The sequence below is a fragment of the Phaethon aethereus genome (genome assembly GCF_964289735.1).
Source record: "Phaethon aethereus genome assembly, chromosome: 18".
NCBI classification, from domain to species: domain Eukaryota; kingdom Metazoa; phylum Chordata; class Aves; order Phaethontiformes; family Phaethontidae; genus Phaethon; species Phaethon aethereus.
This window is the reverse complement of record NC_138594.1, coordinates 9,184,982-9,329,160: the sequence shown is the minus strand read 5'-3', so window position 1 is coordinate 9,329,160 and position 144,179 is coordinate 9,184,982. Positions and strand designations below refer to the sequence as shown.

At 39.4% G+C, this 144,179-nt stretch overlaps 2 protein-coding genes across 2 annotated transcripts; both read right to left on the bottom strand.

Moving 5' to 3' along the window:
- Positions 1-14,535: 14,535 nt before the first annotated feature.
- On the bottom strand, positions 14,536-16,634 carry NOG (noggin; the record flags this gene model as incomplete). The annotated part of the gene is made up of 1 exon (XM_082008060.1): positions 14,536-16,634. The coding sequence occupies one exon, from the start codon at positions 16,632-16,634 to the stop codon at positions 15,963-15,965; it is 672 nt and encodes a 223-aa protein (XP_081864186.1). The 3' UTR covers positions 14,536-15,962.
- A 29,002-nt stretch (positions 16,635-45,636) lies between these two features.
- ANKFN1 (ankyrin repeat and fibronectin type III domain containing 1) lies at positions 45,637-108,514 on the bottom strand (the record flags this gene model as incomplete). Its single annotated transcript, XM_082008130.1, has 17 exons — positions 45,637-46,436; positions 49,427-49,646; positions 52,972-53,138; positions 56,574-56,742; positions 58,533-58,683; positions 60,123-60,289; positions 62,422-62,637; positions 66,690-66,806; positions 67,421-67,553; positions 68,720-68,819; positions 75,392-75,499; positions 79,291-79,381; positions 80,854-80,951; positions 94,519-94,632; positions 96,135-96,329; positions 100,839-101,049; positions 108,329-108,514. 17 exons carry the CDS (start codon positions 108,512-108,514, stop codon positions 45,637-45,639), a joined length of 3,243 nt encoding a protein of 1,080 aa, XP_081864256.1.
- Between the last annotated feature and the right edge of the window lie 35,665 nt (positions 108,515-144,179).

Below are 144,179 nucleotides of genomic sequence, written 5' to 3'. Positions count from 1 at the left end.
TTTTACAGAAGAAAAACTGAGACAGAAAAGCATTCAAGATGTGACTGTGAGAGTGGCTCTAAGGCTCTGGCTGTCTTCTGGCCACATGGCTGCCTTGTAGGCAGCCTGGAGACCATCTGTGGGCAACTGGTGCGAATGCGCCTTCCTAAGCACAGTAATCCACTGGGCATTTTGGACACCTGGGGTCTTCTGTGACCGAGAGGGAAGGCTTCAGCCATCTGGAGACTGCCCTTGAAGGCAAGACTCCTGCACCGCAGGCGAGCCTGGTCAGGGGCAGCGTCGGCAGGGGTGTGCTGCCCAACCACCCACCATCAGCCTTGGGAGTGTGGAGGTAACAGCAAATATGGGGACTCAGGTGTGAATGGGAAGGGAAAAGGGAAGGGAGTGAGAAAAGGAGAAATGCCCCGCTGAGCTGAACAGGCAGGCAGCAGGGTTTCTCTGAGGAGGTGACAGCAACGACAGGGAGTTGAGCTTGCTTGAAGTGGTTTTAAACCACCACTTCGTTAACTGGGTTTTATTTTCTACCAAACCAGACAGAACTGACTCCAGCAGAGCCCTGGGCCACCTCTATCAGGGCATGTAGACATACCCAATTAGATTATGTAGCTTCTCAAGAACCTCTGACAAAGCTGAGAACTGAGCTCTGGCCTCCTGTGTCCCCATCCACAGCACAGCCTACTATTCCCTAAATGTCCTGGAAAATCTCAAGACTAGATTAGAAACTATTACTTTCACCACAAAAAATTCAATGACAACTTTTTGGTTTTCAGTGACAGAAAGCTGAAATGTTTTCATTTTGAACGAAGTTCTTCCCCTCCACTTTTGGGTACTGAAAACCAAAGAATTTTTACAAGCAAACCTGTTTTTTTCCCTGGTTTTAACAGAAAGTTTCCTACCCAGAGTCTCACAATATTTTCAGAATCTGAACCGGAACATTTTCAGATGCATTACTAAAAGAAAAGAAAGCATTTTTTTTACAAGACCAACTTTCCATTCAAAATGAGAGCAAAAGGGGCAATTTTCTATGTTTTCTTCCTTTTTTTTGTCAAAATGATGAGTGAAGGGAAGGAAGGGAGCAGGGGGCCATGTCCCAGCAGCACTGCTCTAGGACTGGCTCTAGGAGGCGGTCACGTAGACTCAGCGCAAGTCACAACCCCTTCCCAGTCCCCTCCTCGTACTGAGAAGGGAGCACATAATGCTTTTGAGCTCCTTCTGCCTACTGCACCAGCCGCAGCTTTCTCACCCTCAGCACCTCCCACCACCTGTCCCCCGAGCGACGGCGCTCACACGTCCGGATGGAGAGCCCACTCCAGGCGGGACCGCTGGCCCTTACTCCCTGCATCTCAGAAGGCTTAGGCTGTGTGGTTAGCATGCAATTTGCACTCATTTAACTTTCGTGGACTCCTGAACTGCTTTTGCTATCTGGTTATAAAGCCTGTGTGAAAATTTTGGCCACAATTTAGAGCAAATAAGTTAGGTAGCAAATAGGCTGTTAACTGTATTCTGCCTCTCCCCACACTCTACTGGAAGTAGGGACACTGAATTCAGGAATCTAACCTGTGTACCTGACATAACTAAAGCTGGGCAGTATAGCAGGCTTTGGATTAAATCTCCTGTGTTCAGTTTTCCAGTTAGTCAACATTACCTTTGCCTTGAATTAAGAGTTACATGCACAGACTATGACCAAAACTCCACACAATAACTTACTGAGCCATGGCTTCACAAGCACATGCCTTAGTGCTGAGTAGCATGGAGGCTGGCTCACAAGTGGCTGTGTAGCTCTGAAGCATGAAAAGCATTATTTTACAAAAAATGAAAATTTCTTCTTTAAAGGATTTAATTATTTTTAAATGTAAAACAAAATATCCATAAAGTAACCCAAAGAAGTTAAACATTCCCTTCGAGGGAAATTCTCTTTTTAAAATTATCCCTTTTTCTAATAAACTAGTAATTTATGTAATCCATATAAAACCACTAACACTCATTCTTCTATTTTTGAATAACATTGGAGAGCTTTCCCAAGGCTTATTTTATTTTTATGAGAAGGATTAAAAATCCTGATGGGTCAGATTCTGCCATACTTCTATCTGCTGACAAGTAACATACTCCTGCCATAATCCCAGTGACTAGCAGCTAGGGACATGTCGTCGTGCGGAATTTGCACCAGTCCACTGGCTGCAGTGGAGTAATACCAGGCTGACAGATTCACTGCTCTGAATGCAACACCATCTGATCTGGAGCTTGCTGAACAAGTCATAAATCAAGTGATCTTTATGTTTCTAGACAAACATTTCAGGAAAAACAAGGATAAAGAATCTCTATATGGAGCTATTTGTTCTATGCAGTCTCTTATCCAGCTTAATATTTTTATTGCTTCACAACGAGCCTGTATATTGTGATTTCTCTAGATTGCACAGGAGGAAGCCTTACCCTTTCAAAGCAGGTTAAGGCTGCATCCCTGGTTTTTATGCAGAAGAGGATCATGGGCAGAAACTACAGCTGAGTCTCCATGCTTCCTGGGGCTTGCTCTTCCAGGGAAGGTGATGTTGCCAACCCGTACCTACAACATGCAGAAAGCATAATCTCCTCGTAAGTAACTGTACATCCGTGACTTAAGAGTGCTTTAGTTTTGGATCCAGTTTAGTGCTAAAGTGTGGCAAGAATGTGAATGAACTGTACTAGAAATGAAACAACATCTTAGATGGCATTGCAGACACAAACCGAGCGGGGGACACTACCCTCACCACTCAAATGAGCTGGGAGTGAGGTCTACTCAGGTAAGAAAGTCCTGCTTGCTCACTCATACTTTCCCCTCTGCCCCTTATTTCTCTCTCAAATAATTTAGATGTTTTAGCCCTTCCAGACAAAAACTGGAGCTTTAAATTAAAATGTCATCTGTTAGTAAAGAAACTAAGCTATGTTTTTCATTCCTGAGAAAGGACTCACTTATGCTTATAGTTATAAGTTGCTAGTGATTAAGCAACTGGTATATTTTCACACTCATTAAAAGAAACACGGTGTGTTCGCCTTTCTAAGAAAAGGCATCTTGTTTGTAATACTGTAATACATTGGGAACACCTTCTAATTGGCTTCTAGTGCCCCTTGCCAAAATTCAGACACAAGTTTGTTTATTTACACAAGGAAAAAAATAAAACATTGTATAATTAGTCGAGTAATGGACTCCTAAATTCAGCAACTGAGAGGTATGCAAAACTGACAAACTTTTTAAGATTCCATTTTGGTTTATGAAATATCTCAATAGGTAGCCCAGACTGCATCATGGCTATTGTAGCAATGTGCTGCTCAATGTGGTGTTTGTGTCGAGATGGAAAACTTTGACATGTTTGATTTTTATGCAAGTCAATTAACTTGTTTTTTAAAACTGTAAGGGCATGCTTTGCAAATAAGATTACTTACTATAAATTATGAGAACATAGGGCTCCATTCAGACAAAAATGTTACACACCCCTTACACATGCATAAGTCTGCAGAATATAGTTCTGCACCCTGACAACCTATTCAGCTAGGGGTAGGAGCTTATTTTGGTCTATTCCATGGGGGCTTTCCTAAAAAGATATGAACAAAAGGGGATAGAGACTTAATTAGAATGTCTCTCTACACCCCACCTTCCTTTGCACCACCCAGGCAATTCCAGCAGGCCAAAACCTCTCCTTATGTGGTGAAGGAAGAATTTCTTTTTTCAGTTAAGTCAGCCCACAGCAGAATTAGCAATGGTATGTCCCCCTAACCACAGCACAGACAGACATTTGGCCATTCCCACCTGTGAGTTCTGCTCTCAACACTCACACTTAAGCATGGTCTATCGACTGCAGTCATGTCCATCTGTTAACATAACATTCATTGTGCTTGGCCCCAGCTCAGATGGGACCCTTACACCCAGACATCAGGGTGAAGCTGTCCCTGGAAGAAATGACACTGAAAACCAGAAATTACACACTACTAGCACAAATGAAGATGGCAGGGGTACTGCAGTTAGCACGAATCATTTTCATTTAATGCAATAGGCATTTGGTCAAGACTTCTTCCTTCCAAAACGCAGATTCTTCGATGGGTACATGAGAAACTCAGGATGTCTATTTGGCATTCAAAATACAACATAAAGAACTGCAGATATGTACTTGGGGCTTGGAGGCAACCACAGTGCCAATACATACACAAAGAAAATCCAGAGACAAGTATGAGTCAGGGAAAGAAAAACTGCAAAATTTGTCCAGGTCCTTTCCACTTTTACACATGCAGAGAGTCTTTACCTAAGCAAATCTTCCCATTGATTACATAAGTGAGCAAGAATTACTTGCATGAAGAAAGCTTACTGGATCTGGTCCCTGCTCTATGCACATTGTGATATAAAGCCAAGTCTTACTAAGCTCAAGACTTGTTCCTATTAGTTTGGAATATTAGGTTAAGGCACAGGAGACCACACAGCAGAGCATTTTGTCTTCCTTGCCAGCTTCAGTCCAGGTAATGAAGTCATTCTTATTTGAGTTTGATGTTAGATTGTTGGTTCTAATTTAAAGTCTGCAGCACAGATAGCCCGTATCGCAGATTACTCATTTCCTTGAAATGTCCTTTACCTAGACAAAAAGGTTAAAAACACGGAGAGAAGACTGAGACTATTAAGGAGCAAATGGCTTTCCTTGTCCCCTGGCTACATTCAGGATGATCCCTTCCACAGACTGTTTGCTATTAGAACTAACTTTCAGCCTGGAGCTGCAAACTCATACCCTTAGAAATAGTTACACACATTTACAGGAACACACGTATACACAAACACATTCAGAAAATAACTTTCAGTCAAAAGACTTTCCAAAGTTAGATTCCCATAATTGTGTTCAGAATAACAGAAGATGCTAGTCTGATTAGAAATCAGCCATGTCATTTACCAGAACTGACCTGCCACATAAGGGAAGATACCTCCCATTCATCAGGAGAACCAGTGTGGCTACGTGCCTCTGAGCAGCCTTACAATGTCGGGTCAACTGTTGTTACTGGCAAGACACTGCTGTGGAAAGCCTGCAGCAGAATCAGGGACTCATCACTACCAGTATGTGTTGCTATGGACACCATTGAAGAAAAGCAAAATCATTTGAGAAGGAAATAAAAGACTCTTTTCCACCAATAGTGACAGACACTCTAATAGGTTAGTGATCCTGGTGGAATGCTAATCAACAGCACATAGAAAGACTCGGAAGTCATGCAACTTTTAATATTCCTAGTGAAGGAGTGTAGCAGTAAATTCATGTAGTACATGACCATGCACACAGGATTTATAGTAACACCTAGTACTGAAAACAGAGGTATCACATGTTGATGCCACAGATAAGTCAGATAATACTTTCATCTTACAAGTCTTTCCTCTGAAGAATCTCAGCCACAAGCCATATTCACCTGAAGAGTTCATCTCCACAGTCCCACTGAACCAAATACTTAAATGGAGCTGGATTCCTTGCTTGCATAAAACTGAATAGCTCTCCTGATGCCAGCAAAGCTATGCTGATTTACTGCAGCTATGGATCTGGCATCTGATTTGAGCTGTGAAACAATCTAATTTTTCCATTCCTCACAGCTCTGGTGAATAATTTAAATATATACTTGGACCTCACCAAAAAGAGTACATTTTCTAAATTTTTGGTGAGATGAAAAGTAAGAAATAATGTCTCAGAATCACACAAAGTGCTCTGCTCAATCTTAAAGACTTTAATTTTGATTGAGATGGATTTTGGCTTACATAGGTTAAAAGGAATGGATTTTTGTAACAGAATTGAATAAGGACTTTCAAAATAAAAAAAAAATCAATAGGTATTACTGTGAAAATATCAGAACAAAATATTTTATTTTTAAAAAATTGTTTAATGTTTTCAAAGCTGGAAAGTGGCCACGTTTTCAGCTGATGTGAATCTGTAAGATGTTACACTGCCACTGAGTCACCATTTTTGCCCCCAAAAAAGCTGCAAAAATATTTTTCCTAGCTGGACAAGCAGATAAATCTATTGACCTCAGTAAGACGATTTGCACAAGTAGGGCCAGGAGTATTTACTATTTTAACAGAACCTAAACTATTCCAAGCAATTTGCAGTAGAAATATAGAAACAGGGACATTTTCGCACAGGGACCTTCAATCTAGTTTCATTTGCAGTACAATGAAATGGATTCACAATACTAAGAGGAGGGACAAGGGTTACAGAATAAACTATAGAATTGCTCAGTAAGACTAGAAGGCAGCAAAATCCTTTGAAATAAATAACATCTTTGACTCACACATTGCAAGTGCCATAGCAGAAATTATGCTCAAGAGCATTTGAGGCAGGAGAAGATTTGGGGATGATTTGCAATAGAGCTATTTAATACTTGCAGCAGAGCTACTCATGGATTTGGGGAATTCAGATGTATTATTCAGTGCCACAGTGATTTTAAAAAAAAGATTTTGTTTTCAAAGGAAATTAGGTTTATTGGACTGTGCTGCGTATGTGTCTATATGCTCTTTCAGTTACAGATATTAAATTCATGACAATAACAAAACCTATGCTGGGAAGAGAGATCTAGTAGTGCCCACTACTAAGGTAAGCTGAAGCATAAGCTCAGCTGTTATTAAAAATCAAGGAACCAAAACAAGGCCTCACCCAGTGGGACAGATGGACAGACCAGGATTCAGGTGATGTCTCTCAGAGTGCTGCTCGCCTTGCTCAAAGTTGATGTCACCTGGGTTGCAGTGCACAGGCAAGACAACGCTCCCCAGAAATGGGAGGGTCAGGTTAGTGCTCTCCAGGTTTGGCTCCAGATACATTTGGCAAATGAGCTCCAGAAATTCACTTTCAAGACATAAATCCACAGGAAACCACATTTCACATGATCCATGGCTTAATATATTATAAATATTGCAATTTCCCCTCAGTGTTCAAATTATTGTTTCCAATGAGCAGCACAGCAGGTCACCAGAAGTTGCAGTAGTAGCTGTCCCAAACTTGCACATAGGAAGTTATCTAACACACTTGTAAAATACATGTATTGTATTCTTTTCTGAAGGTAAGTTTGCACAGAAAACAGAAGCCTCCTACTGCTGCCAGGTAATAGCTTTCTTCAGGTCAAGTGGTAGCCGTCTTTCCACAGACACTAAAGATCCTACAAGATACTGACAGGGATTATTATACCTGATATTCTACCTAATAGTGAAATAAATTTTTATGTTCCACCCCTGAACACTACTGCTTTATGCTATGAAGTGACCAAAGGAGTAATTTTAATTCCAGACTTTTATCTTAACTCTAGAAAAATTTAAAGGCTATACTGGAAATTTCTCATGAGCTCTTCAAGAGTGGGCAGTATAGCTTTAGAATAATTTATTTTACAGAAGAAAAAAGGGATGATAAAAAAGCACACATTTTGTTTTGTTTTTATAGAAAGCTAAAGGAATTCCACAAAGATAAACTTGCAAAAGAAAATGTGCAATTTCATAAAACACCTATTATTTGGTAAAAAAATATTTTAATCACAATATTATGATGACCTTCAGGAAAAATACGCTAACAAAGAGAAACTTCAGTGACAGCTAATTACTGTGCCAAACACAGAAAGATTTTAGGCAACAAGAAATAGAAACTTCTGAAAAGACTTCCTTTATTTTGTAAGCAGATTAAGATCTTCGATCGGCATAAAATAACTGTATTGAAGTCAATATGTTTATCCACTAGATCTGTAGGGGTGATGGAGAGCAGAAATGAAGGCGGGAGGGGACTCAACCACTCCTTCAGCATGTGACAGCATCAACCGTGCTGGCGGGAGGCAGGAAGAGGGAAAAAAGTGAAGAGAGGTAACACTGTCCTAGCTCTACCTCCCCCATCCTCCCTTTTTCCCTACAAACACACCCTGGCAGAAGATACAGCTTAGAATCTAATTATTTTGCTTTAGGATTTCTCTTGCCTGTGAGAAACTGTAAGTCCTCTTCTTTTTCTGATGACTTCAGAGTGAGCAGATTTGGAAATGGGATTTTCTGCAGCTCCTAGGAAAGTTATGTACCTAAACCCCAGGTTTTTTTTGATGTGCATCTATTAGCTCTTTGTGGGGAGAAAAAATAAATCTTATTATAACCAAATATGAAATTCACAGTATCAGATACAAACTTAAGTGGTAAAGCTACATCAACTGCTTCTCACTGTGTGGTTTATCATTGTCTCCTATGAAGAGCTGTGAACTTCTGGCATCCAAAACTCAAAGCATAGGTTTTTTCCCCAATAGGTTTCCAATTGTTGAACAAGATGCCTAATCTTAGGCACCCAGGCCTGCAAATGTTAACCTTAAAGTCTGTTGGCATCTCTCAGAAGCTTAGAAGTAAGAGGAACCTAGTCTGGCTGTCTGAAAAGTTTCATTCAGATTGCTTTAAATATTTTGTGGATGATTACAGTCTGAACATTTGACTACATGCCACTTCATTAGACTTACTCATTTTTTTGTTCGTACCGTAGATGGGAAATTAAAAATGATCACTTTAAAAACTCTGATATTTAATTTCCCATAAGATATGAGAGATATTCAGGGCAGTGTCTGGAAAAAAATTAGGATAATAAGGTGTATAAATCTCTGCTTCATTTGAAACAACGCATAAAAGCCAACCTCACATTAATTTTTTTGCTGAAAGAACTTCAATAAGTTTTAAAGTAAGTGTTTCATTTACTGCCACATGCCACACATACATGGCAAACAGTTTATACAAACCACAACACTCAGCTGTTCCTGGTTAGGTAAAACAGCCCTCCCCTGAACACCCAAGCTGCTCTCGGTTCCCTCGGGACTCTGACACAGGGTGCTGAGCATTTTGGCCAAGGGAGAACCTGCGTACACGTCTTACCTTAATCAGGTGAGCAGTCCTCTGTGGAGGTGCTCATGAAGCCTAGGCTGAGTATGTGCTTAAGATTTTGTTGGCTCAAACCAGAATGCTCTGCACGTTTGAAGACAGCTGAAGTACAGCATAACTATCCCTGACCTGGTGGTCCAGCCTTAATGCCTTCTTCATGTAGTTCCTAGTGAACTTTATTAGACTCTCCAGCTAACTAGAATACTCCACTGCGTATATACACAACATAAGATCCGTATCCAGTAAAACTACTTGGTGAAAAGGGACTCTTCACACCCTTCTGAAACTACTAGCCTACGAGCATGTACAGCAAGACAGAGAAGAGATACTTATGTGTTTCTAAGCCACGAGAAAGATTTCTAGTATAGCACTGAGACTTAATTTAAGGTTGATTATAACTAAGACAGTAAAGCATATTTACAAGACCTTCAATGTTCAAGTCAATGACCTCATTTATTGTGCAAGCATTACCTACAAAACAAAACTTTATCCACTTATTCTAAAAGGACATGATGAACTTGGAAGACCATGCAATTTTAAAAGATAGTATTTCAGCTTGTCTCACCGAGTTATAAAGTCCCTCTACTAATTTATGCATGTGTTCAATAATATTTATGCAATATTTTTTGGTGTTCTGTTGCTGTATGAAAGAAATACTGTGCCCTTGGAGGAACAAATCTATGCAAAGGGCAAACTAAAACTGCCTAGATATGCAGTATCTCTAAATGTCCAAAGCAAACTAGGAGGGGGAGTGAAGGAAAATAATTTTCTGTCCATTTTCACTCACAGACAATATTATGAAGTGCTTGGAATACCAGAAGGTTCATTTTGAAACAGAGGAGTGAAGTTTACACTGGCCCGTATATAAAAATGTACTGGTTTTATGTACTTCTTTTTCCTAATATTTGAAGTGAAAATCAGCTTATTTATTGCTGAGAAAAGATGCTGGATTTTTTTATTGTACAGGTAAACACAGCAGCTTGGCAAGCATATTCTGAATCACAGCCTGTTCCATCCTTTGTTCAGAGAAATGCGTGTTCAGAGCTGCATGACTGGGGTCCTATGAAAGGATAATCTTTAACCTGCACGCTGGAAAGTTGCACAGCCTTAACTAAAGCAGACCAACTCAGCGAGCAGAATGTATTTGTACTGGTAGGCATAAGATGCATTTAAAGTAATTTGCACTGCACTACACTCAGAGTATGCCCCTTGCATTTGCTGCATCTTCTTCTGGACCATGGTTTTGCACCCAAGCCAGGTAGTAAGTTGCTGGGTGTAGTCAAATATAAAGATACTACTATGCCAGAAGGAATATACTATTAGTGTTGTACCTATACAAGGGACTATACTGGTTATATTCTCCTATATTAACTCCTCCCCTACAAAACAAACACCCCCTGCCCCCGATAATACACCCTTATAGCCACTGAATCACCAACACAGATCAGACATCCTCATTCCTTTCATTTTGCCCTTTGGACTGAGAATCCTTGCAAGCATGTCAGTTCTGGTGGTGGCTTTGTGATCTGGATCCCGCTTGGTAGGATCTATGCAGAGACCAACAACTCATTCTACACAGCCCACTATGCAGGCATCAGATGACTGTGGCTTTCAGTTACTACCTCTGGATTGAAGCCAGAAGCCTAGTGGTGAAAAGCTCTTTATACCATTACCAATCCCCCGAGCCACCCAGTCCTTCTCCATTGCATACAGGTTTTTAGTGTTGTGCCTTAAGATCTGTTCTGGTTCTGAGTAACGTTCTTTGTGACAGGGGTCTTGCCACACTCCCTCTCATGAGGGGGAAAAAAAAATGAGGGGGGAGTGTGAAACCTATTTTCATACTCCGTTATGATTATCTGTTGCAGCTAGTACTCTTGGATTCTCTAAGGGAGAGACCTGAGTCCTGGGGAATGTCTGTCTTAGGGGAAGAGCAGGCTCCAGCCTAGCCACTGCTAAGATCTGTGCGCCTTCAGTCAGTACCGCTGCCTTTAGCGTGGTGGTAGCTCTTGCAGAGGAGCACCCGCACCCTGCCAGAGGCCCTCATAGGGATGGCTCTGAAGCTTTCCAGGATATCTGGAGGCTGACCGGGCCTAAGTGCACACAGAGATTGGTCTGGTCTTGAGCACTGGCTCAGAAACATGCTTAACTGCAGCATAAATATACCCCTGGAGAGGGCAGAAGGTACAACCAGTGAGCCCTCAGAGCATCTGTTCTCAGCTGGTTTCCATCTAAACTACCCACCTAAAGAGTCAGAGGCTAAATTGGGCCATCTCTGCAGCTCCTGTCCTTCAGTTACACAGAGAAAAGTGGCTCACTGTGTCATTATACCTGTGCAGGTTTCTCTTCCAGTATCCTTTCTCTCAGACTCTTCAGAAAGCACATCACATAGAGCAGCTGTTTTTCCCGACAGAGAACTAGCTGCAGGAGACTTAGCAGTAATACATTGGTACCCAGCCTTCACGAAAGAGAGCTGTAAGCTGCTGATCCTGCAATAACACCTCTAAGGATTTAGTCTTTAATGTTGATTGCTAAATATTTCTGTTCCCCTCTGAACCATTCCAACAGTTGTTTCAAGTGAATGTATTCATTCCCTTCCTTCTAACCATCGGAGCTTCTTGCTTGGTCTGGGAGCATGGAAGAGGGAATGAAAGGGTCTCTTCAAATTTGCTGTAGCTGCTCGCTTAAAAGAGAGCATTGACACAGATTCTGCAGCTCTCGCGTGTAGTAAGACTCCCAGGGGGCTTGCACGCACAGAAAGACTGCAGGATCCTTGTGGGCACTCCAGGAAGAGTGTGGCTATTCTCCTCCCCACTGGATGAGAGTATCGTATCTATTCCTAGCATGGATCTACCAGGTGGCAGCACTCCCCTGCCAACATACCTTTGGTTTGGCTTACCTTGAAAGCTATGATGTTATATTATATGATGACATCATTATATTTATTTCAACTTTCAATGAAGATTCCTGGCAAATCTCCGAGCTGGAATATCTTCTTTTTAATGGATCCAAGATCCAGCCAACATGGTGCAGATTACATTTATATAACACAACCCAAGTAAGGTGAACTGCTAGAATTTTTTTTAACAGCTGTTGACGTTACTAAATTAAGATTATTTCTCTATTAAAAATATGGAAGAGGAAAAACTTGTCCAGTATTTACACAAACACTACTGCTCTAATTTCTAGCCGTGGTTATTTTTGTGATGACTCCATCATGCACTCATGCAATCTTATGAATTTATCTCTGGTGGTATTTTGAAAAGGATAAAATGTATCAAATATATTTTTTCAGTTAAGTATGCATGTGAGGACACAACACTTTAATGGTATGTGTAACAATGTTTTCCTGCTTGGTTCTTTTTCCTCACACTATCTGGACTAATTTTGAATGAGCTTATTACAAACGTTTGGACAATGTACTCTGGTCTACCTTTTTTACCCTGTTATCAACTGTGTTACTCTCGTTAGCACTAGTTAGCACTTTCAAATTAGCCTATAACATCATAGCTTTCATTAAAAGTCACATTCTTTTCCTGATAAACAGAAGTATAAAGCATTTGAGAATGCTATGCAAGATTCCGTTCTGCACTGGCAAAAATAATGGCTTGGATGCTAAATCCAATACCATCAAGGAACCTGCCTTGAACACTAGGCCTTGCCTTTACTAGATACTGAATAAACACATGGTGTGAGAGAACAAATTATTCTGGATAAAGACTAACTACGCTGACAAAGAGGACGAAGTCCTGTACTCCTCATAAGAAACTGCAGCACATAGGTTAAAGAACTCAGCCGAGGTTAGACAGTCTATGGCGGAGGTCAAAATTAATTTCAATTTCCAATATTACACTTTAAGACACTAAAATTGCAAAAGAAGAAACTGAAGAGTAACTAAAAGCAAGCTTTCAACCTTTCCCTTCGTATTTCTTACCCACAGTGGTCTCTGTGAGGTCTTCTGATGCCACTACAAAGATCAGCAAACAAAAATTGGCTGTGCTATGAATTTATTTCAATTTAAAAGAGCCATAATTCAATTTTGTTTTAAAAACATATTACAAAATCTAATATTAAAAAGATTTGCATAGAAACATTCATCAGAAAGATATTTTATTTGTTTGGCTTGAAACACTTCCACTACAAGCCAAACATTTCAACACTAGGGCAGGAGGACCAGAAAGTGAACCTGACCAGAAACAACAGTGAAAACTACTAGTTTATTTTTGCTCTACCAGCTGACAAAATTCAGTTATTTATTAAAAAAAAAAAAAAAAATCATGGGCCTTGTGGGTGGTGAAACTTGATTTTTTCTAACCCAAAATATTCTTGTAAATTTATTAGTAACAGGGCGTTGTTAGTTGAGAAAGCATGCATGTACGCATGTCTTACTGATTACAATGACTATCAGATTAAAAATAAGACAGATACGGTGATAAGTACTTAGACTATATTAATAACACACTTATTTTACACTCACATAACACCCACAAATACACACACATCTCTGCACACATAAAAAATTAAAACCTTTAAGCAAACAGTCAGAGGTGGTTTCCAGATGAAGTCTCTGTTTGCCCCATTGCTTGGATCACAGACAGATAAATCACTGGGTGAGTCCCCTCACTAAGCAGTGAGAATATTACTTTAGTAAAGTTTGCTAATGGGGCAAAGGACCTTGTATTGTAATCCAGTGACATTTTCAACCTTCGGAGAACTTTTGTTGACATTCCCGAGTCCCTGGCTGCCATCCCAGCATGAAATAGTTTCTGTTCACATAATTCTCATGTTTACCAGTCATGAAAAACTCTTGCTTTTGGGTTTTTTTTTTTTTAAATAAACTTTTTTTTTTTCAAGTGAAACGCTGTCTAAAAAAATATTGGCCCCAGGCATAGAAGGTTTTGCATAAATTCATATGTGATGAATGGCTGATTTTAATGTTATTTGGGTATTTGTCAGAACCTAACAAATATACATGGTAATGGTGGTTCATAAACTTAAACATCTCAATATCCCCTTTCTTCTAGAAATAAATTACGTTTGTTTGCCCTGCCTGGAGTCCTAAGGTAGCCGACATTAGGAATATTTTAAATGTGATCATCCATCCAGCATGTCTTTCAGGCGCCACGAAGATTAAATGAAAGAATCATAAGATGAAGGTCTTTAACTTTTAATCCTTTTACAATGAACCCTTAGATAGACATGGGGGCAGGGTGCCTTCTATGTGAGTAATAATGCCTCTGTTCCTCTTCACTAGGTTAATGAATACCCTAAATGTCCCAAGATCTGATTTTTATTTTTTTTTCCCCGCCAAACCATTGAAATTAGAAGCAAAGAGACGGGTGGTAAAGCGCACCGAAAGAGTGAGAGAGGGGATGAATATTCCTTCGGAGATAGGCGAACTAAACGTTAGAGAAAGCAGGGGTTGTGTCAATCTGGGTTGTGTCATTTAAAATAATTAGCATAGATTCCCTCAGAGTTTGGGGGGTAAAAAAAAAAGTTTTTTGATTCCAAGATAAATAAGGAAAAGCCTTTCTGCACTGTCAGGGCGCCTTTGAAGAACACGTGGAGAGTCTGTTCCTGCGGTTGGTGGCTGTGAGACACTAACCGTCGGGTCTCCCAGCACCCAAAAGTCAAACGCTCCGTCAATGCGACGGGTCCTGACAGAGCCGCCGGAGGGTTACGCGCTCCGCGAAGCACAGCGCGCCCCGCGTGCACGCTGGTGCCCCGCTCCGCGCAGCCTCGCCGGCTGCCGCGGGCTGGGGACGCGCAGCGCCGGAGTCGGGGGCCACGGGCGGAGCGGCGCGGCGGACCCCGCGGCAGGGTGGCGCGGAGCGGTCGGGCCCCACCGCGGCGGCGGCGTCTCCGCAATATCCGGCGCACGCTCGCCGCCGGGCCGGAGCGCAGCGGAGAAATCGCCGGGGCTGGCGGGAGCCCCAGGAGTTAAGCGGGATGCGGGGGGCTGCGAGCAGCGACGCTGACCGCGCGGGGGGGCGGCGAGGTTGTCCCAGGGCCGGGCTAGTAGCGTATCTGCCTGCGCTGAACGGCCCCAAGCCCCAGGGTCAAGTTTCGGCAGCGTCCCGCCGCACCGGTAGGTGTGAAGCACACGTGTCCCGTTGTAAATGAAATGTCAAGCGATTATCAAAAAACCCGATCCCAACGCGGCTGCCACCGCGCGCGCCAGGCCGGCGCGGCAGCGGGCGAGCGGCTCCGCGGGGGCGCGGCGCAGCGCGGGGGTGGCAGAGACCCTCCCCGCGCAGCCGCTGCTCGCCGGCCCCACGGGCGGGGCCGGACGCGTGGGGCGCTACCGCGGTAGGTGCCGAAGATCCGCGAGCAGGTTCCCGCCTCCCCTGCCACCGCGGAACGTCCCGCCGAGCGCGGAGGAGGAGGAGGAGAAGGAAGAGGAGAGTGAAGCAAGCTCCCCCGAGGGTGGCCAACCCAGAAAGCAAGCAGAATCGAACGGCTCGTGTTTTAGTGGTTGACTTTAATTCTGCACTGCACTTTTACTACAAGGATATAAAGAATAAATAGCAGATACTCTTCATTTACATAGGATTAAGTCATTCAAACTGTTCTCTCTATTTACAATAACATTGTGCTCTAGGCGCTTATTCATTATTATTTTAAATCTAAAGTCCGTAAGGAAAAAGAAAAAAACAACCGACACACACGCTTTCCGAATAATGGAAAATAGCTTTAAAACGTTTTCTTATCAAAAAGTTTGGTTTGTATATTTTAATTCTTTTATTAAAAAAAAACCACAAAAATAATAACAACAAAAAACCCCAACAAAAAACCTACTTCGCCAAAGCGAAGCAACTTCTCTCTGGAATATAAATACCAAAAAAAAAAAAAAAAGATACATTAGAACGATCAGGGTAATAGTCTTAAAAATACAGTAGACGCTGATTATTTCACGTATAATACTGACCTTTTAATAGTATATTAAAACGGTGCCATATATACACACAATATACATTCTCCTACACGTTACAGTGCATTACAACGTTAACCAGAAAGCAAATGTCTTTTATTTTTGTTGCAGCAAAGGTCCACGTGAGTCCGCTGGAGAAGGGGCGAGAGAAGGGAGGTGCAAGCCCTAGCACGAGCACTTGCACTCCGAAATGATGGGGTACTGGATGGGTATCCATGTGCACCGCTGCCCCCCCCGCCGCTGGCACCGCCACCTCAGGATCGTTAAATGCACGGACTTGGCAGGTTTGCACACCATGCCTTCTGGGACTGAACAAGACCTTTTACTGTAGCAGCTGCCCACTTTGACGTACCGGGGCCAAAAGCGGCTGCCGAGATCGTTCCACGTGTATAGGACCGGGCAGAAGGTCTGGGACCAGAGCCACATCTGCAGCTTCCTGCGCAGCTTCTTGCTGAGCCTGTGCTTCTTGCCCGGCTGCAGCCCGTCGTAGAACTCCAGCCCTTTGATTTCGCCGGGCATCGCTCCCGAGGGTCTCTGCCTGAGCAGCAAGTCCAGCTCAGCCAGGTCGTCCACCCCAAGCCGGTCCTCGGGCAAGGAAATAGCCATAAAGTTAGGGTCGAAGTGTCCGCCCATGAGGTTCCTTAGCAAGGTCTCGTTAAGATCCTTCTCCTTGGGGTCAAAGATAGGGTCCGGGTGCTCGATTAGATCCACCAAGGGCAAGTTGTCGCTGGGAGCCGGTCGGATGTGCAGATAGTGCTGACCGGCGCCTTGCTCCAGCCGGAGACCCAGCAGAACCACCACGGCGTATATAGTCACAAGGCACTGGGAATGATCCATCCTTAGGAGACCGGTGGGGGGGGGAGAGGGGGGCTGGGTTCACCAAACAGCAGGGGAAGAAGGTGCGAACAAATACATCAGAAAACTTGTACGGGGGTATCCAAAATAGCTTGTCTTTAAGAGGGATCACCTCCACTCCCCGCACCACCAGCAAAGACAGCCCTCTAATAAGCCCGGAGAACAAGCCCCCTGCAAACACTCTCTCTTGCAGGCTTCTCTACAAAATTTCTCCTGGTGGAGCCGCTCCAAAATTCTGCTGCTGCTGCTTCTTTTCACCCTCCCCGGGAAAGGAAGATGCCTCTTTTTGTTGCAAATTCTGCTTGCTGCTGCTGCTCCTCGCTCTCTGCCCGTGCGTACGGAAGAAGTTGCTGCCGATTCTTCCTCCTCGCTCCTCTCCGCCGTTTGCAAAGCAGCCTCCTCAGCAGCAACAGCAGCCACGCACGTTGGCACCAGTTTGTCTGCTTTGCAAGGACCCAAAGCCTTTAAATTTCCTGCACTTTCAGCTTCATCTCCATGGAAACCACAGACTCTCTTCTAACCCACCCCACCCCCCTTAAAAAAACCACACACACACCACAACCCCCACTCCCACAAAAGTCCAGGAGAGCGCGGCTTCCCCCTTCCCACCCTGCAGACACCCTCTGGTGGGGAGGGCTGAGGCGGGGGCCGCCGCTGCCTCCCCCCGCCTTCCGCACGCCGCCGCGCCTCGGGAGATGCTGCTGCCGCCGGGGCCGGCCCGCTCCGCCCGCCCCGCCGGAACGGCTCCTCCGCCCGCCGGCGACGGCTGCTCACTCGGCCTCGCCGCCGCGCTCCGCGGCGCCGCTCACCCCATGGGCGCAGCCCTGCGCGGCGGCGCGGAGCGCGGCCTCTCCCGCTCGCCCCGCGCAGGAGCGCGGCCCGCCTGCCCGCGGAGGGCGGCAGCGCGCTCCGCGGTGCGCAGGCTTCCGCGCCGGCTCTCCCGCCGCCACCCGTGCCCTGCTGCCCCGGCCGCCGCTGCCCGGCCGCGGGGGGCCGCTTGCCCGGCTCCGCACATGGGCCTGAGACGCGCTGCCCACCGCGCTGCCCCGCGCGGCCGCTGCGGAGACCTCCGTCCGGCCGCGGCCGCGGCGCCGCCGCCGCCCGCCGCCTTCCCGGGCGCAGCGAGCCCTCTGCTGGCGGCGCCGCGGGCCGTCCGGGCCGTGCTGTGCCGGGCGGGGCCGGGGCCGGGGCCGGCGGCTGCCCGCGGGCGGTGGGCTCGGGGAGAGCGAGGAGCAGCCGAAAGCCGGCGTGGCCGGCGCGTTTTTAGGAGCTGGGCGAAACCCCTGGGACAGAGCTGCCGTGCCGCGCTGGGGAACGCGGGCGGGCGCAGCGGCGTGCGGAACCTCTGCGGAACATGAGGGGGTGGGAGGGGGAGGCGGCGGCTCCGCGGACGGGCTCAGACCTCGGCGGCAGCGCCGAGCGAGACACTCCGTACCGAGCCCGAGATCCCCGAGAGGAGCCCGGCGCCCCCGCTCCCACGGCAGACCGCTCCGGCGGGCAGCAGGGCTCCGCCGCCCTCCTGTGAGCAGAGAGCTTGGCGTCCTCGGGAGTCCTGTAAGCCTTCTCCATCAGAGACACCATTTCCAGTTATGGCTCCAATCCATACAGAAAAGACAGAAAGTCTACCTCCACAGCAAATGCATAAACCAATTTAAAAAAATTATACTAAATGCTACTTCCATTGCAGAATTACCGCCTCACAAAGAGCACTCCAAGGCACGGCAGGCGGCATGCTGTAAGGGGAGGCGAACAGTCTATGACGGTTTGAGTAAAATTTCCTGAAGTGCTTGAATCCCATTCCTGCAGGCCATATAGGCACTTAGGAGCCCAAGTTTAATGGGGCTGAAGCTTAGCCACCTAAATCATTTATGCATTTGTTTAAATGTTAACCTTCAAATGTAGGTTCATTTATCATCTAGGTTGGGTGGTTTTCTAAAAGTTAACTTTTTTTTTTTAAATTATTTTCACTCCCTAAGTTAAATTTAAAACAACTTTTATTTTGCTTTATTTCTGAGCATGTAAGGCATTCTATAAATAATACATAACTGAAATAAGTGGCATGAAAAAGATGGAAAACTGACCCTAGCTCTACACTGCCAAAGGAGCTTCACAGTGGCACTTGCTGCTACGGTGTCAGTCAAGGATCTGCTGCAGTTTTATTCGATATTTTTTCACCTGGAAATGTAGCTCTCTATCTTCATCTAGAACTTGATAAACTTTCATTGCTGAAACTTATCATACAAGTTGTCCCTGGCAATAAGTGAGAAGCCACATCTCTCATCTTTCAAAATAAAATTCCCTCAAATTTGAGCAGTAGAAACATAATCAGGAACTGAAGACGGACATTCTGCTGAATTTAGGACTTAACTGGATGTGACTTTGATGCTGAACTGAGTAAGAGCAGGACACGGTGCTAAGGTCTGCACAGAGCCAGCGAGTGAGCTCAGACACAAGCTGCTTCTGGCTCAGGTTCTCCCCAAGCTCTGGGCCTGTTCACGCCACGGTTCCATTCCTGCCTCGGGGGATTTAGCCTGTAGAAGCTGCTCCTCTGTTGATGAGCTGAGCTGCAGAGGGTCTGTTCATCCCTCCTTTATTCCCCCACACACCGTTTCTTTGCCCACCCTGCAGGACAAAATGTTCCTTCACAGACGGAAGCATAAGCCTACACTCAAAGCTCATCGGCCGATCCACCGCTTCTGGGAAGGACTGATGTGACTGGTTTCAGCAGAGAGCAGTTGTGAGGATGGCTGATGAATTCTAGCAAGGTGTTAATGTTTTTTTTTGTGTGGTGCCTGTCTGTCTCTTTCTCTCTCTTTCCTCACTATCTTTCTACCTCTGACCAATAAGTCACTGCAAGTATTTTTTAGTTCACCTTTAAACCACCTTGTTTAAATGCAAGGGCACAAATAACAATACTAGGTTAAAATAATAGTGTTTCAAACAGAAAGCAAAAATTCAGAAGTTACACCTAATGTCTTTTATTTCCTCTCGAATAATATATTCAGCTTTACTCAGCTGGTATTTGAAAACAATTCTTCAACTACCAGTCACTAAGTCTAAAAATGAAGCCTGTAAGGCCTGTGTCCCATCTGTTTCACACCAAGGGTGTATGTAAGATTCTACCTTCAAAACTGTGATCCTAAGGAAGTGCTCAAAGACCTTTCTCTCCTGACCTGAGTCACCTGTAGGAGGAATGCTTTCTGGAGTGAGGCTGGTTCAGATGGACTGCCTCTTCAAGGTACAGAGATTTGTTCTGAGTGGAGCAGGCTGGGGCTCGGTAATTCCTGAAGCGCCGGTGTGTGCCTGGGGTGCACTGGGCTCTTGTCAAGGCTGTGAAAACGCGAGGGATGCAGAAGTGACAGAAGTCACTTGTGGCCCAAGAATTTCTTGGTGGAATGGCTGATAGCAGGACTGGAGAAGAGCTGCCAGTAACACCTCTGCCAGAAGCCTCTGGGTCAGAGCGAAAGGAGATTTGGATTCCCATCAAACTCGTTTATTTCAGAGTTTGCTGAAAACAGCAGTAAATGAACCTTGGATGTAAAGAGCTCGATCCAGACTCTGTGTATGATGCCAGCCCCTCCTGGGATAAGGAGAGAGGCCAGCAGCTCATAGAGGCCTTAGCTGGTCACTCTTACTGGCAGCGGTGCATGAAGCAGAGGAGAAAGCAACTCCCTTCACCTCAGCTTTATTATTGGTTCTGGAGTACTGTCAGTAGTAAAAATGTTTTTCTTCAGTAGACAAAGCAAACACAACCTTCAAGGCACACAGGAAGCCAGAGTGGGCAGGAGTAAGATGCCATTTCTGCAGGGTGACATCTCTGATGAGGAGAGAAGAGGTATGCAGCCTGCACTGCTCTGCCTGCGACTCTGGAGGCACAGCTCTGAAAACACATTCTGTAAGGATCTGATTTCAGGCCACAACAGCAAGGATGCACAGCAAGAATTCAGAATAGATTTGTTTCCCATTAAATCTACTAACAGAAAATGGCCTGACCTACTTCACTCAACTCAGTCCTCAGGGACATCACACTGAATTCAGCCTATGGTGTCGAATCAGCCGTGTCTCAGAGTAACGGTCTCAAGCTCGATGCATGCACCACTCTCAAACACAAAGGGAATCTCACAGAAAGTAATAAACCACTACAAAATTGGGATGAGGAAGAACTATGCTAGGTGTGCGCAGAAGAGCTGTGCCTTCCTTAGGAGCAGAGGCTTCCTTACAACTATTCAAATCACGATCCCATTCATGATCTCATTGTCTTTCACTTCTTATTTTAAAAATCCATTGGCATGAAACAATTGTTTGTTAAAGAAAGGAAAAACAACAACATGACCAAATGAGTCCTCTGCCCAACTCTCATGTAAAGTTCTCGTACGGCTTTGGGCAATACATTTCATAGCTTTGTACTTTCCGGATTTGTAAAGCAGGAATGCTAATCCTTGCCTCTTTCACGGAGATGTTGGAGAGTTTGATTAGATGCTACCAGTAAATCTGTATCAATGCAGAGGGAAGAGTCCAGCATTTTACTAAAATTACAGAGGAAACCTGTGATTGATAGAGCAGACAACTGAATTAAAATCACTTAAATTTTAGTCTTTGGTCTTAGTGAGCTGCTAGACCAGCTCCCTCTTCCTTGGTCACATCTCTATAAATTTTGTCAGGAACTCCTTATGGATTAATTTTCTACCTTTTTTTTAAACTGTGAATCCCTAAATAATTTATAAACGAGATGCACAGCTTTCAGACATTTTATATAGTTCCTATATGCCATATGACAATCTACCCAATCTACATTATTAGCTATCAGAGGTCATGTATGACCTCACCCAGGAATTCATGTACCACAGGTAGAAAATCACTGTTCTACTGTTTTCACGCTATATTCTTTAGTCTGGAAAGATTCAAGGAGGTCTTGCTGGACCTTTGAAATGTGGTGCTGTGTCTCAATTTACTTCATCCGTTTCCCTGTGCCTTTCCTGATTCACAGAAAGGGCCAGAGAATAAGGATTGTGTTAACGGACTACACAATGTTAGCAGGTGATCAGCTGCTCTGAAAGAAAACAGTTATGAATCACATACTTTGGAAGGTAAACATTTCTTGAGAGAGCAAAGCTCTACCTTGAAATCCCAACAGAATGGAGACAGGGAAGGATACATTTGGCCAAGAACCTGTACCTGCAGTGATAAATGATGTATAAATAATATATTTTGAAACTAAGCTCTGGGATGAATGTTTTATAGTGGAGTAAATCCTAAGATGACTGATGCCTTAAAGCAATGAAAAAAAGCAAAAAAAAAAAAAAAAAGAGACACCCCCCCCCATATAAAACAAGTAAGTTATTTCTTAAAGTACAGCTATATGTAAAGAGTTGTATCCATTACCTTAAAAAGAAATAAAAGAAAAAAAAAGATAAGGCTGTAAAAGGAGAGAATAAAATCTTGTAAGGACTTTAAAGAATTGCTCTATTTTTCTCATTTCACGTCATTCTTGCCCCTAAAATACCATGCCTCCTTGATTCTCAGCTCACTGTCCTCTTGCTCCTGCATTTTTCCTAAGGTATAGACTTTTGTCTTTAGAACAGAGCTTGTGCATTCATCTGCTGATAAACTGTTTATCTTAGCTTTTATGAGGGCGCCTTGCTGCAAGCCAGCCAGAGACAGGATCCTGGGTGTTTGTCTTTTTTTTAAAAAGAGGGTCCGGGAAGTGACGGGTATTTATACCTCCCCTTGGCTCTATATATCATGGGAGGTGGAACTCCACTGTCTCTGTTTCTCGCTTTTTCTCTCAGCAGTGTCTTCTGCCATAAATCTGAATCTCTCAGAACAGAGTTTTCTTGGCTGCAACCCCACTTGGAGGAATTAAAGTTTTTTTTATTTATTTATTTATTCACGCAAAAGGTTTGCAACAGAGGAAACCCAAAGTTCTTCTAAATCCTCCCCCTCCTCTACCCCACCTAAGCATCCTACTTTTTGTGCCAAATACTAACATCTCAGCAGTCAAGAGAAGAGACCAGAGCCAGCTGAGTGTCTCACAGTTTGCAGACCAATTCATTATGGACAGAGAGGCCAGTGGGAGAATTGGCAAAGATGAAACAGAAACCACGACATTTTTTATATTAAAAAATGACACTTATATTTACAAGTAATGGCTCCTGACAAGGATTTGAATTTCCACACAGGCGATGTTGTTTATCCAAACAAACTCCCCGTAGCAGCATATATTACATATATACACACATGACAAGTAGGAATGTATTTATCCTTTTTGCCAGCCTGCTTATTAAGACAAACCAAGTTTTTATTATTCCTTTTTTATAAAACACTAAAGACAACTAAGTGACAGAGATTCAATGAAGCGAAAAATACAGCAACCCCCCAATCAAGCTGTGTGTGCATGTGAGTGATTCATTGATGCCAGCTACTGAATAACCCTGATACATAACATTTCCCACCTCTGATATTTAAAAAGACCTCCTCGCCCTTTTAGCACCAATGGAGCCCTTCAAATGTTTTATTGCTAATTGTCTAATGCTATGTGATGAATGGCTGCTTGACTGAAAATGACAACCCCTTTTCTCTCAACTACTTCATTTTTCTGGCTCCAGTGGGGGTGAAGAGTAAAAAATAAATCCGATTACATCATATTTAGCCTGTTGGTTATGAATGAAGGAAAATTAAACTTATTTTAAAAGCACTTCTGTCAACTAAGTCCTGAGCTCCCAGGTCCCCTGCACTCAGTAAATGTTGCTTCAGATGCTGGGGCAAAATGTTTTGAGAGATTCACGGGTTTTGGGGAAGCACAAAATCCCAAAGGCAGGGTCTAATCCTGACCAGAGAGACAGAGGGAGTAGGATCACAAATATATCTAACTCAGAAACCCTGAACCAAATCTAGAATGGCTGCACTTTGTGCTCACAAGACTTATTTTGGTACAGGGTAATAAAAGAAAGAGCAGAATTCAGCCCAATATATAAAACAACTCCTAACTATAGTTTTGCCTGAAGAATAAATGCAGCAGAGGAAGGTCCCACAAATTGGGAACTGCTGCTTTATTAGACATTATTTAAATTTGCTCTAGCTAGAAAATCTACAAGGACAAAGGAGTTTTAATAACTACAAGAAGATTAAACGGCATGTCCAGCATTTTGTATGTATTGCTTCTTTCCTGCTTCTTATGCTTCCCTTGAGGGAATCTGATCTCTTCAAAAGAAGTAGATCACAATGATCAGCCAGAGTTGTGTGAATAGAATTATCTTTGCAGCCACGACAAAATGTCACAAGATACAAACTCACAGGGACTGGGCTGGCGGTGAAAAGCTGGGTGTTCATTAGGATACTTTTCAAAGACACTTGTACCTTAGTGGCAAATGGAATGATTTCCACTTTCTCTCATAAATGATGAAACAGACACCCACGGGGGTATGGGATTAATTCAGATACAGAAACAGACACAGAGGAGACTGATTCCAAACCTGCTCATGTTCAGTATGAATCTCTGGGATGTGTTTCTTTGGCTTGGGAGTTTCAAGTCTTTGCCTGTGAAGGCAAAGGGACCCAGGCGAGTAAAATAATGAATCTAGGCTTCCCAGACACAGATCTGACATTTGCTCTCTCCCCCTGACTCAGGCTTTGACTGGGTGCAGGGATTAATTAGGCCATGCAAACGAGTTAGGTTCTCTCTTCTGGCAACCTGGTCACGTAGGGAACCCCCACCCCTCCCCTTCCCCACACTCTCCTTCCCCGTAATGAAGCATGACTGTAGTAAAACAAGTCTTTTGATGGTGCCTCTTCTCATCACTTTCAAGACAAACAATGTCTCAGAAGCCCCCCAGCTGCTTTTATTTTTCTTATATCTACAGTTACATCTTGGGTGTGTTTACTCATCCTCATTAAATATGTTGTTCCTCCCCTCTTTTTAATATCCTTCCTTTATTGCAGTTTACACAACACATCAATTACAGGATAGAGTTAAAAGCTTTTAGAGCTGTCCTTGAGTATAGAGCAACATCCCACAACACCACTATCTCTAAAGGACAATTGACGCAGGGTATAGTAGGGTACAGTAGGAATACGAGACAAACAGCCCCACAGCAAACATCTCCACAGCAAAGAAAGAAGCAGTCACAAATTTGCTCACAGCAAAGCATCGCTTATGTATAGTTGACTTCCTTCAATAAGCCTGAGTAAGGACTTTGTTTTTTGCATTTAAAAATATGAACACGTGATTGTTACCCTCGTCCTTTTAATACAGATATTTGGAAAGTCTAAGATGACCCAGTAAGAAGAAACAGCCCATCACAGGACTATCAGCTAGACTTTCCCATGTACACCTTGGTCTTAGGATCATTTTCTTTCAAGCAAGATTGCAGTAATGACACTTCAACTGAATATCCTTGCTGTTCAGCATGCCTTCTGAAGTCACATCAACTTTTAAAGTACTTGTTTTCATAATAAACACATCAGCGGTTGAATAAGATGCCAGACACGATGGCATATATTTTAACTATTATTTGGATTTGTTCTCTCTCTCTCTGTACATGTGTGTGTGCAAGTAAGTCTGTGTGTATGCGTGCATATGCATTTGTTCCCATGTAGGAACAGTCTATTACTCCCATTTTTGATAGGATAATGTGTCTTTGGAACACTATTCTGTTTTTATTTACAAAAAGATCAAAGCCAAACAAAAAAGAGGATTGCCCTGACCACTGTGGAAGTTCCACAAGAGTTCTCCGTACTTTGAACATGAAGAATAACTTCTGTAAGCAAACTGAGCACTTCAGGTATTGAAACAGACTTGGACAAGGGATCCAAAGAAGGGACATGCCTTTAACAGAAAAAGAAGCAAAAGGAACACTGCTGCATTTAAAGTGTCTGATGGCAGAGATGGCTTTTCATGCCACTTTCACTTAAGATCTCCCCACTTTTCTCATCAAAAAAGAAGGTAGGAATACCCTTGCTCTGCAGACTCTAACCTAAATCACTCTCTCCAGGGGGACAGTTGAGCTCCAGATATCGGAGTCTGCCTGTCATCATTCTGTGTTAGAGTTCTTAAATAAATAAGTAAGCAAGCAGCCTTCCCACAGCAGCCTCAGAGGGCCCTTATGTGCCGAGGCTTGGGTCTTGCCCAGTGGCTTACTGCTGCAGGACCTGAAGGGAGCGGGGTGGGGGGCGATGTGGGGGCAATCGCCCTCCAACACTGGGAACCAATTGTAAATTACCCTAAGCTTCCCTTAGTCATTATTCCATTAACTGCCTCTTGGTAGATCTGTCAGTAACTAAGCTGGGACTTATTTGTAGAGAATCAGAGGCTATTTGCTGTACTAAGTGAGCCATGAGAGCGAAAGGGTTTGGGATTTATTTGTAATTACAGTTGGGATTTTTTTCTTCTCCTTCTTGCCTGGACCCCACTGGTACTTTCATTCACATTCCCTAAGCTGAAGCTGGCGCCAGGATCACAGGCTGGCCCTGTGTTTATGTCATTGAGACTAGGACAATATTTCAGTGTGGAGCCAGACCGCAGGGATCCACTCTATAAAACCCTCACTAAAAATAGACAGCCGCCCTGCCCCCAGGCCCGCGGACCGCCGGCACCCTGCGTGGAGCACGGCCCTCGGCTGGGCCGAACTCGGCCCTCCCGGCTGGGCCTGCCGGCCCCACCAGCCCCCCAGGCTCTGCCAGCCCCGTCCCATCTGCGCTTCTCCCCAGCAAGGGTCCCCGTCAGCCGCCCCTGGAGCCACTGAGGCTACAGCTGGCAGCAGCATCCTGAGGGGTCCCCTCCTCCCCGACTGCTATTGTGAGTGGCTGTGGCACCTCGAGGTGCCCGGCCTCCCTCAGCTCCCCGCTGGCTGGCAGTGTGCCCCCCCTCTGCACGATCTCTGACCAGTCCTGCGAAAGCGCTGCTCAAGCCCCAACGCAGGGGCTCAGGTATCCCAAAACCCCACTGGCTTGCTCGGGTGTTGCGGCTATAACGGGGAGAGTAAGAGATACCTGAAAATACCCGTGCTTGGGACTCCTGCTTTCCCTCTGTAGCTTGTAAAGGCGTTCAGAGAGACCCCAGCAGGACAAAACTGGGTCAAAGACTTCACCTCTGGCTGATAAATCTTTCCTGCAGCAAACTCAAAAAAGAGCTGAACATTTCCATCTCATAGCTGTCAATTTTATTCAAAAGCATGAACCGGGGCAAATCATTCAGCCTTTTCAATGCCAGTGGTGCGTGATCCGTCAGCTTGGGAGGATAAATGTAACTCATAGAGTGTTTATTGATTAGTTCAACAACTGTATAGATAAGATACGAGGCACTTGCTTAATGCACAAATTTTCAAGGTAAGAGCCTGATCCTGCAGCTTAGATCCTGACATTGGAAAGGGCTTCATTCAAAGGAGCCTGTGAAGTGACAGGAATAGCTCATGGATTTTAACGGGCTACAGAGCCTTCCAAAAGACAGCAACAAAGAGCAATGAAGCCTCTTGATTCCCTTGGATCCCTGTTTGTTTAGCTGCTGGAAAAGCATACCCAAAGGCAGCAGACATGAGCGTGTGTGCTCGCACACACAGGTATCCCAGGAAGGGATGCTGCCACCGAGCACCACCGAATGCCAATCTCCAAGAGGAGCAAACCCCTCAGAGAAAAGCTTCCTTCCAGACTCCTGTCATTGAGTCACTGTCCTTGCATAGGTCATGTTTATTCAGTCAGTAGGAACCGGACCCAAGTGTGAATGTTTGCTCAAACCAGTGGCAAAACTACAGTGTGTGCAGCGGGAAGAGCCAGATGCTGAGCTTTGATACAGAACAGCTGGAAGGGAACGCAAGGGTTTGGTTAGCTAGAGGACCCCATCTCACTCTCTCAGCCCGGGCCCAGGCCAACCTGTTCTCCAGCTGGGCTGCACGGCTCAGTCCTGATACGGGTGCAGCCAGTCACCACCTGAGCAGAGGTGGTCGCATGAATCTATGACAGAACTGAAAACTGAACTCAGAGCTCTGAAATCCCAGAGAGTGCTTTAAAACCCTGCTGTGCCACACACGATGCTGCTTATAATGAAACTTAACTTTGATTTGATTGGCTCAAACTACATCATTCACTGGGCACTGGGCAAAGAAGCCATTTTGTACAAGGAGATAAGACTATTGGCTCCTTGTCGAAAGGCTGCTTTGAAAATTTTCAAAACATCAAGAACACATATGCAGTAGTATACAAGGGCAGCTGTGGTTTCATAAAGAGATTTTTAAGAGACTTTGGGAGGAGAATCCAACAGTTTTCATACAAACTGGTTTTCTGCACCATGCTGTGTGAGCTCAGCGCTTGCTTGGTGATTATTCTGTCGAGTTCAGCTTCTTCTGTCAGTTGTTCACTCTGCTTTTTTCAGCTGAATGTATCAAGTGAATGTTAGTGCAGTGTTAGTGCAGGATCCCCTTGCAGTAGGCATGTCCATGTGTTCAACCGCAGTTCAGGGTCTGAATTCTGGATCATCTCAATAGATTACACAGATAAAAGGTGAGAAGATAAAAGCCCACTAAGTACAGAACTGGCTTGCCCAAGGTCACAAAACAGCAAAACTGAGGAGGGCTCCACTTTCCCTGCTTAGGACTGGTGCCTTTCTTTTTTATGAGTAGCATGTTGGCAGGGATGGGCCACCGGGCCTCATGGATTTCATAGCACCTTCTGATTAGTCATCAGTTAGAAAGGGAGATCCAAATCACAGCTGCATGAAAGGCAACGGCAGAACTCTACAGCGCTGCTAACAGTGGCCTTATCAACTGGCAATGAACATGACAACAAGAACTGTAGCTATGGGAGACAGTTTTGCAGCATGTGAAATATTGGCTGCTCTCTGTACAACTTCTCAAAGTAATCCTCGCAGCAAGAAAATACTACATAGACAAAATTTAGTTTAGAAGCAGTCTTCTAAATTTAACGAAATTTCTGCTTTTGTAGGGTTTCTCACTATTTTATCGGAATAGTCACTGTTTCTCAAATACCAGTTCTGGGGATAAAGGACCTTCAGCCACCTCCAGTCAAAAGTGTGATATATAAAGGAATAAAGCTGAAGGGCCTTCGTGTGGAGGAAACACATTTTTGATAATGAACCATTTTCTAGCATGTGCCATTAGTATCTGAGAAACAGACCTGAATTTGTGTTTTCACACTTCATGCTACAGCTTTTCACTACTTGAGGAAATGCCATTTGTTCCTGATGCACTTCTTTCTATAGTCAGTGTGCAGACTTTCTTTTTCATCTCTGGATCACGTTGATCGCACACCTGACAATGGATATGCAATGAAAGGAGACCGTTGCAGAAATATGACTCTCTGATTTGTTACAGTAATTAGATGCTAAGTAATGAACGAAGCAGAAGATTGCAAGAAGATAAAGGCAACACTTGCAGAGACTGAACATCATCACAGAAAAATGAATCCTCTCCTTGTGTTCTGCCAGAGAATCCCAGTGCAGCAGCATATAAGCAACTGAAAACTTTTCACAGGTGGCCACTTAGTGTATATGTCTCATTTTCAACAATACGTCAGCTATGCAGCCTCAGTTGAGCCTCCATTCATAGCAGGGCATGCATCCACAACAGCTGCAATTCAAGCCAACTGGAACTGTGCTTTGAACATATAAAGTCCTGATATGAAATATCAGCTCTTAGGTGACTTGAATAAACACACCCACAATTAGTGGTTACTCGATAATTTTGACTGTAGACTATCTATGTCTTGGTTCTCCAGCCATAAAACAGCATCACACCCATGATAATACTAGGAAAATAAAAAAATGTATTCTTTGAAAAGTTTAGTATTTATATTATCATAGTACCTAAAAGTTTGGACATGGACAGACCATGTTTGGTATTGTACAAATGCGTCAGAAAAAGGCATCCCTGCTCCCACAAAAGTTTATAGCATAAGTTAAAACCATGAGGTAACAGATGGTATGACAGAAGACACGATGAAACAGTACTGTCTGCTGGTTTGCTTCAGCACACCTGTGCTTCAGCACCTGTGCTCAATTCTTTTTTTTTCAGACAAAACAGAAAAAAAGGCTTTTAAAAGAAGGCTTAAAAAACTTCAGATACCGTGGTAAGACCCAGAAAAAAATTCTGTACAGCCTATGCACTAGGCTATATAGCCTGTGCTCCGTACATTTTGATGAACACAGTCTCTTTCAAAAAGTCAGTGCTGTGAACTGCCAGTGAATCTAAAAGTTTTAAATAGCGCTGCGTACTGCAGAGGTTGCCTTCATACAGAAATGATCACATATTAAGAGGTAAAAAACCTGTCTACATATATTCTAGAAAGACATGGCGATTTGAGTTTTCTACATAAACCAAAACAAAGTTATTACAGTTATTTATTTTTTTATTGCTGCCTGACAGTCAGCTGTTAGAGCCCACTCTCTCTCACGCCCTAGGAATATATACTATAAGGATTTCTCCCACCACAAGTACCCTATTAGGTGATGGCTTTTCCAGCTAATTTGAAAGGTAATAATTTATCTAAATTTTAAAAGAAAAGTTGTTCTGAATTTGCAGATCTCTGCATTCTCATCAAGTGAACAAGCAGGCCTGAGAATTTAACCATCAGCTGGATTTTATACCTATTTTCAAAGTATTGCAGGTATCTGTTGTGGGAGCAATCTGTAGACTCCCTTGAAAAAGTTTATGGAAATGTATTCTTTCAAATCATTACCCAGCCTTTCTCCCTCCCTCTACCGTTTCAGGACAGGAGTACGTATACAGTTCTCTCTTTTCCTTGGCATCTGGACAACTCTTCTACTGTCACTGCCCTGTAGTCCTCAGCTGGCATAAGAATTCCAAAATAAATGAGCGTGTTGTAATCAAGAGAAAAATATTGTGTCCTTGTGGTGTTGATGTTTTTGCAGCTCAGCTTCTCAATGGCCACCACAAGTTGAGCTGCATATTTCTTTACGAAAATATGCTTGCATTGGTAACTTGGCAGGCCACTCACTGAATAGACATTTAGCTACTTAACTGTTTACTGTTGCCAACGAAGTTCAGTTGATGAACTTGAAATAGGGGAGAAGAGGCACCTTGACAAGCAGTTAGCAAGCAGCAAGCAGGCAGGCCATCTTCATGGCAAGCAGACCTTTATTGCAGATCTGCTGGTCAAGAGGCTTTTATGAGCTTCTGTGAAACCCAAAGGCTAATAGTAAGAGCCATGTATTATAGCAGAATGTCTTTAAAGAGACAAAGATACTGACTGAAGATCTTCTAAGTTTAAGCATGTTTCAAGAAATCACATAAACAAAATAAGCCTCGGCAGATAATTTATAAACCTGCCTACAGGCAACTAAAGAGCATCAGCCAATACTCAAAACCAGCACGGAAGTACTTAAAAGTGTGCTGCTGTGTACAGTCACACAGCCCGAGGGAACGTATTACCCAGAGAACTAAAAGGGCAAGGATGGCATTTTTAAGGCACTCGCTGTTGGCTTAGCTCTGCCAACTTTCACTCCTGCCAAACCGCATCCAAAAAGGCAGGTCTTACCTGTGTTCATCTCCTGGAACCAACACTCTTATTGGGGCCATTCAACTTCCAGTATCCTTCACTTCTTTCAAAAAGTGAAGTTGTGTCTTAACTTCATTTCCAGTAAAACTGGATGCACCAAGTCCCAGTTTATTTATTCTGTAGCCTCAGTGCTCCTACAAGTGTTTTTGCCTGGGCCCCCATCAATTCACACCAAACCAATCTTCACCAAAACAATCTTCAAAGCATGCTAATTTGCACTTTCAACCCATGCCTTCTTGCCAGCCTAGCGGGTACAGGGTAGAGCGAGGGCTGTGTATTTGCTCATATTGGAAGATTTAAGTCACGACCTCTCACACTGCCAGTAGTTTTCCAATGTCTTTTCCAAGGTCTCAGTGGAATGACAAGTTCTCTGGCCGTAGACTGGGGCCAAGTCAGCACTAAGAGCAGGAGGAGATGCTCCCATACCCAGGCAGGCACTGCACAGATGGCAAGGTCACCCAGTACTCACTCCTGACGGGCAACAACCTGATCAATCAGATCACCTACTCATCCGCCAAACTGATTAAGCAGCACAGAGGTATTAGTACCCTACTGCTCAGGGCTCTTGGCATTCTCCAGCAGGGCTCAGTGGATTAGGACAGGGAAAGGCCATAGAGGAATAGGTACAGCCCAACTGCACCATTTTTTCCACAGCTGTTGATTTTTATTACAAAAGGACAGTGACTGTGTGTTATGAAAGTCCACAAAATACGAAGCTAATAATAAACTGCTAAGCATCACGTGGAGTCTAAAACTATGCTTCATTTCAGCGGGCTGCTAACATGCAGGCTATTTAGACTAGTTAACAATGTAGACCAAAATAATTCCTGTATGACTTAAAGCATGGGAGACATTAACTCTTACCACCAGCAGGACTAGCTGAATTATGCTGAGAAATATGTACACCAAATGCACATGGTGAAGTTATAAGGGAATGGGGAAAACTGGTTCTTTTTCCACAAATTTCACACTAAAGAGGGGAATTGCTATCTTGTACCATCCAGTATGAAAAAGTATTCAACAGGTATTTTTCAATTCGAAGAATGCCGCCATACAAGAAACATTTTCCAGAGTCAAAGTTCAATCCATTCTTCAGTTTTTCTTATAACTTCACACATAGCCCTAAAAAAAACCCCAAAACAGACCTTGGCCACACAAATTGTGCTGAAGTGTGACCACCTGAATTGATTTTTCCTTTAATGACTTCATCTTTATTCACTTACCTCAATTCTCACAGAAATCATGTGTGCACATGAATAATGCATGCGTAAGGGCCAAATACAGACTATTTTGAGAGCACAGCTCCTCCTAAAATTTTTCATGGCAATACATGCCGTGGTGTATGTATCTTATGGCATTGTATTAAGTATACTTCTAGAGTTCATCATAAGTCACATTTTTTGCTTTTCCTTACTTAACAAAAGGTATTGGGAGGCAAATAATTCCTTTTTTTTCCCCCCACATCCAATAAGAAATGTGAATTTAGAGCGGCATTTCAGTGAAAAGGGCAAGTCAATCTTCAGCAAGTTTCTCCAAAAGTTAATTTTACTCCTTATTTCTACTCAAAACAGCTCCAAGTACCCCTGCCCTGGGTCTCACAATGCACTTTCTTTTCAATGTTAGGACACCTTTACAATCAGAAGCATCCTTCTCATGAACATACATACTGAACAGGAGCTAATAGCTCTTAGTCACCTCTTGGCTAAATGAACTAGAAAGAGTTGCCTAGGTATCTTGCTCTAAGGTATGTTTTCCAATACCTGAGTCATTCTTATAAAGCTCTACTGATCCTTCTGAACCTTTCTGAAGTCTGACTACCAGAACAGGATGAAATACTTTACTACTTGTATTAATATGCATTAATATGGATCTGTATGTGGTAAATCTGGTCATTTGGCAAAGAATTAAAGTTAAAATAATTGGTTAAACCACAAATAGAGGAGTCATTTAGCAAGAAAAATACCAGTGAAAGGCATTAGTTTGTCACTTCAAATGAGATTTTTAACATGAAAGCTGAAAACTAGATTATTGCCTGCTTGGAATGTAATCAGGTAGCTGATGCTCAGTACAGCTGTGTTCTCTCCAGCTTTCAACAGCTTCAGTGGACGCTAAAATGAATCTTCAGTTTGTTTTTAAAATTAATTGCCAAAGCTAAAATATTTTTCCTCAGCATTGGTTGAACTGATTTTCTGTAAACTGATATACATAGGTATATGTAATATATGTAACATAATATGTAAATAATGTAGAACTTGTTGAAAGTGAAATAATAAAGCTAGAAATAATAAAGTAAAATAATAAAATAAAAACAATGGACCACTCATCAGCTTGCACATTAGTGGGCCCAACAGCTCGTTTACTTCATACTTGCTCCAAAGTGAAAGTTACCATCAAGCGTGTAAAGGATATTCTATTCATAAATGGCAACCGTGTTGCCTTAAATATAATTTTATTCAATGGACTTTAAAAATGCAATACTGGACACTAAATGCAATCACTACAGAATGTAGGAGACATGTGCATGAGATAATTTTCTTCTGAGTTGCCTCTTTTTCCGATATTGTGGGAGTTAGTTGATTTACTTTAAGGAAAAATACTACCAGAAAAACTCCAGCTGAGTAAATGTGGTTTTAAAAGCTTGTTACATTAAGCCTTTTATTTTACCTACATTCTTACCCAAACCCTACCTTGATAGATGCAGATGTAAGAACTGTGGTCTTTGAATAAGTCCCGAATTGTATATATTAATCACCTATTTATATTTTAACAAGCAATACAGTTTCAGTAGCCTCGTCCTTTGAAAACCTGTAGGCCCCAATGCCAGCACAAAGCTCAACACAGAAATAGTTACCATCTGAGCTTACGCAGAAGAGAGGGCTCCATTTCTTTTCAAGTACAAGGGATTAATGTAGGGGGAAAGTCAATATTGCTAAATTCATCCTGAATGTTAAAACCATGGACTGCAATGGCATGAAGGGTCAGAGATGAGTTTGGCCTGCTGTGGCCACGGCTATCTAACTTAATTAACATTTACGTTCTAAAAAAAAACCCCATTTGCAAGTACTAAGTAATATGGTAAATATGGAACAAATTATCAGCAACAGCAGGGGAGATTTAAAATATGCATCTTGAGTTTGGAGTCACTCAGAAACCTGTGGTGATGCAATCATTCAAACAGAGTAGTCTTTATGAGTTTAACTTTGCCAAGAATGCATGTGCAAACCATCTTCCAGAGACTCATCCAGCGTGGATGACACACAAGCTGCCCATGGTTGTTGAAATGCCTCATCCACATGGACCCATGCCTGAATGTTTTTGCACATCAGGTGTTTCCTAGTGATTTAGAGCAGCGCTTTTCAGCCTCTTTTGATTTGAAAACCCTTACAGGTTGTAAGGCACGATGCAGATCCCTGCATAGCGAATTTAAGGCTGGTGGTGATGGCTGCAGGTTGCTGCTTGCGAGGTTCAGGCTGGCCCTGGCTCTGCGCTGGTGAGCCGAAGGCACGCCTGCCGCACCCCACTGTGCCACAGCGCCCGGCGCCCTCGGGGTCACCTCAGAGCCCCGACAATGATAAATACCTGAGAGGTGGTGGCAGCGGCCATCGAAGGTTGGTGTAGATGAAGCGATCCAGGCAGGCTTTAGCAATGTGGGCGCCATGTCTGGAGCATGGACCTGCTCTAACGTCGCAGCTAAGGGCCCAGGGACTGTGGAAAACACCAGAGGGCTTTTTTTCATCACACTCGTTTATCCACTTTATCCGTGGATCATTCACCCCTCCCGCGCCCCGCCAAGCCCGTAGACCACATTGGGGTATAAATTCAAACTTGGCAGGGCACCCCAAGCCAAGCCTGGCAGCCGCCATTACCTCAGGCTGCCCAGGAGAGGGCGCCGCCCGGCTCCCGCCGGACGCCATTTTGGGCGGGTGCGAGGCGCGGCGGGCAGCGGCGTCCGGCGCGGCCCGGCTGTGTGCGGGCAGCGCGCGGGCGGGGCCGTGCGGTCCCGGCAGCGGGCCCTGGCCGGTCCCCCGCCCCGGTGGGCATTCGGGCAGCAAAGGCGAGGGGCGCCGGGCAGCGTCAGCCCGTGGCTGGTACCAAGGTCCTCGCCCGACCCTCCACGGGACAGAGGGTTTCCCGCCGCTGCGTGCTCTTGTCACCACAGCTGCATCGGAGTCTTGAGGCTGCTGAGGTGCAAACCTGCGTAACTGTGTGGAGCCCACCCGATGGGCGCAGGCAGTAGCAAACTAATGGAATTCATAAGGATGTACTGACTTAGGCTGGTAAAAATATATTTCTCTTTCAATGTAAAATACTCCGCAGTGTTGCAAGGTGTGTTAGATTGGTATGGAGGGTGATGTGGTTGTTTATGATGTGCAGCAAGTGTGAAAAAATCAGCATGGGAAGTTGCTAATAAATAAGATCCCAGCTTGGAGATCGCTGGCTTTGGGGAAAAGCTCTTTGTGTGCAGGATGGGCTTCGGCTGACGTCCTGGCGCTCTGAGCAAACAGGAGTACAGGGCAGGAGGAGGCTGCTGCTATATTTGCTGCCTGTATTGAAGGAGAACTCTGGAAAGCTGAGCAGTAAAACCTGTAATGACTTAGCTGATCTGCTAACCTCTGTTAACGGTCTTTTGTAAAATTCACATCTCTGGGCGTCAGAGGGAGGGTAAGGCGCACTCTGTGCTTCGCAGCCGTTTGCAGGCTTCCTCCCCGAGGTCCATGGCACTACCTAATCGCTGTCTGTGGGGACAGGCTGCGGAGCCGATACCGCTCAAGACCGGAGCGTGTATCTGTGGTCAAGATAAGAGTCAGCTGCAGGAGTACGGATTCAGGCTAGGACCTCTAACACATGTGAAATGCTGGTTACGCGCATCTTCCCAAGTAAAAAGGAGATCTGAAAACCGTGCAGGGGTATGTCCACCTCTGTAAGACAGGGCGAGGGGTCGGTGGTGCTCCGTGGCTGCTTTTACAAAGTTCCTGAAACAGCCCCCTCCGGCTGAGCCTGCGGCGCGTGAATTTACACCCGGTGCATCTTGCATCTGGAGACGAGCAGCGCGTAGCTCGTGTGCTGGGTCTGCGCCAGGGTTAAGCGCCCTGCAGTCGAAGCTGGATCCCTGGTAGCACTCATGATGGGAGGTCAGGCGCAATGAAAGAGCCCTAGTAGTTTGAGAAGGAACACACCAGCACCTCTCCTGATGGGAGGTCAGGCGCAGTGAGCAGGAGGGCCCCCCTCGTGCTGGCAGCTCCGTTCCAGTGTTTGGCCGGACTCCAGAAGATTAAAATAGAGCCTTAGACTGTCCCCTCGGCAGCACTGCCAGCCAGAGCCCTGACAATCCTGGAGTTGTACTCAAACGTGAGTCCCTTGGGAGCGTGGGCTTTACCCTAACAGCTGAGGCACTGAGTAGGTCGAAGCAAGCAGGGTTATTGCTCTTGTGACTCAGACTCGAGGAAGAGAGGGATCAGGATGGAGCCACGAGAGAGCAGAGGATCGGAACGAAACCACAAGGCACAGAAGGGGGAAGGAGCAAGTGTGCCCCCCGAGAATGCTTGAAAAAATCCTTGTTCTGCTGGGGCTGGGTTCAAAGCATCTATAGCCATGAGAATTGGGTGTTGAACTATTCAAGCCCAGGTTCTGATTTAGCTTCTTTCTGCCACCATTTCAGGAAAAAAGAAGATACGCAAAAAAATCCCAACATTTTCCTTTCTCAAACATTTTAAAAAGCAATGTGGGAAAAGGCAAAGGCCGTGCATGTTCTTGTGAAGAACCCCCATGTAGGCGGCAAAATCTTTTGTGGTCCAGAAATGGTCACATTTGAGGGGAACCGGAGCCACATTCTCATGCACGTGTGACTAATATTAAGCGCTTAAACAAAACACCTGATTTTCAGAAGTGAGGAGCACTCCCAAGTGCCACTAAAATCAACAGCAGTGGGAGATGCTGGCATTTCTCACAGAAGGGTGTTTCAACCCAGTCATCTAGTGCAGATTTATTTGTCACCACTTCATGAAGGCATCCACACGTGAAATGTTTTCCGTCAGGATTTTCAGAAAGTGGTTACAAACAGTGCTGGCCAAGACATTTTGGCATTGCCTTTTTTCCCCTGAAAAGTCAAATTTGGTTGAAATTTTAAAATAATTTAATTTGAATAATATCACATTGATTCAATTGAAAAAATGCCCATGTCACCAAATTCAGTAACATTTCCAAAACCAAGCATTTATATTTACTGGTACAAAAGGCTGTTTTGTCCTTAAATTGACTTAGTATTAGCTTATAAAGCTCAAAAATTGCTGCTCAGCTTACCATTTTTTCTTTGTTCCTGAGTGTGTATGTGAGCAGCAGAGCAGATGATTCTACCTGAATTTTTTTCCATCATATTTGCTATAATAAAGATGAACTGGAAAATCAGAATAATTAGATCTGTTATTCACACAGGTAACGAGCAGAAATCCTACTGATTTATTAGGACTAATTAATTAATATTTATTAATTAAAAACTTTAATAAAATAGAAACATTTTAATAACCCTTTTCTAAATGAACATATATTGTTTGAAAAGAGAGTTTGAAAACAGCAGTCTGGGGAAGAGAATAGCAAAGCTTATTAATAAAGATTTTTCCTGTGTTTGCAAAAGAAACAAAAAACCCAAATCAAACCCAAAGCTTTTATTTAAAGACAGAATTAAAAAATAAATTAATAGTTTGCTCAGCGAGATGACAGTTTATATAAGTTAATACATTTGAATGGAACAGCTAAATGGTTATCTTTTGCTGTCAGAAGAACGAGTCAAAAACATGCCTGTAAGAGTTAGCTCCTTTCCAGTTGGTTTAAAAGCATTTCAGTAAAACAGCATAGAACATAGAGGCAGTTATAAACCAGCAGTGTCCTTCAAGAAACCATGGCAAACTTGTTATAAAGGTCTGTGAGAATTGCACTGTTCACCTACTTATCTTCTTATATAAAGAAGAAATCTCAGCTCGGGCAAGCAAAACATACGAACAATCAGGCCCTAAAAAATGCATGTTACATGCAAAAATGCACCAAAGTGATTTAAGTACATGCACACAAAAATCCTTCTCTCTCTTGCGGTGTTTTTTCTACTTAATTTGTTAGGTTACTGTACATGACTAATTACTTGCATTTGGTTTTTTTCTTTTACTAACTTACTAAATGTGGTAACAATGTTTTGAAATTAAAAAATCAAGGAAGCAGAAATGACTGACAATTACGTTTTATCTTACATTTTAAGAGATATTCTGCCCTGCTGCTTAACTCCACTTTGGCTGTGGTTTGGTTAAAATGTTTTCCGTGTGTGAAAATATCCACAGATACTCCAGTAAGATGCTGTTATTCTGAAGCTTGCAATGAGTTGGCATGTCATGGCTGAAATACAGACATTTGTCAACATTTACATTACCATATATACTTGTGCAAAAGCTATGAATAATTGATGATGTTCTAAGGATGCTAGCCAGAGAATTGTGTCCCTGCTCTGTCACAAGCTCGCTGTGTGACCTTGGGCATGTCACTTATTCCAATTATGGCATTATCTGTACAAAAGGCAGAACAGTACATGAAACATTGAGAGGCTCAGGCAGTATGATAGTTGCAATACATATAGCAACCTGTCCATCTTTGAAACAAGGTAAACAGGGACCCAAAGCAGAATCCTTCCAGTTTCACTTCAGCATTCAAAATGGAGTTGTTCTTATTTCTCGTGCTTAAATACACTAACCCAGTTTTATACTACATTAGAAACGTGGCTGTGCTTTTCTGCGTACAAGAATTATGTGAAACACAGAGGAATCACAACGGAAGGGTGTGTTTCACTTTTATAAGGTAATTCCCTCAACAGGTAGTGTTCCTCGACTACAAGCAGATTGTGCATACCTACAACACAGTAAGTTTACAACGTGGCTTGAAAGCACGGGTTCACCCCAGAAATGCACAGCGGATTCTGCCTGGCTGTCACTGTAAACACAGAGCTGAAAGCTGCCGAGCCTGCCCGCAGCCCCCGGGCCTGGAGCAAGAGGGCTCAGTCTGTCGGCCCGCGAGGCTTTTATGCTGTTCGCTGCCTTGATGCAAAGGTGCTTGTATGCCAGCAACTTCTGCAGTTGCAACACACGGATTGGAAAGATGCCACTTCAGATCTGACTACCCAGACATCACTTCTGTATTAAGGCATTTACATTTACCTAAATTGAATTTCACTTTCTGTTGACTTTGATGGGAGGTTATTTTTACCCACAGACTGTGGAAGCCATGCCTACTTCATTTAGCTTTCTGAATATGCAGGCCAAAATAAAGATTTGGAGACGGTATTTGGAAGCTTGGCCGTAGAAAAAGTCACTTTCCAATAAAAATAAAAGAATTCAGAGAAAAACACAAATTACATTCAGATTGCCATGGATTGTAATGCTCACATACATGGGTACCTGATGATGGTCAGATAGAATCTATTTCAAAAAATACAGTTTAAAGATTATACACAAGTACACATGGTATTTAGGATTATGTGAATGTATACACTAGCATTTTTTTGTTAATAAGGGAGAAGGCTTGAAGTACATAATTTTAGAAGATCACAGGAGTTGTAAGAATGCAACAGCACTTCAAGTCTTCTACATCTTAAAAGAGCTTGGTTTCTATGATATTAGATCAAACAAAAAAATCTATGTTAAGAACATTTTTATGACAATGATTCACTTGAATAAACCTAAGATTTCTTTTACCAACCAATCTTTTTTCTAAAATAGTATTTAATATCTGAAGTTATAAAAAATATTTGTAGTCTTGAAAATTATTTTTATTGTCTATTTTATGTACTATACATGCCTCTTTCAGGAATTATTAAAGAAGCATGAGTCATACGGCACTCATTTACTCTTGGCTCATGGCCATCCTCAAGATATATTTTTCTCTTTTCAAACCATTTGCAGGTACATATGCATGAAAATATTGTTGTGTCAAGTCCCAAGATCACACTTAGCACAGCATACATTGTTCATCTATGTATTTACAAAGTTTTAAAGCACATAAAATTGTGCATTATTATGTACCAAAGTTTGAACTTTAACATATGCTTGGTTGCATATATAGCAACAAGTTACAATAAAAATCTGAACAAAGACAACCAATAAACAGCCAAATTGCTATGTACAAACAAGGCAGGAAGCAATTAAACACTGCCTTGCACATTTCACTTAAACTACTTTTTCGCTGAAGGGAAAAAACCAAACAACTCCTCTTCCCCTCCCCCAAGTCCCCAATAACCTTAAAGAGTCTTCATTTTTATCAGCGAAGTAACTGGAACTGCCGTTGCATTCAGTAGGGGTTCGTTTGCATAATGTGGGAGAGAAATTTGGTCCCTGTTACGAAGTGTAGCAATATATTATGCAGCATGTGTCCCCCACCCAGTACAACGGCTAACACAGCAGCATGGTGGGCTCGTGCTCTGAGCCCGGCTCCGACAACAGTCTCTGTGACCTCTGGGATAATATTCCATGAGAGAAAAACCCTTCTGTCTTCCTCACGTGTAGCATTTTTTACACCAGCATAAATGTGTTGTTTTCATGATGGCTCCACTGATACAGATCCTCAGCTGCATCGAGCCAGCCTTGCGAGCGAGTGGAGGTGTGCTGGTTTATGCAAGGTAATGCCTGACTCAGCTTCAGTGGAACTACTCTCGATTTACACTGGTGCAAAGGAACCTGGAGTGAGGTCCAAGGACAGCAGGATTGGGCCCAAACTGACCTTTCTATAAAGTAAGAGACAAAAAGTCTGTGTGTTTACCTTAAAGTCTGCCTAATAAATTACCACAGTTCACAGTAATAAGGTAGGTTAGTGCTACACCAGCCACTTTCCCTCATGTTAGATCAATTTCACATAGCTATTCCAGAAAAGAACACAAAAATAACAATAAACATAAAAACCCTATTATTATTATTTGACCAGCAAAATAGGAGGTTTCCTGTAGCCTAATGACAGACAAGCTTAGTAACTCATCACCCTATTATAGGATGACTGGTTTAAAGGCTAAATCTTGCCCGGATTCTGTGGTACGGAAAGGCTGAGGAAGGTATTCTAGCGCGGCTCTTCGCCCACCCCGAAAGCCCAGCATGACAGACAGCGAGCTGAGTCAGCGCACGCAGATACCGGCACTGCGGAGAGATGATCGCTGAGCTTTCAGCGGTACATGGGGCCTGCTCCGAAGCCCTGTCAAATCCACAAAACAGCTCCTAAAGACTTTGGGAATGCTTACGGAGCAGAAAGAAGAGAGGGCTGCAGTTGGTGCCTGCACAGGAGAGGCCAAAGCGCACTTCCAGACTGGAACTTGCAGCCCACCTTGGGGAACGTTGCCCTTGGTTTTTGCAAAGCATATACGGGGCCAACAGCTCTGCTTCTCACTTCTGGGCATGATATAGCCTTATGAATTCTACTCCATGGAATCAAAACATAAATTATACTTACAAATAAAGTACTCTAGCTATTTAATGTTTTTCTGTAGTGGAAAAATCAGAGACCCAACCTGATGAAATCTCTGTTGTCTGAAAATTCAAGGCCTCTTTACTAAAAATACTTTTTGCTGATGGCAAAGTTCAACACCTCAGAGAAATTCAGAGTAAGTTTCCAAGCTGTATACCATATTTTCAAATACACTATACCCTTGTTGTTTGTAAGGCTCTATTGAAGTTTTACGTAACAGTCATGAGCCATGCATTTAAACACCTTAAAAGAGTTGACCAGCAACTTAATGCATTTCTTTATACCATAGAGAATTTAAAGATGCACCATCTCTTTCCAAAACACTCTAAACATAAATGTTCAGGATAAAATATTCCATCTTCCGCCTCCCCCTTTAATGCCTGTATTTAAAAATATTAATTTATAGATTTCTCTGTGTGTGCTATTACTATATAGAAAACCCAATTGTTAATTAATACCTAAAGGCAAAGACAAAAAAACATACAAGCATGGGAAATAAATGCTTGAGCCACAGGTTTCGTGAGGCAAACTGTCCATGGGCAGACTGCCTTCTTGTGGATGCAAAGAATTTTCAGTGAAAACCTTGCAGCATTACCTGTATCTCCCTTCCTACCAGCAGAAACAGGAAAGTTTTAGACCATAGGAGATGATATTTTTTTTTCTGTGGAGTCATAATATTAAAGCACTATATTCTTTTCTAGCCAGTCCAAGTGTTGCCTAGAAATAGGAGGGACTGGGTTCAGCCCAGGTGAAAATATACTCCCTGGAAAATGCAGAACAAAGGTTCTGTGGCAAGATAGATTAGTAAGAGAGAGAGAGAACCAGAAGCTTGCAAAGCCTAAGTACCCATTTTAGAGCAGAGCTTCAGCTGATATAAAGTGGGTACAGAATCATTTGAATGGGCTGTCTGCTGGCTAATGAAATTCTAGTATGCTGTGTGCTCCGAGCCACAGCATTTCCCATTTCTGTGCAAGAATCGTTGGACGGGCACCCAAGCTCAACCTGGAGAAAGGGCTCCTAGTAATTAAAGCAAAGGTCTGAGTTCCTAATTTTAATTTGATTTCTGACTGTGCACCTTTACTCTGAGCTCTGCTGAGAAGAGTCACTCATGCCTTTATGGAGTGGGGATAACAGTGCTGTATTTTGCAGGATTCTTCTGAATTGTTGTAGTTGCTTGTGAAATGTGTGAGTGATCTTCCTGAAAGAACTGCAGGAGTGTTATGATTAGTATTATGACAGTACTTGAAAGGCACTGCTTTCTACTATTTATTTATCTCTGGATATTCATTACTATTCTTTTAAGGAGCTGGTTTACTCAGTCAGCCACTGAAAAGAACACATATTTCTACCAAAAGATAATTCAGTGCTTTATAAGCAGAAGTATTTAAAGTCAGAACTATCAATTACTACTTTGACTGTTAAAGTATGTGGAAGAACCTCAATCTAGAGGTAATAGGATCAAGGAAGCATGCCCCATTGGCCATCACATAAACACTACTTCCATATAACAAGGTTAAAATCAAGATGGGGTAGATTGTGGCTGGCATTTGCACTCCCAGAATCAAATTCCATCTTACCCCAGAATATTATGATGAAGACAAGTCCTTTCTACCACTAAAGAATCTAGGTCTTTGTTAGATATATGACGACTACTGGAAAAGTGCAGCAGCAGGAGTAGATAACAGAGATTTTTACATCCTTATCTAACCAACAGTGTGTACCTGTTCTGCTGTAGATTTTGCTACTTCTTGCCCTCACTGTTCCTGAAGAGCCAAAGTAAGGTGGGTTTCATTTAGGAACAGCTTGTTTTATCTCGTCACTTCCTGCAAAAACATATGGCCTCAACATATTTTTATTCTTTAATAGACAGTTTTATGGCAGTTTTACTTAGAAGCTAAACAGATTAGGGGAGCCTGGGCTAGGTGCTGTATGCTAGAAAACAATGCAAATTATTTTGACTTCCGAGTATGAGCATTACATTGTTCTGGCTCTTCCTGGTGAAAAGCCTTCTGCTAATGAACATAATCTAATGTAACAAGCTGCTACTGCCTTCATTGACAGTAAAACATAAAACATCACTGGTTCTATGGTGTGTGAGTCAAGTTTTCCCCATGCAGTTCCATGTGGCATAAACCATACAATGTATGTCCTTCTAACTGCAAATTGGCACTGAGACTTCTGCTCCCCCCCCACATCTTCTCACCCACAGGAATTTTCAGTATGGGTCTCATTCAAAGCCTGTGGAAGTGAATGGAAGCCTTTCCATCCTCGCTGAGCTTTGGATCAGGTAATGAATGAATATTTTTGGTGCAAAAAGTTAACTTCCCACTCCCAAAAAGAGAAGTTACAAAATGTAAATCCCTTGTAGAAAGTTTTTGCCCTTATATCACTGCAAAGACTCTTCTTGGCTTCCACGTACTGACCAAGCATAAAGTAGTGAATAACATTTATTTTTGAATTTATGGATTGAGTTCACAGGGATTTTAATAGCACCGGGGTTATGGAAGTGCTATTTTAATAAGGACCACAGATCATGGGCCCAAATCCTTACCTTTACCTCAAGGACTTGTAAACTCAACTATTTAACTCAAATCTCTTTATTGGAGGCCTTAGAATGTATCCACCTGGAGGCTGAAAAATTGAAAGGTAGAAGGCTGCGCAAACATGGAGTGAGGGAGTTTAACCAGCAGGAATGTGGCCCGTAAAATTAAACTTCAAGAACTGTTGAAGAAAAATTAAAGCTTGTGCAACAGCTGGGGTTTCTCTCCACATTAGTTCATTTCTTAGTGACTCAAATGTTATGGTTCTCATTAATACAGATTTAATATTTGAGATCATCTTCTGTAGTACTATAAGTCTTACTCTGGTTGCAAAGGACAAAATCATGACTCACTGCTCTGCCTTTAGACAAATATGGCATGCTAAAACACCACCTCCCACCCTTCTTATGATATTAATATTTATTGGTGGCTCAAATAAAAAACCTTAGATGCAAACTGCACCCCAAATTTCCCAAATCTGAATTGCCAGAATATCCCAATTTCAGACGTGGTGATCAAATACCCCTGAAGCTACAGTGAATATTCATGAACAAAAGTGGGGCATTTCTTTCCAATGGGTGTATGAGAGTACCGCCAATGTGAAGAAACGTGCTCCTGTGTGGTGGGTAGAAGAAAAGACCAAGGTTTGCTTCAATCTCACTTGGACCCTGCATATTATTCCTTTAGAACCTGGGCTCATTCTGCCTGCTCTTGACCTCAGAGGTTCACCTCCTATGCTTTTAAAATTACTTGCTGCTTATATAAGATGAAATCTAAGCTCCTGAAAAAAAACCTGCTGTGATAATTATGTCAGGCTCTGACAGCATTCAGAGATAGTGTTGACTGCATTTTCTAGATACTGAAAGAATTTTCATTTCCCTATAAGTGGCTAGAAACTCTGGGTTCACCGTGCTACTAGGCCAGTTAGCACTTTAGTTATATGCAACCTAAATCCATTCAAGAAGGCCGAGAAGTGGAAAAAAAATATAGGAAGTGGTGGAAAACAGGATAATAGAAGTTTAGGACACAGTCGTAACATGACGACACCAATGTAACTGTAACTGATGTTACAGTTTCTGCTAACTTGCAGGCAGAACCACTCATGCTTAAAATTTTGCATGCTCAGAGATATATGGAAATCAAGAGAACTGCAAAACCTGATTAGTAGATTTGCAGCCACAGATTGTTCTGTTATGTGGTAACTGTTCTGACTCTACCTGCAAAACTGCAGATGCCATTAATAAGGCTTGCATCATGACAGATACCCCTGTATGACCAGAAATCCAGTGATGAAGTCAAAAGATCAGGATTCATTTGAGTAGCACGAGTTGCTGTTTCAGGAGCTGGATTTTCACAAGTGGTTTTGAAAGTATGGCCCTATATGCATAATGCTCACTATCTCATTGTGGAGCGATGGGAAGCAATGCAGAAGTCTGGGGTTAAAGTGTGCTGCTGAAGACTTCTGAGACAGCAGAACCCGACTGGTCATCTGGACCCATTATCTGTTGCACAGCATTGGGCACATCCCTTTGTTCTACAGATTTTGTGCTCGTTGCCCAGGACTTGCCCTCTTCACCCAGAAATGTTGTTTTATAAGGCTCCACATGTATCCTATGGACATTCTGCCTTGATTCCTCGTACTTGCCTTTCCCATCTTCTGGAAGGCTGGATGCATGAGGTAAGAAAGTGCTCCGAGACCCATCAATGGGAATCTTTAACTGCTCACTGGAGGTAGGTTCTTGAGACAAATCTGAAGATCTCATGAGATGCTGAGTATACACGCCTTCAGACAGAGAGCCAGACTGTGTCTCGCTGTGCACACGTAACCAACGATGATGCCGGCTGAAGTAGTTGTAATGTTGATTTTTCCCTAGCTTTTTTTTCCCTAAAAAGCTCAATGGCTGCTTGGAGCTAGAGGACTTGTCTACACTTTTCGACATTGTTAGCCCTGACATTGTTAGATTGCTCATATACTCTGTGCAATATTCAGCATTAGTATCAAAGGCACTACGCTCTGCCAGGCCTTCTTTCAATGTTAGGCAAGGCTTCATGTCATGGACTTGCAGAACATCAGGTGCACTGCCACCCAGGCCACTGCCTGCCTGCTGGGATATGTCATGTGAGGAGGAGTAAATCAGGTCTAATTCTCTGGGGCTTAATGCATCACTGGAGTCATAGTCACTGTCAGTTGGAAGGAATACTTCAGAGCAGCCTTCTTCATCTGAGCCGGGCTGGGAATCTGCAAAGAGAACTGATTAACATTAAGACGACAGGAACAGGAGAGAAATTGCTTAACTGTGAATTATGTATTTTTTTTCTTAATTCAGAATCAAATCTACAGTTCTGAAAATGTATGTGTGTTTCCTCTGTGGAATTGTCCATGGGCCTAGGTGACAGTAAAGACAGTAGTCGGGGGGATGTACAGATGTGTTAGAGAGGTGGTGGTAGAATTAGGAAAACCAAAAAGGATTCATTTACTATATTAAGTACAGGGAAGAATTTGAATTTGAATTCGGGCTAACTGCTGAAAGGATCTGTTTGCTTTTATCTTGTTTTCACCAAATTTTGTACAGATGGAGATTTGTGAGAGAGAAAGAACTCTAATCCAGGTTCTGTTTTTGTTAAAGATGTCAGTTGAGTTACTCCAGATTTATACCCCTATAACTGTGAATGGAGTGCAACTGTGTGTGTGCGTAAGAGGCTTGAGGCAAGACATGGAGGTAGTTGAACAAAAACTACCCTTTTGCCCATCAGGTGCATTATGTATGTTCAAATCCAAAGCAGACACATTTAATTCAAATGTGAATTTGTTGACCAAAACTCACACTGGCACTGAAATCACTGCTGTCTTTTGGCCACAGAAGGATCAATAACATAATCACAGAATCACTAGGTTGGAAAGGACCTTCAAGATGATCAAGTTCAACCATTAATCCAGTGCCACCATGTCCCCTAAACCATGTCCCGAAGCGCCACATCCACACGTTTTTTAAACACTTTCAGAGATGGCGATTCCACCACCTCCCTGGGCAGCCTGCTCCAATGCCTGACCACCCTCTCGGTCAAGAAATTTTTCCTAATATCCAATCTAAACCTCCCCTGGCGCAACTTGAGGCCATTTCCTCTTGTCCTATCGCTAGTTACTTGGGAGAAGAGGCCAACACCCTCGTCGCCACAACCCTCTTTCAGGTAGCTGTAGAGAGCGATAAGGTCTCCCCTCAGCCTCCTCTTCTCCAGGCTGAACAACCCCAGTTCCCTCAGCCGCTCCTCATAAGACTTGTGCTCCAGCCCCCTCACCAGCTTCGTTGCCCTTCTCTGGACACGCTCCAGCACCTCAGCATCCTTCTTGTAGTGAGGGGCCCAAAACTGAACACAGTATTCAAGCTGCGGCCTCACCAGTGCCGAGTACAGGGGCACGATCACTTCCCTACTCCTGCTGGCCACACTAGTGCTGATACAGGCCAGGACGCTGTTGGCCTTCTTGGCCACCTGGGCACACTGCCGGCTCACGTTCAGCCGGCTGTCAACCAGCACCCCCAGGTCCCTTTCCGCCAGGCTGCTCTCTATAAATAGTGATATAATAAATAGTGTTATTATATATATTATATATTAATACTATATCACTATATATAATAATATATACAATGTATATATCACTATATATAATAATATGTAATATATATTCATATTATATCACTGTATAAATAGTGATATAATACATAGTGGCATATGCGATAGAATGGATTGATGCTCCACTGCCCTGGATGATTATATAGGTCCAAGGAAAAAAACGTAGATTTTACACAGTGCCGACTACTTACTTTGACCTAGTGTAAATTACCATATAGCACAGCAATAATGAATCAAGCCATGCAGGACAAGATAATGCTCTAGGTTACATGGTGCCAGAGCTAAGGATTATTCTGCATTCATGGTCTGTAATATAGGAGAAAAATTAGTTCAGGGAGAGATGCTGAGAAAGAACACCACTGTGTAATGGAGCGAATCAAAGCACCATCATCTTTGAGTTTCTTTTCTTTTAACCTAACCTAATCTAATCAGATTAGATTTATTCATCTTTCTTAACTTTATAAATCTGCCAACTTGAAGAAACAAATTATTATTACCAAAATGGTCATGGCAACATCTGTTGCTTTTTTTTCTATTGTTTCATTTACTCGTTGCTTAAAGACAGCTCAGCAGAATGATGGTTTACATTTTTCTGCAAAGTCCTTGTTCTGTTAGCAAATTAGGTGTTACTGGTTAATTTGCTTCATCTTTATTTGCTGTGATTCATTACTTTCATCAGTTTAATTTTGCAGGTGTTCAGAAAAGCAGTAATGCTCAATGAGGTGGGTACTTATTTGTGTAATTCTGTGTTTTAAAGTGCTTGTCTGAAACACTGAGAACACTGAGGTTTGTGAAAACGACTGTTAAATCAAACTGGACTATTGGCACTAAAATTTGCTCTATCAAAACAAAGCAAGAGGAGCATAAGAAAGAATTGCTCCAAAGCAGATGAACAGTCAAAGCATGGAAAGAAAATGGCTGTAATATCAGAGCAACAGAAGGTGATAAACGGAGACTATGGAAAAGTCTGACTTAGATTCCAGACAACTTATTAGGAACTATGGTGAAGAATAGGTAGATACATGAGTGATGAGAAGGGTCAGTAGCTTTTGCTTAGTGACTCATGTCTCATTGGTCTAATAAAACTTGGAACACGTGCACAATTAATACACGGGCATCCTTAGATTTCTGAAGAGCTTTTGACAAGGTTCTTTACCACAGGTTCTGAACCAATGAGCTGTAATTGAGAAAAAGAGAAAGCTCCCTCCTTGTATTAATAGTGGTGTAGACAACAGATTTGTCGGTGTAGACAACAAATGAAGTAGTCAGCTTTCATTATGAATAGATTTTACTAATTCTCCACATCATGGAGAAGTCAGTGATAGAACTTGTCCCTTCCAAATTGTTCATTACATGATCTGGAACAATGAGGTGACAAAGCTGATGATGAGTGATTATTCTGAGTAGCTGAAAACAAAAGATGATCGTAAGGATTGTAGAAGGATCTCAGGATATTGAGTGGCAAATGATTGGTAAAATGATTGTTAAAATACCTTGGCAGGTATGGCAAAAAATTTTTTATAAAGACATGCAAGAACCGTTATAATTAAGAGTGAGTTTAAAGATTTCACTTCGATGAACAAAGAAGAATTCTCTTACCACTCACAGCTTTTTTCCTCTGGATTCTAGCCTCAGGTGAAGGGGGAGGTGAAGGAAGACAATCCAGATGTGAAGAAGTTGAACTGATTTTCTTTTGAGAGTGTTCTTCTGAAAGATCCACAAGCTTCTTTATGGGTAGGCCAGCTGCTGGCTGCTTGTATCTTGCATACTGCAGTGCTTCTGTGATCCATCTCATTTCCCTCCAGATCTCATCAATTTGCTGTAGAGAAAAAAATGTTGAAAAAGTACAGTTAAGTCTGTGTATTAATTTTATGTAAGTGTGTACTTTCTTCAAGTGCCCAAGTAGGTGTGTAGTCACTGCCAACAGAGAGAAGCAGGATCCCCTGACAGGACATTTCAGAATTAGGGAGTCTGAACTGCCTTTGGTTGGATGCTTGTTCTCTTCCACCACTGCAGATGCTGCTTAGGGCCAAAAGACTCTCAGATTATGTACCTCAATTAAGAACCTGTAGTTCAGAGGGGTGAATCCAGGCCTAAACTCTGATTTGGAAAGACAATTAGAATTGTCTTTTGATGAAGTGCAAAGTTTGATCAATTTTGTAGCACACTTGGAAGTTTGTTTCCTTTTGTACTGGAATGAAAGCAAGACTTCTTGAGCACCCTTGCAAACACAGGATTATGTTCAAAAGCAGTCCTCAGATCAACCCAGGTTTTCAACAAAAGAAGAATATACATACATGTGGAAGAATATATATACATGGAGGCTTGAAGCACAGCTATAAGCCAAACTGCACGTGTTCTCCCTTATCATAATTTTGGTCTGCATGCATTTTAATAATATAAATCTACACTAAGACAGTTCTAGCACATGCCTGTTGATGGCAATAAGAGACAAATGCCTAAATCCATAGCAGGATATAGCTTTTAAGTATTTATGCAGAGAGGAAAGATGCTGTTTAATGCAGGTCTTGAGAGTCTTCTGATAATGGAACACTTTTAACATCTCCAAGCAATTCAAGATCTTTGATGGCTGAGCAAATGTTCCTGCAACCAGCGAATTACAGTAACTGTGAGTATAATATCCTTCTGCTGCAGTATCCTTTCTAGAACTTTCCTTGTACTCCTCTTCCTGCAGAAGATTCTGCATTTAAAGAAGTGAGCCTTCATATTAATATTGCAGCGTTTAAGGGAAACTGCTTTGCAGTTACACAAGCTACATTCTGCAAGAGTGCGGAGTGAAAGCCCTGGGTCAGTAAATGGGTAGGCAAAAGTGAGTGGTACTTTGTGCAGTGAGTATTATCAAATAGGAGGTAACAGAGGGATCAGGGAGAAGGAGGCTGCAGACTGATATATTCCAAGACGAGTCTCCAGCACATACTTTTAGCTGGAGATACTTCTTCACAAAATCTGCATTCAAAGTGTGAAATTTATTGCCAAAGGATACTGTAGATGCCAGATTAGCTAGGGTAGTTCTTGATGAGCTGTGTTGGAGACAGCATAGCTGGATAGATGGATCTTTGTTTTGACCTAGTATGGCCATTTTTATGTAAAGGTGAAATCCCAACTCCAATGATGTCAGTGCAAGCCTTGCCACTGAGTTAATTTGAGCTAAGAATATACACTGATAAGAATAGCAAATGGTTTGGAGATTAATTCATAATCCTACATCATTTCAAGACTTCAGCATAGCTCCATGAAGAGAATGCCAGTTAGAAAACGTCTTACCTATTTGATTTTGGAGATTTTATATTTCCTTTCTGTGATCCTTCCTCAACCCCAAACAAGAATCATACTGCATGCAGTTTAATAAAATACAACTCCTGTCAGTTTTCTGCCTGATGCCATTCTGCAGTCTCTCCTGGGATAATGGACCAGTTATTTTAATGAACTGTGTTTCTTTTAGAATTTAGGAACATTTGAAGCATTATGCTATATAAATTACAGATTAACTTCAGTTTTAGTTTCAGTGTCTGTAGAGTTCTTTTCTTTCTGTGTAACATTCTGGTGAAGTCTCCAAATATCTTATCTGCTGGTTGTTGTGTTTTTTGGGTTTTCTTAAATTTTTATATTTCAGTTGCACTGTGATTCCTTTTCAGAACTGCATTTATATAGACTCCTTTGCTCTTTACAATGTTTGGTTTGTGTAGTGACTTCAACACTGTCTTAGATCTTGGATCACACAAATGCTCTTGCGGTTTTGTGGTCACCACTGAAGATTGCGGTATGTGGTGGGCTGAGATATTTTTGCCAATAGGTGGAATACAGCTGGTTTTCATTTGAGAGGAAACCTGACAAGGCTAATACACTGTCACAATAATTCAGCACAAAATACTGAAGTTTAAAATGTTCTCCCATATTTTCCCAGCGTATATATGTGACTCAAACACTTTGGAGGTGAGGAACACAGAACTGTCTATACAGTGCATGCATATTAATATACATATACTTATTTTTGATGTGAAGGATAAAAATTTTCCAAATTCTCCTGCACACTGGGAAAAAGCTATATTTTCTGAGTGTGAGAATGGGAAGATGAGAAGGAAGGAGATGACTGAGCAGTGAAAGTACAATGGAACATTCCTCTCTGCTGCCTTGCAGGTTGCCAAAAGCTCCAAAGTGGACAAGGCAAAGGGGATCTAAATTCAGAGCAAAGAGGAACAGAAATATTATCATCTTGTTCATACTTATGGAGGGCCAAACATATTACCAGTGGGCTAAATGGTTGTCTTGGCCCTTATTCCAACAGAAGGTTGCTTGAATGTTAGGAATATAGAGCTGTAAACTTATCTGCACCTCACTTGTAGACAGGCAGATCAACCATGTCCATAGATGCAGTCTGCAAAGGTCATGAGTTTTATCTATAAATAAATAGTTGCCAGAATGGTTTGCAAAGGACAGGCCTTGCTAGGCTGCACAATGGGGTGTAGTTTGAAGATCCCTGAGTAGGTGAAGTCCTGATCTGGAATAGTACTGGAAAATCAGTGTGAGAGAGAATAAGCAAATTAGACAAGTATGATAATATATGTGATCCTTCTGCACTCGGGGACTGAAGCAGTATCACTGCATGGTGCTGGACAGACTTACAGATGCTTTTGGGGCTAGCTTGCCATCTTAAACACAGAGCTGCTTTCTTCACTGTGATATTGTTGATGAAGATTTTCCCTAGAACCTAGTCTGAATTTTCATTTCAGTTTTTTTAATTGGCAACTTATCATGGTGAAAAATGTCCTCAATTCACAAAGACAGAGAAAAACTATTACACAAATGAATGCCCAAGCATGGTACTAGCTTACCTCACATTAGATGGAAGTAAGTTTTACAAGCAGACTGACACATTTCTTTATAACAGTCTAGTATAACTGTCATTTGATTTTACCCATAAAAATCCTTGTATAAAAGCAACAACTAAGGAAATCATGTTCTGGGCTTGAATTTCATAAAAACAGAATTGGACTTTTGATACAACTGCTCTTTTTATGATGTCTGTGAATAATTCTCCATTTAGATTTCAAATTACAGCCCTATGCAATTTTTAAGAAAGCCACCTTAAAATCTCCTTGGAATAGTCAGAAACAGACTGTTACCTGTATGTAGTCTGTAACTTGCTGGTGTCTTTGTTTGGCTGCAGCGACTTCACTGTCTGAAATTGCTTCCCTTAGGGATTGCTGGGTTTTCAGAGAGTCCAGCTCTATGACAGCAGAAAGGCGGCAATACAGGCTTATAAATTTTTCCTTGTAACAGCAAAAATGAACTGTGAAAAGACCAAGTGCAAAGGAAACATTGTTATATTCTGTTTATAAAATATGAAATCCTTAGCTTTCAGAACACAAATTTTATTAAATATAATTACTAACTCTGGATGCGTTACTTTAAGCAAGACATAAATAATACATGCTGTAACTCTCCCCTCATTTACACTGGCTTTACTCTGTAACTTCACTGATTTCAAAAGAGTAATTTCTAATTTATATCTAAGTGAAGGGATAATCACGTCCTTAGTATGCAACTCCAGAGGCTATCTTGCCCTTGATAGCTTTAATCAGAAAGGCCGTTTCGGAGGCTTTTATAGCTCATCATTTCTTTTCTCAAGAAAGTAGTGACATGACTGGAAAATGGAACTCATCTTTTTTTTTTTTTTAATTGAGTGCTTCAGAAAGAATCATTTTGAAGGACGGTAACTTTCTCTCGGGCTAGGCTAGCTTAAATCAGTAACTTAAATGAAAATGACTCAGCAGTAAAAGCATTTCAGTGATATCACAGTTTGGGTGAAACAATTAAAACTCTTTTAGGTGTTATCACACATCATCCTCTGGACTCTCATGCAGAAGGGTAACACAGAAAGTTCAGACATAACCTCTTGCTGTGTGTAATTTGACTTTAGAGTAGCACAGAGCTATCTAAGCTACCTTTAAAAGAGGTAACGACACAGAGACAGAACAGCTACAGTGCCATGGAGCTTCACAAATGTTAATTTACCTGGCCTATTAAAGCTTCATTATTCCAGAACCTGCAATTTTTCAGGCAAAACTTACCAGTTATCTCTGCGAACTGCAGCACAGACGTACCAGAATTTGTTGAGGGAGAACAAGTTTTCAGAAATACTTCCCCATTCATTGGTGCTTCAGTAAATGCAAGCATACAGCGTGATCTTGTTATAGCAGTGAATGCCAGCTGGCTTACTACTGTTACTTTTCAGGGTGTTTCAAGTGTAAATTGCATGTATCCTTCTTGTCATAAATATTACAAGAGAAATAAAAAGTGTCACATGTCTACTTATCCCTTGCAAACAACATGATAAGACTAATTGCGAAGAATTTCTCAAACTAAGAAATCCAATCACAGAAATGTCATTAGCATAACAATAAAGGCCTAATGTGAACATAGAAATCCCACAAAAAAGAGTGAAAGAAAATTCTACCTTCTGGTTTCTCAGTGATGCCTAGATATTGCAGGGATCTCGTCTGAATAGTGTGTGGTCTTACAGTATATATGCCATATGTGGTGGACTCTTGAGTGAATTACAGCCGTGGTTTCAGCTTCAGTGCTGAAGTTTCTAGCCTTTGTGGTTTTAAGTCAGACCTTTAATGTTACATTAACAAATGTTGCTTCAACATAGTCTTTTGTGGTTATGCAATTATATAGCTGGTAGCCACCAGCTAATGGGGAATGGAAGCTTCTAATATTTGAGATGTGAATCACAGTCACTTTATAGAACATCAGGGATACATATATAATAAGTCATATAGAAATGTCATCTGCCTTTGGCCAGATGATTGCTTACTTAAAAAATACTCAGAAGTAAAATTCAGCTTTCCATACTGTTTTCTCCACCATGAACTGCTTTCCCACTGCAGCAACATTACTAAACAGAGAGGTCTGCACCCAGAATGCCTTTTGAGAGATTACTCTGTTGCATGTTTTCCTGCACCGCATCATCCCATTCGGTGTCTATTGCTTTGTCAGCCCGATGCAAACTATGTCGCAGAAGTGAGAATGACTCCTGCCCCAGGCCTGTGTAGCAAATAATGAGAGTTAAATAGTCTGCAAAACCTCTAGTGCAGAGATTAATTTCATGAGAGATGAATATGCTTCATGCATTAATTTGCACATTGAATGCAGCAGTCACCTCTGATAAGGAGAAATTATATGCTCAGTACACAGAGTCTGATTGTAGACTTGAGGGTTGCATGTCAAGAAGATAGTAAGTCTGGCTTTAGGGCACTACAGTCATGGCCATATGACCCAAAGCACTGAACTAACTCTTCTAGTTCCAATTACGTTGGCTTTCTTTTGAAGGGGTAACTTTTCCTTGGCAGACTACACCAGCTCATGTATTGTCTGTCTGTACCACTCATAATTTTACGGCAGCTCAGCTGTCATCTGTCCTCCCGCAAGCAGCATAAAAACCCAGAGTTGTCACAGGCACTGCTTTGTGTGCTCTGGCTGATGTGGCATAAACACAATTGTATATTCCTGCCTGATCCAAACAGAATTTGTGTTGCTGGATGGTGGTAGGTCACGGATCTATTGTGACTGCAGAAATGTAGTCTTGGTAAGACCCTCCATTAGCATCTAATCATCATTCTCCTACATTAGTGACTCTAACAGCAATGAGCAATGATATGTAGGAAATAGGATGGTGCTGGTAATGGTGTCACACGAACACCTGAGAGAGATATCACTGAGGACACAGTTACCACTACAAACCTATTCTGTAGTGGCTCCTTGTGTACTGACTCCATCAGTTTTAGCTCATGTCTGTCTTCCCCAAGGCAGAGGAAAGAAAGATACCCAGTTTTACAGGCCAGAAGGAAACAGAGGAGACTAATGTGTAAGGCTCAGTGGTCTCCATACTTATAATATTCTTTCTAAAAAGTACAAGTAAGTCTTTATGAGCTGCTTTTATGTAGAATCTTTCTTTTCTCTGTGGTGCAAAAAAGTAGAAATGAGAAATAGAGGACCTTGAAGCTGAAGCATCTTACGCCTTTTGTGAAACAGCTGGAAAACTATGTTTTGGGGAATTCTTACCCAGTCAGCAGTGCAGTGGAACAAGAGGGCTGAATCTGCTACAGCACAGGATGTGCTCCCTAAAGAAATAGATTCAAGTGCAGTGCTTTGGCATTTTTCACAGCAGGCTTTTCCTGCACCAGAGCAATGGAACTGAGACTCCTGCATTTTTCCAGCAATCAGAAGGAAAAAGATGACCCTCACATGGGAGACTCCACTCAGACTTTTCCCAAAGTTGTAAGGGAGTCAAACCTTGAGTAGGACTATCTGCAGTCAGGAACTGCAAAAATTCTCTGCTACAAAACTGGTGATTATTCTTGTGACAATTTAGAGGGATGCTTTTTTGCATCTCTCTTCACACTCCAATCCTGTTATGTTGTGTGTAATTTTTTGGTTCTATTTTTTAAAGAACATCATCTTCCATATAAGCTTATAGACACATACTGGATAACTGTGGGCTTTGCTCTATGCTTTGCATTTCAATAATGATTGCTACAGTATATGCTTTAACTGCTCTGCTCTCTCTATAACTTGTACACAGTTATAGGTAGTGTTGTTGCCAAAGCCATCATGTGATTTATTGACTCTCCACTGGGACAAGGGGGAAAACAGATACAACTTTGTGATTTTATTATAAGGAGACTGGGTTAATATTTCTAGGTGAAGCAAGCTACTATACCGAGTTCAAACATCTGAAGAGGGAGGTTAAGAAATCCTGAGTGTGGGGTGTAAGGATTATTCTGTCCTGGGGCAGTGCAGACGTCGTCTGAGGCAGGGAGCAGGAGAAGAAAGGAGACATTGTGACCCAGTTCCAACACCTCCTGTGTATACAGACGGAAGTGCTTAGCCTGTAGAGGGACACGCGCGGGGGAAGAAATAGGAGAGAATTACAACATGGCACTTATATAAACAACACCCCCAATGATATAAAACATTAAAGAAAATTTGCACAACATCAAGCTCAGAATTTTTATAAAACATAAATATTTGGGGGGGGGGGCCCTAAATGGGGGTTCATGTCACTACATAAAATAAAGATTTAAAGCTGCAATGTTCCACATTAAAACAACACACACAGGCACAACCCCCCTGAAAACAACATTTATGTTTCTTATTAGGCAGAAAATGATCACATGCCATGTGCTTTTCAAGATTATGATTGCATAATTATGTGAAAACATGAAAATGGATTCAATTAAAAACCTTTAAGATTCAATTTAGGGTTGGTTAAGAGAAATATGCAGCTCTCCCTCAACACAGCACTGAAAAGGTTTAACAAGTGTTGCAGCAAGAGAAAATGGCACACACAGGAGTTGGCCTGAGGCTGCTGTAGAGCTGCTGTGTGCAGCACTGCGTTTTACCCTGGGTGTGCACTGGTGTCACTGTCCATGATTCTGTTTACCACAAAAATAATAATAATAATAAAAAAATCTATTGAATTAAAAATTAAATTCATTAATATACAAGTTTGGTCCTGAGTCATCAAAACATTCAAAACATTTACAACTGTGTTTAACTGCAAGGTTATATTTATGTCTATCTCTCATGCACAACAGATGAGCTTAAATGCTTGGCTGCACTGCAGCCTAAGGAACATATTGTACCGCGATTTAAATATTTTAGCTCAAAAAAAAAAAAAAAAAAGATGCACAAAAGCTATAGCCTCCAAGAAAATACACTAGTATAGAGACCTGTACAGAGCCCTATTGAATTAGAGTGACTGACCACAAGGCAGCACACCATCTGTCTTAATTTTGGATTTACTTGAGTCTTACTTGGCTCTTCCCAGGCTAGAAGGTGCAGGACTGATGGATTCCTTTTTAAAAGCAAAGCCTAACCCTTTCAAAATCAAGAAATGTAGAACCAGATTAATTTATTTTAAGGCCACATCTTTCTAGCTGCACAAACAGACCTTGAAGTGAATATAAAGATGATTTACTTCTACTTTAAGACCTCTTTACCCTCGTAGACCAAAATAAAATGGAATTCATGTAAACAAGAAACAAACTCCTTAGCTTATTTTTTCATGGATCTTTCACATCATAGATTATCCTCCCTGACTTCTTTATGTATTCACATATGCATTTCTTGTACCTAAATGTAAAGCCAGAAGCCAGATACCTCTCCTCACCCACAGCAATCTGGAGGTCTGGAACTATGTGTTTTTAGAAGTGCTACGTTTATCTGTGTGTAAAAGAATAGTAAAATGCTGTGTCTTCAGCAGGCCTTTCATACACTCTCACTACTACCTCCAAAAGAACAGTCAATTGCCCTGCTTGCCTGGAAAAATACTGATTTTTCTTTGTCAGGTGGGTAAAAGTGCTCACAACTACTAGGTTCATGCAAAGGGGCTTATTTGCACCTGCCTGAAGTTGCACAAATATGCTAACAGATGCAAAAATAGCAGCTAATTGAAAATTTGTCTCTTAATCCTTATATGTTCAAATATCCAGGAAAATAACTGTTTTATTGAAGATGTTCCCCCCCTTAGAATAACTGAATGCAAAACTTCTCTGCCATTCTTTTCTTGCAACCATAACATTTAATCCCTACTTGCAAGTTACACAGTTTGTAGCCTTTAGTTGTGCTCTTAAGAATCAGTTTTTAAAAAAGTGATAAATACCACTAAGGAAAATACCTGATGCAGAGGTAGATTGATCTGTTTAAGGAGAGCTTTCACTGCCATCTGGAGCTCATACAAGAACAATTGAGTAGGGCAGTCTGAAGTATGATCCATACTTTCCACAGATTCTGAGCCAGAAAGTGTTTGGATCCATTCCCACTCATCTCTGTATGTTGAGTCAAGTTAAAATTAGAAATATAACAAAAGTTCAGTGCAGAAGGAGGAATTCAGTGTATGTGCATTTGGGATCCGTTGAAAGTTTAATCCTCATATAACAAAACATTCTAAACTTGTGCAATCTTGATTGTTTGTGGTTAAAAATCAAACTTTGAAAAGTTTAATTTTTCTAGCACATGTACATCAGACTGAGCATTCCTTGCAAACTTCTGAAAGTCCAACTGTCTTTGAAATAGTTCACTAAGGCTTCTCACTCCAGGTTTTCTTTTTCACATACTTCATTCCCTATTTACCACAATATTTTAAAAAGCTTGCATTGGAAATTACAACAGTGACAATTAACGGGAAGTTTAATTTCTGTGACAGACTCTTTTGTACTCACTGGAGCCAAAGAACTTCCTGGTTTGCTCAATGTATATCCATTCTAGAGCTGATAAACATGGGAATCATCTTTCTGGATCAAATCCTTAATGCACCCTGCCCAGTATTCAGTCTTGAAAACCAGCCAGCATCAAACATTCAAGAAAAAAAAAGTACAGGAAACCCCACTACAAGACTAATAATAGATGTGGTACAATTTGCTCCTAAATGAAGATCTGATCTTAAACTTCAAGAGTCAGAGATTGTTATAAACCCTGAAGCACTAGGCTTCATATTCCTTCTGAAAATTTTGTTAGTATTAACTGCTACGTTCTGGATATCCTTGTTATCCATATAGATACCCAGTTCCTCTTTCCTCATGCAAAATTGTTAGCTGGTTGCTGAACTGACATGGGATTTAAAAGCTCCAGAAAAAAGCCAATAAAAACGTGTTGCCCACTAGGCAGGGACTAGGCGGTGCAAATAGGTGCACTTGCCCCATAGATAAGGGAAGCAATGGACAAAGGCTAGAACGGCTTTCCCAGAGCATAGCAGTTCCATGGCTGATAGCATTTGTCTGAATATGTGTTTTCAGTTGCTGTATGTTTGCTGTGGGTTAGAGTGAGAAACCAGATATTACACAAGGGAATACACAGAAAAATCACCAACACCAACACCTCATGGTCAGTGAAAATCAATAGAAAGGGTGACATTGAATTCACTGGAGGCTGAGTCAGGGCTGCAGGCTATGATCTTCCGAACAGATCTGTGGAAGACCATTACCACTGTGCAGAATTTAAGCGATCACAGAATGCTCTCCTTAGAAACCAACAGGCTCATATGTATGTGTTCTGGATAGGCCTTCAGATGGCTGGAAGCACACAGATGCACCTGCTTAGCTCAGTGCTGATCTCTGTGATGGTACACACCTGAGCCAAACTTTGTTGGCACCTACAATTTTGCAATGGCAAAATTGCCGTAGTGTTTAAATTTGATCAGTTGTTTCAAACTGAAAACAAATGTTCTCTCTGTACATATGTGTGTGAAAATATGTATATATTCACTTACTTGGAGACATTGCTGTTGTCTCGGATTTTAACATGACACAGGACATTAGGCAACTTCTGCAACACAAGCACTTTGATTTGGTCCACAGAACTGCAGAGTTTAAGGTAACCCAGATACAAGCCGGGAGGGAGGCGTTGCTGACTTCGTTTGTGATAGGAAAGTATGTCCTGTTTTAAGACAAACAGTCCTACATAAAAATCTCTTTTTTTTTTTTTCCACATAAGCGGAAGAGTTTGGGATCAAAAAACAACAAATGTTTTTACAGCCATCTTTTTGTTTCAACAGTGTTCCAATTCACAAAGCATTTAAGCACACGCTTAAGCACATAAATAATCTCTGGTAGTTTGGATGCACTTGGACAACTTTATACTTAAAGCCATAGACAGGTTCTCTAAGCTCTCCAGGTCATGCAGGAATTGTCTCTAAAAAACTGAAGTTTCAATCTTCCACAGCTGTAGTATTTAAACTAGCTTAAATAACACCCACCTCTGCACTCCTGTCTGATCATTTCGGCAGTGAGCTGGGTCAGGGAACTGATTCAGCTGAAAAACAGCTCAGGAAAAGGAGCCATAATTTTTCAGCCAGAGCAGTTCCCTGGTTCATGTTTGGTGCGTAGCTACACAGGTGGAGCAGAGCAGCATTGGAAAAAAGCTATCAGCTGTGGAAGGGGGGACACAGAGGCTGTGTAAGCCAGCACTGTCACCAAAGAAATGCATGTAGAGTCACAGGCTACATCTCTTAAAAAACTGTTCTGTATCACCTGGTGTCAACAGGAGGATCTCTATGAGCATGGGGATTGGTGGTTTGCGAAGTTTAACTAATGGCTATGTTTTCTGAAAAAGTATCTTTATCAAAAAATACAGCTTAGAAGGAATTAATAATGATGGCATATTTGCTGAAGCCAGGAGACATTTTTAAGGCTAGATGTAGCAGTCCCCCAAAACTGCTCCAAAAATGATGTCTGCTGCCATCTTGAGAAATGTGTTTCTGTGATGGGTGAGGATTAAGACACCTGGCCTTAGGCCTTTACTCCTGGAACCATCAAATTATCTGCCAGTGCTATGCTTGGCTCTGACCAATGCAATTAGACCCTCATTTTCACAAGCACTTCATGAACAAAATACCCATTCGATGATTAAGCAAGTAATACAAGAAAGGGTGGGCATTAGATAGGAATGTGTAAACCATTAGGGGAACATTTTTTCCACTAGGATCTCTGTGGAAATCTGATCAGGCCTGTATTTTGGGTTTCCTAATATAAAACTTTTGCCCAGATTGCCATTCTTCTGCACCTTTAACACATTTTAATACATTAAATCTAACATAGATCAGGTAAGTTTTATTGTCTTTTGGAAATTTTTTAACATTTCTAAACCCCGTAATGTATATTTTGATTGCCTGTCAGGTTCCGATACAAAAAGCACGGTCTCTGCCCAAGAAAGTGTGTCTAAAAAATTAACCACAGCAGTCATCATCTAGTTGAGGGTGCTAAAGAAGGAACTAAGACAATGATTTGTCTTGTAGTATTTTGAATAACTATGCAACTGAGTTTTAGACAGATTGGCTACTGACATTTTTTGAGAAATAGGTTGCTGTTACCTACAGAAAACATGCATTAATCTTTATGTGAACTATCTGTGTTTATCATGAGTTTACAGATACCCTGATTCTTGAAGGGCTGAAAACCCATGGCTCTCAATGATGTTAACCGAACTGACTATGCAAAGAAACCCCTAAGATTAATTCTTACCTTGGTATTTTTCTAACTGTGAAGTCCAGGAGCATGTTATGCAGAAATTAAAGGAGGGTTGTGTTCATTAAAGAATTCTTTAGCAACTATACCAGGCTAATTATAAACAGAACAAGTTTATTAAGTAGAACAGTAAGGTTTTAAATCTAGATTTAGTGTTCAAGGTTGGATGGAAAAATCTTATGGAGTGTAGAAATTTTAAGTGTCTGTATAGGTGCTTAAGAACATCCCAGAGAATTTTAAAGGTTTTTATATCCCTTGCTACAGAATTCTATAGCATGGTTTCCCGAAACTGATAGAAACTAACTATTCTCTGCTAGGACTTGGAAGTAATTTCTTTAGAATCTCATGGATATTTTACATATTAAGGATCTGATCCCAGACCCACTGGAAGTAATATAAGTCTTTGCTTTCAGTGGGAGCCTTGCCATTAATTTTATTGGGCACTGGATTAAGGCCTAAAACTCTACAAGACTCTTCCAAAAATCAGGGCTCTGGCACAGGCTTTGCAAAAGCAAATAACATACAGTAAGAGAAGCAAAGCACTACCTGGATTGTTATAAGCAAGATGTCTAATGCTGTTGGCTCCTCTGGAGTTGAAAGGGATTTCCTCTGGCTTTGTAGTTTGGATACCTGCATCCATTTGCCATTGAAAAATGAATAAAGACTCTCCACTTCTCTTATAGTAACTATCAGCATATTGCCATGTCGATCCTTGATTGGCTCATAAAAAACTCTGCCTAAGTTGTGAGTTCCCAGCAAATTCTAGAAAACAAGCAAATTATAAAATAAAAGTTACTTATCGCATATCAGGACAGTGGTATATTTTTGAAACTTCGTGCTCACTGACATCAGTCCTATTGACTTCAGTAAAGACTGGACATACAGCATTTCTCAAATCCTTGCCTTACAGTCACAGCATTCAGTGGTAAAGTGAAAGTTTTTCCCTAGGTTGTGTTTGTGGATTGAGTTGTCGATCTTTCAATCTATTTGGTCTGGCGGTGTTTAGTCCAATATTTAATGGAGAGCATCAGAAAGACTATTTAGTACTACCCAATGCCTTTGTAAAAGGAACACTGCAAAGTAATTCACTTATTTGGACAGAACTTCCTATTTTTGCCCAGTCATGTAAAGATAAAAGATGCAAAAACACCCAGGGTTGGTCTAGTGGTGATTCCTTTGGGATCAATGAAGCCCCTCTAATTTGAACTTACTGAAGAGCTAGGTGCTTATCTTAACCTCCCCATAACCAAATGTCAGAGATTATACAAAATTCTTCCTCTATCCCCAAATCGTTCATATTGGACACTTCAAATGTTTTCTGTTAGGGTCATTAACTATAATCTCCATTTTCTGTTCTCTGTTTTAAAATTATTCAGATTATTTTCAGCAACAAAAGCAAGAGGCCCTCATATCTGTGTTGAATGTAAATAATTCTGGAGCTAAACTGTGGGGCGTGTTTGTGAAGGAACACATTGGAATTTGAAAAGATGTGGACCCTTTTCCTTTTACTTCAGATACCAAGAATGTGCTAGACAAAACCGGCAGAAACTAACAAACTACCAGGGCAAAGCTCTCCAGGAAAATATGTGAGGATTAAAGAAAAGTAATTTTAAAAGACTTCACATAAAATACATATTTTGGTCAAAATCCCTTTCCTCACACAGTAAGGCATCTGCTTATAGGTGCAAACAGACTCAATCCAGTGACCAGCCACTGAAGAGATTCCCAGATGTCTTAAAGAAAAATGCCTAACATTTAAAATATGCTCATTACTTTGCGACTTTTCAAGAGATCTACAGTAAGCTGGATAGGGATGGGGCTAGTTTAAAAACAAAAACTTGAATTCACAATGTAGCACACTGTATGTTTAGGGAAGTGCTGTACATTAACTTAATGACATTGTAATTGCATAGGTTATCCTGAATTTATTTATCTGTACTTAGGAAGCAATATTTACTTATAAACTGTATTATTAAATTGTTTAGAAAATCTAAGTGGTCAGCACAGTGACTGCCCTTTATGTGGCATAACTTAGCTATTTTAGTTTTATTCATCCCTCTCCAGGGCATACTGTTGATGTCTATATAGCACCTCCCCTCTTCTTTTTTCAACAGTTCTGCCTCTTGAGGTTAGCCTCCATAACTGGTTAACACTGTGTGTCTTGAGTATACGTTTTGTATTAATCCATCTGTCCACAGGTGGGACAAACAAGTAGATGTTAGCCACCTAGTAGTCATGTTAATCACTGCAACACATGAATGTACCTAGATGAAAACAAATAGTTCTTTACTGTATATTCCGAATGGCATTCCAGCACAGAGAATAGGGGTACCTATGAATACAAATATGTGACTAATTCATATACTAAAAAAGTTTTGTGTCTGCTTAGCTTGGCAACCCATCACTTGTGTTGAGTTTGCTTTAGTTGTCTAGCGGTAAAAACAGGCAAAATTACAGTCCCTGTTGCCTCTGAATCTACTCATCTAGTCCCTTCACAGCTGTGTTGTCACTGATCTTTTCCATTCTGTCCTAAATTCCTGTGGAGTCAGTCTATTAACTGCCTCAATAAAATGTATTCAACCCTATAAACTTTATTGAGATCCTTCCATTGGTGGATCCCATTAGGCCACACACCATTAGAGGCTAGCAGATCGGTGACAATCCCTGTGCTCCTCAGGGGACCAAGCTAACAGAACAAACGTTAAGGACAATAAATTTGCCTGAAATTCAACAGAGCAATATACCACATGGACACATTTGCTGTATCTCTGTGCTTCAAGCTCTGCTCCTAACATTTCTGGTAGCAAATAATAATACAATGTACTAGGAATCTTGGCTATCTTGAAGTGCAGTCTGTGCATACTAGCAGTGCTCTGTTAAAGGCAATCTGCACAGAGGGAATGAAACTGAGCTAACCAAAGGAATACGTGCTACCTAAGCTGAGCTAACTGCACCAAAGGGAACATTCAGCAGATATAGTTAAAACTTACTCTAGTGACAGCTCAAAGGACTGACAAGCAGCTGCTGCTTAACACAGGTGGTCCTCCAATAAAGGTACAGCAGGCTGGCATTCCATGTATTTCGGGATACTTTGGGGAAATCAGTCAAGACAGGTGGTTGCCCAGGAAGGCGACTCTCCTGTACAGCGTGCTTTGCCAAAAGATGTAAAACAAACCCCACATGGATATTCTTAATAATGGCCACAAAGTATCTGGCTCTCACAGCTGCTATAAAACCTAGCTTATTGCATTGACTGGCAATAACAAGAGGGATGGCCGCATGGCTAATACATGAGCCAAGCAATATGAAGATCTTCATTAATTCCATGACTGTACCATAGATTTTTCTGGGAAGCTTTGGTGACTTTGTTCAAACAAAAAGTAGGAGAAAGTGAGGCTTGGATATACTTTTTCTGTAAGAATCATGCACACATCTTTTTGAAAATGTATTTTCCCACAAAAATAAATATTTTATGAAAGTGTTTGCCTTCCAACTAGAGATTTCAGGTTATCATCAAACCCATTCTTCAAAAGCTTTACAATAAATGTCAAAGTGTTCTGCAAGAGAAAGTGTAATTACTATTTGCATAAGAAATAGTGGACTGAGACAGAAGGATTAAGTGGCCTGTTCAGTACTACTCAGGTAGTGTCTGTAGCACAGGCTGGAATGGAACCATCCTGAGAGTCACTGCTATGCCTTAACATGATATGAATAGTGCGTGTGGGGCTGCTGTTCCTACAACTGTGCTGAGGAGTCAGCGCAAGATCTGTGCACCACTTAATCTCTCTTGGTCTCTGTTTTTAAGGGTTTAAATAGGTCTCTGACTGATTCTCTGCATGAAGGTACATTTCACCGTAAACCTTTTGGCAGCTCAATAAAGAACTTAATGAAAGATTCTTTTTTATTTCCCCGCTGACAATCCACAATAGCATAGCCATCGTGTTTGTCAAACAGCGTAGTTCTGCCCTAGAAGCTGTACTTGAGCAGTTTGTAACCAATGGGTGAATCGAGAGTACTATTTTGGCAACTTCAGCAGTCTGCTTGAGTGAGTGAGGTTACTGGGCCCCAAAGCCAGCTCAGGTTGGGTCACTGCTGCACTTGCATGGCTTCTCATAAGGCTTGTCCTCCACTGATTCAGGTGGTTCCTGCTATAATAATTTCTATAATAAGCAACTCAATTGGGTTACAACAATTTAAAGGTATTTCCATTACAGTTCCCACCTCTGATCCCTTTGGGCCAGGTTATAGGGTTTAACATTGCAATGAACTCTTTCCCTTGCTCCTATTCTGGCTAGCAACAAGGGGTTCTTGCTATAGTAATTTCCATAACATGCAACTCAAATAATGGACTGAGTGGGCACAGAAGCTACCAACTGCTGCATGTTCCCATATAGCACAAGGGAGTGCTAAATGTTACCCAGAGTTTAAATGCTTCATTAATATATTTATAATTAATAATGAATAGGCCTTCTAAGAGGCTTTTGAGCAGCAAATATTAGCATTATAACTCTTGAATTCCCTATCTGCAAGTCCATGCACTTATCTGTGGTCATTATTTACTGGTTCATATCTGTTTGTTTCTTCATCTGCCACTATTGTTTCTTTCCTTTCTTTTTCCTACTCTTTACTTTTAATGTAACTCCTTCCTTCCATCTGGCAAGAAAGGCTCAGCAGCTCATTTCATTGTTCATGATAAAGCTGCTCCAAGGAACAGGCCAGTGGGGAGTGGTGAACCATAGGACAGCTGGCAGTACTATCCCTTAGAGATCACAAATTCGCTAAGTTAATAGCTAGAAATATGCAATGCAACCAACCTGTAGCTGTGCTGCTGCTGAAAGCATCTTTTGCCTGGCTTGAAGTGCTGTTGATGAGGACACAGATACAGACATATTCTGCCTTAGCCATCTGATATCATCCCACATGCAAGACAACTGCAAAAATATTCAATCAGTTCAATCAGTTTTTGTTCTCAGCATTTACAAAAGCAGAAATGAAATTAAAAGCATTTTGGACTTGGAAAAATTCAGCAGATATTGCTCATTTTGAGTTTCTGTGGATGGCAATGAGTTGCCTAGATAAACGTGAAACAGATATTGGATCAGACACAGAAGTTGTTCTGTAACTGTCATGCACCTATTTCCGTTGCTTTTTGGACTACTGCAAAATTGATTTACTGTTCTTTGGGGTATAAAAAATAGTGTGAAGATATCTTGAATGATGGCACGACCATAATATCAACTTGAAAACTTCTAGTTATTTCTTTAGGCTCTTCCTCTAAATGTTCATAAAACCTTTATGTACCCAAGTAGCAATCACTTATGTAGGATCATACATTTGAGTTAATTGTGCCACTGTCAGCAACCCAGTCAGAATTTACCCCATAGAAATGGTTTGTGAAAATTGCATTTTAACATGAGTGAAGGGTAAAGCACTTAATCATTTCGCTTTTTAATGTGATTTCATATATTCAGAATGATGAGCTAAGGCCTATACATTGCTAGCAACGAATCTGTAGACGCAGTGTATGAAGTTAGGCTCCCATTACCTTTGTGAACCACAGGAAATCCTGCATAACTGAACTACTGTGAGAGTCATCAATTTCCACGATTGGGATTTGATCTTCATTGGTTACTAATAAATTGTCTTTGTAAAAAAATATAACAGATAAGTAGAGTCCCCTAAAGAAAGAAGGAAACATTGTCAAACACCTTTCATGTCTATCCACATCCATGCCAAATTTTAGTCAAAGAATCATAGATGGTAAGTTCTGAGGAGACAAATCAAATCATCTGATCTTAACTTCTGTGTTATATAGATACAGTTTCAGCCAGTGAATTCTGAAAAATATTTGGGAGCTTATCACCTTCGATGATGTGAGACTACAGGAATCTAAGAAGTTCTGAATCTGTGCAAGCCACTGACATTAGTTTTTGTAAGAATTTTGTCAGAGTAAATAGTACACAATAGAGGCTTTATGCCCTTTAGAAATCAGAAATTTTACTAAAATCTTTTGTCATTAATGGGCGTAGTTCTGCCCTCATTTACATTAGAGTAAATCTGAAGTAACTCAATTGAAATTAGGTGGGTTATTATGGATTTACATTAGTGTAATTGAGTGTAATTTGGCCAGCATATCTGCAAAACTGTTTATAGAGATCATTCCTCTCAATATTTACCCTTGCAATTAGTTACATATGTTAAGTAGTTGCCTTAGGGAATTTAAAGACTCTGGAGAGCTCTTCTCAAAGAATTAAACTCTTATCAAAATACAAAGAAGAAAAAGCAAACTAACACTCCTGGCAATGAAAGAAGAAATAATCCAGCATAAGCAACTTCCATTTGCTGAAACAAATTATCAAGGCTGAGGATGGTTTGAGTAACACTGGGTTGCAAACCTAGCTAAAGATGTTAGAGAAGTATAGATATATTCCTTGTTGCCAATGGGCTATTAAAACATGTTATCTGAGCCCTGCATTTTATATTATGAATGAAATAAATACCATAGTTTCATTACTGAGCAGCAACAGAGGCAGTACTTCCAGAGTATCTCAGTAGCTGCACTTTGTGTTGGCAGAGAATATTTCACTGTCTTACAATTCAAGTCCATTTCCAACAGGAACAATGAAAAGATTCTATTGATTTCAGTAGGAATGGGAGCATTATTTTCCTATCAGCTGCATCAATCTTACATGTATGAGATTTCATCAGGTTCATTGTGATTGATTGCTGTTTCATTGGTAGTGGAATCTTCACATATATTTCTAAGGTGCTTTTCACTATTATATAAAAGCAACAACAGCTAGCTAAAGCTCAGAATGTTTGGGAGATAAAATTAATGACAAACCGTTTCAGAGTCTTCACAAACTTGTTCGATGAATGGAAAAGGTGCTTCAGGCTTCTGGAAACTGATTGCTTGCGACCAACATTCTGTAATTTTGAACTTTCTAAAACGGAAAATAAAAAGCAAACCAAACCCAGCACTTAAGTTTCAGTGAGTATCTCATAAAGAATCTTTGTTTTTGAACCACAATACTAAATTTCAGTCAGTGCTGTGTTCCTTTCAAAAGATGACATTTAGAAACATGCTCAAATACAACATTTTGCTTATATTTTCATTATCTTATCTTAGTGATACGTGACAGCAAGCAATTTCTTTACTTGTAGTGAACTCAGACTTAGTAAAAATGCTTTGCTCCTAGGCAAAGTGTAGCTTGAACCAGTACCACATACTCGTAATGTTCAGAATGGGTATGAATTTTGCAAGTGGTCTCAAAAGCCCAAGAAGAGAGTCATCAGTCAACATTTGTAGGTGTTGTAATTCCTCAGTTTCTGTCCATATATAGCTTAAGCTTCTAAAGAACTGAATAATTGGTTCCCTGGCAATCACTAAGATCAGAATAAACCTGAGTAAAAGCTCTAAGGAAGCAACTAGATTGAGCCTCATCTTTCTCTGTATCACATTAAATGCATGTGGCTTTTATTTGGATATTTTTTTTTCCCATCACAACAATTTCCATTCACCTGTATTGCCTCAGAGCTTTCACAGTTAGATTTGCTCTCTGGTAATCTGGAACCCAAGGAAGAGGTGTTTAACTCATTTGTTCACTTCATGTCAAAGCTGAGACCTGCTGTGTGCCTGCAAGGATCTCTGGACTGGCCCTCTCATTAGAATAATTTTATAGATTCAAATATTTGCCCAATGTTCTGAAAAATGTAGTTAAATTTTTATACATTGTATTATTTTTCGCTTTCATGAATTTGACTTAATGTCTTTCCTTCTCTCATGCATGGCCTGAGTTTCCTTGTAAGCCAAAGAAAACTCTTCCAGTGGGAACTGAAACTTGCTCACTCTGCGAAACAGCTGTGTCCACCTGTATACCTGCACACAGATTTTAGAGGGTATGCCAATAGATGGCAGTCGGGAACATGCTGGATTGTATAATGATTTTTGTATTGTCTGTTGTAGTTGTCCACATACATTTTTTAAAAGGAACGGGGGCTTAAAACTGTTTGGGTTTTTTTGCATTGTCTTTTGTGATGTCCCTCCTGTTTAATGCTGTTGCAAGAGAAACAGCAGAAACATTTAATTAAGAAAAAGAATTAATTCTTCAGCTATTTACTGTGATCTGAAAAGAAAGACAAAAAGAAAAATGTAACTGTGAAAGTACATCTCCGTTTTCCAGGATCTGACTGTTTATTTGGATGAAACATGGATACCCATCCAGACTGACACGTGAAACATTTTGAGGGACACCCTTCTCCACTGGGGAGAAAATATGACTCATGAAGAACTATTTGCTGAAAGCTGCTAATCAGTCTGCTTAGGTGTCTTCAGAGTGACATATTTCCCACTCACCTCCAAGGCAAAATAGGAGGTGTCTGTCTGTATCTCCCTAGTGAGTTTGAAGTTTGAACATTTAAAGAACATCTAAATTTGCTCTTGTCAAAACTCCATCTGTGGAAGTGCTTAGCATATTTTAAAATGCTGAATAAATTTGCACCATAATTTGCACATTGAAAACCACAGAAAGAAGACACATTGTTAGCAATAATTACCACTCTGCTGAACAGCAAGTACAAAGAGAACAAGGTTCTATTGGGGTGAAATCATACAATTCAGATATATGAGACTTATTAGATCATCAAGTCCATTGTCTTTCCAGCGCAAACTTGTTCTCTATGGCTTATTCTCCAGTGTGCTGTTCAGTTTAGTTTTAACTTACCCATCCAAATCCATGACTGCTCCTTTGATGCAACTCATTTTTGTTTTCTTGTCCTGTTACAAAAATTAATTTGTTTTTCTATCATATCTCCTCAGATAATTTTTATTTTACTGTGAACGTTTTTCAGTATATCACAGTAATGTAAACCAAATGCTACATGAAAACTCCTGTCTTAACTGTTTCCTTCTTCCAAGGTTAAGACCAATTTAGGAATATAAATTTCATTCTAATTATGCAATTTTAGTTTTTTTCTGTATTAAGGATGGAGGGAATGGAGGAGGAAGTTGCTGAAGGCAAAGCAACATAACTCTGTATAAAACACCCAGAGACTGCAGCATTAAAATAAGAGGGCACATTACAAGTGAAATATATGTTATTGGGCTATTCAGTGGTTTGGGCTTAGTCCACAGCTTTGCAGAAGCCAACAGCAAAAGAAATAAAGTAAAACTAGATGGAGACTGTAAACTCTCCTACATTGCTATTTGCTTTTGTTTTACAGTATAGTGTGTCTAGAAGCCAAAAACCATGGAGCTGAGATTAAGAGAATAATTTGGATCTACAGGAAATGGAACTTCATTATTTAATTAACTAATAAATAACATAGAGTGACTTGTATAGAAAAGCACCAGTAACAACAAAATAAGTTTAAATTAATAAATGATACAGCAATAGAGCTGTGAGCTCTTTTAATAGAAGCTCAGGAGCAAACGAATAGTGGCAGAGATTAGAGAATTCCAGTGATTAGATGTAGATCAGAAGCATTCAAACCTGGATTGAAATAGGCAAGTAACTACAAAGGTATATTTACAACATAAGCAATTTTTCTTTTCTCAGGTGGGATATATAAATGTTTGTTATTTGCAGTTCACTTACTTAAATGCAACAGATACTTAAAAGCAACGTAAGTCAGTTGTGGAAGAGTAAGAACAAAGTTGCATACTCAGGCTGCTAGTATGCATCTGGGGTCTCTACTCTGGAGGAATGTCTGTTATGCCGTGCCATTTCTCTGAGGAGGAGGATCATCTGGAATTCTTTGTCCTATCACTAGACAAGCGGGTGCCTCTCATCAAGTGGGGCAGATGTGAGGTAAATGGAATTACCTCAGTGCAAAATTATCTGAGATCTTAGCCCCACAAATCAGACAGCCTGTGGAACAGCTAAGTATCATTTAGGGTGACCCTGAATAAGGAAGCAAATTAGCACAAGATGAGCTAGATCCCACAGAAATCCTAGTGGAGCGCCTAAAATGGGGTTTAGAGTTTTCACTAACTGTGTAACCTTATGAAAATACAAAAAATAGCTGGAAGCTTCCAGACAAATTCAAACTCAATTTAAAGCTGCACATTTTTAGGAGTGCAGACAACTGTCACTGGGATAATGTGCATGGAGACATAATTCCATGCAGAAGTTAAAGGCATAACTAGTGGCCAGACACCTCAATAGCTTGAGACCATGATAGATCCTGTATTACCTCACCTCAAGGTGGGATGTCTTTCAAAAGAAAATTCTGTATCTATCTCATGAGGAAGCTATTGGCCTGACAGTCATATTACTGGGTGGTATATTTTGGATTACAATGTCAGGCTCAACAGCTTGAAATTGTAACTTCTTAAATTCCCTACCTGAACATCTCAGTCTATGGCTTGGTTCTGAAGCCTGCTTTTGTATATTCCCACAAATAATTATAATCTAAACATTTTAAGTGCTCTGTGGAATCAGAGCTCCTTCTCTTTGTTAAATGCAATAAAACTACATGCTCTGCTTGTTTATCAAATTACAATTAGAATATTTTTATTTCACCTCTGACTTGTCTAGTAAAATACATTTCAACCAAATTTCAGAAAGAAAATATCTGGTAGAGTTTTACTGAAGACTTGGGTTCCTTTCTTAATGAAGCATCACACAATTACTTAATCCACTCAGAACTGCTTATAAAGAATGATCTACAAGAAAAAAATACTTTAAAAATACATTTGAAGTGTTGCCAGGACATACAATTGTAGTAAACTCCATTATGATAGTCTGTAGAATGGTATTATGAAGACAAATGGATGGCTGTTGTTTGTAATCATCAGGGTTTTCCAGAAGATTAAACATATGAAAGCAAAGCTTCCTAAGTAATTCCCTAGGAGATTTCATCATATCACAGAGCAGGTTCAAAAGCAACAGCTGATCTAATTCCAAAAGCTCTTAAACTCACTGTACATTCCAATGTATTCTTCCTGGTATTTTTGTAAGCTTGTTTTCTTCAGCCCCTGAAATGCAAAGCGTAGGGCAAAAGGCAGTGCAAAGCCTGAATGAACAGACCTGGGCAAGAGAGCTTCATGGAATCTGGGAAATTTAACCCTCCCAGATCAGGCTGGAGCACCAGCACAGAGCCTTGCCCTTCTAGCTCCTTTGTATTCTGAGGCTTTTGCCTATGTTATCTAAGTAATTACAGACCTTTTAGATTGATTACCCTCAGTTTTTTCCACCTCCCTTGCACTCCTCCACTCTCCTTCAGCCAGCCTGAGCAGCACAAGTGTGATATCCCTTAGAGGAATCACTTAGTGAAAAGCCAAGATGCCAAGACCCCAGGTTTGAATCCTGTCTCTGTCTTCATCCAGCTTTAATTCATGCAGAGCTTGATTCTGCTCTCATTTATAAACCACAGCAAATCAGTGTTTGAAAGCAGATTCAAGGATACTCTACAAAATGTCCGGCTATTTACTATATTTCTAAAACAAATAAGGAAAACACAGGTTGCAATGTTAACTTAGAATCAAAGAAGAGTGTGGTAAAGATAAGCATGGTAAAGAATGGATAAATACCTGGGCAGGTCCTCAGTTTAGGTATAACAGCATATCCATGCTGACTTCTATCCATGTCAGTTGAATCATGCTAATTTACATTAATTAAGAATTTAGCTCAGGCCTCTATTATATGAAGTGGAAGCCATTATTTGGACTTTTCAGTCATATGCAGTAGCTTATCTCAGATCCTTGATCAAACTCCTCAGATTTCCCTGAGGTTGATAAATACCAGAATCAAATTTCAGAGTCAAAATGATGTAATAATTCTTACTTTTTCTGCAAACACTCTGTCTTCATTCTTTACCAAATTACTGAAACACAAGGGATTGACATCAGTCATATATTTAAGGCAAGTTCCAAAGGCTCTCCTATTATATTACAATCCTGATTTATCCAAAATATACTACTGTGTAATGCTAGCATTACAATTATGAGATTTTTATTTGGTTGGAGGCAAGGGTGTTGCTCAAGCTGACTCCACAGTGTAGTATTGTCACACGTAAACTCCCACATCCTCTTTCATGCACGAAAACATTCTGAGCAAAACAGATTTTCTATATTGTTGTTATTTATTATTTAAGGAAAAGGAGTTAGGAAATCAACAACAGAGTTGTTGTTAATCTCAAAGCTTTGCTTTGAGACTGGGGTTAATTTCTGGAGCAGTGGAATTTTATAAGAACCAGGCACTGGTGTCAGATTCTCAAAAGGAGGGATTTTCTGCATGTTGTTTATAACTGCTTCTGTTCTGGGCTGGTATGTCAGTAAAACAATTTATACTAAGAATATTCTCAGATGTTCCACCACTTACTCCCTGTTGACTAGGAAGGTGGCCTGAAAGACCCGAGATATGCCCTAACTTCAGAAAGGAAAAACTGTACCGTGGAAAAAAGACTTCTTTAATAGCATGAGAAAGCTATCTAAGAGATAGAACACATCGTCTGTATTTTCAGTACCAAGACCACCTGCAAGTGATAATGCTTGTATGAATTTTAATTAGAAAAGCAACATTTTCTTGCAATATCTCCTTTCCCTTTCCAAGCAACATAGCTGAATAGTTTAAGTTGCTATGGTTACAATGGGTTGTGGCAGACTGTGGATCATCGTGATAGTGACATATTTGCACGTAAAGAACAAAGGCCGCATCTGTCCATTTCAGCTAGATGATTTTAGCCCTAAGTATTTCTGTGATTTTAAATCAATTGATGCAGCTTGACATAACAGTTGTACTAGGTGAAGAAAAATGAAAACTTCATGGTAGTTCAACTTTTCAGTTTAAAATAAGTTCCTTTGCAATGAAGCATTATTCCAGTTAGAAGTTTATTTTAAGAAAATAAATAGTACTTTTCAACAACCCGTATAGAACAGGAGATTTTATAGATGCTTTAAAAAGAATGCCAAGCTGTTGCCTTGGCTTTTGAGCTATTAAAGGCACAGTCTGTTTCTCATGAATGAAGAGCAAAGAGCTGGCTGAGATTTGAACTCTCTCCTAGTTTTGATCCATTCTATTTGAAAATGTAGCAATCTCATCTTCCCACTGCATTGTGCAAGTATTTTTCATTATAGATTGGCATCACATCCACTAGAGTACTTAGTGTCTTCCATTTGGAGGCAGCCAAGTCCCCTCTTTTGATCCAAAACAGTTGTTAACTCTCTAAAGCATTTCTTTATATGAAAAAATAAAAGAGAGATCATTGAAACATTTTAGTGGAATCCTGTGTGAAACTGATTCGTAGGAAAAAACAAATCAATAGGTGCGTAAGGTACAGAGGGAGAAAGGGTGTGTCTGTGCTTAGTGTGCATTCTAGCATTCAGATGTTTTCATCCAACTAATTTCAAGGGTTAAGAGCAAGATAGTGCGCTAAAGTGATTCCAGATGGGCCAATATTAATATCTTTCTTTTCCTGATGAATGAGAAGGTATGACCTAGTTAGAAAACTGCTAAAATTACAGGCGCCACAGAGGCTTCAGCTGGTGCCCTACCACATAGATATTTATCCTTACCTCTGCAATTATAATGCTGATGAGCTGCTCGAACCTGCTGAAGGAGACGTTCCAGGGCCTCAGTGTGTCCCCTGTGCCGAGGTTCTCTTCCACTGCAGTCTTTCCAGTCTATTGAACAAAGGAAATAAACAGAAATGAAACACAAAGGAGCAGGAGAAGGTTTTAAAATATTTTCTTGCCTCTGATATTTCTTGGCGTTAGAGCAGTTTTACATCTGAGCATGCAGGAGAAAACGGCAGTTGTTTTTAAGTCTGCTGCTGTTACTTGCACAGTAAGTTTCCTTTGCCTTGTCCCAGCTAGGTAATTAATCATAATGACTATTAACAAAGAGCTCACAATCAGCTCCTAGAAGCTCCTGTAGTGACTGACTAGACAATGGCTATTTCTCTTCAGTAGGTAAATGGCCTCTGTTACTGTAGTGTCAGAGCTGCCTTTACTGTACTGATACTCTCAGATCCCACTACTGCTCCTTGTGCGTTTTGTGGAGACATCAGGGGGCTGAATGACTCTCCTGCAGTTGTATAGGAAACCGATTGCAAAGCGGAGAATGAACATCTTCCTACAGCCAGAGCTAGCTCTGTAGCCAGAGAAACATGCTCTGAGTAAAATCACTTCTGAAAATCTGTTCCCAGCAGAGGCCCAAACAAAAGCTGGCAATTCCTGCCCTAGAGTCTGCGATCTGCTCAGCACTGCACTCGTGAGGCAAGAAGCTGCGGCTTCTGTCCCGCATACCTTCAACATACAAAAGACTTTGTTTTCACTCATTTGCTGCTAGCCACAATCTCAACCTTGATTTTAAAAAACAGACAATCTCATCACAAAGAGGAGGGTGAAACTGTGCGTCTCGGAGAGGAGCTTTTTAATTCCAGATTTGACTATTTTCATACTTCCATTATAATAAGAAAAAAAAGTATTGCACCAGTTTCCTGACTCAAAGTAATGGCTGATCAAGGTATTAAGAGATCTGTCTGCAAGGGAGACATGCTTCCATCTTGCTGGCATAGAGGCCATGTATGTATTCACAGCCACCAACAGTTTGCTCACTCACTAAATATACAGATCTAATTTGTAGTACAAGTTTGGAGTCAAGCATTCCTTCCAATGGGCTTGCTATGCCAGGGATATAAATACATGTTTGCTGCCATTTAGTATAGTAGCTAGAGTAAGCCTCGTGAAAGGGTGGAAACAGAAGACATTGGGCTATCTTGATAGCCTGTGGGCAGTTGTTAACAGCTGCAGAGTTGCTGTCCTGCATGTTGTACGCTACTGCAGAGGTCAAGAGCCAGCTGCATTTATAGCTCTGTGTGGGGAGGCCAGTACTTAGATCGTCTGTGAGCAGCCAAGAGGAACCAACAGAACTCACCAATCTCAAAATGCTTTGGTGTCATCAAACTGGTAGACTTTCAAACAGCCTCATGATTTCTCTAATCCCTGTGTTTTCCAAACTTTCTGAGCCTCCAGATTGCTGACTATCTTAAAAATGACATGGAAATCACACCAGCTGCCCTCATTGTCCACCACTTACGTGCTAATGAATAAGCCTAGAAACGCTACTATCTGATATGATTTCACAGACCAGCTGTACAACAGTGGCCACCACTTTCCAGGATGCTACTGTGTATGTGGGTAAAACAGGAGGACGGTGGCAAGCATTCAGTGTCATACTACATGGGTGCATCCCCAAGAATGTCACTAACCTTTGATGCTCTGGGATTGGAATGGGTCAGGATTAAGACCTGAAGCTTTAATTTCCTTTGCATATTCTTCCGGCTGCTGTTACAGACAACTTTGTAGAGTATTAATGTATTCCCATTTAATTTTCAGCTTAGGGCTGTGTTTTGTTATGCAACACTACTATAATTTCAGGGTGCTGCCTTCTTGCCAAGCAAAACAAATACACTAGTTTTCAAAACCAGTGGTGAAGGCAGTCAGGTGGATAAAGAAGTTCTGCCCCCAGTAACTGCAGTGGTAAATAGCATCTTGTCTCTCAAGCTAAAATTCTGATGTTAGTATTACTTAATGAAAGAATTTACATTTAGGCTCTGATGATCTCACTTGCTGTAGAGGTAAGCATGTGTCACTAAGGATACTTAATGAAAATAACACATTCTTGCCAGCTGTCTACATACAGTGACCTGAGTCTGCCTAATGCTTCTGTGTTTACCAACAAAGAAAACATACACATATAGCCACGAAGAAACATTTCTCTTTGCCATAAACTCACAAAAAAATCACATGATGCTCCTGCTCTCCTACAGGGAAACCCAAAAGACTCCCTTGGCTGCCTTTCAGAGAAACACCCCCACAATGATTGTCCCAGGCACTTCGGTAGTACTCCCATGGATGGTACTGTTCTCCCTGGTGGAAGCAGGGACTTCACTGAGTGCTTAGCAGCTGCACATGACAACATGGCCCTAATGTTAGCGAGTCTGGGACTTTCTGCTACTCTAAAGCCCAGAATTGTTGAGACACTAAACATGGGAAACGAACTTAATTCTCTGCATAATTTCTGTGATGATCCACTGAAATCTGCAGGAGAACTTCTCTTACATCCCAAAGCTTTGGCACTGGCAAGTATTGTCAGGTTTCAGAAAGTTAGTAACAGTGGACGAGAAATAGACAGGGAAGACAATGCAGTACACTCAAAGCAAAAATTCATATCATACAAAGCTACAGTCTTGAATGCCATCTGTCTTGCCAGGAGTGCCCCATTGTTTGGGGCTATTTAGCTGAATAGCTAGCAGCTACTGTAAAAGAGTATGTTTCTCAAATGATAGAAATTTTTGGTTTGTGGGGCCAAACCCTGTGCAGTTATACCTGGGTATAGTTGAGGTAATTCCATGTCACTAAGTTATTCAAAACAACTCCATAGTAGTGAGCTATCTGCATAGCCAAGAGTAGAATTTTGTCCCATGATTGTAGCACATTTTTGTTCTCAAACATAATATTTCTTTAGCCTCGTTCTGGTTTTATTCTGGGGTAAACAAGAGCAAAATTGAAGCAAAATGGGACAATGGTACTACAAGAGCTTCATTTATCCAACTCTCTCCATTACATCTACTGAGAGTAGGTACAGCTTGCTTTATTTTCTCACATTATCATGCAAGGTTATTAAATTGTTATGTTAGCCTAATAAAAGCAAGTGCTAATGCAATAAAATGAAAAGTCCCACTTTACTGCATTAATCAATACAAGGGAAGCTGTAATATGCTGAGCCAGTCTAACACTAACTCTGGGAAATCAACCAACAATACAATGTGGTTATAATAGATTAACAATTACAAATGAAAACTCATAGTCCTAATGGAGTCTGAGAAAAGCTGTCATAGGTTTGAAAAGGAAGAAAGCCTTTTGGGCATGTCTGGAACATTTTAATGCTTATGGGCTAGATCCTGTCAACATGTATGTCCACACTAGAGTATTTTACATACAGGATGCTGTAAGAATGGTCTAGTGATCTTTAATGCTACAAGGCAGAATACAAAATTACATATGATACATGTATGTTTTTATGTTCCAGCAGTTTAGATTCAGGTTTTGATCCATACATGAACTGACAAATGAGGTTCCATATAGCAGAACTCTATTAACAGAAATGAAGGTCAAAATATTTCTCATTTTTCTTAAGTGTTAGTGACTAGATGACAATGTTCTGTCAAAGGACTGGAGAAGAATAAAAGATAAGACAAATAAATATACATATATGATTATTTTGCTTATTTTGGGGGCGTGGAAGGAGTTGAGGCGTATTCATTTATTTATTTATTTCACTCCTAGATGACATGGCAATTAAATCATGAACTCCAGAATATTTGTCATTTTCTGTTCTTTGAAGAGGAAGAAATTCTTACAAAGCAACATCACTAATCAAACTAGGAGGGCAGACAAACTCAACCTACTTGAAGGAGAAGCATATGCAGGAGTAGATTTGCGTGGAGGTCCCCATCCTCTCATGTTGTATGCTGAAACACGGACATAATACCTCTGACCCTGCAAATGGAAACAACTGCAGTCAAAACTGTCACTTGACTCAAAATCTTGGCTGTAATAACTGGAAAGCAAAGACGTTTTCTTCAAAAAACTTAAATAGATTTAAGTGGCATCAGCTGATGCACTATGACAGAGTGGAATATAGTACAAGGAGTTCAGGACAGGTAATCTGCTGAGGGTTAACAGAACACACCAATTCCAACTGATAAACTGCAGTCTCTTCTACCAAAGCAGAACCCCAGGAACTCTTACAATCAGACTTCAGGAATAGGGACTCCCTTTTTTCCTGTTGTATTTAACAGAGTCTCTCTACCAGCACAGCAATGGAAGAAGCTTCGTTTGGCTGCCACTGAAATCAGTCAGACCTTTATCACTGATTTTGACGCATAAATCTAGGCAGATGGAGAGCACTTCTGAAAGTCTACCTTTTCATTTAAGTATGTTACATACTTTGAAGAGTACAGACAAACAGTAAGCACTCTTTTTAACGTGTGCCTATGGAAGTGACTACCCAAGCTTTCTTGATTTTAATTTATGAACAGTTACTCTGTTTTGTTGTTAGAAAATGAAAAACAGAGTAAATGCATATTGTGGCTCAGCTCCCTGGAAGACAGTGTGCTTCAAATGAAAGATTTCTTCAGATAAAAGGCTAGGAAAAAAAAATTTTTTTGTCTATTCTAAAGAGAGAGTTTTATATTGTGGCCATTGCTTACACTTTAAACTTCTCTCATTCTGAGAGCCCATGTTTTGAGGCACTGGCCAGGGGTCACTACTACAGCTTTGTAAGCCTCATCCAGTATGCAGTGAATTCAGTGGAAAGGCTCCAGCTCAGTGGATGCTGGATTGGGCCCCTCTGATGATGTTTCCAGTGGAAATAGTTGTATATTGAGCAAGCTTTATGTTTGTTAAATATTTTGTGAATCAAAATTTGCTTGCACCAATGGTCCTGAGCAGCCTGTAGGAAAAAACTTTCAGACACATGGTGAAAATTATCCTGCTTAAGAATCCGTATGAATATTGACTAGTTTTCTCCATCACTGATCCAGTTCTTATCAGTGTAAAACATTTATACAAAAATAAATAACAAAAATGAAAATGGTTGCCATCAATGTGTGTGTTCCAGAAGTGGAAGAGAAATAACTGTTATTTTAGCTATTGGTCATCAGAGTCAGGACTAGATCTTTCACGAACCTTTGATCTGCACTAAGATTATCCTGTGATCCAGAAACTAGCAGCTTTCATTCCAGATCTCCCCTAAGCATGACAACTTACAAAACAGTTCATGCTGTCTATTCCTTTGTGACTTTTGGATTATGGATACCAGACGTATTATGCTTAATGACTGGAACTTGTTGCTAGAAGAAAGGCACTCTACAGTTATTACCAACAGGCATGGTCAGAAAATATCAGTGTCTTTGTACCACTGGGGCGGCAGGGAGCATCAAGATCGAAAAAAGTCATTTGGCACTTACTGTTCTGAGACTCGTGATGGTGCACCTCAAAGACTGAAGATTATCCATGACTATTTCACCAACCAAAGGAGAAAAGTCTTCTGAAGAGCTCCATTCCACTAGGAGACAAATAGCAGGAAAAAATAAAATCAGATACCAGTCCAAGAAAAGAAATTAAGGTACCTGAATCACTCACAGGTTAACTTTTTTCCTATTTGCCAATTCCATGTGGATACTAAAAGTCATGTTTAACAATAATGTCTAGCAAAACTTCACACAATAATTAAATTATATCTCTCTGTATGAGAGAGAAAAGCAAAATATTGCTTAAAAGCTTTTCAGGAAAGAATGCTTAAAAATACACTGCAATACAAATTACATTCAGTCAACATTTGCTCTAATTTAAACAATTTCTTTTTAAAGAAAGAGAAGCAGTGGAAAAGAGTAGGTAGAGGATTTGGACCTGCTAATGACATTTGTCTTATACATCCAAAACAACAAAAAACACTGTTTTGCAATTGAATCTGCATAGGTAGGCATGAGCAGAGCATCCTTTTGGCTCCACAGGACCACAAAACTCTCATCACCTGGCCTCGGCTAATTTGTATAGAAATATCCTCCTTGGATGAGATCCAGCACTCACCAGAGCCTCTTCATTGGTTTCAGTGGATTCTGGCTCTCTTGTCCAAGCCTGATTCTGCTGCGGTCACTGAAATTACAGAGCTCCACAAGGACCTATTAAGGACCTATCCACTTTTGAAGTGAATTAAGAGGCACTGGGCTGACACACCCCTCCCAACCTGTCCTGCAGCCTAAGTTACAACGGGTACCTTCATCAAAGTGCTCCCATCAGCTCGTACAGATCACTTATATTCTTGCTTAAGGGGCTGTGAAATTAGTAGTCCTGCTGTCAGTACTCTTCCTCAGTACTTGCAAAAATGAATATGCATGTAAAATAGTATCAAGCAGATCACGGAAAACTACTAGATGACTTTAAGAAAAGAATATATGCAAGTGGGGAACTGATGGTTGCAGGTAGGACAACAGCCTCTTTTTCTTGTCATTACACTTCAGTAATGACAGTACCATGATTAGTGTTAAGGTTAATGCCAGAGTCATACATCTGGGATTTAATAACTTGTACTTTCAGACTCAAACTTCCAGGAAAACCTATCAAAACCATAGTGAAATTAATCTCCTAAATTATTCTACTATAGACATGGGAAAATCCCATCAATCTTCTGGATTTACAAAGTAGAGAATTCAACCCAAAGCTTTCCCTGTAAGATTCACAAAATAGTTTACAGATAATTTATTTGCATATTTATTAGTACTGGAGTCAATAATTTAGATTAGATCAGAGGGTATAGGTGTTTTCATTTCAGCATGTGGAAATTTCATCTTCTGGCTGTGTCACACTGGTGTTTTCATGTTAAAAGAAAAAGGCTTCACAGAACTTTTTGCTCACCATATACAATACATTTTTCTAAAACAGCCAAGTATCAGCAGCACAACTTATTTTTCTCTTCTCTCCTAATTGCTCCTTTTCTGTGATTGCAGTTTTTGAATGCACAGCGTGTTCTGCAACGTTTTTGTATTTGCTGTGATGAAAGAGATACTGGTTTTGTCTATTGTCTTTGAACTTTTTCAGTGTATATTTTTCTACTGTTCCATAGGTTTTAAATACCTAAATACTGCCACCTTTAGTGGAAGCTGTCTCTGTACATTAGTATGAAAAGGTAGAGACTGTTACCGTAGTCTGCTGTAGGTTTTTGTTGACAACTTAATTATAGGAATGCTTATATGTACCATTGAACTTAATGGCCCATCAGAGTTTCCATTGTAAGCCACGATTTTCAGGGTTTATGACTCCACTATGTTAAATCATTGAGGACACTGCATACATGCTGCAAACGTAGACATGTTTTCTATTTTCCAGAAGGATAAATTGGAGAAAAACTGTTCAAACTCCTGAACTTCTTATCAACAGGCTTGCAGTCACTTCAGATACCATTTTTCTTTTCAAAGATTCATGTAATGCAATATAGTGTCCTTCAGGACAGATTCTGCCAACAAATCCCGTCTTCATTGAAATCCCAAGGCATGACTGACTGTGCTTCTCAGCATGAGTAAAGTTGCACTTTAGGCAGCACAAAACAAAAGCCAAGGGTGAAAAGAGCAGCTTTACATTGCTTTTGAGCTTCCCAAATTTTTAGCTGTTCTATGGACTGGAGAGTGCCCAAACATAAACTGGTGGTTCAAGAAGCATATTTAGATTTGGGTAGCTTGCATAAATAAGCATTGTAGCCCTATTCTTGATGTGCATCTCCTTCTCAACCCTTCCACTTGTATTCTAGCATTTAGAAAAGTGCTCCTAATATTTAGAGATCCTAAGACACTGCCCAAAGAGGAATCAACTGCCTTTTTCTAAACAGGAGTATAAACCTAGACCTTTGCAAGCATGTGTGCAGCAGGAACATCATGGTACTAGCAGTATTATGATTAGCAACAGCATGACAATTTGTTCTCAGAAATAATCAAGGACCACTGAGTTCTGAGAAAGAAACTGAGTTACCAAGGGGAGAAAGGCTGACATTGCCTTTAAAGCCATCTCAGGAACAGCTGAGGAAGTTGGTTTTGAAACAGTAAATCACAGCTTTGCTCTGATGTTCTAGGGCAAACTTTTGTCCCAACTCATGTTGTTAGTGAAACCCCATGTGCAGGGCAAATGCGCTCTTCCTCTTGTTGTGTGACACTTGTGATTTCCTAGACCTCTGAAGGACAACTACTCACTAGGGAGAGTGATCAGTCCCTTGTCCCTTCACGAGGTACTGAGGAGAGCTCTGTACCCCTCTGATCCCCTCAATCAGCTGAGTCTTCACTGGCTGCCAGGCTGAGGCTCAGCTGTGCTTCTCATTATACAGCCAAGTAATGCCAGCATTTTGCTCTTATTTTTTTCGCTTACCCTGTGGTGGCTGAGACCCATGAGACTGAAACATAGGAATATGATATTAGCTTGTTTGTATCAGGTTATGGTTATCATTATGATTGAGAACCTTCCTTTTAAAGGATATTTGCCTAACAAGGTGGTGTATACAAAGTTACTCAAAATTCAATTTTCAAGTTATATTAATATTTAAAAAACTCACATTTGGAAAAAACCCTGCCCCCCAGCTTCAGTAAAAATTTCCATAACTGAAAAATAAATATTTTTTGAACAGCTGTATTGGAATAATGCCTTCTTTTTCCCCTTGTTTCAAAGTACTACTGAACACATATCAACAGGATACACTGAAGCATTGCTATTTTTGACAGAATGTCATTCTCTAACTCATGCTATCCGTCATAAAGAAACATAACAGATTTTTGAATTTTTTGCTTACTTTTGATCTCAACAAACTTTTTTCTCCCATGATTTTATTGATTCAAGTAAGAAGAGTATGACATGATATAGTTTCAAAGAAATGCAAATCAACTTAAGTCATTTCGCAGTTATTAAGCTTATATCTCCTGTTATACATTGCCAGATTTCAGCTTTCTACCATAATGGTTGCCTAAAAATTATACATAATACTCTACTATACTCATTCATTGGCTTTTAAACCTTTTAGAAGGATGTGAAGAACAGGGTCCCTATTTTATGGGTGGGAAAATGAAGGCAAGGAGAGGTAGAGCATCTTGTTCACTCAGCAGGTCCCAAAATAACAAGGGACAAACTCCTATGACGTATATCATGTTTATTAGGCCAGTGCTGCTCACGCTTTCTGTCTACGTGGGTTATATATAGCTCTTTCCGATACCAGTACAAAGCTACACATCCATGGTCTTACCCTTGTGATTAACCTGGATCTAAAAATTATGTAACTTTGTGCATGAGCAACCCATCATGAACATTTTGCTAAATCTTTACCTACTTTCTGAGAGAGCGCACTGCTCTCGTAGTAAACAAAAAATATCAACCATTTGTGTAACTCTAAAGTATTTGGGACTTTAAGAAAGAACAAAAGACTAGCTAACCTCAGCACTTTAACAGTTGAGTATAAAAATGCTCAAGTATAAAAACATGAAGATGAAGAGGGTCCTTTATAAGAGTCCAGGAACAAGACCTGGTCTTGTAGACTGCACCAACTGTGCTGTAAAGGACCTGAAAGCTGTTGGGTGAATTAAGGATGGAGCATGTTCCAGTCCTGTTCTGAACACCCCAAAGGCCTGCTTTGTTGTGAACGCTGAATGTCTTCGCTGTTGCGGCTTTCCATCTGACACTTCACGTTATGTCAGAGCAGGGGTTTTTTGTGTGTTCAATATATTGGTGACTATGTGTTTTAATGAAGGTGCCCTGTATTCCAGAGCTAGCAAATGCACGATGTGTTGCTGCGGTCGCCAAGATAAGTAGTAATTTTTAAATAAACAGCAGTATAAACAGTTACATAAAACTCATGTAAATTGCTGGCACATAATTTTAGACTGGCTTAAGTTATGTAACCTACTTGTAGCCAAGTTGTTTTTTTTTTAATACTCAATTCATGCACTTGAAAATAAAGGGAGAAGTTTATTTTCACCTGTTTCTTTTCCACTCGCTCTTTCTTTTATACTGTGCATGCCTTAAACAGCTTACCAGAGAGATTGACAGACAGACAAGAGACAAAATGAAGGCACAAAACACCTCCTGACTCTGTTGTAGATTCATTCAGAAAAACACCTTCTCCTGAGTCAAGTAAATAGCCAAAGCCACAGTAGAATTTGTCACTTCTCTTGGCATTTCTTTTTGCTTGCACTTAAACTACTCACTGAATTGCTGAGTAGATTGATTAGACCAAGGGACATGAGTTCTGTTGCTGAGCTGATGGGGTCTACTGAATAGCGTACTGAGCTGGGATTCTGGGTGTTATTCTTGCATTTCCTACTGAATTGCTGTGTGACCTTGGGCAAAGCGTTGTGCCACTATGGCTTTTAATCCATACTTAAGTAGCAAAGAATCTCTCTCCTTCCCTTCCTCCCCATGTCCAGGGTCTAGCCTGAAGGACACTGTGATCTTAGCTTGTGTTTCCAAGGGCCTCCAAACAAATAATTGCATTGTTCAATCACTTCCTTTGAAATGTGAAGCTGAAGGAGAGCACTAACACCAGAAAGTACTTCACACCATCTTTTTCTGCCTGCTGATCTTTAAAAAATAATTTTAATAATTTACACTAATAATGTCTTAGCAGCTAGATTTCAGGATATTGAACACTGCCATTTGTGTGAATAAAATCAGGATGAAAGTACCTAAACGAATACTCAGAAGCGTATCACAAGTGAAGAGAATTGAACACTAGTGAAAAGCAGGAGTCAGTTTCTTGGTGTAGACAGCATCACCAGCTCAGATGGAGAACATTGTTTGCAGTATTTGGTCAGCTCCTCCTAGCTGCCTTGAACTGTTCTTTCCAGCCTGAATTAAGAAAGGAACCCAATTTTTGCAGATTTGAGTTCAGGCTCAGTTCATGCCTCTCTTGTGTTTGGAAATTCCCCCAAGAATGATAGGAGAAAGACAAGTCGTGCCAGCTGTAGGGAGTACTGACAGAGATTCCAGCATAATGCTTCCATTGCGAAAAAAACAAATGTTTGGCACCAAGGAGTTTGCATTTGTTCCTGTGGATTTGCTTCTTTGCATGAAGGGTATAATCCATCCATAAACACACACTAACTTAGAACGTCTGGAATTGGTTGCATGCCGCTCAGTAAGAGTGCAAACAGGGACAATATGGTACAAGCCACAGCATTTACAAAAAGGGCAACTGAACTTTTCATTTCTTTGTTTGTTTAGGGACTCTAACTGGGATTTACTACACTGCTTAAGGGATTTAGGCATATTGCTGTGCAAACACAGAAGTTAAAGCAGTATAGTCATGGCCTGGGACTAGGATTTCTAGGTACTACTTAAATTAAAACACAAGCTCCTAACTGCTCTAGATACTAGTGTTCATTATTTTGGATCTTATCTATTATATCAGTTATTTCTGTAAACTTATTCAAAGCTCTTTGTACTGTGTCAGTAGAAACATCACTAAGGCTGAAGAGGAATGAAAAAGATGCAAACAAACAGCACTGTGTCCACCTTTAGTAAGTAAAGCACTGGTGTGTTTTAGTATGAAAGAACTATGGGTGGGTTTAAAGCTTCTCATCAGAGCCATAGCCAGAACAGTACCAAGAGCAGCATTCCTAGACTATTCCTAGAGAGCACATCTTCATTTGAAACTCTGTGGCTACAAAGCTTCACAATACTTGTTTCAGAGAATTTTTTAAATAAGCAAATACTTTATTTGCAGTAAAGCTTCTTCCCAAACAGCTGTGGGGTCCTTTACCTTTTGTGCCTGTTAACAATAACTGATGATGTTAAATAACCGTTCTTGTGGCCCTGTTTCTGGATGTTCCTTTGACCCAGGCCAGAATACTGTTTTTTATATCTTTATGTTTATGGGAAGCATTATGACAGCAGGCTGGGTGCCAAAGAAACATCTTTGCTTGATCATGGTTTCACTAGTTCATCTTATAGCAAATCTACATTATATAAATGATTTATAAGATACTCTTTTTATTGCATTGTAATAAAATTCTCATGAAGAGAAAAAAAAAATATTGACCGTTTTCTCTCAAGTATTTAATTAGTGTTTTCTAAGTACTAACAATTCTTTATCTGTTTGTAGTAAGGTCAGCTATTCCAGTACAGGAAGGAACTTTTTTACCTTTCTCTAGCACTGCAGCCAGGTGTTGCAAGCAAAACAGCCTTCATTTGGGGAATTTTTACTTAATTTATTAACAACTAACACAAACTTCTAATCACTGATTCAGAGTGAGAAGAAAACAAACAATTAAACAAACATTTAAGTGACCACCTTTCGACTGCCTTTCCCAGGCTCAGCTTAAGTCAGACACCTATACTCTCCCTTTCCTACTGTCAGCTTCCCTTGTTTCCACCATGGGGTTATGCTCAGCAATGGGGTTTTCCGTTGCACTTAGAGGTAGCTGGGCCAGTTGTTACCAGCACCTGGCATTGACTGACCTCCTCCCACTCCTGTGGCCCCTGGCTACTGAAACCTGCCATATATGCCCAACACAGTACTCAGGTGTGAGCTCATGCGTGAACTCATTGGGTGCTCAGACATGAGTTAAAAGGGCGCTCATGTGTGAACCAGCTGGATGTTCATTAGTAAATTAAATGTGTGCTCATGCATGAACTGATTGGGTGCTCATGCATAAATTGATTGGGTGTTCATGCGTGAACTAATTGGGCACTCATGCATGAAAACAGTAAAACCCTGCAATTTATGCTCAATATATGAGGTAAGAGCTTGAAGCAGATCCAAAGGTCTGATTCCAAATTTACATTCATTTATCAGTTCTGTGGGTTACATCTAATTACTAGAACAGTATCAGGGTCTGGTTGTGGTTGGAGAGACAAACTATGTTTTAGACCCTTTGTCCTTGTAAGTGGACCAGAAAAGTCCATGTTGGACCAGAGAAGACTTCAGACAAAGCAGTGAGCAGGGAAACTTTACCACAAGCCCTTTGAAGACGTTCTGTTGTTTAAGTCTCCCATGAGGAAGCATTCCCAAACCCATGGGCCAAAAGGTCTGCTAAATTAGAAACCTCCTTCAAGACAGAAGCTGAAGGTCTTTGAGTTCCAGTCCTGCCACTATCTATAAGAAATTCACCTCTTCTATGCAATACCTATGAACTGGAAGCTATAACGGTTAGCCACATATGAATAGTTTTTAAAAATACTTATTAATTTTAGTAAGTCAAAGCAAATGTAAAGGTAAAGCAATGTCTTAAATTTCAGCAACATCATGATAGGAACCTTTTTTTCTTGGAGACCAAAGACAGACAAAACCAGAGCCTGTATGTCTGGGTTTTCTCGTAGCCTGTCATCTTGAGCTGCTGTTAAAAATCCTTATCAAACACAAAGCAGCAGAAAAGAATGATTAAGTTGGGTAACTTGGTGTCTGATCAACTACATTAGTTAATTACACCGTCACTTAGTATGTGATCCATGTTCAAAGGTGGTTTTAAATACATAGCAAACTTAAAAAATAGAATTTCTTAAATTTTATGTTAATTCCTACACATACTATAGACATTGACAGGAGCTAGAAATAGAAAGGCTTGTTTTAACATTTATACATTTCTGTACTTGCTGGGCATAAAAATAGAAGTCAAATTGCACAGTCCTGTTAGCTACCAAAATGTAATGCGCAAATAAAGTGCCCAGGAGACCTAATAAAATGCCATAAATGAACTACTGTAAAAAATATCAGACCACACCTATTCAGCAGGATTACAAAGACATGTATTCTCTTTCCTTTTTATGTAGTAAGAACTGTTTTGGGGAAAGAAAGAATGAGTTTCAAAATATACAAAGAAACTTGAATAATAAGTGAAAAGGGTTTCAAGATCAAGTTGAATGCAGAATGCTACTTAATTCCACTATAAACTGGAACAAGGTCAAGCAATGATATAGCATCTACTTTAGAAAGATGCATAGATATTAAAGCACCACGTTTTCATACCTAAGATTCACTTCTACAAGCATTCCTTTCCATAACCAGGGGGGTTCTAGAAATCAAAGAAAGCACAGACTTGCTGTACTCTGACACTGCTGTGTGAACAGTTAGTTGCCACCAAGGTGGGGAAAAAAGCCAGAGATGTCATATATATAAGTACTTAGGTCTTTGTGTAAGCTCTACTTATTAGACTAGCCAAACCCACTGTACAATAAGAGAAGGATCACTGCAGGAATCCTGCTATGGATCAAATCCAAACTTGGTCAAACGTAGCAAGTCAACTACTGATAGAAAAATCAAATACATATTTACAAAACATATATGCTGTTTATATGTGCTCACAGGGACAAGAAGCAGCCCATGCAAAATTATAAGATTATTTCGTTGGGAAAGCATTACCCCGAGACTAAAACATGCAGTATCACACAAATTTGTAGATAGTTTTTGTAAAATCTTTGAGGTTTTTCACACTGAAATTTTCAGTGAAAAATTTCCATTGACACAGTAAGATGTCAACTGCGAACCTCAAATACAGATTTTTTTTTTTTTTTTTTTTTTTTGAGCTACAGGACATATATCATACAGACCAAACCTGGTAGGCTTCCTCATTCCATGATCTCAGGCGCTGACCCTTAATGAAACAGCAGCTCTGTTCATCCTTTAGTTGAGACTTCCAATGATAACACCAAATTGCACCAGCTTCTCCTGGACAAAAGTACTTGCCTATAACCAACCCATTTCATGCAACCATGCGATAGTAACATACTCTGACTACTGCATATCTAGCTAGGACTGAACCAGTGATTTAAAGACAATTTAAATTATTCTCATGCAAAAAATTCTGAAATGAACCAGAAATTGCCTTGAAAGGAAGGAGGCAGGGAGTTACTTTTTGTCAAAATTTAAGCAAGACATAACGGATTCTTTCCTGATCTAAGCTGACATGTTGGTTTTTTTAAAGAGCTACACTGACATAGAAAATAAAAAAATCTTCTCTCTACCCAACAGAAATCCTAGGAGGCAGCTGGGAAGTCCTGAGAAACATGAGATATTCTGCTAAAATAGCAAACTAAAAAGAAAGTAACAAGGGCTAAAGTAGCCTAGACAACTTAGCATAATTATCTGGAAAATAACTTGTCAACAATGTCCACAGCTACATCCAAACAGGGAGAAGATCAGCTCTGTTTGCTACATCAAATATGGCTCAGATTTTTTTCTCTCTTGCTTTCTCTTCAAACATAAATAGTTCCAGGCTCTTAAATAAATTAGCTAACTTCGGTATACAAGCTGTTTCATTTTTTCTCCAAAAGGGGGTATAGATATTTGTTTAAAAATTGTAAATAAAATATAAACAGAGATTTTTCCATTGCATAGCAATCCTTTCCAGTAGGTAATGATCAGTGCTGTGTCCATTTTCTTTCCTTATCCTATACTTGGGAATCACAGCATTATTATGACTCTTTCTGAGGGGAAATGGATGAAAAAAATGCAGTAAGAGGAGGTTTACCTGGACTTATTAATCATAAAAGCAAAATAATAATCAGGGTTAAAATGAGCAGAAAATAAGTGCAACAAAATTACTTACTATTACTCATAATTTTGTTCTTTAAAAATTCCTGCTTTCTTTATGTGTATGTGTTGTGTTGAAGATGTGAACCCTAGAAAGGCTAGTTAGTGAAAGACAGCAGTTCTTAAAAGCCCTACAAGCACTTACTGCTCCGCTCCATCATCAGGACCATTCCTAGGAGTCCAGTGGTGCCTATCTATCTGGATTATGTTGCTGCTGGGATTTTTTGCATCAGGATAGTTACAGTAGTATAGCCTTAGGATAAAAATACATCATGCAGTAACAATATGACAATGTAAACAGAAGGTTCACCTTAGCTTCAAATCGTGGCAAGTTATTTTTATATTAATTTATATTAATGTAGAACATTTTGATTGCATTTTCGAAAATATAAAACTAAAGCAGAATTTAAGTACTTCCACGATGAGATGTGAAGTTTAGCCTTAAGGCATGATTAAACCAAGGACAGGGTTTTTTCTTCTCAATATTGCAGTGATGCTTCACATCCTTCCTAAAACTGGCTGGGGTGAGGTGTCTCTGGCTTTGAATCTTTCTCTAGCATGGAGCAGATTATTCCTGTTATTATTGATTTATGTCATGCCTGTCTGCTTCCAGCCTCAAAACACTTTACTAAGTTACAATATACATAGGAATCATTTCAAGTCAGCCACCACTACGCTGTAGCTTTCTCTGGAGGGAAACTGAAGGGAGCCATTAGGATGGTGCCTGCAACATTAAACAACAATCCAGGAGAGGAAGTAAAGAATACTCTGGCTCCTTAAAGCAATGGCTCAACAGAATGCAGTCACTGAACTGCCATCCAGCTGGGACACCAAAGTCAATACCCATTCACCGTGTGTGGTTAAAATTAAATCTCCTAATGAAGTGAGATGGTTTTAGTGGTTAGAGAGTGAGTGCAAAGTATTATTCTCCTGTATTATTATTTGTAAGTTATACAGCTAACAAGGGAAAAGATCACACACAGGAAAATAGCAGACAGTTAGATAATGTTCCAAACCCAGTTTCTAAACGACATTTGGGCAAATAAAGCTTTGGAAAAATATGTTAAAAAAAAAGATGACACAGAAAAAAAAACTAATTGGCAGTTTCTTAATGTTTTTAGGGAACTAAACTAAACAGAAGTGATGTCAGTTTTTATCCCCTATAATTCAGCTCCAGAGAAAAGAACATTATTAGCTTCTGTTAATGAGCAGGTATTCCCTAAACACTGCTGCAAATGCTCCTGAATTTTAATTTGCTTAGAAAAAGAAATGGTAAAGTATTGAGGGGGGAAAAAAAAAACCTAACAGCTTATTTTTGTCCCTGAATTAGCAAAATGCTTAGATGATTTTCTGGATAGGAGCTTTATATATCTGACTAAAAAGATCCTCACACTATGTTATCAAGCCCTCCTTTCAGGGCTAGTAATTGCTAGCTGGTTCTAATCATTCTTGCAAATGATCATTTGAAAGGTTCTTTTTATGACCCCTCAAACTGGCACAAAGAATCTCACTCCATAATGTAATAAACAATTCTACAACCAGTGCTTAATTAATTCCCGAAAGTCACCAAAAGGAGCTATTAATGATCTTTCTTTTTATCTAACCATAAATATGCAAGTCTCCTGGGATAAAGGATTTAAAAAGAACATTCTGGCAAAACTAACTGTCAACTTGATAAAGCATAAAATGATCACCAGTGAGGGCAATTCAAAATACGAAGGCAATGCTACCTAGTCTGATTAGAAATTTAGGTCAGGTTACATTAAGTATCTCTGAATGTTATGCTTACCAAAAAGAGGACAGAGTTGACATGGTGCAAAACAGACTCAACCCACATGAATACACAAGAGAAAAATACTACAACCTTTAGAAAATTATTTTAAAAAATCAGTTCTATTTGGCAATTTGCTTTACTGTGAAAATATCAACAATCATTATAATTACAGTGTGGACTATATTTCAAGGTTGTTTAAGAGAGACATATTAGAAAAAGCTGGCTGATATTTTCAAGAGAACTTAAGTGTTTTAGAAGCCCAAGCATTGTTTTCACCACCTAAATCAGGCAGTAGGAAGCCCTTAAATGAAATTTGGTTTCCTGGCAACCCAACCCATTGCTGAAAATTAGATTTAGGCTTCTAAAGGGTGTTGATGTTTTTGAAAATCACAATTCCTGCAGCACTGCACAGCTGACTAGGTGTAATACAGTAATTTACCCTTCTAATGAGGCTATCAGGAATGGAATCACTTTGATGGCTTTAGTGATGTCTGAGAAGTTGGGTTTTTTTCTTACACTGTAAAATTTTTTTCATTGGGCATAGCCAGTGATAACTGGAGTCTCTGATAAGAAGCAGGTGGAAGAAAGAGAGAGAATCTGCCTTTTCCAAGATAAACTCATGCCATCCTTTCGGTGTTTGTGCTTGATGCCAGCGGAGCCTGGGCACCAGCATGTTCCACCTTCAGAAGAGCTCCATGAGATATTGGACCCTCGATGGACTGGGGCTTTCTGAATCTCTCCTCTTGAAGCAATCCCTGTGATACCCACACATGGAAACATGAAACAGACTGCCCCATAGTCATATAGCCATTATGGTTCTTGCTATATGTATGGAAATCCAAGTTCCAAGTACCTCTCAAATGACTTTTTAATATTAATACAAAGAAACAAACACAGCAGGAAACATTAAGAGAGACACAGTGGGAAATAACTGAGAGGACTTTCAGGCTCCCCACTCCTTGACTCCCCTGGGCTGGGTAAAGAAGGCCTCAGATCTTCAAAACAGTGCTTTTCAGTCCCTTGACCTGTGGAAGGACTCAGGTCCCTACTGGAAGATGGAGGCTGTGGACTGCTGCACTTAACACTGAAGAACTTACTGTTCTAAACATTTTAGAAAAACTGGAAGTTCCCTTCAACAGGAAATTTTAAAATTTCTCATTTTTGTTCTAATCTTCAGTAAAACTCTTTTTTTTTAATGTTGGAATTTCCTGTGGAACAGAAATTCTGTTTTGAAACCATTTCTATTCAACAGCGCTATTCAGATGGAAGCATTTTCCTATTCATTCCACTTTGCAACTAACTGGTGCCACCCCAAATGTATTGCCCTTCCAAGAATGATGTGGCAGCCCTGGAATAGCTAATTAGTTAGGTTGTATGATGCCTCTGCCAAAAGTTTCAGCTTCCAGAGGCATTCCTTTAAGGAATGGTGGTGTGGGTTTGGCATTTACAAGATACACATGTTTTCAGGAGCCCACAGGCACCAAAAGTTAGCTTGTGTTTTATAACTGCTCATCTCAACCCAGTCATTGAGCCGATGTCCTAACCACAGCAAGTCAAGCTAACTTCTTCAAAGCACTCATGGAGAAAACTTTTGGTTAATTTATTTTTTTTTTTTAATAAAAATTTTGTCTTTGGGGAATCTTTTAAGAAAATTCCACTTCTACAGCTATTAACTGGGAAAATAATTAAATTCAAACATTAATAGCATTATAATATAATCTCTTGTAGATAAATATCTTTGTCACTTAGCCTTCAATTTTTTGTGCATTGTTAAATTAAGTGAAAGATGTCTAAATCCAGTACCTTTATACTTGGTCACCACAGCTGAGTTGACACTCAGAGGTTCTTGGAAGGTGACAGTGAGTGATGTACTGCTTGTTACCATGAGACAGACATTGGTTGGCGCCTCAGGGGCTCCTGGGAGAGAAGAGAAAACATCAGCTCTTCAGGACAACAAATCCTATTCAAACAATGTTTCTGAGTCTTCAAAGAACCCACTGAAAATCACCCTGCAATTGTGAGCTTTGGGTTGTAGGTGTTTGTGTTCTCTGCCTTTTGAGCATTTTAATTAGTGACCCTGCTAACAATATCCTGCAGACACCATTTGTTTCTATCATGGTTTTTGGCTCCTTTTGGTTAAAAATATCTTCCTGCATATATGTAACCCAATAAAACAGATTCATGCTAATTATGTCAATGAAAAGCCCCTATAAATCTCTTGGGGTGGGTAGGAGGAGAGAGAAAGGACAAAACCACAAAAAGCTAATTAAACCTTTACGGTTTCACTAACAAACTCAAATTTATCAAACAACAGAAAACATTTTTACATTATTGTGATCCAGAAATTACAAATTCCTCAAATGTTTCAGTGTAGTACTTCCAAAATGCACTTGTCAGTTAAGCCTAACATCTTTTTCTTTAAAAAAACCCAAAGCCAAAGCTTAATTCACAGAATATCAATCAGACTCAATTCAGAAATCAAACACAAAATGTCATGACTTAGTGCTGGGATTGATTTTAAAAAATCATTATATTAACTTACACTACTGCTGTATTTCCTGCATTTAGTATCTAATGCAAGGAGCACTACATCTGTCTTGAAGTAATCTTAGAATACAATAAATTTGAGAAAATTATTTGTAAGTACATTTATATAAAGATGGTTGTAAAAATGTTAATGGCAATGATTGTATTTCATTGAATAGGATACAGCTAAAAGATCCACATGTGAAACAACTCAGCCCTGTTTATTCCTTCCCATGGGCCCAAATTCACATTTACTTTGGGTACAGACTCACTTGTACAACTGTTTAAAGTGACCCAATCTCTGACTACACTGATGAAATGTTATATGTGGATGCTAAAATTAAGATTAATTTTTCACAATTTTTATATGTAAAATGAAATTCCATTGTCTGATCAAATGTTTAGAACAACTCCATTCTGTTAAAACAGAATATATTGTTTTTAAAAAAATTAAATTACAACAGAAAAAAGGCTAATGTCCCCATCGCTCTTCCTCCCTATTCATATATTATTTTCTAATCATCCTGTTTTAAACTCTGAGCACATTAAATGAGATCCAGGAGTAAATGTGAAGAGAAATAAGCAGGACAGAATTATTAGATCCTGAACCAAGTGTTTGGAGGTCTCATCAATTTTATGCAGTCCATTCCTAAAGGAGCTATGTGTTTGTTGCTCTTAGATATTTGGTCCTCTGTTGTTCTAACATCAATTTCCTTCTCATCCTTGGGAAGGCCATTTAGTCATATGCCTCAGTCTTCCCACCCTAACATTCATCTGCTTCACAGCAGTGCTGTGAGGATCAGTTAGTGAGAGCATCTTTGCTCAACAAAGGCAGAGTGTGCTCAGCTGTAGAGTTCTTGTCTTGAACTTTGCAACTTCTTTCTTCTACTTACTAGCATGCTCGTAGCCTGCCTTCATGCGCTTGTATAGCCTGTATCTCCATTCCCATGCTTTTAGTTGCTTCTCTTTTTCTGTGTTGTCTGTACCAAGGCCTTCATTCATCACTTGTGCAGACAATTCAGTAACTCGCTGCTGTGCTTCCTGGACCAATGTACTCAGATGCACTGACCTGCTTTCCATGTTAACAACTACCAAGAAAAGGGAAAAGTAAGTAATTGCTTGGTGGACTAATGTGACCAAATTCTGGCCTTCTGCATTCCAGTATAACACATGTAAGGTCAAATCCTTGAACACTCTGCCTTCCAGTAGTTATTTTGTCATCAAGTGGATCAGAGCATGCCAATTTATACCACTTAAGGATCTGGCCACTTAAATGGGATTAACAACATGAATAAATTGAGCAAATTTTATCTTCCAATGTTTCTCATATGCTTAAAAATGTCTTAATTAGACTGAAATTGCATATATGTTTTAAGTTGGTAGAATATTAAAAATGAACTAAAATAATAAAGCATTCGGTTTCTATTCATCCTCTATTTTGCCACAATATCATAAGCTTTCATAGTCAAAAAGAAGGTTGTACTGGTTATAAATACATACAGTATATATGTTGTATGTTGTATCTCTACAAGCAAAGGGAAATCTAATTGGCAAACTTAAGAATGAGAGTTTTCTGCCTAAGAGCCATGGCTGGTATAGAATGGATCTCTTTCCAGGTTTTCTTTGTGCCACAGTTTTGCCCATGCAATATCTAATTAGTCCTCTGACAGACAGGACAGATAACAAGCAGCTTGACACATGGAGATGAATGTTTCAATCTCAGATTTTAATGATTTTAATTTGACGTTTGGCAGTTCAGACCGCCCTTATGAACTACTGCATGCTACATAAAGGTGAAAATGAAGATCACATAGGTTACAAACTAAAACCAGGTTTGATTTTAGCCCAAGTCCACAAGACCACCCTAAACCAGCCCCTTGATTATACAGTGACTTGTGGTGAATCGAGCCCTATTTTCAGAAATGCTCTTACAGGACTGAAAACAGGACTTGTAAACGTGTTTAATCTGAAAAGAAATGCAATGACTGATCCGATGTTCAATTTGCAGGAAACGCTGTACAAGAGAAGGAATTCTGAAATCACTTTACTTTGGTGTCTGTTTTTTTTGCAGAAGAGCTCTGAGATAATCTTAATTTAAAAGGCCCCTATTTACTGAAAACACTGCCCTAGCGTAAGCAGCTACTCTTAGCAATGATGGGGAGTTGCTATATAGGGACAGTGAGACTCTTCGTTTCCCTAAGGTTTTCACAGGAACAGCATGAATCTTGCCCAGCGTGCACCAGTCATTCACTTGCATAAGCCAGGAGCAGTAGACATTTCTGAAAACATCAAACTGTACCATATAAAGGACCAAGACTCTGACAGGTTTTTGACATCAAAACACCACATAGACAAATATGTCTGCACATATGAATGTGTTAATCCTGTGATTCCAATTTAGGGATACCAGACAAATCAGATTGAAAAGGACCTTATCTAGTTCAACCTTCTTGTTCAAAACAGGGTCAGCTATGAGTTCAGACCAAGTTACTGAAGGTACCCAGTCTGGTCTTGAAAACTTCCTAGGATGGAGGCTTTACAATGACTCTAGGCAACCTGTTCCACTGCTTTACTGTCCTTATGGTGCAGGTGGTGTTTGTTTTTAACCAGTCTGAACCTCTTGTTTTAACTTTTGCCCTTTGTCTCTCATAACAATATCACAATCTAAGTTTAGCTGTCCAAGAATAACCCTACATACCAATGTGAAAAGTGCTGCAGGGTCTTTAAAGCCACAGGAGGAGAGCAAAGAATTACTCAATGCCTTTGACATCCAAAAGGTTGTTTTTGAAGAATGCTTGTCTCTACAATTTTGCTTTCAGAAACTGGCTTGAAGCCATCCTTCTTGAAGTTTGATCATTCTTCATATGGACATCAGAGACATATGGCCAGGCTTTCTGGAATCTGCTGGTATCCTCAGAACTGCCTGTTTACTGGGAAGGCCAAAGGTGATACGGTTTCCTGGATCCATGCCTACAATAAGCATGCAACTCATCTGATAGCACAACAAGACTGAGGAAAGAGATTTTATGTGCCAGAACTTCAGGTGATTGAGAATTGGCATGGGTTCAAGTTCTCACTAAGGATCTGGCTCTAGCTGTTTAATCAAGAATCTGATCCACAATTGTCAGGTCTTGGAAATGTGTTCAATCAGCCACTGGAAATTTTAATTTTATTTTTATTTGGATTCACATGAACAAACCAAGCCAAAGCATGAGTATATGATGAACAAGAGTAACTAAAAAGATAACACGGTGGACCTTCCTGCCTCCCCACTAAATTAATATTTTAAATGCTGTACTCTCTGATCTTACTTTGTGTTTAAGAGATGTTGGGTTCCTGTTAAGATTCATACAGTTTGAGCTCCATTTGGAAATGAAGGTCATAGTTTTACTTTGTGTTGCGTTATCTGCTGTTGTTCCTATTCCAGGCAGAAATCCAGGTGATACAGATGGAAGCTATCTGTTCTCCAGATCCTCTTTTCTACAGCATTAGGTTAGGGGCTATAATGAGATTTCAGCTGGATCACTGCAGCTAACATAGTGGAAGAGCAAGAGTTTTCTCTTTAGGAAGCTTTCTGTGTGCATTTGGAATGGAGAATTCCTCTGCCTTGCAGTCTCCCAGATCTGTGCATCTGTCCTATGCACTTCCAATCAGATTAAGAGATGCTTGTGTCCTGTCCCAAAATTGGGGTGAGTCAGAATTTCACCTTGAAATCCTCTCCCCTCCTATTCAGATCAGGGAAGTCTTGCTCAACTGCCCACCACAGAGGAATGAAAAAGCTCTCGCTAGATCATGTTCTTGCAGCCCTGAGGTCATACAAACAGAATGGATTTCATTCTAACAGGGTTGAAAGGCTAGAGAAAATAGAAAGTGGCTTCTATCAGTTCCACAAGAATAAAGCCGCACAAAAAGATGCTGCAAACCTTTGTTTTGAGTGCTGAAAATAACTTTTTGCATTTTGCTCTGTAAATGCTTAAGGTAAAAAAGCCCCAAACAAACAATCATTTGCTTTTTATTGAGAATGCTTCATCCATTATTTCAATCAGAAAAATTAAAAATCAAGATAAGTGAAGTGGAAATTTGGTGGGTATATTTTGAAATGGAAATGAGGTGGTTATATATTCATATTCTCTGTGTTCATAGGCATGTTTGCATTAATTACAGGAAATGAATACTAATTTATGATTGCCCCTGCTCGCCATCAGACTGCATTTATTTACAGATGAGGTCAATGAAAAATTAGTTTAGTCTTTTTTACTGCTGTTTAGAACACTCAAGACTGTGTTTTCCTCTAGATTTGTCATGGTTAATGAATGTTGCTTCAGCAGTCAATCATGTACTCTAAATGCTGTCACACTTTTTTTTAAAGCCTCAGTCATGAACCATGACAGAAAAATAAACAAATAAATATAAAACTAAAAAACTCTTTTCACTGAGCAGCTACACTATGCAAAAATCTCCAGGGAAGGTTAAAGGAGGCCAGAATAAATGATAATATAAGTGCTGTGGACACAGAAAAGCAATAAAGGTGTACCAACACTGAGGGTCTGGCAAAAAAACTCAACACACACACGCACATGCACACACACTCTCCAGTGAAAAAACTGGCAATGTTAGTAGCCTCAAGGTGCAATTTCCTGGAGCACTGAGATTGACATGCCAGCACTAAATGTTGTTAATTTAACTAACTTCAAATTAATGGCAGAGTCTGCAGTGGCCGGACCCCTCAAACACAGTCTCATTATAGCCTTGCTGGGAATGTCCTAAATATAGGCATTGACAGTTTAAAACAAATTCGCATACATTGGTGTATTTTTAGACACAAGTAAGGCGTCAGAGTTTGTGTCATGGTATACAGTTGATTAATTGGGTTGGTAAGTCACTCTCCAACCCACAAATTGTGCATAAAAATGCCATGAAGGAATACAAAGGAGTTTTATAATTACAATATGTAGTAATAAGCAATATTGGTATTCCAGTAAAGTGAGAAGATCTGTTTTTGTTTCGCTTTTCTCTCATTCTGTAGAACTTTGAAATTCTCATTGAAGTGGGATTTTAGGCCAGTTGAAGGCTAAGAGTGAAGAGCCTGTGGGTAATGGAAATGATAGATTTCAACACAACCCGTCTCCTGAAGGCAGCAAAGCCAAAATCAAAAGGATAATCAAAATAAGTCAAAAGGATAACCAAAATAAACCAAAGTCTAGACAACCCATCGTCCTTTCATTTTTTATGACAAACTCCATAATTCAGACGATGATCTTTGAATCACTGACTCAGTTCCTGTTTTCATATTTTAAAATATTTTTTTCTCACTATTAGTATCAACTCAGCTGCCCCAGTGTTAATTGCATTAGAAGCTCAACTGGATTCATCAGTTGGTGTATCTGACAGAACAAAAAAGATCTACTGAGCACGTATTCAACAAGCAGATATTGCTGCAAGTGTCCTCCGGCACTGTGGTACTATTGCTGGTATAATAATCTTTACAATAAAACACATCAATTTTTTTGTGTGATGTAATTAATTTCCAAAAACAACAGTAAACAATCTCCTACAGGCAATTATATAAGTCAATTCAATTTGTGTTCTTTACTTACAGTGTGGGCTTTCCTTTGCTCCAACATGAAGAAGGGTCCTAGCAATGGGGATGTTGTTTGTCAAAATGGCAATGTCCAAAGGAGTTAGTCCCTCACTGTTTGGTGTGTTCAGGTCCAGTTCCTCCAGTGTGTATTGATAAAGAAGAATCTGAACAGCATCCAGATCTTGCTGTTCTACAGCCTCAAACATAGCTTCACTGCATTGGAAATTCTATGTAGCAATAAAAACAGAAATTCAGTAAAAATTTTCAAGCGTCAGATAAATAGAGAAAATTTGTGTTTTGTGAGATTGCTATAAAATATTGACCCTCTAACCCCAGGTTAGGTTCAGCTAGAAACATGGAAATTCTTTGCAGCAAAACTGAGCTTGGTCTGCTTCTGGACTTGTGTGCTTGAATTTGCTTCAAGTCCGTGGGAAGACTCAAGTGAGATTCAAACCCATACAAAACAAACCCATTACTTAGATATCTGTCCTGTAATCAAACTGTATGAGCAATATTATATGTTTTCAGCGTGAAACTGGATAAAAACCTATGATTTTGGCAGAGTCTTGAACTACTGAGTTTTTCAAACTCAACATTTAAAGTAGAAATCTACAAACTCAGGTGACCAAAATCTAAATCAAACAAGCTATTCTGGAGAAAATCCTTCAGAGCTCCAGTGTGAGCTAGTAATAGGTACTGTTCATTCAAACACTTCAGTCATTTCTAGGTGCTTATATTTTTGCATTTAACTTGTAACTAGAAGTGGCTTTGAAATATATAGTCCTTAAATAAAGAAGTAGAAATGAGACTGAAAAAATTGACTGTCTGGTGTGCACGTCCAGAAAGTGGCATGACTGAACAGCAGAGAACACAAGCAGCCAAAACCAAGAGCATACATGACACTGACTCTCAAGCAGGGAGAACCACGAGCCTTTTCCTTACCAATGTCAAGGAGATAAAAGAATGGTAAATACAAAGAAACTTACTGTTTCTTAATTGAGCTGGGGAGAAGCAGGTGCAGGAGAGTAGAATGGCCTGCAGGTTTCTGTTATGAGAACATCCTTCTGGAGGCTACGACGTGTTATTTGCCAAGATTCTTTTAAATTCTCTCCCAGTGTCCCATTGCCATAATTACCCAATAGGACTTTTTTCCTCTTAAGAATGAATTAGTAGAAGCAAGAGGCCCAGCTAAGCAAGGAGGGAGCAGCATGTGGTCACATAAAAGAACTGAGATCTACGTAGACATATTATGCCAATAGGCATACTAAAGAAACACATACATAAGAGAACAAGCGATCCAGATACATGATGTAAACTAGCTTTCTGTGTCCTGAAGCCCACATGGAGGAAACACGGAGAAAATTCTTATATAATAATGTATTCCTTATGATATGAAATAAATACTGAATAGAAACAGTCTTCTACTGTGATTAGAAATTAACATTTCAGTCACATAAAAACTTCATTTTATTTTTTAAAATTATGTAGTTTTATTTGGCATATCCATGCCCAAGTTTTGCACTCACTGAAACAACACTTTCTGAAATACCATTGATCTGCTGGAACATCTTTTGTCTCCTCCTAAAATGCATAGACTAAGGGTTTGCAAGCAGTTCTGAAAACCAGACTCCATAGCTACACCTTGGAATATGATCAGTTCTACAGGTTTTTTTCAGTTGTGTTTGAAGTTAAAAGTGTCTTCAGAAATTCTCAGGCCTGACAAATATCTTCTGTTCTACTGTTTTACATGTCAAGTAATGGTACCACACTAAGAAATTGCAAAGATGATGTTATCTTTGTTTTAATATGGACCCCACCTATGCTGAATATTAGGGATCTGCAGAATAAGACGATGGATGTACATAAGATGATCTTTACCAAAAATTGTCAATATAGAGACAGGAGATACTTATGTTAGATGACTCTCTAAGGATGAGATGAACTATGCAGCAATAAAGCAAATCTAGGAGAGTAATGCCCAACTTGGAAATCTACCTTTTAGGTACTTAACTGCAAAAGATAGCTCATGCTGGAGGAATATGTTTTCTGGAGATGTCCATGTGGAATAAAAGAAACAACTTAAGTGCTTCATCAAAATGGGTCTCTGTCAAATCTTTTCAGATTCTTCTCCAGATTGTAAGATTCAGATTTAATTTCATTAACAAATACTCCAGTGTTAGGTGTAAGAGAAAAATCTCAGAAAGAAGAACAGCTGAATGGTAAGCAGCTAGATTTATCATTCTTTATTCACTCTTCTGCTCAAGGCAAAAAAAATTGTCTTTAAGGACATAAACTGTCATTAGAGAGGGCACATCTCCAGAAAATTTTAGAAAAGAGGACAGCATATATTTTCTTATTATAAGGTAAAACTTAAAAATGACAGAAATTTTTACTGCAATGCAGCAATATTTCTTTTCATTCCAGTAGCTCCACACATCTGCTGTCTTGCTTATATAACACCTTAACCAGAAATCAGAGATACTACTCTTATTCTGGTGTTTTGCCATTATCCTGAAGGGATGAAGTGCTCTGGCTAGAAATTAAAAAAATTTTAATTAAAGTGTAATTACAAAATATTTTAATTGAGTATTATTCTGATACATGCTATATGTCGCCAACTCCCACTCACGTCAATGATATGCATTTAACAGCTGGAAGTCACTGTACTATGTATTCAAAATTAACATAAATAGATCATTGATGTTCCACCTAAAGAGGGAAAAGCTGTGCTCCTTTGCTTTTTGAAACTTCATTATTATGAATGCAGGACTGTGAACTGACAGACTGTGTTTTCATATACATTATTAGAAATGCAAAATATATTCACCAATTCTCAAAAAAAAAAAAAAAAAATAAAAAGCATTAATTTTATCATCGTTTGCACTCATCTCAAATTGTTTTTCTACTGATTTTGGAACTTCCTCTGTACTGTTGTTTATGGAAACAAAGGGTAATTATGCTTCAGAAGCATCTGCATTTTAATCCAGTCAGAAAACAAGCAAAATCATATTACTTTTGTAACCAATCACAGCTAGGAGAATCTACTTATTTAACAGTAAATTCACAAAGACCTTACTATAAAAGGAATTGGTTGAAGTAAACTGAGTGACTACATTAGTTTCCATTTCTTTTAGTTAAGTTCATTTTAGGAAACACAAGCTAACAGTCTGAGAGCAGAACAAAAAGGTACAGCTGGTGATATTACTCAATGAGAGGCTTGTGGTGCTCACTTAGGACAGGAGACTAGGTATTTCTCGGTTCCCATTTCCACTTCTGTGGCACTGGGCACATACGTGGCTTTCCCCTTTTCTGAAATCAGAACAGTCTTTCTCTTTTATGCACATACGTGAAGTCAATTAAAAGTTAAATGAGTTAGCATTTGTAGAATGCTACGCTAAATGCTCAATACCATTACTTGGCTTTCATTCCAATATTGTGTGAAACTCAATAAACCTTGTAGCATATCTCAGGAGTTTATTGCGTTATATAAAAACAAAAAAAAATCCCTATTATATAAATAAAAAAAAGATGGCTATCTTCCATACTACAGCTGAAATTAACCCGATGGTATGGCTGACAAAAGCATTTGGTCCTTTTCAAATGTATATATAGACACACTTTAACAACAGATTTTAACTACCTGAATGATTATTGTAGAACTGTTTTTAAAACTCTTATTTCAATTGTTATTTTTGGATTCAGTTATCAAGATTTAGACCTGCCTAGATGCCTTTGAAAATGCATCTTTGGATTTTTGTTTGCCAAATGAAATACCTAAAGTATTTGTGAAATTTTGGCCTTAAGTAAATTGCTGACCAGAATCTAAGCACGTGCTTAAGTTAATTCCTCATAAATGTTCTCGCCAGTTAATCTGCTGGCAAGAATGTTTCACCAAAAAGGCAAAAATAAAAGCAAATTTCTATTTTTTCATTTCATTAGAAATCTGATTGAAAAAGCTGCACAGATTTAAACAAGAAAGAGAACATGAATTTTACAAGCTACTTCATCCAATCTAAACAATTATGAGACCAAATTGCAAATATCAGGTTTTCCAAATGAACAATTCAGACACAAGCAATAGGCTGAAATATGTTGGCAAGTCTCCTAACTTCAAAGAGTGTGAAAACATGGGAACTGTGATATGGCCTTTCTAATAGGCATGCATACATCCCTTGCCCAAATAGCAGTGCACACCTAACCATGCTACATCTGTTTCAGTCAAATACCCTGGTTTGACAGCAAAATATCTACCGCATTTTCAGCCATGCCAGTAAATTGTCCCATTTGGAAGTCTGCACCAAGACCAGCTCTCCAAGTCCAGAAAAACATTCTATACACCTGACCAACTTTTCCCCAACTATTTGCTTTCACACCAAAACCAGAAATATATTTGAAGATTATATAGTTTTCCGCAAAAGCTGGTCATATTCGATGTAAAAGACTCTCTAATATTACAGTGTTATTCAGCCATCTGCAGCCCAGGGCTAAGAAATTCAAATAGAGGAGAGACATAGTATCTTTAGACCCATATGCTCAATTTTAGTCCAGCTGGTATTGTCACAAATACTAACAAGAGCCTTCTGATTTCTGCCTTCATTTACATTTACTAGATAACTTTTGCTCTGAAAAGACAAAACCATTGAATTCAAAGAGAAACTGAATCACATTTACAAGTGATCAGGTAAAGTATAGGGGCAGTTTTCACACTGCTTTTTCCTTGACTCAGTCCTGCAGCCTCTAATCATTAGCTAGACAGCTGTGCTATGTGATTAATTTATTTAGGTGTTACTCTGATGCACAAACGTATATACTGAAAAGGACTACAGTATTGCTTTGCAGTAAGTAATAACCATGTTCCAGTAAGTGATTCAGTGCTGGAGTGTTTAGAAATGCAATCTTATGTAGCTTAATTAAAATGAAGTGCCCCTTTCAAGATATTTGCTCTAGTTTTGACTGAAAAAGTCCACTATGTGCTACTGGAGTTGGAAAAAAAGTTAAAGTAGTTTCTGCGAAGACTTGTTTTGATAAACATGAGTTCAAGAATAAAGCTATTTTGGGACATTGCTATGTCTGCAGCAAGACAACAATTTACTGAATGGAAAGTGTTGCAGAGCAAGAGAGAATGGAAAGAAAACTCTTCTCTAGCCAAAGCTGAAAGAAAACAAATTCTAACAAATGTTGTTCACTTGTCTGGAGACATGATTTTAGTCATTGACTTAGCTCCGTAGCACAGAAACTCAATTATTAGAAAATACATCAGCTAGCAATTTGACCTGGAATATTTCTACCCCTTCTACTGATTGCTTCCTTGGTATTTATTTGTAGGGAAAACTGTGAAAACAACAGGCAGAATGGATAGAATGGGACCTGAAGCCTTTTGAGCTGAGTGGGAGTCTATTGTGAACATCAGCTCAGACCCCAGACTGGTAATACCTAGAGGTGCCTGTGCTCACTGTAGGTCAGCACTGACAAAAACTATGTCACTGCCATGACAGTGTAGTGGGTTGGCGGAAACAAAGTTCACAGAAGTCTATATCCCATTAAACCACCATCCACATCACAACATAAAAATTAATTCTTCTAATTACAATTACTGGTTGAATAGGCACTCCCATTGCCTGACAGATCTAGACTGAAAAGGGAGAGAAGTGAGACTGTAAGTAGTCAGCTTTGTGAATAGCAGAGGACTTGAGCCTCACAAGCAGTACACTGCTCCTCAATCTTTGGGCTCTGCTCATTTGCCATTTCTCTATTCTCATTAGTTAAGTATGACAGAAGACCCCATATTTGAACGAATATGTAATTTAAGTGTATATTTAGAGAAACACTGGTCAGAAGATATGCTAACAGACTGGCATTCATTCAGTCTACATGTCAGTCTACATGTCAGTCTGCTCTGGCATGGTCCCCAGCACTAGTTTATCCTCCCCTCTTTCACTCGCTTAGTCACACACAAGCTTGCAATTGAAAAGAAAAAGGCAAGAAAAGACAGTGGCTAAAAAATTAATCTAAAGAATCTTTTCCCACAGTTCATACTTAGAGGCCTAAATTCAAATGATCCCTACAAACTAAAAGCATCTGGAAACCCACTGCCTCAAAAGCACAGCTGTTGGCTACTATGCAAAGGCTGTTCTCCAGCTATCAGGCCCTGTTTGAGTTTCAGGCAGCTTCTTCTGTAAAACAAAATCTGTTGGCTCTGGCAGAGCTGAGAGGAAGGAGCCATCGTTCCTGCTTCCTTCAGGTCTTTGTTCACAGGAGAGAGACAACAGTCTCTTGACTTTCCAATGTACTACAGCTACATTTCAGCTTAGCTCTTCCATGGGGCATGCATGGGTCCTCTGACTTCTAGAAAGATGGGATCCTAGGGTTAAGATCATTTAATTGATTTAAAACTTATTTTCAATTCTTGCATTCATTCATATAATTTGTCTCATACATAACAAAAATTTGTGAGTGTTAAAGGAGTCTAGAGTGTGCTTTTTCTGCTGACAAAATGTAGTATTTTTGTTATCTGGCCCAACCATATTCAGAGTTTAGTCTTGCACTGCACTAAGCATCTGCTTTAGTGCAGCAAAGTGGTAGTTCCAAGAGGTGTCTCCTGGCACATTCACAGACACTATCACAAATCCTTGCTCTTCAGAAGTGGAGAGGAACTCTTTCCCTCAAAATAATTCAGAGGAGAAGTTGAAGGATGTGTCTGTTCTTCCTACTTATGGAAAAGGAGAATTTATTTTGTTTTGGCAATATCAACAGCAGGTTCATCTTCCTCCAGCATATATAAAAGATTCTGTTGTGCACTGAACTTACACTGTGCTATTATTTCAGGGACACAGCCCATTCATTCAAAATGTATGTGCCAGAGGTTGTGTAACTTCATCAGCACTGGCATAAATAGGAGCAACTCGTGAGTGTTAAGTCCAGCAAGTGCTTATATGCTTTCCTGTACTGGCACCAGAGTGCTCAGCTGCACTGTATAACTAGGGTAGGGGACCCAGGCCAGACTGCTTCATGTGTGATCTCCTTTTTCCATGGTCTTATCTAGTGACCATCACCACAGTCTGTGAACAACCTTGCATTTATCTGTCACAACAAAGAAGTTCCACTTGCTCTGTGGGTCGGAAAAACTTTTTAACTTCTGTTAAAAAGTCATCTTCAGTTTTCTCAAAATACTTTGTCTTCATTTCTTGTAAGACAAACACTTGTGTGCATATATTTAATCCGCATATATTTAATCTGCATTTTGTCACATTAATGCCAAGCTAATACCTTACTCCTAAAATAAAACATCATCACTTAAGTGATGATGTTTTTGTGATGTAAGTAAGGCCTTAAGTAATTTTGAGTGATTTTTGAGTAAGTGATGATGTAGCTTTTCTTTAGCCTTTTCTTTTAGCAATTGGTCAGGGAACAAAGTGAAATGATGAAAATTGTACAGATTAAAAGCAAACTGATTAAGGAGATTAATAGGACAGTAAATTGGAAATTTGATGAATATCAAGTAATTACCAGTGAGGTCTTACGAAGATTGAGCCGGTCAGATTGAGCTCTGAAATACGCTTCGTCAAAGGATGTATGGCTCCCCTTAAGCTTCTCTGACAGGTTCCGATATAACCGCTTTGCAGCATTTGGAGAGGATGGCACGCTGTTCTTTTTAGTCTGGAGGAGGCTTAAGTTATGCATTTGCTGTGTCATTTTCAGCTAGTAGTTTCTAGAAGGAAAACAACAGCTGTTTAACAAGGTTTTGCTACACTACCAGCATTGATCAGAACTGTATCGTTGAAATGCATATTGCAAGACTTCTGTGGCAAAAATCAGTTTCACACACACACTTTTTGAACACTCAGAAGCATGGTTTAAGACTTGTTCAATGTCAAAGTGCTCTTTATGGAATTATCCCATGCATATTTATGGGGAGGGAGAGTTAAGAATGCAAAAATAAAACAGACCACTTCAGAACTATTTGCTAATCTGTATAAGAAGAAGGGGTTTCATTTTATGAGGGAAATGGCCTTTTGACAGAGAGAGTTCTGCTAATACTGGTGTCAGAAAAAATGACACCCAAATGTAAATGTTACAATTTGGATAACATGTCCATAAAATCTGCCTTTTGTCAGTACAATGGTTTCTTAAAACTGAAGTAATAGAGAGGAAAAAAATCTAACTGATTACAGAACACAACGTAGGACTGAATTTTTTAACTGGTCAAGTAACTTAAGTTTGACATAAGCACAACTGTGGCAAGACATGTGCTTTATTTCCCACATTACTATCTGCTAGCAAGCTGTGTGCTCCCAAAGCACGTGACTTTTCAGAGGGGTGGGCGGATCCTCTTTCTCTAGAGTCTCAAAGCAGTATTTCTCAACCAGAAAGTATGACTGAATTCAAAATACTTTTTCATCTCTGAACCCATCAAAAGCTACTACAGAAATAATGCATGAACTTATATTTAATTTGTATCAAATGCTGACACATTATCATCCAACTGAAAGTCCATTGCTGCTGAGAATGTTTTTTTTTGTTAGAGTTTTGAGGAGTATTTGGCAGAGAGGGAACCTGCTCTGTGACCAAGACTCCTAAGGCATTATGTTTTAACAAATAAACAAAAAGTGAAACACAGAAAAACTGTTTAGGCTCTGTTGTGGGCATGATGAGGCATATGACATTTTTAGTTTAAACTACCTATGGCCAACTAGTGTCCAGGTTATTGCAAAAAAAACTCAACCAAACCCTTACACTCTATGTTTTATAGTTAAAATAACCTGTGACTCTAACTGTTGCTGTTTATGGTTTCATACTGAGTAGTTTCTTTGCTCAGTTAATAGACAGGCACTGGTTTTGTCTACATATTGTATAACTTTAATCCTGCTCTGTGTTTGCCCTGTCTATTAGACTACAAACTATTCCAAGAGGGACTGCCTCCTCTGTCTAAGACTTCCTAGCCTAATAGGATTTCCATATTATCTCATAATTAAACAATACTTTCTATGCTCTATGATTAGAGTAACTTTTCCATATTAGGAATTAACTCTGGAAATACTTTATGTGGGAATAGTTCTACCTTTCTGAAGGGAAAACAAGAATCAGATTTGACCCAGCTGCAAGCACAGGAAACTATCCCCAGGGATCTCTGTAAGTGAAAAGGTGACAAAAAAGCACAATTTCCTTTTTCCCTACCAAGAGTATGTACACATTTATAAGACAGACTGTCTCTCTAGAAGACCCCACAGTTGTAATCGTAGATCTTGCTACCCTTTCAGACTGTATTTTCCTGGAAATAAGATTTAGATTCTTTGCACTACGATACAAATCCCATAGCTTTCCATTCTTGCGGTCTCAGCCTGCATCTAAGGAAATCAGACTGCAGCACCAGACCAATAACTATTTACAATCATAAAAGCGTTCTTTACTAAACATTCGCCCTGCTGTTGAGGCTGCTCTTTGGCATGAATTGGTCCCTAAGACTAAAGATACCACCCACGTCTCAAACTGTCTATATCTTCCTTCCTCATTTGTAAATTGTGGTGAAGCAGACATCCTGAGCACAAAAGTATCTGATTACAAGTAATCTCACATATTCTCCAAGCTCACGGGGTATTGAAGACAGACCAAGTCTCTGAATGAAGAGAGACAGGGTCAACATAATTGTCATATGTGATGAGAAGATTTTGTTAAATTAGAACAACAGTGTGTGCAATCAGAAGAAAGGAATTATGTGAGCTGCATCCCTGAAACTAATGTGCAAGATTGGATGTGATAAGAAGTCAGTTCTCTGGGACTCAAGGAGTGACAATACTACAATGATTTGGGACTGATTTTCTCTGAGCTTATGGAAAAAGGTAAAGCGAAGCTCACACAAGCAATTCATTCTGTCTTTAATTATTACATATCACTGTCTCTCCAAATGAATTTTGTTCTCTGCCTGAAAGAGCAAGCTTGCATAGACTAGAAAGGCTGAGTGGAAACACGGAACTTTGCAAAATATGTTCAGTCAAAGACTCTGTCATGAGAAGTTGCTTGTTAATGTCAAACTAGAGCATAACACTAAAATTATGATCACCAATGCCAGACATGCAGAATTATCTGGAACCATGTTCTGGAATCAGTGTAAGTTAGGCTTTACTATATGGAAGTTGTTTGTAAGTATTGAGTTTTAATATTGGACAAACTTAGAAGATGATCTTTTGTTTTACAGATGCATCTGTAGAACCATTTGGGAGTATAAACATGAAATAAAATTCTTTAAGATGGTCAAAAGATTTCATTCACATCTGTCTAGCATAGCTTCAGTAGTTGAGTTTATTTTCAGGTATTTATTAAAAATAAGCTTAAGAAATAGCCAATTACCCCCAAAGCTGGTTACCCATCTTCCACTGTTCCATGTTATTAGTATTTTAAAGAAACTCACCAATTTACAAACATAATAATAGCAATCATAATAACAACAACAACAATAATAATATAATTATCAGTTGCTTAGAGTAACACTGCCACAGTTTTCATTAGTATGGAGCTGCAGATTATCCACATAAATTTCTCCTCTTACTTCTGTTTTCAAGAATTTCTTCCTTTCATCAACAAAGTATGGATCAAGAATCAGTCCCAAATGGTGGATAAAAATAGGCCAATAAATGTCATAGGCATGCTTGTGAAGGAAATGTCAATTTCCCAAAATAATTTGATTCCAAGAGTACAGTCACTGAAGACCAAATACTACACAGTTAGCAGTAAACTTGTGAGAGAAAACCATTTGCATTTAACACACAAACCTAATCATCATAAAGATGAGGACAAAATCAAAGAGTAGACCCATCCAATACTTAATCCAAAGGTAGTTTAGTATACTTCATTGTGTTTGCTTCAGGATTATATTTTTTTATTTGAAAAACAACATGATCAGCATCTCTGAGTGGCACAATATTATATTATGGAGAAGTTCCAAGCTTCATTAAGCCTCTATGCCAATATGGAAACTTACTGAGAAGCTGTGTAGACATTTAGTAAGTTTACATTAAATAAAATAGGCATGTCTACTTAGCAGGACTTCTCATAACTATTGTGGTAGTACTAAAACCAAACAAGAACACCTGTTATTAAAGCTAACATGGCTTATGCCTTTATCAGTCCTCCGTAGGCTGATAAAGTACTCCTTCCATCTCGCTAGACCAAGCTACCTGCTTCTTGACTTCAAGTCCCTAAGTTATCTGTGGAGAGGACAGCCATTGAGGAAGAGCTGATCTTGGCTGGAGATTTTTGGTGTTGATATGAAGAAACATTTATTTATATTTAAAGACATGCCTATAGAAGCTGTAGTTCTTCTAGTTCATAGAATTAGTATTGCGGCAACACTCTCGAGGATTAAAATAATTACTAAAAAAGGAATTTTGCCAGACTGACTCCTAAAAAAACCCCAATCTCTTCTCCAGCCTTGACTAATGCAGGAAGTGTATTTGTATCCATCTCCTTAAACACAGATTTATTGCCCAGATGTCTTTCACAGAATGTCTTGAAAGTCATCAAATTCAAGCTTTTCTTGAGAAACAGAGAAGTTATTTTCAGAACTCCAACTTCTTACAGAGAACAGCTTCACAGCAACATTTTCTTTTATGAGGAGATATTAACCTGAGCAAGTAAAGGGGAAGGACCTCTTAGTTTTTGAACAGTTTTCCAGGAAATCGAGAGTTTGGTAGAGGTGTTCTAGTCACAAGTCTTCCAATACACCTTTGAAACTCATCAATTCTCTCTATTGCAACATGTACAGTGTAAAAAGAAACTAGGTTCTCTAAATATGTTACAGCACTCTAGGATGCTGGTGTAGTCTCAGGACCAAAGCAAATTTAGGTATTATTGGGCTGCTAGCCTATGTCTCCAAGTCAGAGCAGCCTAGCAGCAGTTTAATACCAAGTCTGCTCAGGCCTGTTTGCCATGGCATGGGTTACTGTTCATATTGACTGTATCCAAACATAGTTTTACTCCAGCTGTTACAATTCCTAAGGGTTGCTGGAGTCCTTCCCACCGTGTCCTGGTCAAGGAAACAGGATTTATACATTCAGAAGAAAACAATAGGGTGTTACTAACTGTCTAAACAATTACTTTCAAGGACAGTAGCAATAGGGTGTCTATATTATGCATGGAATTTTTTTCATTACTCAGCCAGAGCAGATCCCAAAGACTAACATTAATGTAAGAAGAGGACAGAATCTTTTATAATTTCATGAAAATTTCTCTTAAGTCAAGAGCAGGTGAGGTTATAGAGAAGCTAACTAAACACTGTAAAAATTGCAGCTAGTCAATGATAAAACAGATGGCATCTTTGCTATCCACACAGAATCAGTGCGTCACAAATGACAATGCTAACCATCACTATCCTGAAATAGTGCATGGAATAAGTGTGGAACAATAAATAAATAGCTGGAATAATATAATGCAAATGAACTGCATTTTTTACCAGTGTACTGAAACAGTAAGGTGCAAAATGCTACTGATGATTATCATAGTTAGCATGTTTTCTAGTCACATACAAGGTATGAATTGAAAAAAGAAAAGGTAAAGGTAAGCTGCATATTCTGGAAAACTTTCTGGAAGTGTGATCCTATTAGGCTGTAGAAATGACTCCCGGGAGAGCAATGGAAATTAGATTGGGAAAAATCATGGGTAAAATGTAAAATAAGAAAAAACAAGGAAAACAAAGACAGCTCAATTTACATGATTCTGTGATTGAAAACTTTTTATGGGATGTTGGCATTTTATTTTTACAGGCACAAACTATTTTGTAAGAGCAGTTTTAGGCTCCTTTTTTAAGTCATTCATTTTGGTTTTTTTACAGCCATGTCCTCACCTCACCGATCAGGTGAAACCCTGAAGTGTGCATTGTCTTGATTGAAATAACAAATCCCCCAAATGAAATGCACTTAGCCTGAGCATATATCATTGCCACAACTCAAATTGTTACAGTATGTCAAAGACTAACAGTTTAGAAACAGGTGACATCCAGAACTGACTCGTTTGAGATTTTCACCTATGGAAGCCTCTGCACATACCTAGCATAGGTCAGAACAAAATAAGGACATCTTAATATGGTTCAGAGTTGCCCTGTGTGATCTGAATAACTAGCATTCTCACAGCAAGTCAAGAACTACAAGCAGCATGTTGCAAGGTTTCTCAGTAAAAGGCAGAACCGGACAGAATAACAACAGCAGCTCCCCTTATAACTAGTCACAATTAACAGTAGTTTGCATTCCTAAGAATTAAAAAACACAAACTGAAAGTCTATGACAGTGGTTCCAATAACAAATAACCTGAATCTCTGCAAAACAGTTACTGCACTGCCCTGGAAATAACCACCAAAACAGTGCTTGTGTGACTATCACCCTGCTATAGCATGTACCAAACCAGTGATCAAAGTCTTCCAAACACATTTCATGCTGCACATACTGTAGCTTAATCTTTGTGATTGGATTTCTACTTCCATGCTTAGAAGAGCAAGTAACTGTTTTATTCCCCAACAGTATGGTGCTTTAAAAGTCAGATTCAAATAAAAATAACTACATATTAGTTACCCTTATAAAAGCTTTTTTTTTTTTTAATTGGCAAATACAGACATAATATTCATGTCCTTTTAAAATCATATTGCTGAGAGAAAAAAATCTAAATTATAGATCACTGTCTGTTGTATGTGGCATGCTGCACTGCATAGGCAGGTGCACTAGTAGGACACAGCATAGCTGTAAAAGCATTAACTCCAGATTTTAGGAAAATACAACAACCAAGAAACCACTCAACACTATATGTGTTCTTAAATACGCTTATGAAACAATTTTATACTTGAAACTAATAATTAAGAATGTATGCATTAAAGAGTTAAATTTGACTTACCAGCTTAGGCTATCCAAGGCAAAATGTGAACAAGTTGCTGGTAATTGTCCACTATCTTCATTCAATAAATCACATTGGCTTTGCTGTCTCTTCTGGTTCAGCCTCTGGGCAGAATGAATAAACCTCTTCCTTATACTGCATGAATGATCAGATATGAAAAAGCTTATTACTAGCAATTACCGAAGTCCAAGATCACTGACAAGATCTCCAAGCAAAACAGTATTTAAAGCAAATTGTGTTATATCACAGGTAAAATGTTTGGTGCCTTAACTCTGTACTAGTTACCTGTGCAGCTATAGGAATGACTACTATATAAAGCTCTTGCCTCCATAGTCAAAGATGCCGTGACTTCTGTATGCTTTTAGCTTGTTGTATTCCTTAAAATTGATCAGCAGCACAGCGTGCAAGTAGAAAATATAATTACTGCCAGAGTAAACAAAACTGTGGTTGTAATTAATTTGCCATGAAGTATGAGCAAAAAGACATTAATGCAGCCATCTTAAAGCAGTTGGGGAGCGTGGGGGTGAAGGAATCACAGTCCTACACTCAGTGCAGCAGTGCATGTTGCATGTGATCTATTGTTTCTTCTTTTTTCAAGCAAGCTATCACTACAGCTGTCTGCAATCATAGCAACAAAAGCAGCAACCATATCCATAGCTATGGGACATCTGCAAGATCATTTGAAAGCTCCCAGCCTGAACAGGTTACGTGTAAAAAAGATTATTAAATGAATAAGAAAAACATATTTTATTGATGCCTGTGTTTCAGCTAAAACAGTTCCTGTAACGTCTGCATTAAGAGCTGCCAAAATGGTAGAATTGTGATATTTCAAATTTTTTTTTTTTTTTTACTATAGGGCATAAAACACAAATGCTGGATCCCACAGAAACCCACAAAGATGTTACAAAATCAGAATATGGAATAACCATAACAGACTTAGAACTCTAAGAATAGTACAGGTGATAAACAAAGACAAACAACAGCCTAGAAAATAGTTATCCTTCCCGGACAGTCCACTGGGTTAAATGACTGTAACCAGAACACTCACGTGTACCATCTGGCAATAGAAAAAAATGAAGACACGCTAATTCCCGGGTCTGTCATAGCCAATGATCATTAATATCTACAGAAAAATGTATTTTTTATTGTTTTTAAAGGGTTACCAGAGCTAGTGTTACAATCTACTGAAAAAAATTTGCTCCCTTTTTCAGATGTGATGCTTGATTTTTGGAAAATGTTGGAAACTTCCCAAAAGCTGGTGACCAGTCTGATTCTCCCGCCCTTACGAAACCCAGTTAAGGGTACTGGACCTCGTACCAAACAGTGTCCTTTTGCCTTTAGCGGAAGCTAAAATCTAATCCTGGGCCTGACATATGTATGTCATGGACTTGATCTTATTCTGTACTTTTAAAAATCAATCTGGATACAGACCAAACAACTTTCAAGAGATTTTCTATAAGCACATATGCATGTGTATGTATGTAAACATGCATATGTGCATATATCAGAGACATAACAAGAATATCAGATGCAATTACCTGCATGTTTTGCCACAGCAGAGAATTACAAAGTGCCATGACAATACACTATGCACAACATTCCTTCTCCTATACTGTGAAAATCACAGGCTATACATGTATAGGAATGCCTCTTTTGTTCTGCTGCTTCTGAGGATCATTAGTCAGAAGGCTGCAGGACAGCTGACTCAGGTCACTGCTCATTGCCAGCTGGAGGAGGACTGGAAATCTTTCGAAAACCACTGAATACCTCTAACACTGGGATACTATCTGGAAAAAAGCATGCTGAAAATCTGAAATGTCTAAATTAGTTAAAGTTAAATGTAGGCATAAAAATTGCATTTTCACTGCTGTGCTGGATACAGATGATTCTTCTGAGTCAAAATCCCTGACAAGTTTTTTTTGGTCTGTATAGACCCCATCTATGGAACTCACTTGTGAGGGAATTGTCAATTTCCAGCTATTTTCAGGTGAAAAAGCTAAAGTGAATTTACTGAAACTAGTCTATTCTTAAATATTTTCTCATTGTGGATCAATACTTCCCCTTCTCTGCTTTCTCCCTTCAGCTTGGTGGAAAGTAGACCTTTTGCAGGTGCTATTTCAGTTTTTGTAATGCTTAGTACTTCTCAACTGCTACCCAAATATTATTTAGTAGGATAGTGAAAGACAAGATGTTTTCATGCCCAAAAACACAACTAGTTTATATCAAGTAATCATATTTCTAATCTTCCTGTCATACAAATTTAAGTTTAATAATAAACTGTTCAAAAGCGAGAAGACATAAAACAACATTTAGTAAGGTAAGTAATCATAAATTTACCAAGTGATAAAGTCATGAAATTAATTACTAAAAATAATGAATGAATGTGTGTAAATAAGTGCAAGAGGAACATACATCTAGTTCTGGAAATGGAGAAGACTAAAACACCTACAGAAATAAAAAACCTGGGTTTATGATAAAACACATGCAAGCAGATCCATTAATCTTATCTTGTACAGAAACCTGCATGTTCTTAGCCTTTGATGATTCCATTAGATGGCTCAAAGATGCCAGATGTTTATTATTTCACTTGCCTAGATTTCAGAATGAACAGAATTTAAACAGAATATTTTGTTTGCTGTAATTGTACTACTTAACGTAGTGTAACAGATTTTCATTCCATGTTTGACCACTCTAAAAGTTTTCCTACCTGCAGCACACATCATGAGCTGATTCCACAAGCCGCTATTATTATTATTACTAAAGCTGCACATTTTTATGAATACATACATTTCGCAGTACATTTCATTTAGAGAGGCCACCCAAGTTGGCTCATTAACTGACACATCTACCAAAATGTTTACCCTGCATTGTTCTCGGCTTTATACACCACAGGTATTTTTGGCAGCCGGGCAGCACATTGTATCGGCCATTAATTCCATTTAGCAAATTCTGGTTGTTTCTTCTGGACAGGGCTGACGTTCTGGGATGAGGGAGGCTGTTGATGAGAAGCTCACAAGGCTGTTCTGTGTAAAACCTCAGGGTAGCTGGGAGACACTCCGTTTCGTCAATCAATAGGTGGCAGCCTTCACCCAGTTCTTCAGAGGCCTGCTGTGGTCCCCGGAGCAGCAGCCACACAAGCTACCGCATTGTTCCAAGTGCACAACGTCCAGTGCTTAACTGTGGATGATATTTCAGTAGCAAGCACGTCCTCCATATACAGAAACTAACACGCCTATGTTTTATATCACCTTGTGTTTCGGCACGATGAATACACCGAGTTTGTGAAAAAAGCTTGGTAGACCAGTAGTCTGGAAGCTGGGTGGGAAGTCTGGAAGCTGGGTGGGAAGTCTGGAGCAAAGGAACTCACTCAAACATTTGGAATTTGAAAACTTCACATGGAGCCTGACTTTACTTCCTAATCAGTCAATGGCAAAGCTGCCATCATCTTTAAAGACAAAGCTGTATTTTAGCCTGTTCATAATCCCTCTAAAAGAACAAATACTGCTCAAACATCAGATCCGATATCCCCTACACCGCCACAGCTGGGGTCAGGCTATGTAGCCAGGCAGCTCAGATACCTGGGAATGGGATCTTCAGCCTCCCTTCCAAAGTAGCATGGTCGGGCCAACTCTGTCTGGCATCTGTATGCTCTCTCATTTTGGAAGTCCGTGACTAGAAAGGTGGTTAAAGTAACTCTGCTCCTTGGAACAAGGGTATTTTTTTCCTACAGCCAAAGGTATACAGTGGGAAGGTAAAAACATTACAACAGAAAAACCAAGCAAGCCTGTAAGAAGTGTATCTTTCTTTGTCCCCACATTTATTCTTTCTTGCAAACTTCTATACATGCAAGCTACTGTAGTAAATCCCAACTCTGGTTTTGGCAATTTCTGCCCCTCTGGCTCCTTGTTTACCTGTCATCTTTCACACATACCCTTTTGCCAATTTGTTAATTGTCTGTCCTATTCCTTGGTTTCTTGTGTTTCCTCAAGGACATTGATCTGAGTCTTACTGTTTCACTAGTTCCTTTAGCCAGTGTTCTTGATCCAAATCCATAGCAAATAACCTATTATCCACAGAGACACAGAATTATTCAGTATATTCATAAAAAAGACAAATATTGCCCAGTTCATCAGTCACAGACATGATCAAACTCAAGAAATTCTGAAATTGTGAGTGAAGAAGAAATAATTGTGTTTGGACTAAGTTTAGAAAATTTCCCAATGAAATAATTTTCTCAAGTGTTTTGAAATATTTGAGACACCCGTGATGTAAGTGACTAAAAGAAACTGAGCTTGGCAGCCCTGGCTCCTCCAGGCTTCCTGCCTTAGCTGTGGTTCCTAACCTACAGCCCTCTCAGCACAACCTGGATTTCAACACACCCAGGCTCTGCTGCAGAGCTGAATCTGGCAGGTATGCCAGCGCCTGGGGCTTGGGGCTTGCAGACTCCCACTTCCACAGGAAGGGACATGGAGGCCAGGAGTTCTCCAGTGCTGTGGCAGCAGTGCCTTGGAGCTGTGGACCCTGGTTGCTTATATTTCAGAGTACAGTTTTAGATGAACTAGCAGAAAACCAGAACTCTTTGGTCAGAATTCTTTAAAGATGAATATATCTTTACACCACCCCCCCACTATCTTTTTAATTAGAAAATTCCTAAAAATAATAATTCCTGGCTGCAGTGGAATAGAATCAAGCCTGGAGTGTTTGAGCCAGAAAACACTACTTAGTCAGTTGGTATCATTTGGTGTGTAAATTAAGGTAAACAGAAATACTCTAGTAGAAGAAGTTCATCAGATCCTTAAAGACATTACTGTTTGAAAGAAGGAATCAAAGAACAGCTGCTGTTACCCTAAGTGATCCACATACATATCAAGAGGTGCTCACCAACATTGCTTGACAGAAATGCTGCCCTAGTGCAAAAACAAGGTAGAGCAGAATGCTCTTTGCTAATGGTTCCTGCAATCGTTCTCCATATTAGGAAAAAACTAAACTTGTGCAAACACATCCATCTTCAGAAAGCTTATATAAGTACATACAGGCCACTAAACATATCTGAAGATACTGCTGTTCTTCAGAAACAAATTACCCAGCTGAACATCATAGAAATAATGAAGTTGTCACCAACAACAGCGCAACTGTGTTGTTTTGTCAGTCTCATGTTGATTATGCTATCTAGTCAGACACTCCATGTAGAGATCATTTATGCCATGTATTGTTTGGCCATGACTACTCCCAGCTGCACTGCATTTAATCCAAGTTACAGCAGAACATTTTACAAACAGAAAGTAACAAGCTTTTCATAGCTGGCAATTTCTAGATTAGGAAAGAAAAAAGAAAAAATAGGATTTACCAAAATTGAGCATGGAACAAAGCTGAACAGAGGCAGACATTCATGATTCCAGAAAAGCACTTTTTTTTTTTAATTATAGCTATAAAGTGATGCTCTCTTCAAAGACCAGAAAATTTTTTAGGGTTGTGATATGCTTATTAAAAAACCAAAATGAACTTATAAATATATAGATAGGTGTCACTGCAACTTCTGTATGATTACAGTAATTAGCAATGTACTTACTAACATAAGGCCTATTTCTGAAGGTGAATCTCCTTTTTTTTCAAAATTTGATGTATAAGAGCATCTATTATAAAACACTAAACAAGTGTCATTGTTTTTCATACTGAGCAAAGAAACAACTTTGATAATAGAAGAACAACTTCCTACTATTCTGTGAACCCCAAGCAGTGTTTATTTCACTGTACACATATTCCTTAAAAAGCAACTCGTTTTCCTTGATAAAAGCAGATATCTGTTTAAGGACAATGATTTCTGTTTAGAAAATATTTTATAGCAATTAAAATTTAGGCACTTCAAAAAACAAGAATAAAGTACCATTTCAGAAAAACTTTCATACTGAGGATAAAGACTAGGAGGGGAACTATTTTCAAAGGCTATCATTTACCTGGGGAGAATTTTTCCAGACCCTGATAGAGACAGACTATTCTAAATAACAACAGTTCAAAGCAAGAGCCTATTTGTCTGCATTATCAGAGAAAGAACCACGAGGAGATCTGTCTCACTAGACCAGCTTTTGTGAATAGTCCCATGGGCCATCTCTGTAATAGCGAAACATCACACTTCCTGGCTATGATAATTCTACACAGGCTGGAATTCATGCTGCAATCATTTGCTCTGATGTGACTGTTCATTTACATTTTAGTTAAAACGAAAATAACTCTGAGGGGTTCCAAACCAGTGTCTCTCAGGAGCAATATAAAAACCTAAACAGAACAGAAGTGATTGCCATGAAGTAGCTACAGGCTTTCCAGTGCAATTCTATTTCACATTGAGTTAAAAAGCACATTTAAACATTCTTTTTTGCTAAGCATTTATGATAGCTTTCAAATCATGAAGATCCAAGGTTTACTACAGAGGCAATGTACATGGACATAAAAGAGTTTTTGTTAAAGCCTTTTTATAATTTAGAGAGACAAGGAGATATTATTATGTAATAATGGGGGTATGAGCCACAGCAAAATCAGTGGCAAAACTCAAAATATGTGATTGTTCTTTCCTGAAGTCCAGCATTTTAATAAAAGTAAAATTAAAATGCAAGAAACGCAACCAAATCTTTCCTGTGTAGAATATAGGAGATCTGTAATGTACTTTGCCAAAAATCATTCTTTTTTTATTGCAGTGGAAGCTTTTAAAATGTGTAGCAGTTAGAATAGTTAATGAAAATATCCTCTCATCACTTTCCTTAAGCCCTAAAACTGATGAATTTCTTTCCTTTCAATTAGTTTCATCAGCCTCCCATTAAGCAATAAACATTATTACTAGTCCTCACTTTGTTGCCATGAGTTCCATCTCCACCACCAGTCAAGAACAGAATAGAAAGTGATCATTGCTCTCTAATGAGCACATGATTTTTGGATGGATTTAGTTCACAGCTTCTCTTTCCATTCATCCATCTTCCTCATGTTCTAACTAATGCATCAATCAACACCAAAGGTAAGAAATGAATGTGAAATAAATCCCTACTTTTCATGGCAGGTTGCAACAAGCATTACTCTGTTTTCCAACAGGTCAAAGAGAATCTGATTTAGACCATGAGATTCCTGGTTTTATTTCCCACATTCAAATTCTGACTTAGCAAAGTACTTGGGATGCAGCCGCTCAAGCCACTTAGGATTCCTTTAAGGACTAAAAAAACTAACCCCCTCTTCATTGGGGATTGTGCTATACGTCAGATCCTGATATGTCAGCAAAAGTCTCTGAACTTCCATCTTGTTAACAGGCCATCTGGGACATGCTTTACTCATTCTCACTCATCCTTAAATCAGAAAGAACAATGCTGGTTAATCTTGGGGCAGAAGGTGCTTACAACACACAACAGTACTCTGGCAGGAGTCCGGATCAACTCCAGGTAGTACCACTGGTATGGCCTGCTATAAAGTCACACTGAGCTGGTTCAGCCTCCAGCTGGGCCAAGTTTCAAAGTACCTTCTGTTCTTCAAGTCATACTAAAACACTTGTTAGGCCGAGAGTACAAAGACATTGGCTGGGAAAGCCGTTGTGATATGAAGCTCACATACCCTACAAGTTTACTGTATCAAGAATGTTTTGTTACCTACATGTTCACTTATGTTTTGGTTACATGCAGCAAATTGAAAAGAATATTAAAAATTAACTTCAAAAAGTGTAAGAAAACTAACACCCCAAGAGCATATTATAAATAATCACTACCTGTATTCTTATAAATTAAGTACTTAGAAAGTGCTTGTATATCATCATCTAGATATTATGTTTGTGAGAGTTGTCACAGGAGACAGATGGGGAGAATAATTTGCTATAGTGTTAAAAGATTGAATATTGATTCGAAAACAAGGACTCGTCCTCCAATGAAACAACATTCTCTGCAGCTAGAAGTGCCAATCTGACTTCATCTGAATTGAGTTAATAAATATTTGCAAAACCAGGCAGCTTAGGTGGCTTAATTAAGAAAACAGTTGCTTTTCACCTTTAGGAATTCATTTCCTCCAGGGTCAGAGTTTGGTGGTCTTACAGCTATCGCACAAACTTCTACACACTTTGGAATGATTAATGATCTCTGTTCAGAAAAATTATGAGGTGCTATAAGGAAAAATTAACTGAATTCACACAATGTGAAACCTTTCACTAAGTACCTTTTCTCTGCTTTTTTTTTTTTCAAAAGGGGCATGATCTGTATGCATGTATTTCATAGATAACTCATATACGAGTAACCTACAAACCTGCACAGTAGTAATATCTTATATGGTAATGCAGTGAGTCTCTCCTATAGGCAACACTGAGTACGACTGAAATCTTACAGATATTAAGTGTCAGCAAAAGAATTACCCTTCCAATATCACTGTTCAATATGACTCTCCTCTGATAATGGTATATTAATTTAAAAGTTGATAGCAACAGCTTTATAGGTAGAATAACCTGTTTCTTTACAAAGGAAGTCCTGAAGATTAATAAACGTGTTGAAGGTTCAAGAAGCTCAGAAAGCAGTACCAGTTTTAATATGAATATAGACACCTCACTGTGTCCTAAGTATGTTTTTATTTCCTTTCTTCAGCTTCTGATCTATTAAATATACAGCTAATAGATAATTGTGAAGCTTAAATCACCAGTATTTGTCAAGTATTAAGAGATTCCTAGACGGACAATAGTTTATTATATACAGTCCTCTAATAGAAAAATCTTGTGCTCTAATACTTTGGTAGTACTTTTTCTATTGCCTGTACTTTATAAAAAAACTATGTATTTTGTTTTAATTAGGGGCCACAATTAGAAAGAACTTGAGAATTACTGCCACTATCAGTAGGCAGGATGAATTTGCCATCTTGTGTCATCTTTCAGATGAATTTGCTGTAAAAAGAGGGTCAAATTGATTATTCCAGCTGCACTTCATAAGAAGCAGTGTTAAACATGAATCACAAGATTCTTTCTCAGAATTGCTGGTGCAGATGATTCTGTTCCCTACTGTTCAATACAAATAAGGTGAACTTTCTTGTGAGAAATATTGAACTACAGAGGGGAAAAAAAAGTCAAGCTGGTAAGAACTACTTCAACCTTGAATCATAAAGAGCAACCATGAAAAAACCCACATAAAAATTCTATTTTATATTTTACCAAAAAAAAGCATTCAATGACAGAGTAATCCCTTTTACAATATTCTACCAGAAAACTCAGACACATTTGCAGACTGACTTCACTACAGAAATTAACGGGGATTTTTTTCTGCAATTACTGTTGTAAGTACCAATATTTGAAAGTTCAATGGATTGCAAATAGGACAGGAAAAGGAAAGTAGGGAGAGTGATTTTCCAATGGTTACTCAATGTACCTGTGGCAGAGCTAGAATTGGACATTAATATTGTTTCTCCGCCTATTTATACCTCATCATATGGCTTAACAGAAATGCTGGAATTTTGTGCAGGCTTGGCTCATCTGATTTACCCCTACATGTCAAGAAATGACCATGGAACTGAATTTTAAAATCACTGACATGCTACACTGATACTTGTGTTAGAAAAACCCATAGATTAGATTACATAAAATTAGAATAAAGTTAGTGGCCAATGAATGATGTAATCTTTTTCTTTAAATGAGGCTATATTAAAATCCAGCTTAACAGTAAGAGGTGAACCTGTACTTCAGCAACAAGCTAAAGTATCAGTATTATAGAAAAGTTTAATTACTGAGCCCCATATTATATCACAATCTCATAGTTTAAATACAACATCCTATTTTCCAAAAAACTTAAAACTTAAAAACCCATGTTCAGTCCTTAAGAATGATTCTATAGAAGGGTTAGAAATCCAAGACTAACTACCAGCCTCCTGAAAACACAAACTAATCATCAATCTAAAAACTGAATTCTCTGATATATCAGATACAAACTGTGCTGGGAGAATACGAAATTGTGGGACACACAAAAAGACAAGTGAAGCAGCTATGTTTTCTAACAGTGGAAGAAAAAGATACAAGCTTCATAGTACCAGCCCACCACAGAGATTGCCTAGATTTTCCTCTATTTATACCAGAATTTAACTTTTTCATACAAGTAATAGAAAAAACATGATTCATAGAATTCCAAATAGTTCTAATATGTGTTTAAAGAAATAATGCAGCCATAGTTATACACCATTAAAATCAGAAATTTTGGTCAGAGTTTTTAAAAAAACTGATCTATGAACAACTGAATGTAATTTTAGTATGCAGCATCTTGTTCACTGGGCTTTTCAGAATAGTAAGGAGAAAAACACCTGGTTGCTTCTAGCCAGAATCATTTATACAGCCCTCATGAAAAATAAGGGTTTTAGGCTTTAGAGTGAAATGAATCTCCTTTAATTTTAAGTGAAGTTCCACAGCTCCATGCAATACAATCTTCATTCCATAATGGGGGCTCCTATTTTGTTAGCAAATAATAACCACCACTCTAAGTTAATGCCTTTCAGATATCTCCTAAAGATCTGATGGTTTGTAAGCTTCCTAAGCTCTTTGATCTTAGGTTTGGATAGGGAGACTCAGTAGGTTACATATATGAAACCTCACTGCATATGAGAAATACCTATTTTCTTCAACCCTAGATTCAACTATTAAAAACAGATAATCACAACAGAAACACCATTCCTAACAAACTTTGGCAGTACTGAGCTACTGCTGTTCTATGTTGTCAATTAGTTGTCAAAATGTAGAAGAAAAGTGTTTCTATGTTCAGACATTATTTCCAATTGTGCACATGGTGCTAACGGTAGATGACAGTCTAAGAATTAAATGCCAGAAATACATTTGAAATGTGAAGTGGGAAATAAATGAGTGATCACAAGCATACAAGAAAATAAAATAGTTAAGATTGCAGTGGTATGTTTGAATTTGCACTAAAAGTTGTCTGCTTGCAAGACATGGTTTTGAGAATGCATGCTCCAAAGCAGAGAGTCAATTCCTCTGGATTTCTTTCATCTAGCTGTCTATTGAAAGAAGCATCTGAACTGTATTTCCAAAGAATTATATAAAACTAGATGACTTCTCAGATAACTCATGAACTTTCCTTTCCTTGAAGAGTGATGCAGAAATTAAAGTAATTTTCAGTATGGTAATTTCTTCATCGATATGTGTCCATCTAATAAAAAGCAACCAAAAGAGTTAGAATATATTAAAAAGAAAATATTAGATACACATAATGAGCTTTTTAGACATTACTAGAGAACAATTGTATTTCCTCAAGTATAACTATCAGGTAAATACTTTTCTGTAAATTGTACTTTTGAAAAAGTTGCTTGCAGATGATTTCTGAATAGAAAGAAAGGCAAAATTCACTACAGCATTTGCTTCAAATTATACAACCAATTAATTATCAAGTAGTGTCTTTCAACATGGGATAATTAATACAACTGAAAAGCATACACAGATGGGTGAGAAAATTAAGCTTATGAGAGAAATATGGAAGTCAGTGAAGTCTGAGAATAATTACAATTCCATTAGTTCTATATAAAGAGAACTTTATATTAGTTCTATATAAATTCATTTTCACCTCTGTCTCTAAGACGACGAGGCAGCGCACTGATATACAATTTCACCTATTTCAAATAACACAGGATTTTACACTGATATTAATCCAAGAACAAATGGAAAAGGAAAAAATAAAAATCACCTTTCTTTACAATTGGCAGGCCATGATTAAAAACAGTGAAAAAATGGCACCTGCATTGTCTACGCTGTTCTTAAAATAATACTATATTAAGAATTAATCTTTAAACAACCTCAACAAATGACAAAGGAAGATGACCAATCATGGATCAGAAATTACCATCCAAAGCTACTGACCACTGTTAACTGCAACAGTATTTAAGCCAATCAGTTGCTTCAAGAGTTTATTTTAATTGGTTTAACTCTTTTGTTGGACAGCACAGAAAACATGGAAGTCTTTTCTTAACTACAGGCTGAACATTCTGCAATTTGTTCCTATTACACACAACTCATTTGTCTATGTTCTTTTATTGGCATCTTATGAACACTGAACACCAAAGCTGAGATCTTCTTTAACTTCCACTGATATCATCGCAGCAACATTAAGCAGCTGTCAGGAAATCAAAATGTACAGCATCCACCTATTACCACTTTGGAGACAGACTTCTTTTTTTTAATTATTGAAATGCATTTTGTTTAAAAATTACAGATGCCTAGAAGTCATATAGGAAATTACTATTGCATCTACAGCATTCTTCCAAGGTAAAGACCAAGGCAGGAAGTCATGCTGAAAATTCGGTACTGAAAGATAGACAAAGGATAGATTATAGTGAAACTAAAACAGACAAAAATGTAATTTCAGTGGTGGGATAATCCCTTGTTTTATGAGTAGCTATACCCTTAGATATATAATTCTCACCAATTTAAACTCTCATGATTTCAGTCAGTAGAAGAAAGTGAACCACTATTTTGGTAAATCATTTTGAAAGTCCCAGTAGACGTGTATCTAAAGCATTCAATGTGAAAACTTTAAAAGAAGGAACGGTCGAGGACGAGTCAACACTTATCTTTACTGAATGGGTTTGTGACAGGGTCTGGGAAAGTAAAATATACATGGGACTTCTAAGAGCAACTTTTGATCACAGATCTTCAATTACAACAGCAGTTCATAAACAGCTGAAAGAGTAGGACCACAGTCTTGGTTAGGTATATTCTGTGACAGAGAAAATAGCTTTAGGAAAAGCAAATCCCTAAATGAATACAATTACACAGACTTCATGTAACAATGAAAGCAACACTTAATTTATTGGCTCTTGAAAGTATAAACAAAGAACATAGGATCTCTGGTAGAGTATGTACGTATATCAAGCATTTTTTCTCTCTGGAAAGCCTCCAAAATCTCAGTCATTTGGCTGAAGTATTATACATGGGAATATAAATAATACCAGCTTATTGAAGAGATGACAAACAGTTTTTCCAGTAGCTTTTGAGCAATAAAAAGATGTTATAAAACAAGAAATCTGTGCAACTGTTCAACTTGCAGTCTTCCGTTGCAATTTAGCAACTGTTTATTACAGTCTAAAGATGCTCCAGTTATTACCTCTGTGCTGTCTTGTTACAAGGTAGTAGAAGACTTGACTTTAAAAGTTGCATCAGACTTCCTAAAGTAAATATTTAGATAACTGTTAGATTGTTTCACTCCTAGAAAAATCAGGATCTTGGTTTTCTCACTGCTTTGGTGGTCACCTTCATGACTATAATCCTGTGAAATAAACCACTTTAGAGAGGGATTGGGGATCAACTGCTCTGGTAGCTCTTCCTTTTATTTCTGCTTTATATTGAAAGATCAGAAGCATGGTGCATTCAGGAAGAGTTGTCAGTATCTTCAACTCATGCAAACAATTATTCAGAAAACAAAGCTGTTATCCAGAAAAATGTACTGTCAAGTTGCAACAAGCTAGTTAAAGCAAAACAGTTTAATGACAACTTCTTATACCCAGAATTTTACTGCAATGATGAAGTTGCTTTCTTATATTTGGAATTGTAACAAAACACTTTTAGAAATGACAGGAAAACATGAAAAAGTCTTCTTTCACACTAACACTCTACTATAGAGGTAGTAATTTGGAGGACTGGCAAAACAGTACTGAGGAATGACAGCGCTGATCAAACTGCAAAGTGCTGGTTAATACCTCATTAACTTTGCTGCTGCAGGAATAAACCCTTCCTGATCAATGTCTAGATAAAAACATCAATTTTTTTTCTACTTAATTATATCATAAACAAACCATCACATAGTAATTTCATAAGCATTCACACATTCCCTGCCCTCACAACAGAAAAGAAAATCTGCTCTCATATCTATTCATTACCTATGAAATGAAAAGGGAAAAGATATAAATCTGATAAATGTGAGAGCCACATTAATGATAAAATACACAAAATTATCAGCAGAAAGTTACACATTAATGGTGTCCTCAAGTAACCTTCCATAAAGCTTCCTGAATAACTATGTGACTACTAACTAATAGTTACTAATAGTTAGTAGTCTAACTAGATACTAGCTAGATATCTAGATTAGCTAGATACTAACTAGATACTAAGTATCACTACTTCAAAGACTAGGCAACTGAACATATTTTTCCACCAATTTACATAACAAAACAGGTTTTCATGCAATTCAAAGCAAGTCTGCTAGATTTTTAAACTGTGAATTTAGTAATTAACAGACACTTCTTTAAGTTTTAATGTAGCTGAAGTTGCTTCCATTCTAGGAAACAAAATTAATAGAATGAATCTACATTTTCAGGATTTTATGGCCTTAATGTTTTGTTTAAATTAAGATTTCTACGGAGAAGTCTAAAGACTCCACAAATTATTGTAAAATTTTGAGAGATAAATGTCATTTGAGCAGCTAGATGAGTAGACATTATAATTGGCAAGGCCCACATTCTCACTGAGCTCTGCACTTGTATAAATCTGGATTCAACCCAAAGAATTGAGGAAGATTTCACATACTGAGATAATCATATATTTACTTATTCATGAATATTTTTGTAAAATTTAACTTCCACTGTGTAAATTTATACATGAAATGTGGGAGAGGAAGGCCAAGAGCAAATGTTTTGGGCTTGATCCTGCAAACTCATGAGCACATGCTTCACTTTTTACACATGAATAGAGCTGCTGTAGGAGCAAAGCTTGCAGTCCCTGCCATCCCTCAGCTATACAGAGGCCAGAGTATGATGAAATAAGACTCTCTTCAAGTGGTGACCCTGCCCTCAATGAGTACAGTGGGGACTGCATATTTCTAGAGCTAAGCAGCAGGGACGAGAAAAGGGAAAAGGGTAGTAGAAAGGGTTTCTTCAGAAGATTTTCCTGTTTCTGAAGGATATGAAGGGACTTATCTCAGGAGGTACGAAAGAAGACCAGACAGGTGGCTAAGACAGTCCTTTCACAGATTGCAAGGTGAGTGGCAAATGCCCCCATGAAATACTTGTGCTACTTCTTAATGCAGATAAATATTTCTTTAAGCTGCCTCAAGTGTGCAATGGCAAGCCATAGACCTACAACCAGTGAGGATATTTACACACACACTGAGGCTAACTGATTTCTAAGGCTAAATTATATTAAAGCATTTACACAGCCATTAAACCTCATGTTCCTTTGCCACAGCTGCTTTACTAGTGACCGTAGGAAGAAACTGTTCCTTGATGAGTCCCCTAGTGAACAAGATATTTTAGACTTTTTTTTTTATGATTACTCTTGTTTTGCCCACCCACTTACAACCTCAAGTATAATAAGGCTATTTATGGTAACTACTATAAGATAAATTAAAACCACATTTTTGATATGTATATGCGAACCCAGCACTCCACTTAATAGAACAACCATCTATGGTGCCTCATAAGGGCACTGACTGGACTTGTGATTGACCTATGTAGTTCTGCCATTTTAATATGCCCCTCTCCAACTTCTTGTTGGGTTTTCTGTGCCACACAGCACATAGCATTAGTCAGTAATCAGCAACGTCACACCACACAGCTGCTCTTTGGCATCAATATTGATGTTCCTGTTAAAACAGTTAAAGATGTCTCCTTGGTCATGCAAAACACAGTGATTTCCAAGCATGTGTATGACACTAGGACTCACAGCATTATCATTGGCATACCAGATATCTCCTAGAGCCAGGTACAACTCCAGCTACATTTATAGCAGAAGTCCTTCCACTGGACTGACTCTATAGTGGTGTAATTAAATCACTAACCTGGTAAGAGGGAAACTCATTCCCTCTGCTCCACACCAGTCTGCAGATGGCAAGTTTTTAATTACTCCTCAATCTGCCTCTTTCAGAGAGGAAATGTTAAGTATGCATTGGAAGATCACAAATTCAATGTGCAATGGTCAAAGCTTCCAGTTCTCCAGTTAGTCAGAAATTCAACACTTAGCCTGAGAAAATTATTCAAGTGTTGATGTCATTCTGTCTTAAGAAAAGCTTCAATTTTTATAAAGCAGTTTCCGGTGAAAACAGTAGAGTAAGAATACTTAATTAGCTCCTATTTAGTGTGTTGTGAATGCACCATGATGACCACCCTCCATTTTGTGTATGAAACCAACTGAAAGAATCTCAATATATGAAAAAGAGAAGCTTGGAACATTCTGCAATATGCACAGTAGTTTGAAACAGGGTAAAAAGGCTGCTGAAATCATTACACTATTAAGATATGAATAACAAAGACAAACATACACTACATAGTGAGCAACAAGCATAAAGCTTTCCTCTCTCTTCATGAGAAGCCTATGGAAGGTGAATAAACCCATAGAGATCGTTGTAGGAATGCATGCCATGTCAGCTGAGAAAGCTTTCTTTTATCCCAACAACTGACAACAAAGTATATGCATTTACAACATACTTTTTTTTCCCCTGTATATCTGCAGCTAACTGCAATTTTTAAAGCCACTCGTCTGCTCGATTACCAGGCTCAACAAGGAAAGTTGTCATTTAGAAAAATAAAATAAATCAAAATCAGTTAAATTTGGCACTTTCCTTGTTCATTCTTCCCCAGTAGTCCTAACGTAGGAGTGGTTATTCTTCCCTCTCTGCAGATCCTTCTCTAAGCTCTCTCATCAGGATTTCAAAATTAGATGATCAAATGTGCAGAGGCGCACCTAATTTCTCACAGGCACTTCTGAAAGCTCCTGACTAGGTCTACAGTGAACAATTTTCTTTCTCTCCCCCTGCCCCTGCCCCCACCCTTTTGCTGGCCTTTGATCTTTAGAAAGCACAAATGCCATTACAGTGAATAAAGTCATAGCCCACAGAGTCAATCCCCTACTATTTACCTCTTTCTTCCCTGTCCCCCTTCCCGACCAAGACTCTAGCACGACCAAGCCAGTTAAGTTGGGCTAAGATACAGCAGCAGGTATCATCAGCACTGTGACAAATGAGAATGTGTCAGGGGAGACTGTTTAAACAAACAGTTGGATGCTTGGGAACGCAGACAGCAGACCTAAGATCTTGCTCTTTTTTCTTTTTCTTTCTCCCTCAGTCTTCAAAACAGAAGATTAAGTTTGCTGTGAACATGAGCTGATGAAAAGAATTCAAATAGTGCTTTGAATAGTGCCACTGGGAGCGTCACAGGAGAATTACAAATTGCTGCTGGAGACACCAGTCTCCCTTTACAGAGAGTTAACATAAAAGTACACATATCTTCTTTCTATAAGGTACTAACTTGTAAATTAACCTTTAATGGAGTATAAATGATGTCCTGAAAGAACTGCTTATGCAGCTATATTTATGATCTAGAAAATTGCAAATATTTACAAGATTATAGGTGTTAATGGTCTGTCAAAAATGTTTGTATATTGTACATACATTAAACCTCAGTTTAAGACCACCCTGCTATAAAGACCACCCCATTTCTTGTCCCATATAGAATTTCACTTTGATTCCATATGTATTTTCTGTCCCTTATAACAAGGCTAGGCCCCAGCATACACCCAAACCACTCTAGACAAGGAACATCTCTTCCATTGGATCCACTTATTTCACTCTCCATTCCCAGATCCTCTGTGCAGCTCTCTACTAGCCAGTATTATCATTGTTGTTCACCTTCAGCAAGAGTTGTGAAGAAGATTCCACACTGCTCATGACACACTCCAAAGGCAAAGTAAGGCCGGAGGGGGCAGTCAGACACAGGCTTAGGAGAACTGAACTCGACTACAATACAATCAACAACTCCACCTTCCTGGAGGAGTGCGTCATCACCACACCACAACATCCTGCCTCAGTTTCCCCACTCTGAAATAAGCCAGTCACACCTTTTAACAAAGCACCTCTAGCATCACTGCATCCTCCTCTAAGGAACATATTTACTGTTCAAACACAGGTCATCAATAAAGAAAACGGATAAACCAAATCCTGCCGTCTGGCCTCTCTTAAGACCTCTGATTTCCAAGGGCTTCTGCTGCTGCCTACACACAGCAGGTGTACCCAGCAAGGCCTTTCATCTAGCTGGTAGAGCAAGCCCCTTTCCCTGACCCAGCACTTCTACAGCAGCCCCCTATTCCCTCCAGCTCTCTCTCAGCTAAGCTGCTTGTTGTTCTTTTATCTCACCACCTGGGTGCAGCTAATTAATCACATGTGGGGCTACACACCCAACTCCTTAATACAATATTCTCTCCCTGTGGCTCACTAAAATTCAAACTTTTCATTTTCTACATTCAGTTCTCGGATCTGAGATTTCTTTTTTTCACCAAGCTCATTATTTAAACCATAATTTTCCTTACAAAAATTTTTAATTTAGGTTTTCTACCAGTGCTACAGTGAAGTAAAAACATCCCCTCTTTGAGTTAACAGCAAATTCTATATTTGTCTCTGATTTAGTTTTTCTTTGGTAAATAATTACTAATATATCTTTTCCCGGCAGAAGTTATAGGGACAATAATTTCAATACAAGCTATTAAATGTATTTGCTATTCAAAGTGAGAGACTAATTTGTCCTCTGATCTATTACAGTTTCTTTTCTGGGCAACTGAATAACTTTCTATGTCAGAAATTTGATGCAGACTTCTGAATTGAAATTTCTTTTTCTGCAAACAATGTCAAATAAAAGCAATTGGAACTTGTCAGCTGTGATAGTGAGATTTCAGAAAGGTCAAAGTTCAAATTTTGAAAAAGGAAAAACTTGTTTTTGGAAATGTACATAACTAAAACCAGTTTCTTACTTAAAAGATTTTACATTTTTTAATACTTGCTTTAGAAACATCAGTGTATTCCTGCATAAATACAGCTGGGGAAAAATAAATATTTTAGGAACAAATACTTGGGTCTCTGCCCAGGTTTTATTACAATAGATTATTTTCTTTTGTAATTTATCATTTGCTGTACATTACCTTGCTCAATGACTGAAAAAAAGGTTCTTCTTTAGGATAAAAAAGTCAAAGGAAAACTTGAAAAGGCTCTGTCCCCACTGACCTCATGCACATTTTTATTGATATCAAATTGCTCATATTTTTTTGCCTTGCCATTTTCATTTTTATACCTGCTGGGTCAGATCTTCAAATGATGTAAACTGGCATAGACCTAATGGTTTCAATGAAACTATCAGAGCTGAGGATCTGGCATTAATTATTGGGGATTTTCTGTTATCCAGTGAGATAATGTAAAAGCAGTTCCTCTCCTCACTTTGAAACAGAACTATCTGCAAGCTAACTATAGAGATATGTCCTAAGTGAACTGCTATTAGGAAAACATTAACTTTTAAGTTTTTACATAGATCTTCAAATCATCTAATTATTTTTATGCCGTAATCCGTGTCAAGGAAATAATAAAGGTTAAATTTCTCACAAGTTATGAAACATTTAATTTTCTTAAAAATACATAATTTGCTTGGATAGCTCAATGAAATTATGCCATTTCAATTTTAGTGTTGTTTTACACAGAATGAGCTGGCTTACATCAGGTTGGCTGCTAATAAGCGGCACAGCAAATAACAAAGCTTATATATAATTTTTGGTTTTCAAGCATTGTATTTGACCTGGTTTTTCAGCTGGCATAATCAGATACATTACCAGGTTCCCAAGTATTCCTCTCATCTGGAGTGCATACTTTCAATGAGTCCTGTCTAAGTCTTCTTCTAAGATTAGCCAGTCAAAATGGCTTTTTATACAAGTTCCCTCGATAAACTTCAGAATTTTATTTTTAAAGTCCTACAGATTATCTTCTGGTTTTGCAACATCCAGTGGGTAGAGATCAAAAGCCTAAGATCTCTAGCAGATCACTGAGAAGTTTTGTTGCAAGCAAACACCATACATGTCATACAGCTTCTGTGCTTCTAACAGGTATTTCCCATGTTAAACCAAAGCATTATAAACTATGTATTTATAACTCGGTTATAGAACAAACAAAACCTCCACACAATTATGAGTCCGGGTCAATGAAGTTTGAAGCCTCTAATGTTAGCTTTCAAGGAAAAAGACAAAACTCCAATATCTGACTAGATACCTGAGATGCCTCTTAATTTTCTCTGCTCATCAGAGCACTGAGCTGTAAATTTCCATGAATATAGTTGGGTTTCTTGCTGCCAGTGTTCATACTGGTTATTTCCATCCAATAGATGGAAACATCCTGATTTACCAAATGTAAACATATGTATTTGTGGCTAGTTTATATTATTTTGATTTTTTTCCAAGTACTTTTATTGGGGAGTGTAAATCCAACTTTGGTGTTTTCCCTCTTGATTCTTATATACAGAAAGTGGTCATGGACCATGAATCAATTAGTTGATTTCAACAGCAGTTAAATGTCTTTGTGGATCTGAGCCTTTATGTTCCTGCATTCAAGTTTTACCTCTGTAAAAGCAGAATAGTCCTTCTTTTCCTCTCCTCTATATGTTCATGTTCAGGCTGTAAATTCTTCAGGGCAAGAATTCTGTTAATAAATGTTTGTTTAGTGCCTACTACAATGGGTATCTGCTCACAGTGGGGTACTACTATGCTACAAAAAAAAAGTAAATATTACTGACAGTAAAAATACAGCTCATCGACTAAAGGTGCATGAAAAGAATTTTGTCCTGTAGGACATCAAAGTTCTTAAAAATTCATATGTCAAGTATTGCCATCTGAACTAAATTAGTTTTGTAGAACTAAGATTTCATGGCAAATAAAAATAGTATATCATCTTAATAAAAGCATCATGTGCAAAGGGAAAATAAAGGCAAGAAAGATATAATTTTATAGTACTTGCACAGTTCTTCTTACTCTGAACTGAAATTCAAAACTACCAAAAGAAGCAGCCATCAACAGCCACGTAATCAATCTGCTGCAAAGCTGGTGCTGGTCTCCAGCTTATTTGATACAAAGGACAGTGGAAACAATAGGAAAGTTTGCAGAAGTGTAGTAAATAACTCTAATGCTTTGAATTGCAAAGGGTAAGCAGCCTACCAAAAGTATTTATCAAAGTCATATTGGGGGAAAGAAACATCACCAAACAGAACAGTGCAAGCCAGATGCTTGGAGATTAAATGGGGTCAAAAATGCAACCCTAATTTTCATAACATCCTCATAAAAATGCACAGGAAACTGCTTTCTGAACCTGTTATGGAAGAGATTTTTTTGAAAGTTAAAGGGGAGTTGGAGAGTGAGATTCTACTGAATGAGGTCAGAATTACAGAGGAAAGGAAAAATAATCTGTTCATTAAATAAAACTAAGAACATAAAAATCAATACAGAACAATGGCTAAAAGTAGCTGACAGTTACGTCTAGACTTGTGAGATCAGATTTACATCTTTCAATTTGCACTTGTCTTGAAGGTTCAGATCAGAGTCAGATCTTTAACCCCTTCAATGTAGGAACTGGAATTATTGCATACAAGGGAACCAACATACTTGACTTTTGTCAACTCCCCAGACTTGTCCCTAAATATAAATAAATTTTAAAAATAGAATAGAATAGAATAGAACCCTTTTCCAATATTTGCAGCTCCTTTCAACTCTTGTGTCACTCCCTTTTTATTACTGCATACCATCTGCTCAGCAAACTGAAATAATATAATTGAAAATCAAAATTACGGAGATTAAAATTGTTGGTTCTGAGTGTTATTGTCTGAAGCTACTTAGAAACATAGAAAAATATTTAGTTGTATTGATGATTTTAATTTTCTTTTTCTTTGAAATCTCAAATTTCAATGGAAGTTCGTATAAAAAGTTCACATTTATTTTTTTACCTGTTACACAATAGGTTGAAAACCAAACAAACAAACAAAAAAAGATTTTTCCCTGTACTTCTACACCCTTTACTTCCCTCCTACTTTCCCTCCCTACAAAAAAAGAAGATTTTATTTTCAAGAAAAAATTGACATGGAATCCCGCCACGTGCAACAGACAAGATACCAGAAACCTCAAAAAAGTAAATCTAGGCCATGTTATTCAAGATCTCTTAAGCATAATGCATGATGAAGCCCATTAGAAATTAAAGGAAACAGATTTTTAAAGTCCTCATGATGCCCTTTAGCTGCCATTCAAAGAGCCATCTGACATTTTCACTTGTAAATAACAGTTCCGTACCAGCAGCACTAGGACAATGCCCAAAGCATCAGCAGGCATTTAATTTTCAGGCTTGATATAGCAAAACAATGCAGCAAAGAGAAATGAAAACTTAACAAATTGGTTGACAATTTTCTTTTAGTCTCTTCCCTTTCATTCCTACAATACCAATTTACCTCCTGCTGACTTGCAAAAGAAACACAGTGTAATTAATTTGCTTTAGTGGACAGTGAAGGAATACAGAATACAAATATGAGAACCATAGCTTTGGTGTATTTTGGCTGACAGTTTAAGATGTAATTATTATCTGCCAACAATTTGCACAAAAGTGTAATTTCTAATGCAAATGATTTCTTGGAAGAGCAGGCAATGAAGTTTTAAACAAGTAAAAACCAGCCACATTTGAACATACTGTCCATACTCTTTTTGTAAACAGTAAATTTAATAAGTTGATATGTTGATAGGACATGCAGTATAAATAAACCATGCATAAGGGTGACTACACGATTCAATTTATTTCCATCGATGATTAAAATAAGCTACCATACTTATAAAGGTCACCTTTCTTCATCTACGGAAATTTAGGAACACATTTTCTTCTGTATTTCAGAAGAAAAGTAATTTTAAAATAAAACTGCAGCTGAAGGACAAGTTGCAACTGTCTCCTAAATGTTCAATGCCCTATGGCTGTAGAGCATGGTTATGTTTTGTGTTCCTACAGCCTGTGAACGAGTCTCTACTCAGGGCTGCCCTATGCAAATATGATCCATGTATCACATACACGGTAAGTCTAACACTTCTGCAAGTCATCAGACCTTGTGCACATGTGCTGCACTGACTGCTCATGATCAGATCGCCTAGTCTGATGAGATATGTTGGATTAGTACGCATGCTTGACGTTACTGTACGGCACATGCATCTAAAGGCGGGAGTACCAGAAGCACTTTCTCTGACAGCAGAGTTGACTTGAGGTGTTTCTATCCTCCCTCATCTCTAGTTCCATCCATACAGTAACAATTCAGTGCCCTGTGTTCTGTCATAGCAACTGTTTGTGATTCCAACTGTTTCAGTTAAACATAAGACATAGCCTTCTGGGGTTCCTCTAATAAGTCCAGATCGAAATACTTACACATATGCTGTGCAACACCTGTGCAGCCTGCTCAGCACCTTGAAAACATCATGTCAGACCTACTGTATGGGATATAATTTTTGTGCACATGAGGAACAGAGCAAATCTTCTGTGTGTGCAGGGCAAAAATACACAGAGCTTGTGGAGCAGGTCAGATGCTTCCTGAAAGACTTGACTTAGTGAGTGAGTGCAGCCTGAATTGAAAGCACATGTGCAGTAGGGCAGGTCTGTTCAAAACTTCCAGAAAGTGTCAGATCTATTGCAGGCAGACAGCAACTGTATGGTGCGTGTACATTAACTCAAACATCTCTTGAAAGAACCAGCTTACTGCAATTGCAGCACAGACGCAGTCACTGATGCTCTAGTTGGCCTGCTATGTTACCAGAAATCCTGGATAAATGTTTGAATATGTCAAAATCTTTGAAGCCAAAGTTTTTACCCAGAAAGAGGAGAATCTGGAGGTGTGATATCCCATAGTGTGAAGAATTGTGCCCCAATTGAAATCCTTGAGTCACTGTAATGACTATAACATTAAAACATGTCAATTGTATCTAGTCTGACACATGACCCAAGTACAACAGGCTAAACATTCCCATACTGGAATTGTGACATAATGTACATGTATACAACATGGACAATGTCTCTTGTATCTGTGGGATACTTCATCTCTCCCCCTTCATCTCTCTCTCCTTTGCTACACTGGCACTGCAGCATAAAGGAAGCAATGTCACTCCTCATCATCTCACTACAGAAGGGATTCAGCTTGCCATAAAATTGCATGTTTGATTCAGAAAAATATGATTTGCTTTCTCTTTTTACAAAAAAGACAGCTTGTTGTAAGATGAACATGGCTTACCAGGAAAAAGAGTCCACAGAGGTCATGACACAAGCTGAAAAGTTAATTCTTCTTCTTGAAGGTAACACAGCCTGAAAAGAGGTTTCCTTTGACAATCGTCCCTAAATCTAAAAACTTGTCTGCAGAGACCACTAGTTTACAGTCCTTCCCACACACTACACTTTTGTCTGTGAAGCAACTAGAAATGCAACTTTGACCCTATCATATATACAGAGGAAACACAGATGATAAACTCACTATTTCTGCTAAATTAATTTCACCTAATGAGCTATTTTGGTGCTAAAATACAACTGGAGTGATGGTCTCTGCAGATAAAATTAGAAACCTGATACTACACTTGCTAAGTAATTTGCTATACCTGCACATTCAATGTACTTACTTAAAACTTTGGTGGTGCTTATTGTCACATCCAGGGTAGGTAGGCTCAAATTTCAAGCAGTGGTTGAGCTTAAGAAATAACTAAGCATACAGACGGAGCGGCAGTGTGGAATACTGGATAACACACTGGGTTTGGGAGCAAGGAGACTTCGTTTCTATTCTTGTTATATGACCGTGACCAAGTCGCTTCCTGTTTCTCTGACCCCTTCCACCCTCATCCATCATCTCTCTGCACAGCAAGCTTTCTTACGTGCAATACCTAATAAAATAGGGCCTGTAGGTGATCCTGTAACACAAATAATATCTGTACAATGCTTCTTGCCTATGTTTATTAAGACATGTTCCCTCCATGATATTCTATGTTTATGATTCAAGAGATGGCAACATGTAACTGTCAAGCTCGCAGAAGACATTATCATAATTCCCAGTGGCCAAACAGTCTTACAAATATGTCAACCATTAATGGTGCCAAAGGCTTTTTGTTTCCTTTGAACTCTGTAAATTTTCTAGTACATATCAGTTGCAAATATATTTTCAAACACCAATGAATATATTTTATCTTACTTGTTAAAGCTTGTGGAAAAGTTGGTCTCTGACAATGTACCTCACTAGTATACCTGTCTATGATTCCTTACCCATTTTTTAAACCCACAATTTCATAGATTATTCTTCTATTTCACAGAAGGTTTGATTTTTATGGGAAGGGCCATCAGGAATTACTGGTACTTAAGAGTTCAATTTTCTCAAACATTTTGTAACTTTCATCAACAATGTGAAAAGGGAACAGAAGTTATGTTCAAAGTGAATAAAGTGAATACAGTGAATAAAGGCTGATCTAAAAACTGTATTACTGCTACCTAAAAAATCTGAACAATAAGAAAAATGGGAGAAAGAGTATGAAAGAGAATTGGAGCTTTTTCACCATTATCTGAAGACCAAAAATACAATTTTTATTACACACACACTTAACTATGAGCTGCTGTACAGTCTTTTTTGAGCTACACACCAGCTCTGATCAAACCGTAGAACACCATGGATAACAGCTGGCAAATGTAACACACACTCCCTGGTTAAAGTTCATGTCATCGGCAGAGTAAAATGCATAGCGCTAAACCCTAAAATGTGTTTAGCATTCTGGTCTTAACCCTGGAAAGCATTAAGCACATGATTTTCTTTAACCCCTCAGAAGTCTAAGTAGTTCCACTGAAAACAATGAGACCACTTACGTACTAAAAATTAAATGGAAACTCAGGTAGGCTGCTGGATTGGGACCAACACACTGCAGATCCAACTACTAATTCACATCCTTGTTTTCAGTTGAATGCATTTAGATCACCCAGCTCTGTACAGTACTTGATACAACAACCTACAGGTAACTGCAGGAGCACTAGTTCTGTTAAGGGCAAATAATGTTGCTACAAGTAGACTTAATAAATTCACATAACAGGGGTTAGACTTCGGTTAGACCTAGTTAGGTCAGTCTTGCTTATATCCCTGATACTATGAATATGCAACATTAATAAGAGCCTAACATGTCAAATAACATTAAATAATTTGTAAACCCCAAGTTTTTGTGAGAAGAGCTCAGTTTCTTGACATACACAGCTTTTAATGGAACTGAGAACAATTATCTTTTATCTGACAGTAAACATGAGAATAAAAGGATACAAACCTAAACTAATGAAAAATCTATGCTCAGTAATAAGATAGTTAGTTTATATATCTTAAGTATGCCAAAATACAAAAAGACACTGTAATAAATAATCATCAAACATCCATCTTTAAGATGGAATATGTATACCAAAATTACTGCTAAATAGTGAGATGAAATAGTCTTATTTTAAACAGAAAATGTCTATGCACTGCCATGTTGGTGACAAGGTTTCCTGGGCAGAGCATCAAAGTCACCATGTTTGGACTGGTGAGTTGATCTGCCTATGTACAACACCTTTTCTCCAGAGCTTTGAAAGGTCAGAAATCCTGAAAAAATAGTTCAAACTCTTTTTGTATTGAGCAGAAATTTATTCTGCTCAATGGATTCCTAGGTGAAAATAACTCATTGCATAAGAGATGTCATGGTTTCATCTGCTGCCCGCAACGTGTTATGTTTTTTGTTTGGATAAATAAATTCTCTCTCTAATCTCATACCTGAAATACTTAAAAATTATAATTTATCCTAAAATTTACCACTTAATACCCCATTCAAGCAAATGTCATGGCTTGAAACCTCGTAACAAAATCTCTTTTTAAAACATAGTCTCTTTAGAACATATGACTATTTTACGTGTTTGCATTTAAGAAGTAGAAAATAAAGCTCAGCACAGCCATTTAATGGGAACAATCTTAAGGCTTGTCCACACAGGAAGTTAAGCTAAATTAGCTGAAAGGTGTGAATTTAAAGTGCATTAAGGTAAAGTGAACTACAGTCACTTTATTTCTGAATGAGAACATTCACACCAAGCTTTAATGCACTTTAACTAATATACTTTAAAATCATATCTTTAGTTAATTTGTCTTAACTTCCTGTGCAAACAACTCCTCTCTAGCACTTACTGAGAACCACAATATAGATTGATGTGGGTATATTTATAAATATGCCTATTAACCTTAAGACTCTGAGTCAATAAAATTTGGGATGTTAAGTAAAAATAAGAAATATGTCCTTGCATGAACTTCCAAGTGCAATGAGAGTGCAAACAGTCCTAGCGTTCCTAGTGCAAACATATAAGTAATTTAGTCCTAATTTGTATAAAAGCACATTGACTACTAAGAGCCAGATGAAAAAAAGGACATGCATATTGTAGCTGACTATATTATGAATTTATTCCTGAAATAAATTAAATGTAAGTAAATAGAAAAGAAAGCTATGTTTTATTTAAATACAGCATGTGTATTGAGATTCACCAAGAAGGGCTGAATATAAAAGATTTGTATTTGAATTCACTTAAAAAAAAAGCAAGGAAAAAAGGTTCTAAAATTCTTTCTTTTCTGAGGGATGTCTGAAAGTCATGGTTATAAAGGATGCCTAAAAATATCCAGAGGAAGCAAAACAAGACTTTGCCTCAGATAACCTGCAAAATCAATACTGTGTTTTTCCTGCCACTGCTCAAGTTAAAAAAACCTTTTCAGAACCAGCTCTTATTGAAAGAGAACAGAGATATACTTAACACGCCATGTATATTTACAGAGTGACTTAGTGCTCTGACAAACCAAGGAACAATAGTCTGGCATAACAACCAGGGTTCCAGGACTGCTGTTGTGCTCTGCAGACTAACACATGGAGCTCAGCTACCAGGAGTCTAGCTTGGGAAAAAAAAGATGCCCTTTGCAAGAGCAGGAAAAAATCTTGTTTTTCCAACCAAGCTGGCAGACTGATGTTGTGTGTACTCAGTGCACAGGCAATCCTGGATGCAGCCCCACATGTTCTCAAGGTTACACAGAAGCCTCCTGATTCCCCTATATCTAGCCCCTAAGTCCTAAAATATCAGTGCTGATGGTTGCTAAAGCATAAACTTTTTATGAAAAAAATATGCTGCTCAAGATAGACCACCTTTTTTAGTTTGCCAATTCACAAAAAGCTTGACCTGATTCAAGCACCAGATGTTCTGATCAACTAGGCTAAAACAGAATAGAGATAAAAAGATAACTAGCAGGTGATATATAAATAAATATTTGCATCAGCCTTTATAAATATTTTGAAAGGATGAATATTCCATCAGTTAAAAGCTTCTTTAAGTGCATTGATAATTTTGCTCTTACAATTTTACAGAGTAACACAAGCTAAGAGTATGGTATTAACCCAGGTGGCAAAGCTATAGCCATGTACAAAATGCAGGAGACTGTCCTTGCTTGGGCATCCAGGTGCTATGTACTGCACATTACAAAACACACTCAGTGATGAGAATATCCAGGTCTGTTTGATAGCTTTTTCTGAGTGCAGACTGTTGCTTAGACAACATGCAGCCTTATGCTTTGAATCTCAGTTAGAGCTACAATCCTCTTTTAGTTCCTCATGTTTTCTGATTTCACCTAACTGGGTGGCCCATGCACTATTCTTGAGCACTTGGTACTAATACAGCCTCTGGACAAATTCCCCATAGCTCGATATTCTGCAGTTTGTGCTGCCGGAGCTTTTAAATCATGGGTCATTTTCATGACGAAAGCCAGTCACAAACTTAAACTCTCAGATATATAAAACAGAAAGGCTAACCATTAGGAGTCAGAGTCAAAGGCAGTAAGAATGTGTGTGGTAAAATTGAGCTATTTGTCCCATAGCCCCTGTTTGTGAGGCATCTTACTCCACTCACATCTCACTTGGTAGCTTCCCTTCATTTCCAACATATTCTCTTCAAAACCCTTAATTCTGTTATATGTCACAGAATAAGTGCAGGAGAAATAGCAGTTGTTGCTTTTGCCAACACTACAGCAAATGCAGATTGCCTTTGGGGAGTGGCCTCTTGGTGTTTTCCCTGAGCAGTGGGCACTCACCGAGTTGAGCTAACCAGATAGTTCAAGATTGTAAGAGAAAACGTATGGTCATTTTCTGTTCATCCAACATTACATAGTCCTAAACTTTTGAGGTCAAATTATCTTTCTTGTAATTTACCCCAAATCAGACCATTAATGTGCTTTAAGATGTTTGCTATGTCCTTCTCTTCCCCTTCTTTGTAGCTTATGGAGTGAGAAAGTTTGCATTTCACTTTTTAATTGTTCCTCCCTCCCTAAAGTTAACACCAGAACATTGCTATCTACAAGAACTGAAAAGTAGGAGCTGTATTCTACAGGTGATCCAGACCCTGCTTGGACTAGGCTAGGGACAGTTTTCTCTTTTGCTCAGCGATATAATAATGTAATCTGTAGAAAGTTGTGCGTCTATCTTTATCATCCCAGATATCACATCCTAGAAATACAGGAAAACCTTAAAACAGAAAAAGTGTTAAGAGAAAATGCACCTGAGAGAGGCAGACATGTTTCTAATTCATACCATCAAGCTACGGGCTAAAACTTTAACTTCAGTGATTATGCCTGAGACATTTAAACGGTTTTAAATTACAAGTCTAGAAGAAGTATTTTTGTAATAATA